The sequence below is a fragment of the Cibotium barometz genome, chromosome 50 (assembly GCF_041138505.1).
Source record: "Cibotium barometz isolate CiBa-2024 chromosome 50, ASM4113850v1, whole genome shotgun sequence".
Lineage (NCBI taxonomy): Eukaryota > Viridiplantae > Streptophyta > Polypodiopsida > Cyatheales > Cibotiaceae > Cibotium > Cibotium barometz.
The window spans coordinates 39,080,059-39,224,237 of record NC_141095.1 but is presented as its reverse complement, the minus strand read 5'-3'; the positions used below and the strand labels follow the sequence as shown (position 1 = coordinate 39,224,237).

General features: G+C 41.0%; 1 protein-coding gene across 6 annotated transcripts; it reads right to left on the bottom strand.

Annotated features, from left to right (window-relative positions):
- Positions 1-38,814: 38,814 nt before the first annotated feature.
- Positions 38,815-98,457, bottom strand: LOC147610103 (uncharacterized). 6 transcript variants are annotated; one of them, XM_086786952.1, is made up of 48 exons: positions 96,907-98,457; positions 96,635-96,740; positions 96,397-96,498; positions 96,209-96,304; positions 96,031-96,116; positions 95,375-95,495; positions 94,098-94,208; positions 86,218-86,280; positions 85,935-86,087; positions 85,566-85,780; positions 84,958-85,465; positions 84,698-84,784; positions 84,539-84,619; positions 84,334-84,411; positions 84,189-84,236; positions 83,992-84,069; positions 83,841-83,894; positions 83,636-83,695; positions 83,420-83,506; positions 72,119-72,210; positions 71,853-71,955; positions 71,659-71,723; positions 71,437-71,542; positions 71,107-71,253; positions 70,922-71,002; positions 46,401-46,475; positions 46,239-46,306; positions 46,000-46,102; positions 45,770-45,901; positions 45,568-45,672; positions 44,783-45,469; positions 43,980-44,554; positions 43,748-43,871; positions 43,590-43,646; positions 43,391-43,439; positions 43,251-43,311; positions 43,092-43,148; positions 42,887-42,976; positions 41,490-41,706; positions 41,264-41,389; positions 40,988-41,164; positions 40,769-40,864; positions 40,535-40,643; positions 40,256-40,428; positions 40,025-40,102; positions 39,751-39,861; positions 39,584-39,655; positions 38,815-39,486 (listed from the first exon to the last, which is right to left on the bottom strand). In XM_086786952.1, exons 1-48 carry the CDS (start codon positions 98,154-98,156, stop codon positions 39,214-39,216), a joined length of 7,593 nt encoding a protein of 2,530 aa, XP_086643078.1. In that variant the 5' UTR covers positions 98,157-98,457; the 3' UTR covers positions 38,815-39,213. The 6 variants fall into 6 exon arrangements, with proteins under 6 accessions (XP_086643078.1, XP_086643079.1, XP_086643081.1 ...); XM_086786953.1 differs by having other exon boundaries at positions 43,092-43,145; XM_086786955.1 differs by having other exon boundaries at positions 86,218-86,262; positions 96,907-98,456.
- Positions 98,458-144,179: the final 45,722 nt, after the last annotated feature.

The window sequence follows — 144,179 nt, the reverse complement described above, 5'->3', positions numbered from 1 at the left end:
ACTCTTGCATAAAGTTAACTCTCTCATTTATGCAGGGTTGCAACGTTGAATTCTACACAAAATCATACCCTCTTCTCAAGAGCAAAAAACATGGATTTCTCATATAATCAAGGATTCAATTATATACTTAAAATGATGATTGGCCACTCCATAAGCTCCCCTAGTTAGCTCAAGGGTGGTAGTCCATAATATCTATGTAACTTAACCTTAATCTTCATGCATCCTTTCATTTTCCATGTAACTCAACCTTAATCTTCATGCATCCTCTCATTTTCCATGTACCTCACTCATTTATGCAGGGTTAGAGATTTCTATTAGTCTCCATGCTTATCTCTTTATTTTATATTTACTTTACACTCCAAAAATTGACATTAGATTTTCATCCATTCAACCTTATTCCAATTGAAATATGCACTCTTCTCTATTAACAATTTTTGCTAAGGTTAATGCTCACATAATACGAAACCTAGGGAAGCCCAATAATCATGTGTATAGTTTGCAGATTCTTTGTTTTTTGCATTAGATGTTGATGCATTAGCTATAGCCATACCTAAGTCTTTCTTTTTCTCCTTCTCTAGCCACTTCTTGATTCTTTGTTTTCTACATTAGATGTTGATGCATCAGCTATAGCCATACCTAAGTCTTTCTTTTGCTCCTTCTCTAGCCACTTCTTGCACTCATTAATGTAGTGACTAAGTTTCTTGCAATAGTTGCATTTGCTATTTTTCTTTGGCTTGTCGCCTTCCTTATCTAGAGGTTTGTCCAATGACTTTGATTTCGGCTTATAACTACCCTAAGGAAGGGATCCACCTTTGCCTCTTTGTTGACTCGCAAACAAAGGCCTGATCTCTTGTATGCATGATAGATCTACTTTTCTGGATCGCTCTTCTTGCAAGAGCATAGAAACCAACTCCTCCAACTTCAAGGCATTTGGATTACCTTTCATTCATGAGTCTAATGGTAGAAGAAAAACTTTGATACTAGCAACATATTCAAGACAATAGGCACCAATAAATTGCAAGATATACTTCATCAACACTTGCCAATTTTCCCTTAAAATCATTGATTTTTATAAGGAAAATGTCCATGGAGTCTCCCTCATTCATAGGCTTTAACTCTAATTGCTTACATAGATAAGCAACACATGTTTCATTATATACCTGGTAAAATGATGCAAGTGCATCCCAAACATGTTTAGTACTTCTACATGAACAAATGTGAGAAATGATACTCCTCTTGATTGATAAAGCAAGCAACGCATGTGCCTGCACATCTCTTCCATCCCACTTTCTTTGTTCCTACGTAGGATGTATGCTATCATGTGGTAACATATACCATGTGAAATTGCATCCATGTTTGCAGATGTGCCTTTTGCATTATGTTCATCAAAGGAAACCATGATGTTTCTTATAGTACTAACCACAACATTCCATAGCCCTTTGCCTACCAATACATGCCGCATCATATAGGACCATAATGGGTAGTGGTCCCATCAAGCTTATCCTGACCGGATAACACTCGAAATACATCATTGTCTAATATTTTTGATAATATCCAAGCAAGTAATCATGCAACTTGCAAGTGCCAAGTGATCCTTTGATGCAACCAAGGTGACTTCTAATAATAAGGCCACTGACAAAGGAGACCTACAAGGTGTATGAAAGAAATGTAGAGTAAAGTGAGTAGAAATTTTACTTGTAAGATGTAGAGATTAATGTTGCTAAAGTGTAGCTCGTAGAGAAGATCCGATGTCATGAGTGCCTGCTGATAATGCTTTCATGTGTCTCTGCACACCCGTTTGTAGTAGATCTGATAATACTACTCCAACATCTGATGAAGAACAGTGTAAATCTGGTCCTCGAAGATGTCTAAAAAAACTGAAAACCACGTGTACTATCCCCAAAACATGCCTAGAACAAAAATCTAACTACAAAACTTCAGTACAAAGTACTCCACAGTTCACAATACTCTTTCTTCTAGTGAATGTGTGCATGATGAGTATAACCCAAGATGGGTGTATACTTATCATAATGATAACTATAACCCAAGATGATATAGATAGATAATGAATGTGTGCATGATAAGTATACCCCAAGATAGGTGTATACTAGCACACTGAGGAAAAAACCTCCTAAAGAGGGAAAAAGTATCCCGGTTGGTCCTAGTGTATTCATACACATCGCTACAACATATAGTTACATGTTTCTCATAAGGAGGCACAATCACATGTGTAACAACTCCTCATATCTAGTGAAAGGATTTGGTAAGGTTATTCTCACTATACTACAAATGGTGGGACAGTCACTCTCTCAAAAGTATTGTTTGTTCCATACATTTAAAAGAACTTGTTGTTACTAGTTGCTCTGCCATTGTTAGGGCATGCCTAGTGGTCATATTTCTTGATGATAGGTGTATATTGTTAAAATCCATGGTACCTTTACTAATGCAAGTAGATTAAGCCAATCACATACTAATGATAAATGATTACACTAAGCTAACGTGGATGGTGTCTAACTACACCCATGATGATGTGTGTGTACAATAGACTCAAATAAATTAGGTTCCAAGATAGATTAGCTTGGACTCATAGAGTGGCTTGAGATGTGTGCAAGTTCTTATTATTCCATTGCTTGAAAATGACCCCTTTTATATGGGTAGAGTATATCTTTTCTTGTTCCATGCATGTGGGATAATCTAGTTTTGCCATATGGCTCTATGCTCACCTACTCACTCCCTACCTCTACATGTGCTCTATGGCACCAAACTTCTTAACACCCCCCCTTAGTGCCATATCTTTGGGCTACTCAAGATGGTCAGATGTGAGTTACAACAAACATTACCCTTTCAGGTGGTTAGGTAGATACACACAACAAACAAGATGAAATAATAAGATGGGTGTCTACTCATTTGGTGATCCCTCTTTTACAACAACAGATGGCTAGGATAGTGGTGTTGTTTGCCTCCTTTCTCTTTAGAAGATCTGATCACTAGGGATCTCTTTGTACTTGGTGGTCAAAGAAGTCTCCATAAAGTTGCCTTCACTTTTCTTCAATCTGCAATCTTCTTCTTTGTGCCTAAACTTGTTGCAATGATTACACTTTGGCTTGTCTTTGAACCTGCATTCATTTTGAAAGTGCGCTTTCTTGCCCTTAATTGTGACACTTCACATTGCTTTTGCTGAGAACAATGCATGCTCAACATTGCTGGATTGCTTCCTTTTAATTATCTCTCCTTCTCCAAAAGGGAGGAGAAACATCCATCAAATGTTGGCTCTAGTAGATTCTTTAATGTTGTGACAAGTGCATTATATTCCTTTGGCATTCTTTTTAAGATTATTGCAACTACATCTTTATATCCAATCTTAGCATCTATGCCATCTAACTGGGTTATGATGCATTTCATTTTACTGAAAAACTAAGCCAAAGACTCATTGAAGTTCATTTGTAGACCATAGAGTTTAATCTTTAAGTGAATTTCCTAGTTCTTTGCCTTAGCTCCAAACACGAGACTCAATGTATCCCATGCATCCTTTGCGTGTTCCTTAGAATCAATGTGAATGTGATGAATAAGACTAGGGCCTAAATGTAAGCCAATAAGTGACAATGATTGCTCATCTTTTTCAACCCACCCTACACTTCGTTCATCTGGCACATTTTCCTTAATGATTTTCCACAATTTCTTATGCATTAGAAGGTACTTCATTTGTGTAGCCCAGGTGTGAAACCCTTCCCCATTGAACTTCTCTACATGTGAAGTGATGCTTGTTGATGTTGCCATTATAATGAGAAGGTCTTACCAAAGAGATGATGTTGCCATAATGAGAACATCTTACCAAAGATCTTATGATGCTTCAGTTAGTAGTGTCTATTCTTGTATAACTTGGCAGATGTGGGTGCTTTAAACAAGATAAAATGCAAGTAGTGTGTGTGCTTCCAATTTTTAAATTTTGCTTTTAGAGCTTCTTTTAGAATTAGTGCTTCTGATGTGTAAACACACTAAATGCAACCCGAATTGCTCAATTGTATCCCCAATTGCTCCCGATTTCTACTAATTACATGTTATCTTAATTAGTCTTAATCATAATGATTAATATCAACTAATTTTACAAGATTAAATTGAACATGAGAGAGACCAAATTGATGGGGCTCTCATGGGGATTTTTTCATGGGCTTGTTTACCTTAAAGTGTAGAAGAGGCCTATGTAGAAAAAATCAGCTCAAAGCTCTAAAAAACAAGCTCATTTCCCTAAACTCGACCCCACTAGTTTTCTTGCTGCTTTGGTCAATTTTGTGAGTTAAATGGCACAAGATTTTAATTAAGCACTCCTCTGATAATTGCTAACAAGATCCTAAAGGGGCTTTCCCTAATTCGAAGCATACACAATGAATGATGCAAAAGGACAGTCAGCACTATTTCACAAAAATCTAGTTGCTAGCGGCACGATGAAACGGCTCAATTCCTTTGAGCAAAGTAGAATAAGGAAGCCCCTAAAGTGGATTGGGAAATGGTGAAAAGAATAATGAGTAATCACCTCTCCAAATTCTAGCCACAAGAGGTGAGAAGGGGATAAGGTAGGATTAGTGAAACTAATGGGATATTAGTGCTAATAGAAGTAGAGATTAATGTAATGGAGGATTAGAGAAACTCATGGGGTGAGGGGAAGATCTGATACCATGTTGAAATCCATGGTACCTTCACTAATGTAAGTCGATTAAGCTAATCACATATGCTAATGATGAATGATTACACTAAGTTAAGGTGGATGGTGTCTAATTACACCCATGATGATGTGTGTGTGCAATAGACTCAAATCAATTAGATTCCAAGATAGATTAGCTTGGACTCATAGAGAGACTTGAGATGTGTGTAAGTACTTGTTCTTCCATTTCTTGAAAATGATCCCTTTTATATAGGTAGAGTACATCTTTGCTTGTTCCATGCATGTGGGATAATACAGTTTTGCCATATGGCTCTATGCTCACATACTCACTCCCTACCTCTACATGTTTTCTAATGGCACCACACTTCTCAATATATACATAGTTCATGATCGGAGTGATGGAGACATCATAGAGATTGGCACATACACATGCTATGAGTGGCATGGAGCTATGGCATGTCTACCTTAGAACTTAAATTTTGGTAGTTTATTGCACCTTAAAATACAAAAGATGGTGTCAAAGTTACCAAAACTTGAGGCCCCTATCAAACAAGTATGTGAGGGTCAAGATGCAATAGGCATCATTCTCAAAAGATGGATTGATAGGGCTATCCAAAAACCATATCTTTTATGCATAATGATGTATGTGTTCCTATGAGGACACCAATGAGGATGCTAACGATCAAGGGATATCTCTACTTTATGACTTTTATGGATGACTACTCTAGGCACACCTAGGTGTATCCATTAAAGCTAAAAATATTTTACATGTTCTAGGCACTTTGTTTCTATGGCTAAAAATGTGTATGCATGTAAAGTTAGTGTTAAGAATCATGGGTATCTAGAGCATGCAATAGCGGAAGCAATGAAAATAAGAGGAGAGCAAGTATGAATGAATGAACAAGCATAAACGACTTACTCAATCATCATGAAGATATCATAGCTTGAGAGAGAACACAAGATGTATAGAAAGCTTCTTGTATTATTTTCTATTTCACCCACTGGCTTACCCTTCTCCTTCATGTGTTACTTGTCTTATTACAAAAAGTAGGGTCTCTTGCCCTTTATATAGGTTGGGCTAACCCTAGATCCCTTTTCCACCCACACGCCCACTTTATTTGAGTGTGTTCATGGGTATCTAGAGCATGCATGATAGAGAAACAATGGAAATAAGAGGAGAGCAAGTATGAATGAATGAACAAGCGTAAACAACTTACTAAATCATTCAAGAAGATAGCATAGCTTGAGAGAGAATACAAGATGTATAGAAAGCTTCTTGTATTACTTTCTATTTCAATCACTCCAAAGTTGGGTCACCCTTCTCCTTCATGTGTTACTTGTCTTGTTACAAAAAGTAGGGTCTCCTTCCCTTTATATGGCTTTACCAAGGGCTAGGGTTGAGCTAACCCTAGATCCCTTTTCCACCCACATGCCCACTTTATTTGAGTGTGTTCACACCTCCAATACCTCTTATACTTATCGATATCCTTGTAAATCATATATTTCAAACCCCTCCCCTCTCAATGCCACCATGGGACAAGGTGAGCATTGGACATACAAGTTCAAAAAAGACTAAAGCTCTTGTTAACGAGCAAAGACAATGATAAACAACAGATTTCGACATAATTTCTAAAAGGTATTTTTAGGTTTTTCAATTATATATCATTCTTGGGGGTTGAGGTATGCCCCCAGCTTCTCTATTACTTGTCAATAGTGATCTATTTGATAGATCTATTAGTTAAAGTTTAATTAAGATAGAAACAATATCATGAATTATTGAAAAGAAAAGAATATTTATTTTTTATTTTTATGGATATGTTTGTTGGTTTCATTGCTAATCTGTAGGTACATCTTCGTCCCTACTTTGCTAACTCCACTCTAGGCTTGCATAGTCGTAGGCGGAGGCAACAGCAAGCCCGGGAGTCATCCCAGGGTAATCCCCTCATATGCCATTGGGAATTGGATTTCCACCCCGCGGACAGTGGACATGTGATTATGATGTTGCCTAGTTTTGCGGGCTCAGGCTAGTGCAGTGAATTAGCCCACCTCATGAGTAGACATCCCCTTTGAGAAGCGGTAGTGTTTGGTATAAGCGGCAAGACCTAAGGGGGTGATAGGCCGGCTTGGCCCTCGCTGACTGGTCGACAATGAGGGAGTATAGTCCATGAGGTATACCCAGTTGGTTTAGGCTCGAAGACCAAATTCTAGATCATCGGTGGGTTGGTATTGGTTTGGATATGTCTATGGGCATGGATATGGAAGCCTAGATTTGACTATTGACCCGATTTCAGGGTCTCTTTTGTGAACATTTTGCTGTAAGAACTGTTTGATGTAAATATTGTTCTCAAAGGCTTTTTTAAGGAACATTATGGAGCATCTTTAATTAAAAAACATGTTTCATAGTGTGGTAGGATCTAATTAGATAACAAAAATGATTGGGTGCATGGGTGGATGGATGCCCCGATGGCACCATCCTATGGATGGGTGGACCCGATGAGTCGAGTAACTTTCCAACATAATTATTATTTACGATCTATAATAGAATATTCCCGAACAAGTTCCGTTTCAGGAAAATGAGCTAGTGGTTGTGCCTCATAAGAAAATATGAAAAAGGCTTTGGTTTCCATGAACCAAGTGCAGACTTGTTCCATCCCCTTGATCACGCCGTTTGATAAGAGGAATAGATTTTTATTAGAATAATTATGTTTCCCTTGAGATAGAGTTAGGCCCCTCCGTTTGCTCGTATCCTCGTATTTCTAAGAGATTGAGGTGTCGTCAATCATCGAAGACAATGGGGACTTAGTTACCTATCAAAAGGATCCCCTTGACCCAGCTAGGGTGGGGACCTTACAATTGGTATCGGTGCCGATATTAGTTCCTAGGATTTGTTATTCAAAGGTAACTATCAAGTGATTGTTTATCATATGAGAACAACTCAATCGTCTCTACTGGCCATAGAAGTGGCTTGAATATCCTCACATGTTGAGACAATTATCCTTTGTATCTTTGGGGTACACAATTTGGGGTACACACACAAGATATTTGTACAATAAATTTGAGAAATAAGATTGGGGAGGAAACCTTTTGAGGAAAAACATAGGGTGATCTAATTAAGAAATCAGTGTGACTGAATGACTAGGATAGACCGAAACTTTGCTTAGAGAAATTTTTAGGATATATCTCATTATTTTGTATATTGTAAATTATTTAGATTATAACTCCATTAAGGAGAGACCTGTGTAAGGTACCAACACATGTTTGAATAATTAACGTGCGAATGTCATCCACTGGATGCTTTACACTAGGACAATCGTCCGGGATCCTGACCCCATCTCGAACGAATGTGGATCTAGATCTGGATGTGTAATTCCCGAAAAAATGAAGCTCTCAGATGTATTAATCCTGAGTGACTTCAAATGTGGTGCTATAATAAGTATTTGATAGTTTTAAACTTTTCATGGATGATAGTTTTATGGTAGATGGTAAGGGAAGATTATATTTTGAATTGTTTTCTTGATGACACTGTCTTTTTTGAAGTTGTATGATTTTTTTAAATCTTTATTATCCACGCCGACAAGAATAGGAGGATCAAAGTTCTAAGAAGGTTGTTTCTTGAAAGGAAGGTGGCTCAATGACCAAAAAATTAAAATTGGCAAGGCAAAAATAGGGGTCATCATAGCCTTTGTCTCCCTTAAGCCCAGCTTTTTAAGCTCTAATCCCTTAAAATTAGGAATCCTTAGGAGGCTCTTTTTGGGTCCAAAAAATTCCTAATGATGTGGACATGCCTAGTGATGTGATGAGAATGAGTTTTTGAATGGAAAGAGAGATATAGTTTTTTCTTGTGTGAGAAGGAGTTACATTTGATGCCTAGGATGACAAACTTGGACATGGATTCAAAGAAATACACAAGGGTGGATGTAGGAGACAACATTTGAATGGAAAGAGAGATATAGTTTTTTCTTGTGTGAGAAGGAGTTACATTTGATGCCTAGGATGACAAACTTGGACATGGATTCAAAGAAATACACAAGGGTGGATGTAGGAGACAACATATTTTCTTCAATAGTTGTGGCATGGCTTATTTTAGATATTTTATGCTTTGGGTTGAAAACCTATTTTATTTTTCTAGGAGTTGTGATGATGTAGGCGAGACAATTTAGCAAACTTTTTGATCCTGGAGTTATAGTAGAGATAGGTGGTGCTATTAGTGTGAGTTAGATGCTTTGGTTTGTGCTTTGTCCTTATGATTGAGGATGATTTGGTGGATATCTATAGATCCTCTTATCTTACTATTTTGGCATGTGTTGGAGTTTGGGCTTTGACCCATGTGGTGCAAGTTGTCTTCAATTGACTATACTTTGGCCATTTGATCTAGGAAGACTTTCAGTTGAGAGGTGGATATCAAATTTTTTAACCTTTGATCTAGGAGGGACATTGATGTTATTTGCTTATTCGTTCATTGTGGCAACTACTAGATGGCATGAGGCCTTTGTGATTAGCATAAGGCATGACTGCCTCAAAGTACTTTGAGGGGGATGGCTGATCTGATCTGATGCAAATTTTTTTTCCATTTGAATTTGCCTCCTCATGGTCCCACACCTCCTCTTAAAATAAGTCCACATGCTTGTTTTGTGGATTCCAATGAGCCCTACGTATGGAAGGTAGGGATATAAAGATTTTTGACCACTCTTCCACCACATTCCTGTCCTAGTAGTCAAGCAGATATCTAATGCCTTTTTTGTTAAGAATATTTACCACAATTGTATCCAGTAAAGCTAGAGGGGGATTAAAGACATCATGGAATTGTCTGCTACCCTTCCACCACCATCCCAAGCCATGAAGCCCAAGTTATCCTTCTAGCAATTGCATAGAAGTTTGCAAAAAAAAAAGATTTTGGACCACTCTTGGAGCAAGAGAGAGAGGGAAGAAGATGGCCCTTGCGGAATCTCTATAACAGAGTATTACTCTTCCTATAATATATGAGGTTAGATTTTATGGAGGAGTCGATTTAAATGAATAGACTTATCAATGATGGAGAGTGTCTAGCAGTTAACCATGTTAAGTGTTGCCATTTCAGCCATCTGCTCGTCCGATTTGGGGTTTTCCTCTTGTCTGAGTTTCACATATGGAGGAAACAGTGTACTTATGGGCTTCCCCCTCTCCATATTGAAATGCTCAAGTACCTTGCCAATGTACTCCTTCTGAGACAGATAAAGAACTATCTTGCTTCTGTCCCGCACAATCCTCATGCCAAGAATATGACTTGCATCTCCCAAATCCTCATGCCAAGAATATGACTTGCATCTCCCAAATCCTTCATGTGTCGAAGGTCTCATGCAGCCTTTTCTTCAACATATCCACATCCAAGGTAGACTTCCCAGTAATAAGCATATCATCCACATAAAGAATCAAGATCAGAAGACTCCCATCTGCTGATGCCTTCTTTGTGTAGAGGCAATGATTTGTTTCACTCTGTGTATACCCTTGAGATCGCATAAATGCATCAAACTTACGATACCACTCTTGTGGAGCCTGCTTCAGTCCATAAAGACTCTTCTGAAGCTTACATACCATATCCGTTCCTTGCCCTGCACAACAAACCCCTCTGGTTGTTGCACATAGATGTCCTCATGCAGATCCCCATGCAGAAAAGTTATCTTGACATCCTTCTGGACAAGCTCCATGTCCTCTTTGGCAACCAATCCAAGCACTGTACGAAGAGTAGTCATTTTCACTACTGGTGAAAAGATCTCCTCAAAATTAATCCCCTTCTCCTGCTTGAAACCCTTGTTTACCAGTCTCGCCTTATACTTAGGCAATGCATCTGTTGGAGACATCTTTAGCTTATACACCCACTTGCATGGTAATGCATGCTTGCCTTTGGGCAACGAAACCAACTCCCAAGTTGCATTTTTCATCAAAGAATCCATCTCTGACTCCATAGCCTTCTCCCACTTCTGCCGGTCATCTCTAGACATAGAATCCTCATAACACGAAGGCTCACCACAATCTGTCAACATGAAATAATCAAGAGACGGTGTATACCTCTGAGGAGGGTGTGAGACTCTCATAGAACGTACCTAAGCATTCTACTGTCCCAACTGTCTATCCTGCTGTCCCAACTGTCTATCCTGCTGAATGTGAGGCTGCACACCTTGCTGTGACTGGTCCACCTCAACATTTCTTGGATGTCCTAGCCCTGCATCATGTGGGACAGGTCGTGCATGCAGCCCATATGGTGGCCGTCCATCCTCTTGAAACACCACCCTGCATACCTCAACGGTCTTCACGGGCTGCTTATGCATCTTCTCTTCATTAAAGATCACATCTTAAAGATCGCATCATGGCTATGTACTACATTCCTGGCCTCTGGATCCCACAAGCGGTATCCCATCTCTCCTGAGTCTCCATACCCAAGAAAAATGCACTTCCGTGACTTAGGATCAAGCTTGCTCCTTTTGTCCTTAGAAATGTGCACGTAGGCCTCACAACCAACACACGTAGATGCTCATAAGAGGGTGGCTTTCTTGACCACGCCTCTTTAGGGACCTTTCCTTCCAATGCCTTACTAGGCGATCTATTGATCAAATGAACCGCTGTCTTGATAGCTTCAGCCCAAAAGCCATGTGAAAGACCTACATTAGATAGCATGCTCCGACTCCTTTCTTGTATGGTCCTATTCATCTTCTCTGCCACCCCATTCTGAGATGGGTTCTCTGGAGTAGTCAACTCCCTCTTGATACCCCACGTTTCACAAAACTGCTAAAAGACATGAGAAGTGTACTCCCCACCATTATCAGTACGCAAGCATTTAAGCTTCTTACCCGACTGATTTTCAGCATCTGCCAAGAACTTTTGAAATGCATCAAAGGCATCATCCTTTTTCCGAATAGGAGAAACCCATACTTTGTGCGTAGCATCATCAATGAAGGTGACAAAATACGATGCTCCTGAACAACATGGTAGCCATAGGTCCGCACACATCAATGTGAACCAACTCCAATGGTTCAGTCCTCTTCTTACCAAGAGACTTCTTATGTGACGACCTAGTCTACTTGCCATACATGCAATTCTCACACATAGTAAAGTCTGAAAACTTAAAGACGGGAACATACTTCAAACCAGAGAGAATTTTCATTCCTGTGACACTCATGTGTCCTAACCGTTGATGCCACAATGAAACAGACGGCTGCTTGGTTGTGGGAAGTCTACCTTGGATGTGGATGTGTTGAAGAAAAGGCTGCATGAGACCTTCAACATGAAGGATTTGGGAGATGCAAGTCATATTCTTGGCATGAGGATTGTGCGGGACAGAAGCAAGAAAGTTCTTTATCTATCTCAGAAGGAGTACATTGGCAAGGTACTTGAGCGTTTCAATATGGAGAGGGGGAAGCCCATAAGTACATCATTGCCTCCATATGTGAAACTGAGCCAAGAGGACAGCCCCAAGTCAGACAAGCAGAGGGCTGAAATGGCAAAGATACCTTATGCATATGCGGTCGGTAGTTTGATGTATGCTATGGTAGCTACACGTCCAGACATTGCTTTTATAATGGGAGTGGTTAGCACGTATATTGTAAGATCCCTGCCCCCACCACGCAACGAATTTAGGGGTGCTAGCAGTGGAAGTAGCACTTCTTGCACGGGGTAGGGTCCCACACTCGGGGCCTCACCCACCACGGATATCCGGACAAGAGACTAATCCATCAGTTCTTCCAAAACCGAGAACCCGGAAAAACTTCCCTTGCTCGGAAAGCACGGGCGATTCCTCCAGGATAACTTTTCTCTAATGTAGTCAAAAGTCTTAACTAACTGAACTGATCTGACCGAACCCGTAGTATCAAAGTCAGATCAAGGAAAAGATTGCACTTGGATCATAGAGACCAACGCTTTTTTCCTCATTGAGAGGCACAGCCATTGAACAATTTTTATCCGGGATTTACTTCATCTATCATACCATAACAGAATTGAGTCTCATTTTAGGGATCCATCAGTCCAGCCTAACCCCATCCAGTCCCATGGGTTAGCCAACCGCCCCACCAATCTCACTGTTGTGATGGGATCCAATTAGGAATTTGGTTAGGTTTTGTCCTGGGTACTAGGGTAAAGAGTTCCCAGGCTCCCTAGCCGGATATTCATGCAAACTTAAACTAGTCACACCACCCAATATGAAATTGCCTTTTTCATAGAATCAGCTATCTTTAAAAATAATCATTTAATGAAACCATGGTGTCACTGATCATAATCCTCAAAATCTCTGGTTAAATCCTTATTTCCAAAATCATTCCTTCATCGGTGTACCTATTCCTTCATCGGTGTACCTATGGCATCATTGGGAACCAGAACGCTCACCACTTATCCACTCAGGGGCCTTTTCGATAGTTCCTAGCTCATAGTAACCGATAATGTATTCACATATCAAAATGGAATCTCCGTTGAAGATCAGCAAGATCAACCAACAGATCCATATAAAAGAGCCATGGACTCATCCGTTGAGGACCAGCAAGGTCAATCAACCAGATCTATGCCCAAATTCAGAAAATAACTCTTACTCCTTATTCAATATCTTCCCCGACGTATTTGTGGGTATCTTCGGCGACCCAGAGCCCGAGCACCGTATGGTCAGCACCCTCTAGCATCCTTCGCAGGTCACTTAGCGCTTCACTCATAGGCCGCTTCCTTGGTCCCTCATCCACCGTACTGGAAGCTCACCATTTAAATCGTCACTCAAGACCTCAGCCGACGACCTTGCTATGTAAGACGTCCTCCGTTGACTCTCCGTCAGCTATTGCAACTTTATCAGCTAGGTCTCCACGACCTCATTCACAAGAAGGTCAAAATGCTTCCCCAGTATTCTTGACATGAAATAGTCATTTAAAAACAGGTCATAAGTACAATTTCTATAGCGAACTCTCGTCTTTCCACATTAATCAACGTTACTTAATCCACATTCATTTCATATAAATTCCCATTCTCATCCTATCACATCATTTTTCATCTCATCACTTCCTTCCTCAAATATCCTCATCAAATCTCATCGACTCGCATTTACCCATATCCTCATCAAATCTCATCCACTCGCATTTACCCATATCCACATCTCATCACATCACATTCATTCAAATCTCATCCACTCGCATTTACCCATATCCACATCTCATGACATCACATTCATTCAAATCTCATTTACCCATATCCACATCTCATGACATCACATTCATTCAAATCTCATCCACTCGCATTTACCCATATCCACATCTCATGACATCACATTCATTCAAATCTCATCCACTCGCATTTACCCATATCCACATCTCATCACATCACATTCATTCAAATCTCATCCACTCGCATTTACCCATATCCACATCTCATCACATCACATTCATTCACATCACATCTCATCCATTCAGACCACATCACATCTCATCACATCACATTCATTCACATCTCATCCATTCAGACCACATCACATTCACTCACATCACATCTCATTCAGACCACATCACATTCACTCACATCACATCTCATTCAGACCACATCACATTCATTCACAACACATCTCATTCAGACCACCACATCACATTCATTCACATCTATCTCGATTCACATCCTGACTCACATGCCATCACCACATCACATTCATTCACATCTATCTCGATTCACATCCTGACTCACATGCCATCCATTCATTCACATCCCTTATCATTCATTCACATCCCAATTCACAGGCTATCACATTCATTCACATCCCTTATCATTCATATCTATCCAATTTACATCACATCTCATCGCCTCTATTCTCGTTCATATTCATCACATTCACATCCACATATATTCTTCCATATACATCCACATCCATACTTATCACATACACATCTACATCTATCCTTTCACCTACATCTACATCCATCCTTTCACATACATACATCCACATCCATTCTTTCACATACATCCACTTCCATTCTTCACATACATCCACATCCATCCTTTCACATACATCCACATCCATCCCATATCATTTATTTACATCCTGATTCACATGACATCTCATCACTTCTATTCACATCACATCTATCCATCCATTCATTCACATTTATCTGATTCACATCACATCTATCCATCCATTCATTCTTTTATAAAAATCAACTTCAGAGTGGGAATAACACTTTTATAAAAATCCTTTTATACTTCTATTTATGCATAAATTCAATTTTAAGGAAAATAACACTTTCGAAACAAAAATAATTTCTTTATGCATCTTTCTATGCATAAAATAAAATTTAATGAGAATAACTCTTTTGAAATAAAAATAAATTCCTTTATGCATCTTTCTATGCATAAAATCAAAATTAATGAGAATAACTCTTTTGAAATAAAAATAAATTTCTTTATGCATCTTTCTATACATAAAATCGAAATATATGAGAATAACTCTTTTGAAATAAAAATAAATTCCTTTATGCATCTTTCTATGTATAAAATCAACATTAAATGAAAACAACACTTTTATAATAAAAAGAATTTTCAATATGCATCTTTCTATGCATAGAATGAAAATAACACTTTTAGAATACACAAACGGAGGGGATTACTCTTTTTGAATAACATAAAGATAAAACTTATTTTCACTAAATTTAAGAAAATTTTGCCATAACCTCCTTTGTATAGCTGGCCATTTTTCAATTTTTACACTCTAAATCTACTTAGAATTTACCCCAAGATGAATTTAGCACTCTAATTTAATCAATTTCTATTTTTTAAAGAGAAAACAATACGAAAAGTTTAACTCTATTTATTTGATTACACATCTTGGATAAAGAAGGGCTGAATTCAATGAAGAGAAGGGGGAAGCCTTTCCATCAAGGCATAACATCCAATTTCAATTTAAAAGAAGCAAGAAATCATAAAACCATAGAATAGAATTAGAAAAAAGTAAAATTTCTAACTTACATGGAGTTTTATGAGCTATCCTTTGGCTTGAGGGATTGAGGGTTCTACTCTTGCTTGGATCAACAGTGGCCACCAATTCTTTGTAGAGGAAATAGTCAAAAACAAGTGAATTATCAATGAATTCAACGTTTTTGGCTCTGGGGAGGAGTAGAGTAACAGTGCATAAAACACTATTAACCTTTACAAAGGGGGAGTAGGAAAAAGTGAGCCTCTAACCAAGCAAACTGTTTCTATAATTTTCCAGATCAGTTTGGTCACTTTTTGACCATTTTTAGGTCAGTTTAGCTTACTTTTTGGTTCTAGTTGAAATAGGAGAGAGGAGAGATGAAAATATCTCATTATTTGTGAGTTTAAAACTCATCCATTTTTAGGTCAGTTTAGCTTACTTTTTGGTTCTAGTTGAAATAGGAGAGAGGAGAGATGAAAATATCTCATTATTTGTGAGTTTAAAACTCATCCACACATGTGAAATAGGCGCCTCTTTCATGAGGGGAATTCCCCACACTAAGGTGTCAAAAATGCATCATTTTCTCTAAATATCTCTTCTTTTTTAACTAATAACCTTGTCCTTAGTCAACTCTTCATCTTATGTGAGTATTTACTCATTTCTGGGAGATTTTGCTTTTATTCTTCAATTTATCTCCTCCCTACATTTTGATTAATCTTATTGGTCCATGTTTTCAGAAAATCTGGATCCTCAGGCTAAGGTCCTTTTTTACCTATTGTTCCATCCAAAGATATCTAGAAACTAAATTATCTCTCTCTAGAATATTTTCTCTCTCTAGGCTAAAACAGATAGAAACAAGATCTGTTATTATTCTGAAAAGGGAATTGATTATACTGGTGGAGAAACTAGACATCTTGAGGGGCTGGGGGAGGAATCTTACATATATGGCAAACCCTGGCAAGAAGCATTGGGAGGCAGTGAAGAGTATCTTGAGATACTTGAATGGTATAAGGGATATGTGCGTTTTCAGACGATGACGAGAAGCCATCACAACAGCTATAAATGTAAACCAAGAAGCAATCAAATGATGCCAGCTACACCAACAAGAAAATCCACAATGCCAACCACAATAGCCAGTCAATGGCAATCCAAAAAAGTCACTGAGCACTGTCAATACATCCCAACACAACTGCTCAATGTGTCCCAAAAGCATGTAATGGCATCCAATAGCTCATAAAAGCATCCAATGGCACCCGACAATGAGAGCTCCTACTCCTGGTGAGATCAGTGCCTGGCCTATTGTCGCCTAGGGAGCCTACCAGATACCCTCAAGCCAATCAAGAACTGGGCCTATCTATTGTCCGTCATGGACTAGATGCAATAGAAAATGTCCAACAGGACTGAAACTGCAAGAATCTGTTCAGCAATCTCACTGCTCCATTGCACCCGATCCAAGATGCATAGTGCTCAAGCACATAAATTCGCAAAATGGCAATAATGGAATCCCGCAAAATGTCATAAAGAACTCCTCAAATTTGCAAATACAACTGCTGCAAACTGACTTACAGCATATCAATGGCATCCACTCTAGTATCCAAATGCATCAATGAGCCACTCCGAATGCTCACTAGCTCTCCAAGAGTGTGAACAAGAGCTTATCTTCCAAGAACTGCCCAAACAAGAAATATAAGAACACCAAGAATGGCAATGCTTCCAAACCAGGTCTCCTCTGTACTTGCACAAAAATTGTTGCTTGTTGATTTGGACCTAAAGATAAGCTTGAGAGAGGCCCTGGGAAGTTGTTGAAGTGAGCAATGGGCTGAAAGAAAATGGCAGTAAGCAAAAAAAAACGTCCTAGGAATATCCAACAATGGCGCCCAAGTCTGTAGCACAATTTCTCTCTCACGACTCAAAAATGCCACAATGTGGGCTCCAAGAATGCAATGACAAGATTTATTTTTGCTCCCCAATGCTTCCTTTACCTCCCTTTGAGCTCCTTGAAGAAGGTATGAAGTGGACAACTCTATGCAGAGAACTCTTCTTCTCTCTTCTTCCACTCCCAAACAAGCTATGCTTCCTGTTTAGGCTCTCTTCCTTGTGGGATAAAGATCTGTTCACCCGCTATGCAAGCTCCTCTTGCCTCAAGCTTTCTCCTCACTCTCTGATGATGGTGGATACTCCTCCTCTGTGGGGCGGCAATGGCAGCTCACCTATTGCTCTGAGAATGTCCCGAACGCCTCAAGCAATGCCTGGATCCGAAGTTCTTCTCAAGCACTCACCCCACAGGCTCGGGCCGTGGGGCTCTGATACCAGTTGATGGCACAGAGGATGCATGAGCTAGAGCGAGAGAGCGAACGCACGATGTTTTGTGGGTGCTTCATACACCCTTATTTTCTTTATCCTCTATTATATAAATGAATGGTACAATGTGTGCATATACATGGGGTGCCCGCCCGGCCATTGGCCATTGGCCTTTACCCCATTACACACTTGTTACATTTTCGCTTTGATGGATCTTTCTTGAAGCATTGAGCTTCAACATGCCCCTTCTTCTTGTCAAAATTACATTTCAAGTTAGATTTGGACATACCATGTTTCATCACAAAGGCTTGAGTTTTTTATATAGATGTAGATCCATCCTTTGCTTTGACCCTTATATCTTCTTCAAGAAGTGCTGCACAAACAATACCTTCAAATGTTGGATCTAGAAGGTGCTTCAATGTGGTCACAAGGCTATTGAATGATGGAGGCATGCTCTTCAAGAGCACGACAATAGCATCATCGTCTTCAACTTTGGCATCAATGTTTGCAAGTTGTCCCATGATGCTATTCATCTCGCTGACAAAGTCTCCAAAAGAGCCACCCTCCTACATCTCAAGACCAAAAAACTTCACCTTAAGTGCAATCTTTGAGTGCTTTGCCTTGGCTCCATAAAGCTTCTCAAGCTCATCCCAAGCCTATTTTGCTGATTTCATACCTACCAAGATGAATGAGTTTTTTATGAATATGAAGGGCAATAATAGTATGAGCCCTCTTATCATCTTCTACCACCTCTAGATCTTCAAGGTCCACCTTCTTCGTGTTGTTTACCAAAGGCCATAAATCTGTAAGCATTAGCATATATCTTACTTGAACTTGCCAAGTATGGAAACCCTCGCTATTAAACTTCTCAATCGAGGTTACCGTCTCCTTCATCATGATTGATAGGGGTAGAAGAGGTCTTACCACTTGCAATAAAAAAGGGCACTGTCTAACTCCATTTACAGGGCAAAATTTAATTCAAGGTTGACGAGTGATGAACAAAAGCACCTCTTGATTTTTGATGAACAAGAGCCCTCTTGAATCTTTTGGCTTTGTAAGCCTTGGGGAAAAAAAGGGTTGAAAACCTTAGTAGAGAAAAAGGTTTCCTTTGAAAAGTTAAAGAACTAAAAAAAAAAGGGTTTTAAAAACTTGGATAAAGACAAAAGGTATTTTTTAAAAATTTAGAAAAAAAACCTTAGAACTAACGTCAGAAAGAAACGCCACCACTTCGTGGCTATTCTCCTCGACGATTTGCAGGAGCCAACTTATTTCTTGTTACAACGTTACATAAGCAATAAAGAAGCGGCTATGCTTACTGTGCACAGGACAGCAAGACGGCAGGCACAGGAGAGGTGTCCCATCGACGGCAACAGCGTTGCAGTGAGACGGACGGACGGCGGTCGCGGCTGCTCTAGCAAATGTTTTTTTCCTCCTTCCTCTTCTACTTCTTCTTGCCGACGATGAGGATCGTCTTCTTCTTCTTTTTCCAAACCAAGAGCTTGTTGGTGCTTTTGATGAAGCTTTTGAAACTTGCTTTCTCCTCCACTCCTCCTTGAATCTCCTCTCCTTCTTCTACCATAGCCTTCTTGCTTGGTAATGGCTTATGAGCATGAGAGAGAGAGAGAGAGAGAGAGAGAGAAGAGGATCTTAACCTTAGCAAGGCTCTGATACCATGTTAAGAATCATGGGTATTTAGAGCATGCAACAAAGCAAGCAATGGAAATAAGAGGAAAGCAAGTATAAATGAATGAACAAGCATAAACAACTTACTGAATCATCATGAAGACACCATGGCTTTAGAGAGAACACAAGATGTATAAAAAGCTTCTTGTATTACTTTCTATTTTATCCACTCCAAAGTTTTCTTACCTTCTCCTTCATGTGTTGCTTGTCTTGTTACAAAAAGTAAGGTCTCGTGCCCTTTATATAAGCATTACCAAGGGCTAAGCTTGGGCTAACCCTAGATCCCTTTTCCACCCACATGCCCACTTTATTTGAGTGTGTTCACACCTCCATTACCTCTTTCTCTCATCGTTAACCTTATACATCATATATTTCAACAGTTAGCACCCTTCGTACACAGATCCCACGACGCGGGGAGGGGGGGAGGGACTATATGTCAAAGGACTTTCATTCACATATGGTTGAAAGAGGTATAAAAATCAATACACGGTGCCTAAGACACCTCATCAAAATGCTGTGGTTGAGAGGCAGAATAGATTTCTTGTGTGGAGATGGCATGTTGCATGGTTAAAGGCCAAGGTTTACCTCGTGCTTTTTTTATTGGAGGCAGTTATGTGTGTTAACAGATGGCCCACCAAAGCCTTATAGATAGTAACCCCTTATGAAGCTTAGAATGGTAGCTCATTTATGTGTTTTTTGGTTATCTTGATTATAGCTCAAAAAATCACCTCGGATTACAACCCACAGATTAGCCTATTGATGAGGTAATTATGGATGATGCAATGGTAGCTATACAAGCATCCATCAAGAGTACGCGAAAATGACTTGTGCATATATTGCAGGATAGCAAATTAGCTACTCTTGTGCCTACTAGTAGGACACATGTAGGTTCTCACCATACATCTTATTCTTTTTTCGACCATGCTTTCATTTCTAGTATATATAAGATGAAGAGGAACGTGTTTCCTTTTAAAGAAGCATTAGAAATTGATCATTGGATACAAGCCCTGTAGGATGAGTATGACTCAATCCTCAAAAATGACAATTGGTATTTGGTAAATTTGCTTATGGCAAAAAGGCCACTAGTACAAAGTGGGCTTATAAGCTTAAGGGTAAAGCTCATGGTAGGAAAGCAAGGCTTATTTGCAAAGGTTTATGCTTATGAAAAAGACATAGATTATGATGAGATCTTTGCTCCCACATCTCATATGACTATTATCAAGTGTATTACTATAACATTGGTAATACATCAAGAATAGAATGTATATCAATTCGATCTCAAGACTACCTTCTAAAATGGTGATTTGTATGAGAAGGTTTATGTATCTCAAGCTTGTGGTTTGTGTAAAGGGGACATGAGTCTAAAGTATGTAAGTTAAGATGGTGATTTGCATGAGAAGGTTTATGTATCTCAAGGTCATGGTTTGTGCAAAGGGGACAGAAGTCTAAAGTATATAAGTTAAGAAAAGCTTTATATGGCCTTAAACATGCTCCTAGAGCATGGTATGAGAAGATAAATACATACTTGGATTTTGTAATAGTCCAATTGAGAGTACCCACGCCTATTGTAAATAGAAGATACTCTCAATAAAAATCTTCCCTTTTGTAAATAGGAGAAGATTTTTTATTAGTTTTTGCAATAGTCTAATTGAGAGTACCCCTATGTAAAGAGGAGTAAATATTATTTATTAGTCACACTGTTTTATACGTTGATGACATGTTTCTCACAAGCCCTAATGAGGAGAAGATTTCAGCCTTCAAGATTGAATTACATGTGCCATATAAGATGACAGATCTGGGCTCATTACATTATTATTTGGGTATATATTTCATGCAGCGATGATGATGGTATTATGATGTTAGCAGCTAACAAATTCCATACATAGAGTCCTTACACATTCAAAGTTTGTAGGCATGGTACTACACTAGTTAGAGACAAGTGCTAGGCTCAGTTTCCAAGATGAAAGTGAACCATTTTTACATCACTTTATTAGTAGGCTATTGGGTGCCTCATTTATCTATTCAATACTATGCCAAAACATTCAGTTTTGGGACTCCTAGTTGAGTAGGTTCATACAGAGTCTCGAAAGTAAGCATTGGCAGGCTGACTATTCCAATACTTACATGACACTCATGGCTATTTTATCCAAATGGAGGTGATATTCAGTTGCATGCTTTCAATTATTCCAATTGGACTAGATGTTATGACATGTGGGTGTCCACTAGTGACTTTTTCTCTCACCTTGGTGATTAATGTATATCATGGCTTTTGCTTCCACCTTAGTGATTAATATATCCACTAGTGGCATTGGCTTTCACCTTAGTGATTAATGTATATCATAGCTCAACAAGCACTAGCCTACAATAGCCACTTCAAGCTGTAAAGCTGAGTAAAAGGTAGCTTTCATAGCGATTGTGGAGTGTGTATGGCTCAAACACCTTTTAGCATATCTTGGTGTTGGAACAAGAGTCCTCCACCTCCATTTTTATTGATAGCCAGAGTGTATTGGTGGCCATTTTGAGGAGCCCACTGTTTCATACTCGCACAAAGCACATTGAGGTACATTTTCATTATATCAAGGAGAGGCTCATTGTTTGCAAGAGAGATTAGCTAAGCTTATATCTCTACACACAACAATATGCACATATGTTCTAAGGCTCTCTCACGAGAGAAGTTTGTAAAGTTTTGGGCTTATTTGCCATTTGGGGATTAATTAGCTATATGATCCTTGTACATGTTTTCATCATCACTATAGGAAAATTTTGTAGCTATTTATATACTAGTGATGTATGTACATATGCTAATAATGGGGCTGCGCCACTTTTTCCTCTTTAGGAGATTTTTTCTCCCTAAGCACGCATGTGTACGCTCATATAAGTAAGTGTGTAAGTGACCTTATCATGTCACTCCACTTGTACTTCACTCAATTTCATCAATCTGCTTTGAATGTTGTGCTTCCCTCTATCTCAGCTTGCTTGTTACATCTATGTGTGCTTTTTGAATTATTGAAGTTCTCCCATACTTTTCATTCCTCTCTATTTGAAAATGTATATCTAACATATGTGTGTTGTTCTAATGTCAAATTATAAGAGGTTAAAATGTCATACACAAGTTGCTAGCTCACATTCTTCATGCTACCCCAGCCACTCACAATCTCCAGCCTAGAGGTCGTGAGTTCAAACCCAAACATAGTATATTATAAGAAGCTTGCAATAGAGTCGTGCTTACGTTTTCATATGTTGCTTTTAGTCTCGTTATACATCTTCGAATTTTTGTGCTTAAATGTCCAGCCAAGCAACACATCAAGTTCTCATTAAAAATGGCATCTCTTCCTTGGCCACAAAAACATGTTTAAGGAGAATAGGATGTATTATAGAATAAAGTATTCCCTCTCTAAATTCTTCATGGATATCTTTTTTTTAAAACAATCCTATATATTTCATGATTTTCAAAGGTTAAACATGCATTACATATTATGAAAATGTGAACTTTCAAAGAATCCTCCTATTATGATATTATGCTAAGATGAGCAATGATTAAAAGGTTAAGCATACATTATGTATTATGCAAATGTGAACTTCCAAAGAATCCTCCTATTTTCATATTATGCTAAGATGAGGAATGAACAAAATTAGAATCAAAGGTTCACACTGAGAGCATCTTTTTGTTATATAACATCCTATCAAAATCTAGCAACTCTCACAACGGTATTAAAAATTTGAAAGAAGCATAGCTAGACTGAGAGCATCTTTTTCTTATATAACACCCTACCAAAATCTAGTAGCTCACAAGGGTATAGATAGGAGTGTTAGAGAGTTAAGGGTTGGTTCTTTTTTGACTGGCTTTAGCTGCCCATACTGCTCTTTAAGATAATAAATCTTCCAAATGTGCTTCATATATAAAAAGAAAATAACACTCCTTATTTTAGGATGGGAGACCAGAAACACACTTTAAAAATTACTCAAACGTGTTGTATGGCAAAAAGGTTGTCTTAACTAGCAACATCACTATTATCTCAATTGGAACAAAGGGAGCACAGTTACTTAAAAGGGCATTTTTTGATGTAGAATTGTTCGGGCCACCCATCAAGATTCATGTACCACTCTAGATCCATTCATATATCAAATGATCTTTTACATAAACAATACAATGGCATTGCTATATGACTATAATTTTAATAGTTGAGAGGGGGGGTATGTTCCTTGGTGAGAATAGAGCCCATAGGCGATATCTTACTTATGGTTGTCACCTCTAGTGTGAAGTGTGGGGGGGTAGACTTTTGAGAAACAAAACCCTAAAAATAGAGTGTCAAGTGGCTACACTTACCAATGGTGGCATGAGAAAGGCTTGGTGTTGAGAAGCATCTCTTAAGGTGACTAGCATTGCCTTTAAAAAAATGACCACTTTGGGTACTTTTACTACCTACTACTAGAAATATAAAAAAAAGAGCCTAAGATTTTTCATTGTCCTTGGATTCATTTATTATATATTTATTTATAAAAGGGACATTTTTGGGAGCCAAAATGGGGGACGTTAAGGAGCACAGTGCATTGGTGTCTATAGTTGCAACATTTGGTACCTTTTATTCGTCGTTTAACACCAGGAAGTAGGAACCACCATAAATTGTTCTTTGAACACGAATCTTGTTGCCATATATATATAGGCAGTGATGTGTGTGAACACACTTAGGACCGCCAAGGCACTTTTTTCCTCTTTAGGAGGTTTTTTTCCCCGGCTTATATATACGCCCATCCTTCTAGGGCTAACTTATCTTTTGTACATTGACACAATCTAATACACTTTGTGTTGTGTGCATTCTTGCTTCTTCTTCTCCAAGCTTTGTGTGCTTTCCTGCAACCCTGATTCCAACAATTGGTATCAGAGCAGGCATCGGCTTCCAGGGTACACCGCCAGCACCCTCCGACTCATGTTCTCCGATTGAGGTGAGCTTTCACGAGCGCTTCCAGGTCCCTATACTCTGCAAATATGCCCGTAGGGCTTTGCGTTCTCAGAAATCGCATCTGAGGTCGTTTCGAGCTCCGTTCTTGCATTTCAAGTTCTGCACAGGTGTCATTTTCTGCAGAAATTTCGACAGTGCAGTTTTTTGCAAAACAGACATACGTACTCTATTGTGGACCGTGCTACATAGCACGAGTTGTTTTCTGTTCAGTGTTTGCTTCATTACAGGTAGCTTTTGCATCAGTTTCAGTCAGTGGCCATGGTTGATAACAGCAATGATGTATTTCACATGTTATCTGCTGATGACAAATTGGATGGAGACAGCAACTACCCACTTTGGGCATACATGATGCAGCATGTTTTGGTTGCAAAAGGAGTGTGGAACATTGTGCAGGGTATAGATGTACGTCCAGGTTCTGTGGATGTAGGATCTGTTGAGGATGTTGCAGGTTCTAGCAGCTCTACTGTTGCTGCTGTTTTACCCACTGCTGAACAAGCTCGTTGGGATGGTAAAGATGCGCAGGCTCATGCCTTGATTGCACTTTCTGTCAAACATAACATCACCCCATATATTCGTTCAGCTAAAACAGCAAAACAGGCTTGGGATATTCTAGCTGGTTTGTATGCAGGTCGTAACGAGGTAAAAATCGCTTACCTGCGTAAAGAGCTAGAATTGAAGATTATGCAAGAAGATGATGACATGAATGTTTTTCTTGCTGAGATTAAAGATCTCAAAGAACAGTTGATTTTTGGAGGTGAGATTATTCCTTGTCATTCTCTTGTGCAGACTGTTCTTGATGCTTTACCTGAGACATATCAGACTTTTGCTTCCACGTGGAGACTTCTTAATGAGCACAGACTTGATGCTGTCAAGTATGATACTTTAGTCAATAAGCTCTTGCAAGAAGCGTAGTCCAGGCAAAACAGGGCCAAGCAGCGTGCAGTTGATCAAGCATTTATTGCTGCCCAGTAGCAGAGAAGAAGTGGTAAGGCAGCCCCTTCCACTGTTTCTTCTCCTATTAGTAGGTCTGCAACTTCTTGTCCTTTCACAGGTAGCAACAATAAGTTGAGAAGGCTCTTGATAAAGGCAAGAAAAAGACCAGGTGCAACTATTGTAAGGCAAATGATCATGTCATTAAGAATTGCCCTAAGCTAAAGACTAAAGAGGCAAAGAAGAAAGAGTCAAATGCAGTCACAATAGCGGCGGATGCTTCTACAAATGCAGATTCTCCAAATGTTGTGCAGGATACAGAATGGGCGTTTAGCGTGTATTGCCAGTATGACCCATCTGTACATGATGCATGTTTGGCAGTTTCTGTTGACTCTAATGTATGGTATTTTGACAGTGGTGCTACAAAGCACATTACCTCGCATCGTGATATGTTCACTTGTCTTGACGCTGTCTCTAATGGGAATATTGTCACATGTGCCAATAATGCTTCTTACCCAGTGATGAAGGGCGTTGGTAAAATTATGCTTACTGCTGCAAATGGCAACGCTTTCACACTTTCAGATGCTTTGTATGTGCCAGGGATAAAGAAGAATCTATTGTCTGTCTCTGCGCTTGCTAGACTTGGATTTGTAGTCAAATTTGTGGATGACAGATGTACTGTTCATGATTTGACTTCTAGTGATACGATTATTGCATCTGGCACCTTGTTTCGTGGGCTGTATAGGCTCAATTCTTATGACAAGTGTGTGGAAGATTCAGCAAATGCAGTTTCTGATGAAAAGGCAGTTTCAGATGCAAAACTATGGCATGCTCGTTTTGGTCATCTGAACTTTGCTAGTTTGCTGCGTTTGCAGAAATTTGATATGGTTGCTTCATTGCCCCCTCTTGAGGCACCATTGAAACATGTTTGTGAAGGCTGTATTTTGGGCAAAATGTACATTCTGCGTTTCCAAAGGATGGTTCTATGCGGGCCACTCGCAAATTGTAACTTGTATATAGTGATGTATGTGGGCCTATGCAAACTCTGTCATTTGGTAAACACTTGTACTTCGTGACTTTCATTGATGATTACTCGAGGCATGCATGGGTATATCCACTGAAGACATGCATGGGTATATCCACTGAAGGCATGCATGGGTATATCCACTGAAGGCAAAGTCCGAAGTGTTTTTGTGCTTCAAACAGTTTTTTCTTATGGTTGAAAATGTATCCAATTGTACTGTGGGCACCCTCCGTTGTTCTGATCGAGGGGGGGAGTACTTGTCTAAAGAGTTTGATGCATTTCTGTCTAGTCGGGTCGTGGGATAAAACACCAATGTACAATGCCGTATACCCCTCAGCAAAATGGTGTTGCTGAGAGGAAAAACATGTCACTTATGGAGATGGCACGATGTATGGTCAAGAGCCAAGCTTTGCCACATGCGTTTTGGCTTGAGACTGTCATGTGTGCTGCGTATGTACTCAACAGGTGTCCCACTAAGGCCTTGCAGTCTATTACTCCATACGAAGCTTGGCATGGCAGGAAGCCTTCTATTGGTCACTTGCGTGTCTTTGGTTGCTTGGCCTATGCTTTACTGCCTGTGCAACAACGCAGAAAATTGGATGATAAGGCTGTCAAATGCATTTTTGTTGGTTACAGTGCTGAGAGCAAGGGTTACAGATTGTATCATCCACAGTCAAAGCGTATCTTGATTAGTCAAGATGTTGTTTTTGTGGAAGATGCTGTGCAGCCTTTGTTATCATGTACCAAAGAGACAGGTGTGAGCTCACGGGATGTATTTGATACATTGTTGCCTCTATTTACAGGTGGGAATTCAAATGTAAATCCTAATGAGGCAAATATTCAGCCTATGCAGATTTCAAACGACATCATAGATCAGTCTATTTCTGATGCAGATTTACAGGATATAATTTATGAGGATAGGGCTGAAAATGAACATGCTAGAGGTATGCCTAAATGGCTGGTACATAGTAAAATTGATGCACCTATGTCTAGTCGTACTCGTTCAAGTTTTCAGCATGCCTCTTATGCATCAGATTGTTATGCTTTGGCTGTGTCTAGTATGTGTGAAGAGGAAGAACCTCTTTCATTTGATGAGGCACAAAAATCAGAAAATTGGTTGGCTGCAATGCAAAGTGAATATGATGCTATAATGAAGAATGGTACATGGTCTTTGTGTGATTTGCCTATTGGTAAAAAGGCCATTGGATGTAAGTGGGTTTTTAAGTTGAAACAAAAGCCAGATGGCAGTGTCGATCGCTATAAGGCTAGACTTGTTGCAAAGGGTTATGCTCAAGAAAAGGGCATTGATTTTGATGAGACCTTTGCTCCCACTTGTCGTATGACTACCATTCGTAGCATTTGTGCATTGGCAGCTCATAATGGTTGGAATGTACATCAGCTGGACATAAAGACTGCGTTCTTGAATGGAGATTTGCATGAGGAGGTGTATGTATCGCAGCCTCGTGGTTTTGTTCAAAGAGGGCAGGAAAACAAAGTGTGCAGGCTGAAAAAGGCTTTATATGGTTTAAAGCAAGCTCCACGAGCTTGGTATGAAAAGATACATGCATATTTGACTGCACATGGGTTTCAGAATAGTCCAACAGAAAGCACTTTGTATGTTAAACGTGTGGATGGTGTACATCTAATCATTGCTCTCTATGTCGATGACATGCTGCTCACAGGACCAAATGAGAGTCATATTGCTGATTTTAAGGCTGATTTGAATGCCTCTTTTGAGATGTCAGATTTGGAGCATTTGCATCATTATTTGGGGATACAATTTAAGCAGTGTGATGGAGGTATTGCTTTGTGTCAGACAAAGTATATTGAAACATTGTTGCGAAGATTTGGCCTTGAAGACTGCAAGCCTATTGCTACTCCAATGGAGACAAGTTTGAAGTTGAGTCTTCATGATGCTGGAGATCACTTTGATGTCACACTCTATCAAACAGCTGTTGGTTGCCTCATTTATGTATGCATTACGAGGCCAGACATTCAGTTTGCAGTCTCATAGGTGAGCAGGTTTATGCATAGCCCCCAGGGTCTCAGCATTGGAAGGCAGTTAAACGCATCTTTCGCTACTTAAGTGGCACCATACATCTTGGGTTGTTTTATCCCAAGGGGGGATCGTTGCCGCCAGATTTACATGCTTTTTCGGACTCAGATTGGGCTGGTTGCTATGACACAAGAGTGTCCACAAGTGGTTTTTGTTTCATGCTCGGTAGCTTATGCATATCTTGGTTGAGCAAGAAGCAACCTACTGTGGCCACTTCTAGTTGTGAAGCTGAGTACAGGGCAGCTTTCACAGCTACGGTTGAGTGTGTGTGGCTCAGACGGCTTATGGCTGACTTGGGTGTTGGACAGGAGTCTGCCACCTCTATCTTCACTGACAGTCAGAGCGCATTGGCAGTTGCGAGAAACCCAGTTTTTCATGCTCGCACAAAGCACATTGAGGTGCATTATCACTATGTCAGGGAGAGACTCTCAGCAGGAGAGATCAGCTTCGCCTATGTGCCAACACAGGACAACCTCGCCGATCTTTTCACAAAGGCGCTTCCTCGTGAGAAGTTCGAAGCTTTCCGCAAAGCTTTGGGCTTGCTCCCCTTTGTGGACTGATCTACTTCGGGCATGGCACTCCCCTATACATGAGTGCCAGCTCTCGTTCACACCATCACTCTCCCAGGGGGGATTTGTTGCCATATATATATATGCAGTGATGTGTGTGAACACACTTAGGACCGCCGGGGCACTTTTTCCCTCTTTAGGAGGTTTTTTCCCCCGGCTTGTATATACGCCCATCCTTCTAGGGCTAACTTATCTTTTGTACATTGACACAATCTAATACACTTTGTGTTGTGTGCATTCTTGCTTCTTCTTCTCCAAGCTTTGTGTGCTTTCCTGCAACCCTAATTCCAACAAATCTTACATTCCATGTACAAGTTTTTTCTTCGTATTCCCATCTTACTTACCTAAACTTTGAAGATTTATTCCAACAATGTTTGAAGCGTCACACACAATACAGGGGGTGTCCCAATGGCAACACCTTGTCTATTTCTCCAAAAGGGGAAATTCTCTTAGATTTGAGAGCTTTTTAATTCTTGCTAAACAAAACATTGCTAGGTTGATTGGAAAAGTATCTAGCATATAAAGCCAAAAATTTGAATACAAAATTATGTAATGTCTTTATTTTCTATAATTTAGTAATCAAATACATGTCTTCAAAGTTAAGTGAAGTCTTCAGAAGTCCCCCAACAAGCTTCTTAGAGCTTGCAACCACGCAGTACCTCCAATGGTAAGATGAGGATGAGTGTTATCCCAAAGATCGTGGGTTCAATCCCCTGAAGATGTCCATTGGATAAGTCTTCATTTGAAACCAATGATGCATTAATAAAATTATGGATTTATAGAGGAGGCTCTACACCCATGCTAAAGGAGGAACCACTGGGATCCCAAGATAAAGAGAGTCAAGAGAAGATCTTTTGCATCTCCATGAATATGACCGAAGTCATAGACCTAAATGAAGAAGACTTGGAAGTTAGGCCAACTAGATTTTGGCTAGGAATGACCAATGAGAACGAAATGGGAAAGAAACTAGCCTTGGTTGATACCAAAGCTAGGCTCTACATCTATGCTAAAGGAGGAACCACAGGGGTCCCAAGCCAAAGAGATTCGAGAGAAGCTCCTTTGCATCTCCATGATAATGGCCTAAGCTGTAGACCTAAACAAAGAAGACTCAGAAGTTAGGCTAGCTAGATTTTGGCTAGGGATGACCACTAAGAGAAAAATAAGAAACAAACTAGCCTTGGTTGATACCAAAGCTAGCCGTAATCTTATTCCTCATGAAACTTGGTGTTCTTTGGGTCATCCATCTGCCAACACAAACAAAGGCATATATTACAATAGTTGATTCAAACAATGTTGCATGCCTCGGAGTTTTCACTAAGTTGTTTCACATTGGGAATAATCGCTTGGAAGGGAAGAATTATGTGATGCCCATAGGTACCAAGCAAAAAAAAGGTCCTCCTTAGATATGAGGAGGGATGGGACATAACCATTGTCAAATCACTTGGGACACATGAATTGTGATGCTTCACCTTATGATTGTCCTCACGACATAGGAAAAACCCAAGCCCATGGACTCCCAAAAGAGGTATAACATCTTTGGCCTTACCTTCAAAAACCCTCCCTAGCATTAGAAACGATTGGCTTTGCCTCAAGAAGGCGCAGGTAAGTAACCTTAACTCGTAAAAACACCTCTCCAAGGACAAGGGGCAGCTTCATCATCAACTAACCCCCTTGAACAACAAACCTTGTCAAAAACTAACTCTACTAACACCTTTATAGCTAACTCTACTAACCCATTAGACAAAGATTGACAATAGCTATAACTGTCTCGCTAGACCAGGAACCTCCAAGCTTATCATCAAAGAATGTTAGAAGTGGTGGTGGGTACCTAAGTACATACTTCAAGCACAAGGATACCCACTAGGGTACGCTCCAGGTGTCCAAAAAATGAGTCCTCGCCCTAAAATAACAATACCCAACCAAGTAACTGCATTCTAGAATCATTACATCATTTTCTTATTCTTTTAACATTTTCATTTTGGTTTACAGTTTGTTTTTCCTTGGACTTACATGCGACTCAGTAATAAGGACCTCATGGGCCTCTCCTCCACCCCTCATGCCTCATTCCTAGACTTACAAGTGATTCCCGACCCTCATGCCTCATTCTTGGACTTACAGAGCACTTCATTAGGCCTCTCCTCTAGCCCTCATGCCTCATTCTTAGACTTACAGGAAACTCAATAGGGACCTTGTTGGGCCTCTAATCCGGCCCTCATGCCTCCTTATTTTTAATGTTTTTATTCATACAATATTTCAAGGCAACGTAGAACAATTGATGTATTTGCAATTGGCAAATTACTCGCCATCTATGTTCATTAGGTCATCCACCCCGAGTTTCCCCCGGAGGTGAAGGATACATTCCATGTACTCCATGCAGTAGGCATAGATGAGTTGGATCATCAAATCCAACTTGTCGTATGCCATATGTGTGCTTTTTTTAAATGTGCTCTTGAAGTCCTTTAGACTTATAATTTCTTTCTTAACTTTATTATGTGATTTAGATTTATGCAAGGCATGTAAGATTCCCTTAAACTCATTCTCCAATGATAGTGCACAATACCACTTCCCATGATCCCTTACATTGCAGTGCTTACACAAATAGAATTGATAACTTTTATTGTGGTTATCCTTACATTACAATATGACTTTTTGTGACCCCTTACATTATAGTGCTTAGACAAATAGAATTGACAATTTTTAGTATGGTTATCCTTGTCATGACACAACTCACACTTTCTCCCCATTTTTAGTGTTTGATTTGATCAAAGCCCTCGCAACAACTAGTGCACCACACCAGCGCGCAAGACCAAGTGTGCTCCCAACAAGTAGAGCTTGGTGCACTACCAAAGTTCTTGCCATTCACACACAAGGCTGCTTGATCTTAAATTTTAGGATTTTCCACAAAATTTTCCTTGGGCAAAAACTTCTTCTATATGCAAATCCCTCTTGGACACTTAATTGAGGATGTTACTGTTAAAATTACAGCAATGTGATGAGCTATGGTGGATCAAATGCTAGAATCAACATCATTAACAAGAGATTAGATGATAATTAAGATGTGATAAGCAATTAATTGATAGCTTAATGTAGGCATGGATAATCAAAAACCAGCAAATTCTCATTAGGCCAATGCCTCAATTTATAGGAATTACATCCAAGCATCCAATCCCACTGATTTTTCCTTGATTCACTCCACCACTTTTGCTTGATTCTCTCCACCTCTCCCAGAATATCTCCACACCTCCTAAATCTCCTCATGCTACCCTTTATTCTCTCCCAATAGATGCTTCTCACCTTTTCTTCTCACAGGTTCTCTCACACTTATAGATTCTCTTTTACAGCCTCTTGCCAAGGGCTTGTTCTCGCACACCCTATTCACTTGTATATTTCAACAGTTACTCCCCCCCGATAAACTCATAAGGATAGAGTTTAAAAACTACTTTTAATTTTTGGAGCACCCGGATAAGTGGCTGTTGTTAAGAGTTTGAAAACTCTTTTTCGGCTTTCAGATTGCCCAAACAAGCTGCCTTCAAAGTTGAAACATGCTCCACATTCAACAGCTCTACGGGCATTCCCATTTTGGTAACTGCCCAATAGTGTGAACATTTTTTGTAAGCGTGGTTGCCCCTATGGAAATGCACCATTAGACCCTAGTTGAGGCTTTGCCTGGTGATAATGTGGGCTTCACTATCAAGAACGTTGCATTAAAGGATCTTAAGCGTGGCTTTGTTGCCTCTGACTCCAAGAATGACCCCGCCAGGAAGGATGCCAACTTCACCTCCCAGGTTATCATCATGAACCATCCCGGCCAAATCCGAAACTATTATGGCCCTATCCTCAATTGCCACACCTCCCACATTGCCGTTAAATTTGCTGAGATCCTTACCAAGATCAATAGGCTCTCTAGTAAAAAGGAGCTCGAGAAAGAGCCCAAGTTTTTGAAGAACATAGATGTTGCCTTTGTCAAGATGATTCTTGCATAGCCCATGACCCACAATGCCAACGGGGCCCCCTTGGTTTTTCCTCACTGGGAGACAAGGAAAGCACAATGATGGAGGTAATTATTTATCCCGCCAATCGATGAAGTGGAAGGGCAACAATGTGCCAAATGGGCGTTTCAAGAGAAAAGATATAAATTATGGATAATATATAATCAAGAAAATCAAGAAAGAATCATGCATGCTACTAATCTCTCTTTCGGTAAGAAATACTTAAGGATTAGGCATTTGGCTTCTAATCAAGAGCTTGTGGGCAAGGAGAAGATCGAAGCTTCTCATCTTGTCGTGATAGTCAAAGTGTTAGCATAGCCTTGCTAACATCGGGAAAAACACATGCTCCTAAACGCATAGCCATGGAGTACACATGTACACATAAGCATGGAGTAAGAGACATGGATCAAGAAAAAGATAAAGAGACACAAGAAAAACATCATAGTGTATTCCATTGTCATCTCCAATTTGCATACAGGAGGGGATTTATGTAGCCATCCAACCATGTGACTCTTGGGATACTCATGTGACTATCGAGCTCCCATAACCTCCACAAGATCCTAACTCCCCACTAGCCCTCTTGTAACACACTTCTTGATATGACATCTTTTAATGACCAAATCCCACAACTCATTAGCCTAAGATAATGCTATTAATGTTAGGGGTTGTTCACACCTAAGCTAATGCCAAAATGCTAGGGGGTGTTCACACCAATCAACAATCCCCTTGACAATAAACCAACCTTTTCCAGATGTACAAAACCAAGTCTACCTTTATGAACTATCTTTACAAATAAACCTTGCAACAACCAATGCTCCTTTCGGAAGCCTTGCCTATTCAAACACCCTTAGGAAAATCCTTAAGGCACAAGTATTATGCAAAGTCTTTATAATCCCGTTTCATGCATAATAATACATGTTCTAAATGGGTCAAGCTCTTCAAGCCCCTAATACTTCGGATGGAACACAATGAATGCCTCTCAAGCCAAGAACCTTGAAGGCTCACATATTTAACATCTAGAAAGAGACAACCCTCAAGAATGTACTTGCCACTACAATGAGTGCTTAACATGCAAGCACTCATCACCTTCAACATCATGTTTGACTTGGCCTTATGAATTTTCTTCAAGTATTTCCATTGAGAGCCACACAATTTTTGGAGGAGTCATGCAACTTTCTAAGCTACTTCTCCAACCACTCTATATTGCATCTCGCCAATTATGAGAATCAAATCTAAATTAGGGACGGAGAGTATATTAACCACATTTGGTTAACATTAATTCCAATGTGTGGTAGCCACTTTTATACCACCATTTGTCCATGCCATATGCTTGATGATAATTAATTATGGGATCTAGCTAAGCCTATGACATGTGTATTGCCTGTTAATATATATATAGCCAAGGTATAAGCTTAACTAGCTTTTGGGTCCCCAAACATACCCTAGGCAGTCACGCACCTATTAATATGATGATACCATGTATAAGAAAATATATAAATAGCTTAGATATAAGTTTAACTAGCTTTTGAGCCTCGGGGCAGTTCGGCACTTGTAAATATGAGGCCATATATATAGCATTTTCAATACTAAGAAAAGAGATAACCCCATTAATCACAATTGAGTCTTGGGCTTTGTAGCTCTTGCTCGTGTTTGATAGCTTGCATGTATGCTTCCTTCTTTGTTGTGCATGCTTGTGGATTGTTGATTGTTTGCTTAATGTTTTGATTGTGCATGTGTTTCCCCCTTTTCTCTCATTAGCTAGATCTCTCTTTCCCACATCTTGCAAGCATCGTAGGCATTGATCTAAAGGTGAGATCTTCCATAGCTCCATTCCACATTGCTCATTGAGGAATGGCATTCTTGAGACCATGTATATAAAAAAAACATATCTTAGATATAAGTTTAACTAACTTCTGGGCCTCGGGGCAATCGGGCACTTGTAAACATGAGGCCATATATATAAGACATTCTCAATAATGAGAAAAGAGATAACCCCATTAATCACAATTGGGTTTTGTAGCTCTTGCTCTTGTGTTTGAGAGCTTAGATATAAGCTTAACTAGCTTTTGATTCTCGGGGCAGTCGGGCACTTGTAAATATAAGGCCATATATATGACATTTTCAATAATGAGAATAGATATAACTCCATCAATTAATCACAATTGAGTCTAAGGTTTCATAGTCTTGCTCTTGTGTTTGATAGCTTGCATGTATGCTTCCTTCTTTCTTGTGCATACTTGTGGATTGTTAATTGATTGCTTGATGTTTTGATTGTGCATGTGTTTTCTCCTCTTTTCTCTCATTAACTAGATCTCTCTTTCCCACATCTTGCAAGCATCATATAGGCATTGATCTAGAGGTGAGATCTTCCATAGCTCCATCCCCCATTGCTCTCATTAAGGCATGACATCCTTGGAGTGACACCAAGACCAAGTTTAAAGCCCCTAGCAGCTCCACATACATTAAGGCATTTCATGAAAGGTGTGACATCAACACCAAGTCTAGCAAGTTTAAAGCCCCTGGTGGCTCCACACCCATTGAGGCATGGCATCTTTGGAGTGATACCAACAACAAGGGTGGCAAGTTTGAAACTCTACCGGCTCCACACCCATTGAGGCATGGCATCCTTGGAGTGACACCAAGGGTGGCCGTTTGAAGCCTTTAGTGGCTCCACATCGAAGTGTTGGCTCATTAGCTGGCTAAAAGTGCATTCATGTATACCAACCCTTGCATTTTTCACTTCATTTCTTCGTGCAAGGCACTAGGTTGCTCCTAAATGATGACCAAGAAGTGAGGCACAGACTCTTCCTCGTGCAAGGCACTAGGTTGTTCCCTAAATGGTGGAGACGTGCACATACGACACACAAGGTGGATCATTACTTATCTCACTACACCCACCTTAGGGTGCAAGTGATGTTGCCCACGTGCATTAGCACTCACAACCTCACTCTTAATACCATAGTAGCACCTTCTGCAACACAATCATCAAGATCTCACTCTAGAAGAGATTCAAATTCCCACCCTTCATTCTAAAGCCCAATCTTTAGCAATCGAATCCCTATCTATTAGTCCATCCCCTCATCAACTCAATCATCAATGTAACCATGTTTCACTGTACCATTTAGGAAAATTCAAACCAAGGTTGTTGATTGTTCCAAGAAGAGCCTCCCTTAGGAGCCTTACTCATTGCATGACACTTGCAAAAACTAAACCACTTTCTGAAGTTTATTAGCTGTTGGTGCAAGAAGTTTGTGAACTTCTAGAAGAGTTGTGTGCTGATACGGTTGTATTTCTTTTGTTGATTACAGGTTTTTGACTTCTTGAAGTTCTCCCATATTTTTCCTTTCTCAAGTGAATTTCCAAAGAATAGGTTGTCTGAGTATGCTTGCATGAACGAAATTGCTAAAACAAGCCGTTTGTGAAAATCGACCTCCGATCCTCCAACTTTCTTCTCCGGAGCATCTGAAACTTGATGCAAAACATCAACTTTTCCACACAAGTCAATGCTTTGCATCAAAGTTGATACAAAACATCAACTCCTATTGCTATATTAATGCTCAGATGAGCAATGGTCAAAAGCAGATTCAAAGGTTCACACTACGCTTCTTTTTGCCTGATATTGCCCTATCAAAATTTAGGAGCTTGCAAGGGCATAGCTAGACTAAAGATGATTGCGTCTGGATCTAGAGAGACTCTAACATGAGGGTTAGGTCCTTTTTTCATTGCCCTTTTAGGCAATAAATCTTTCAAAATGTGCTTCATATAACAAGAAAATAATGCTCCTTATTTTAGGTAGGGAGACCCCAACAACACAATTTCAAAATGGGCCAAACATATTTAGTAGATACGTATGCCAAAAAGGTTGTTGTAACTAGCAACATCACTATTATCTCAATTGAAACGAAGCATTTCCTTAAAAGTAACTTTCGCTAAAGAATTGCTCAGGCCCATCGTCAAGATTCATGTACCACTCTAAGGATCTGCTCGAGCCGAATGAGAAGAAATTTTCATGTTCAATGCTTATGGGGGAGTAAGAGGTCCATCCCAATAACAAAGAAACCTAGCCTCAATGATCTTGTTTCGAGATCGAAATTAGCAAAGGGTATGGGACAATCATTATGGAGAACCTACTTGGCCCAATGACCTTTCGTACATATCTGCTGGGGTGATCTTAGGAACCATTGCATGTAATATAGGTTTGGCATTTCCAGAACCATCAATGATTGGTGAGCCAATAAATCCTTTTGCAACTCCTTTGGAAATATTACCTGAGTGGAACTTCTTTCTTGTATTCCAACAATCCCCAATAAATTATTAGGTGTCCTTTCCACGGCGTCAATACCCGCAGATTCGTTGGAAATGTCAACAAATTTCAGAATCAATTCCAACATCCAGTAGCTACAACAGTTTTTGCAATTGGTACCACAGTCACAATTGGGATAGGCATCGAAGCAACTTTACCCATTGATGGATGTTTCACTCAAGGACTATTTTAAAATCAATTTGATTGTTTTTGTGTAAACTAGAAACACACATGCTTACGCTAGGGAGTAATTGTTACGATACAATATCTCCCTAGACTTGTTTATGTTTGGATCAAAAATTCCAAATTCTTTTAGATAATATGCTAATTTCCCAATTTTTTTTAAAATTAAATTCCTCTTTTTTGTTTCTACCACAAATATTGATTACCTAGTCACTTCCATTTTCTCGATATTATTGAGAAAAAAAATGCAGCACACAAGAGATCGATGGACTTTTAAATAAGATGATTCTTAATCTATTGCTTACTTACTTTATAATCCACATGGATTGTTACTGCGATGAAACATTCCCATAAAGTCTCAAAACCTGATCTATATATTTTTTTCCAGAACTTTTTATTTTTAGTATATCCTCTCGGCTATAAATAAGTAAATCAGTGATTGTGTATCTCGGCCAGTTTGAGACAAAAGCGCTGGCATTTCACATATCAACTGATCTTTTGACAAACTTTACAATGTCATTAATATATGACTCATAGTCACCACCTGGCGTGCTGGTGTGCTTGTGAATAAACCCTCCTATAAGGGGGGTAAACTTTTGAGATACAAAATAGGGTGTCGGGTGACTACACTTACCAGCGGTGGCATGAGCAAGGCACAACTACACCTACAACATTTGGTACCTTATTTCGCAAACAAGGCACACTTCATTAAATGCCGGAAGTGCTCACTAAACGCCAGGCACCAACTGCCCTCTTAACTCGTTCTTTGAAATAGAATATGACACGAGACTTGCATTCCCTGCTGTACAAGGTGTTCTTTGCATTCCCATCTTGGGCTAGGAGATATTAGTTGTTACACTATTTGGTGCTGTGCACACCCGGAGCTGTTCAAAGCCTCTGAAACACATGAACACTGAACGTTGCCCCTATACACATTTACTGGTACTGAGCGCAGCCATAAACACTGTTACAGAACGCCAGCAGCACCACAAGTTGAAACAGCTGAAGGGTAGTTCTCAAGAGCCTCCAAAGTGGCTCATGGTCACAAATAGGGCTCCCCAAAGTGATCCGACAACTCATATACAATGTTCAAAGCCCCACATACAATACTGGGGCGTCCCAACAACACAGTTCGTTTTTCCAAAAGAGGCATTTCTCCTAGATTTGAGAGCTTTTCCATTCCTGCTAAACAAAACATTGCTAGGCAGATTGGAGAAGCGTCCAGCATATAAAGCCTGAAATTTGAATACAGAGATTGTATAATATCTTTATTTTCTGTAATTTAGTAACTAAATACATGTCTTCAGATTTAAGTGAAGTCCCCCACCAAACCTTCTTAACATAGGGGATCACATCTCTTGAGCTTTAGCCCATACATCAATGCCGGGAATTCTGTACGGCCTCTCTTTCCTCTTCTATACAAGAGAGCGCCTCTATACAGCCTTGAGATTCAAAGCTCCTATATGTATATTACATATTGGCAGTGTTGCTATTACTGATCAATGCAAGGTTGTGACAACCACTCATTTCCAAAAAAAAGAGAAACAGAACACACCACTTGCCCTATCATGGTGTGAAAAAATAGCCATGATTCACTCAAGCAGCAGACACGCATTCTGTCTGTGATTAGAGAGATGAATACGAAATAGAACAATTAAGATCCAAAAAGGTTCCGGGCATTGATGAGTGTCCACTCTGCAGAGCTGGTTCTTTGAAGATGCCCATTGGACAAGTCTTCATTAGAAACAGACGATGTATTCATAGAATTAGGGCCTCCTCCATATGACTGAAGCTCTTCTTGCAGCCAATCTACTACACGCTTCCAATCCGCCCTCCTTCCAAGCAAATGCAACTTGGTGGGTGGGCATGCATTTACCAATTTCACCACGAATTTGAGCAACAGATAGCGTTTTTGGGTATTCATGACCTGCATCGATGCAAATGACACGCACCAAAAAAAAAAAGATTCAAGAAAATAAAATTAGAAGAATTCAACTTCAAAAAAGAAAGGGGGATCAACTTACCCTGGTCACAATGAGCGTCATAACGCCTGCCCGAGAATTCTCGTGTCCAAGAAGCAAAATTTCCTGCCTCAGCTGCAATATGCGTATTTAAGAGTTATGTTTGCAACCCACACAACATGACAAAAATGATAGATCTAAAAGACAAAGCAAAATAATAATTTTTTTACCTTTTGTAAAGAATCCTCTAAAAGAACTATACGCAGCATCAACGCCAACAAGGGCTTAACCTCATTATTTACAGCCCTATGAAGGGCCTCCAGCAGATCCTGAAGTACCCACTGCAGTTGAAAATTACCTAGTAACATGTCAGAACTTGCAAGCATTTAAGACTTACCATTTCTAATTTTGCACAACGAGTGGCTACTTTGCTTGGTTTACATGCATAATAAGGTGATGATGCACAGTATGAAACTATACCACGTGCGTACATAATCAACTCACCATTGTAAATGATTCATTCTTCCAACAACAAAACTCCAGTAGCTTTACAACTTCTTCATGCTCAGGGCAAGTTTCTATCTGGAGAAACAAAACAACTCGTGGTAAGTTTCCAGAAAATTTGTTTGCCTAACTTACAGCCATTGCCTAGCTTCCTAAAGAATTTCTGAAACTGCTCCTGCAGTAAAGAACATAAAAGACTTAGATAAGTTGTTCCAGGTGCAAAATCCCTACCAACACGGAAATGTACACATGCTGTTTGAAAACAGCATCCATGGCTTCTTTTGGGAGTGGGAACAATGGGGATGGAAATTGAAGGGGGTTCAGGGTAGAAGAAGCCGGTTTAGCAGTATCTACATTTTCTTCACCCTCAGAGGACATATTCCCTGAGTCAGCTTCAGCTATATCTGCAATATCATGTCAACAACGAGGCCAGATGTCATTGAAACCAGTGCCAAGCTGAAGCCATGCTGCAGAACCAGTGTGACCAAAAACAGTGCTTGTGTTACGTACTCTGAAGCTGAGAAGTGTCACAGCTTCGCAGCAAGAGGGAAACTAAAGAGTGGAGGCAGGCAAAATCAAGCTTCGCCATTTGGAAATTGACTTTGGTGGCAAAATTCATCTGCAAAGGCACCGTTAGTATGAAAAAGTGTAGCTGTTCTCTACATAGCCTGCCTACAGCTCAAAAACGTGAAGGATCTAGAATATCAGTAAGCCCAAGCATACAACCGTGTCAGTTGTCCTTACAGTGGTGGTCACCAGGTGGCTAAGAACAGACTTTTGCAGCAAGTGAAAACGCTGAGAAGCTCCAATGTTTGCATACTCCAAAATCACCTGAAAGTACTGTTTTAGGAGGCCATATTAGCATAAGAAACATAGATGGTTGTAATATGTTACCAAAACTAGCTATTCCCACTGCTGATATATTCAGACTCTACTTAATGAGTTGCCAGGGCTGGTACCTACCTGATGACATGAATACTTTGGTAGTGTTGGATCCCTAAGAAGTGACAAAAGGGCATCAACCAATGCATCAATTTGGAGAGCATCTGCCGAGCGCCCGTTTTCATCAATATACAATGAATTCCCACGCAAAAAGCACACCGCACAGCGCAGTGCTTGCACCAGCATGGAAGCAAAGACCTGCAAGGCAAGCAAGCCTCTCACACATCCTTCCTAAAACTGACATCATATAAATATAGCGTGTCAATTCTTTTACACACAAAAAAACAGCTAACCAACCTGTTGGATTTCCTCAACGGGGCATTTGATGAGATAATCCTGTATCCAGTGATGCTGTTCCACCAGAGCTTGTATGAAGCTTCGACAGGCAAGCATGTTCTTCTCAAACAGCTTACATACCAAAGACTGTAAGAGACAAAAGTGCATCACCTTCTCTTGCCAATAACGAGAGTATTAAATTACAGTCCAATCTTACATAGCATATACACAGCCACATAAATGGTACCTTCCAAAGTGAGAGATCCTCACGGAGGCTCAGATGCGTTCGCAGATAAACTCTCAGCAAAAACTCAGTTGAAAGCGTTATCATGATCTTTGCAAACTCATCTGCTACTGCATCTGTTGTTTCTACATCAGCGTTTCCAAGATCACAGGCACTTTGAATTCCTTCCAAATGGTGATCACCTCCAGCTGATACACTTCTTCGATAATTCCGAGAAGCGCTGACAACAAAATGCACAAGCCACAAAACATAAACCGTAAGGAGATTAAGGAAACTATAAGAAATCAAAAAGTACATTGAGCATGAGTAGTACAAAAACTCATAATATAGAATCAACCTGACCACTAATCAGACATAGATAAATATCATCACCCCAGGGCCTTAAACATGTTGGATCTGAAGCAGAAATGTTTTTACTGTTTTAAGGCCATGACCTAAAACATTTTGAGCCCCAAACACACAGTTAAGGGTCCGAGTACGTGTGAATCATCCCACACGTGTTTGTTTTGGGCTTCTGTAAATTTATCAAATAGGGCTCACAAATGGCCAGCACTCTGTTAAACCCTTCCCACATGTTTCCCAAGCAGTCATGACATGTGTATCCTTGTCTGAGGATTATGTATGTGACAAGTAATAGTCAACTATCACAAACAAGAAACACTGTTAGGGTGACAACTTTACTGAAGAATATAAATGAATAGAATGGCCAATTGGGCTACTTGGAAAGCATGTATCGCAATTGTATAGGAATGGATGTTACTGCCAAAAAAATTTATTTCATGTTTAAAACACATGATTATTTAAATCACTTGCTCGGGAATTCCCTTGAGATGGCATGCTTTTGCCAATAGAGGGAGACCTTGCAAGAACAATGAGCATCCCACAACCAATTCCGTTAAGATGGAGACCTTGCAAGAATAATCTCTAAAAAGTAATGAAGCATACCTTCCACCACCAAACTCCTTCACAATTATGATTTTCACGTCAAAAAATAGCATTGATCAATGAGGTAGTATTTTAGTTGGATTCTCTCTAGTTGGTATGTCTGCCTTCTCAGGGAGACATTGTGAGAACAATGAGTATCTCACAACCGCCTCCACAAATTTCTAGGGTGACTTTTCAGTAAGGTGGGTTTTTATCTATACACTTACTCTCTTTCTTCCACGAGGTAGTTAAGTTTTAGAATAGTTAACACTCGTGATGTCAATGCCTTACTTCTTAACAAGAAGATAGCAAGCACATCCAAAACTTGAGATCCTCTAAATAGAACCATTAAGGAAACTTGGGCACCTTGTATAACACACATCCACATTCAGTGCTTTGATTCTATGTACAGGCATGATAAACCAAAAAGGAAAAATACTACTTGTACATGTATATCACAAAAAAAACTCCCTTACCTATCATCTATCAAGTCATAATTTACTTCGACCAGCCTGAACAGGAATCTAAAGTAATCTTTATCCATGAGATGGTTCTCGTGTATGAATCTGCAGGGACCAGAAATTGCATACTTTAGCACAAGTAACAATTCTTATCAATTTATGGTCCAGCATGCCATAAAATTTGTTTTATCATCATCAAACACACATTGGCAACACCAACCTCAAGTTCTCTTGCCACACACTTCGATGTACTGAAGCAGGCATTTGAATGTTTCTGCTGCAGAAATAACAAAACCTTGGATTGAGTAGAAGTACAGGAACTGCTTTAAAAAATGGACAATCCAAAACGACAACTAAGTAACAATTCATCTCAACATACAGGCTTGGCAAGCGTTCAGACAGAGATATTTCCTTCATTGGCTCGTCTCCATCCTCATCTTCTGCAATGTTGACAAAAACAACATAAGACAAACATTTGCTCTGCAGTTGTAAGACTCATCAAAGACCCTGACAACTTACCTTTGGTAAGAGACATTGCTGTTTGAGCCGGAGAGCATGCTGAGGGTGCCTGAAAGAAACAGGTACAATAACGGAATCAACATAAAAGACTGCCAGCAGTATACATCAACCCCCCACCCCAACGCACGCACACATGCACACACCCACCACAATGTACAGATGCCTTTCTCATGAATTGCATTACTCCGGTAGATAATACCTCAGATTGCAACCTCTCATACAGTAGCATGTAAGCACTATTTGGCCTGTCAAACTCCTACAGCCAAAAAATATATACTTGAATTTTAAGAAGCCAAATTTCTGATTACATGACAAGAAACTTTCAAAAAGAATCACTCTTACTGCATGACCATCCACCTGAGGAGCCGTGGTTTTCAAGAAGTTGTCATACACATCTACCGTATATTTTCCACCAAAACAATCTTTCTCCAAATCATTAACATCATAACGTTCCACATTCTTGTCATCAAAAGCAATCCATCTGGTAAGAAGAATCAAAAGTCTGTAAGCCAGGTAATTGGGCTGTTTAAGCTCACTTACATCTTTAAGAGATAATGAATGCAAATCATACACTTTAGTTTGTACGCACCCGCCAGTTTGACCATGCCCGCAGTTCAGAGGATGATCTCCAGGGCGCTGCTTTATGTATGAGTAGTAGTGTCCAGCAAAAGCAGTTCCAGAATGTACAACAACACCCACTAGGTCATAATGATAATATGGGTCAGGCTTCAAGAAATCAGACGCGTTTTCTGGCTTGCTACCTGTATCTGAGGAATTATTATTGAGGCCTTTAGGGCTGGGAACTGAATGATTTTGAGTTTCCCGTAATGCCAAACCTTCAACTGTGTATGGCTTCATGTCTATGTGAGTTGGGAATTCAAATCTATCTTTCAGTTTAAGCCTTTGCATGGTTTCATAATCAAAGTCAAACCTTTTCAGGTGAATGACAAGTGTGTGAGGCAATGATTTTACACACACTCGTTTCAATGCATCTACTTTAAGGTCACATTCATCGCAGTAGTAAGCATTGTCACCCTCTAGGAGGTCACCTCGCACAAATGCCTCCAAAGACTCTATCAAGTCCTTTTTGTTCTTTACATCAACACTAATGGCAGCAAAGGGCTCCTCTCTCTCGCTCCTATGTGGACAGCCACGACAAATCACCTGCACACACACATATTCAAAGCCTTAATGAATACCTGCTGCCCTATATCCACTAACCCAAACATTAACCTAACTTAGCTTATCCAACGCATAGAACAATATTATCTCTACCAACCTAATTGACACCCAACCTAGACCTAGAATCTAACCTTGCATCTAACCCAATCAGCAAACACTGCAATAACCCCTAAATCTAAAATGATCTAACCTTAGGCCTACAATACTTACCTGCTGTGCAAATACTCCTCCAAATATTCTTGTTAGAGTGGTCTCTTGATGTGTAGCCTTCAGAGTCTCATCAATTGCATCATATAACCGATTGAAAAACTCAAATGCATCTTGATGTTCTCGAAGGTTGATAGGCATCCCATCATAATCTCGATATGCACACCAAAATCCCTGGGGAGTGTAATGGTCAAGGCTACTTCTGAGAAGAGCACCAAACATAGCTTGCAGTTGAAAGAAAACGGACCCTGCCTTCTCTACATCATCACATTCTGTACAAGCCAGCACACTTCTGCGAACTTCAGGTTGCATGAACAGCTGCTGAAATACAGAATTCATATAGCATGTGGCACCTGCATTTTTCAAGCCCACATAACCACCTACAGCCTTTCGCCCATATGAAGGCAAGTGTTCCCAGTCCAGAACCCGCTCTGATAGATGTATCTTCAAAATCAAATCAACAATCTCTTCAAAACTCTCCTTGCAATGAGTAGCAAGGCAAAGTAAGAGATTAAATGCCTTTTCCCGGCTCCCCCGAGTACTACATTTGGCCTGCAATAAGCCATCCTCCTCAGGGGTGACTTCAAACACACCAAACTGAATTTCGTGCACTTGACCTTTGCTAGAGTTCATCGTATCTTCCTCATGCAGTAAGATAGCAGAGTCAGGGAAGAGGAAGTGCTTGATAAGCTGCCATCAATCAACCCACAGCATAGTAAGGGGAGAGATCAAACCAGACCATCAGTTAATAAAACCAAATTTAAAAACTTAAGAACAGTAAGACACACCAGCTGGACTAGGCCTCGCCCTTGTTGGCTTCTACTGGCACCGATGATGCGATTATCCAGTACCTCCACAAGTAATCTTATTAAGTGCAAGTGACCTTCTAAAAGCTACACAAGAACAAGGCACACACATAAATGACAACTCCCCAGACAACATGGATGCAAAACATCACACAAAACGCATTGAATTCTAAATGAAAGCTACCCTATCATCGTCATCAACAGCAGTAGGAGCTGACTTCAGCCACTGTAACTCATCCTCCAGCTGTTGCTCTGCCACTTCATGCTCCTCTGCACCTTCTAAGGTACAAAATAGATGTCCAAGAAGCTCCCAAAACTGTAACAAAAAAAAGCTGCTTAATGATGTTGGCCTTAACGGAGTGTCCATTTGATTTCAGTCTTCAAAAGCCTCTCAGTGAAGAGTTTTGTGCATACATGTAGGCAACGTTTGGGATGCTGACTGGCCTCAGTTTTAGCACCTAATAAAGCTGCTAAAATTTGTCTATGGGCGATACGTTCATGTCCATTTCGAACCGCACTGTCAAGAAGACGGACTGGATAAGAACATAGTTCGTTATGTTCACTATCGGTAGGTAAAAGTACACTTCAAGGATGTGAAAGACATGCTGAACTACTTCTGGAATATATAAACATTAATGCATGATTATGCACACCACAACTTCATGAAGTTGACTGCAGCACGGTATCGGACAGTTTTATCAGGTGAATGTAGAATTATGGCCTGTTTGCAAGCACAAGTTAATGCATCAGTCCCTTTCAAAGAGGGTAACTTGAAGAAAAGTAAAATCTGTTAGCTATAGTCAACATTCTTATACCACAATAAAGTTTTCAGTGTCCGCAGATGTGAAAAAGGATCTCCATAAGTACTTCTGCTTCAACAGGCACAGCATCTGCATCCGTTACACAGAAATTAAGTTTAAGCTGGTCAGAAGCAGTCACCCAATAAATGCACTGCGATGACATAAATTACGAAAATCTAATTCAACAAAATGTGCAAAGAAATTCAAAAAAAACCCCCAAAAAAATTGCTCGATTTGGTCAGAGGTCATGTAAAGAGTAAAAAACATGAACAATTATTAAGCCAAAAAAAAAACTGTCTTTTTTGTCACCCAAGCCATTTTTTTAACGACAATTGGAAACCATGCCCAAAGGACTAAATGATGAACCCCTTCATATGCCCATATAATCAATGTCTGACTGAAACATGGTAAGAGGAGGTCTCCTGCCTTTGTCTCACATGGTAGTTCCTACATGGTGCCTACATGTTGTAATGAGAGTGCCATGTGGCCTGCTTCTCCGGCTAGCCAAGTTGCCAAATCTCTTGTGAAGAAGCGCATGCAACTTGCCTCAAATCTATGATAGGTTGGGCATTGTAGTGAGGCATCTAGTTTTATCTTAAAGAGCACTGTTTCTAAGACAGCTATATTTCCCTCCCCATGTTAATCGGAAGCACATGTGATGTGCAACTCTGACCTGTCCCATAGATACCCTTACAGCTTGTGACATGCATTCAGCATCTCACCAAACCCACAATGAACAATGGATCTCGATATAAACCAATGCCGGATGGGAACATGCATGAATGCATCCATGTCCTCTAAACATACAACTGCCATATATCATCCATGATTACTCTGTTTATGTTACAAGCACCGGAAATCATGAAATCCATGGCAGCAAAGGACGACACATCACCACTTATCATATTAAGTGTGAACCCTCGTCCATACAAGTGAGGTTCTAGTGACGGTTGCTGTAAAGATCTAGGCTAACAGACCTTGTGATTAAGCAAAAACATAAGGAAACACGCATAGACTCTGGCATCTAGCTCACCTCCCAACCACAATGAAAAAGGCCTTCATAAGGGTTGTGGCACGAGTACTTAGCTTATCTTCAAGAAAACAACAAATTCATGCGTAAAACCATGGTCACCATGAAACTCGTTTCGGTGGCTTTGAAACTCGTTTCACATTTCGGTGTTGAAACGTTTCATGTGACATTGAAACCATATCGTTTCATGTGGGGAAAAAGGTTGTGATTTTGTGTGCTTTTTATCTTTTATAATTCTTTCTCTTTCCTTCTTTCATCCTATTTGTTCTTTCTCTTCTTTTTTGTATGTCTTCTTTGTTTTCTGATAATAAGTAAGCTAAAATCATCTTATAACTATTGGCTAGTACCTTCACATTTTATGTATATGATCGTTTCGGTCCAACGTTTCATTGTCCACCTACTTGGTGTTGAAACGTTTTGTTCCAAAATAAATTGTTTCAACATCGTTTCGTTTCAGTAGTGAAACATTTCGCAGTGACCTTGCGAAAAACCTTGAGAAAATTTGGAAATTAACAAAAGAGAGAGTAGAGAGAGAAGACACCACACCGGGGGTCGAAAAAGCCTTGGCCATATTAAATAAAACCACAAGTTCTTAGAGCTAGAGAGTTCTCGTCTTTTTACATGTCTCAACAATGACAAAATATTTGAATTTAAAGTTCTTGTCCAAAAGCACTTCAAAAAAGCGCTTTAAAACTCACTTATAGTCCAAAAAGCATCTTTTTAATAATAAAAGCTGCTCTTTTTAGTTTTTTTTTAAACTTTTTACCTTTTGCTTTCCAAAAGCTAGTCACAGCATTCCAACCTTGTACGGTAACCTTGCATTGCTATCCTGCCACGTGTCAGTTCCATGTCACCATCGCCACATCATCAACGTCACTTTTTTTCAAAAAGTTTTTTTTAAGCGGTGCGGTTTTGCCTATCAACAACCTATATTTAGATGCTTTGGTGACATCCACCCAACTTATTAAACAGTTGTCCTCAACTGTTAGGTCTTGCTTTTCTCTTTTTTCTTCTTGAGACATGGTTCCATGTTTCATTTTCAGATTTTGCATACTCCAGGCAAGAAGAATTTGGTAGCGGATGCCTTGTCGCGTAAGGCTCAAGTGCATGCAGTGACTACCACCTATCATCAAGACTTGTCAAGGATGCAAGATATGTACTCTTTGGACATAGATTTTCAACTTATTTGAGCTGATTTGAATGGTAGTACTGCTATCCCATCTTATTCAATAAAAGATGGTTTTCTAATGATGCAAAACCGCATTTGTGTGGTCCAAGAGTTGCGCCAAAAGGTTATGAAAGAGTGTCATGCTCCTCGGTATGCAGGTCATTGTGCATTCTGGCTACTGCACAGGCTTTGGAACGATATTTCTTTTGTCCAGCTTTACGTAGGGATATTGAAACTTATGTTTAACGTGTCTGGTGTGTCAGAAAGTCAAATTTGACAGGCACTAGACCCCTGGTTTGCTTCAATCTTTACCCATTCCACAAGAACCATGGGAAAGCATTGCCATGGATTTCATTATAGTTTGCTGAAATCTGTACATGGTAATGATGCTACATGGACTATTATTAATCGCTTTAGCAAACATGCACATTTTATTCCTGTGAGGAAAACAATCAAGCTAGAGCACATCGCAAAGTTGCTCTTGGCTCAGATGGCATGCCCAAATCTATTGTGGGAGATAGAGATCCTCGGACCACTAGTTTATTTTGGCGGGCACTGTTTGATAACATGGACACAAAACTGATTTTTTCATCAACTTATCATCCTCAAACGGATGGTCAGAGTGAAATCATAAGTTCAGCCGTACTTGATTTCCTCAAGTGTTATGTATTTGAGCACAAAACAGATTGGGAAAAATACTTGCCCTTAGTTGAGTTTGCATACAATAATATTGTGCATTCTTCAACAAACAAGGCTCCGTTTGAGATAGTTTATAGCAAGGTGGTGCTACCACATATCTTATAAACAAAAGATGAAATCTTTGCAACAGATGAGTATGTCTGAGATTTGGATATTGCGTTTGCAGAGGTTCAGATAGCCATAGAAAGATCTCAAGCTAAGCATAAAAAGACAGCTAACAAGCACAAGCGAAAGGTTATTTTCACAGAAGGTGATTGGGTGTTTCTTAAGTTCGAGAAAGTACGTCTTCGAAAACGGCCAAGTAAAGAAGGCCGGTATCGTAAGCTTTCGAAGAAGTATCATGGGCCATTCCAGATCTTACAATAGATAAATGAAGTGGCTTATAGATTGGTATTGCCCCGATCACTGGAAAATACATAATACATTTCATGTCAGCTTACTTAGGCCTTATATACAACCACCTCCTATGGAACAAGTTTTGGAAGATCCACCAGAGGTGGATGAGCTTCAGGAGGTATTGCAACCCGAGAAGATGGTTTTTCATAAGGAGTGTAAGCACACTAGAGGCAAGCTAGTACGCAGGTATCTTGTGAAATCTAAAAACTCTTCGGCTATCGATGGACAATGATTATTCGAAAGATTATTCGAAACTTCTGACGGCCTATCTGGAAGCTTTTCAGTTGCGGTCATTTACATATCAATCGGAGGGAATGTCACAAAATTCCTGATTGCTTCTGTTTTCTACTATTCATGTGTGGCATATGGAGCTTGACATGACATACATGTATGGCTTGTGGAGCCTAACATGGTGTGTTTGTATGGCATATGGAGCCTGACATGATAGTACATGTATGGCTCATGGAACCTAACATGACAATACATGTGTGGCTCATGGATACTGACATGATGTGATTTCTCGCGACTAGCAATCCTTGTGATTATCTGTATTTATGTTTTGGAAAGATTCCGGAAGGATCATGAATCCCCGAACACTTTACTTGATACGATTGAGCATATGGGTGTTTTTTCCAGTCTAGCTGCACTCGTGTGTGTATGACTTTGATTTTATATTTGGATGAATTGTCTTATTTGCCTGGACAATGCCTGAGATTACTACCTCTGTTGTCCATGGGGCCCGGAATGCCTAGGCACCCTCTCGGCGTGTGTGTGCACACCTGTTTGGGACTGACAGGTGGTCCTACATGTGTTTTACAGGTAAGTGTCCCTGAAAACTCAATTTACAGCTTTATGATTTCATATACTAATATTTATTGATGCAAGTTCACATTCACTTGTAAGTAACCAGACAAATTTATAAGTTATTCACACTGGGCAGGACTATTTTAATACACGTGGCAACCAAAGCCGGGCACCAAACATATTATGGGCTAAAGGCTTGTTCTTGGACCTAAAAACCACACGCTTGAGTTATTATTGGAGGACAAGCTCTATTACTAGAGGAAACTCGAGTTTGGGCTGATGTGCATGCGTTCCTAGTGCATGGAGGGCTGGCTGACCTGATCTGGAGCTACCTACCGCTAACCATCGCACCGGATGTCAACCAAGTGGAAGAAGGGTGTTGGTCGATTACTCTGAAGGCTTTTCTAGTACTGGGCGGCTGCTAACAGCCCTTGAAAAGCTGATGGTTGACTCATCTTTGGACACCAGAAAGCTGGTTGACTTGTGTGAAGACCTCCCTCTGCTGGCCGGTGGCCTTCTAGCATGTAAACCTCTACTGGTCAACTTTTTCCTAAGGCTTTCTGAGAGCTGGTCGACTGCTGAAACAGCCCCTCAAAGCTGGTCGGTTTGCTCTGTGGGCTTGACAGGTGGAAGATGGAGTTACACGGCTATCCTGGGCTGATGTGGGAATGTTGTGGATTGTCCACGGTTGTCCTACATGTGCTCTAAGCTGGGAAAGCTCTCTTGTTCTATGAACAAACACCAAATTCAACATATGTTTTGCTTTTGTTTTCATCGTGTACGGGAAGAATCAAGTGCTGGCCAATGGAGAATCCTTGGGCACTCGCAAGGTTGTATCTGCAGCAGACTCTTTTTTGGTAATCTAACCATGAGGAGGGGGGAGGGGGAGGGGGAGGGGGGGTGTTTCAACCCATCTTTTGGCCCCTAGTGTGGTATACTGTGCAGAGTTGTCTACTTCTCTCTTTTCTCACATGTTCATGTGTTTGTTCAATTTTCATGATTGATAAGATTTCTGTGTTACAGATGCCTTTCCGTTACAGCAACTCTCCTAGAATAACATCCGTGAAGCAATCCTTGTATCCCTCTAAAACTGAAGTCTCTCCCTCTCAAAAGAGTTCAAATCTTTCACTAAGTCTTCACTCTTATCCTTTACAAAGATCATATACGCGAAGATGGAAGACTCTACGGCTTTGGAAATAGATACATGGGATACAATGGGGATGGTATCTCCCTTCTTCTTTGCTACAATAGTGATATCCTTATTCTTATGCTTAAGATAAATAGTCCTCTTGGGAATCTGGATAATAGCACTCTTCCTATGGAACCATGGCATCCCCAAGATGACATCCGAGTGCTTCAAAGGTGATATAGAAATCTTCGTAGTCCACATAAAACTGGACATGAGTCCTCACCTCAACTTACCCAATGATGGGCGTTACTGCCACTGCATCACCACGAAACACTTGTTCCGCACGCAAGGCCGGTCCTATCTCCGTGTGTTTGATACCCAACTTTTCCACAATATATGTGGCTCCCATGTCAAACAACACTAGAGCATTCTTGTTCCGTACTTTGTCCCAATAGAGGCATAACTCTCTAGCCTCGGGTTCTAAAGTGTTTTCCAATACATCGGATGTAACTCACGGTGTCCAAGGGACTAAGGACCTTTGACACACTTGTTGATACCATCAATGCATATTAAAACATTTAAACATGGCCACAACCTTAGCACATACGCCACCTAATCCACAAAACTATAAAAGAGAGATGTAATTTATTACCCAAAGAGAATAATATCATGTACAAGCGTCGAGGGCCTTACTCTCCCCATGGGCGATGCTAGATTACCCATATACAAATGTCATAACACAGCCCAGCACGAGGCAACCATCTTCATGCAATAGATCTGGTTCAGCCAGTACAGCTCTCCATTCAGCCGGTACAGCAATAAACAGGTCTGGTACAAGTACAATGGCTGGTACAGCAGTTACAAGGGCTGGTGCAACTGGTACAAGGGCTGGTGCAACTGGTTTAGTGGCTGGAACAGCAGGTATAGTGGCTAGTACAAGTACAGTGGCTGGAACAGCAGGTACAGTGGCTGGTACAACAGGTATAGCCCTCGAATGTAGTCATGCAAACAGGCCCAATACTTTCTTAATTTAGACTTCTCAAACATCTCTTTAAAAGGAGTAATCTTGAGATATGCATCCAAAATTTCTTGTTGTAGTGATTAACTGTCACTTGTTTCCATCCGTAATCTTTCCCATGCAAGGTGCACATCATCTTCAAACTTCTTAGGTAAAAATTGAACATAAAACTACTTCTTGAAGTCTTTCCATTTCTTGGGAGATGTTCCCTCAAACATGAGTGCACCCTACCATGCATTGGCTGTCTCAGCAAGATGTAAACTAGCCATACGAATCTTGGATGTCTCTAAATAGTTTTCGAAACCGAAAGCAATATCAAATTGGCGGATAAAAGTAAGGGCTTTGTTTGTGTAACCATAAGCTCCATCATATGGTGTAAACCGCACCATCCTTCCTCCTCCTTTGAACTCCTTAGCTTTGCGCTTACCTTTCTTCCCTTTATTTCCATGCCGTGGAGAGGGTGACCTAGAAGGAAAAGAAGATGAGGAAGATGAAACGCTTGATGAAGAAGCTAGGTGCCTGGACCTTTTCCAACCATGTCAACTTTTCCCACAATGAGAGTGGGATAATTTGGAATATATATACACCTAGATAAATCCAAGAATATGCCGGAGTTCACCTTATAAGAAAGTGCAATTTATAACCTCATGGTGGTCATCCACAAGACACTAAACCATCAACTCCATCATGCATGGTATGGACTAGATACTACGACATCCCCACTAACGTCATCAATGCCCAATAGTGAGTGTAGAACTTGGTATCAATATATGCTACCACCATAATGATTTGGAATGGCAAATTACTCGATCCTAGTCGGCCTTATGTTCTTGAAACTGATGCCAGTGACTATGCCATCGGGCCTGCTTTATTTCAAGATGCTAGACCTGTTCCTTTTGAAAGTGAAAAGCCACACGATACTCAATCTCGTTGGCCAACCCTTGAGAAGCAGCTTTATGCTGTGATTCATGCTCTCAAGGTTTGGAGACATTATTTATTTGTCTCCAAGTTTGTAGTATTGACTGATCATCAGTCAATCAAGTATGTGTGTGATGCGGATGATTTGAGAGGAAGGAAAGCTCGATAGGCTGAGTTAATGCAAGATTTTGATTTTGAGATTCGTTATCGGAAAGGGTCCATGAATAGTGTTGCAGATGCGCTTAGTCAAATTAGAGAGGTGAATACTTTGTCGTTCACCGAGATTTCTACTGACTTATTTCAGTCATTGAGAGGGCTTTGCAGGAGTGATAGTTATTTTGGTCCATTTTGGCAGAAGATCCAGGACAGGACGGGAGCTCATTGATTGACCAAGACTCAATGACTAAGCAGCCTACCATTCACGCTGCAGGAGGCCAGGGGATGATTCGGAATGGTTTACTATTCCGTAATGAGAAAATTTATGTACCACAAATCCCAGACATTAGGTGCAAGATTCTAAAGAAGTGTCACGACGCCCCTTCTGCTGGACATCCTGGGATACACAGGACGCTATCATTAGTGAAACACACTTTTTATTGGCCAAAGATGAAAGGGTATGTAGAAGATTATGTTCTCAAGTGTCAAGTTTGTCAAGCAAATAAAGCTGAACGCTTTAGACAGGTTGGGTTGTTGCATCCTTTGCAAATCCCATGTAATAAATGGGAAAGTATTTCCATGGATTTTATTACTCGATTGCCAAGAACACATCAAGGCCACGATTCAATTTTGGTTGTGGTAGATCGCTTGACAAAAATGGCTAGATCTTTACCGACACGGAAGACTATTGCAGCTACGCAATTAGCAAGGCAGTTTATCAAGCAATTGTTTAGACTGTACGGGTTACCGCAAGACATAGTCAGTGATAGGGACTCTAAGTTTACAAGTGATTTTTGGAAACTTGTTTTTGAGAAGTTGGAAACAACTTTAAATTTGAGTTCCTCAGATCATCCTCAATCAGATCCAGACTGAGAGAGTGAATCAGATTTTGGAGGATATGCTTCGAGCATATGTATCCAAAAGACAAAGTTCATGGGAGGATTATCTTCCTATGTTAGAATTTGCATAAAACAGTACTAAGCATACGAGTACAGGTTTTAGTCCTTTCATACTTATGTATGATTTTCAACCTCAATCACCTGTTACAGTGGGATTCTCACGACTTCAGCATGATGCAGCACGTAATTTTTTGCAAGATATGCAAGAAATGTTACAAGTTGCGAAGGAATCTATTAGAGGTGCTCAAGACCGAGACAGATTTTATTCTAACAGACATCATTCACCCAGAGAGTACTCTGAAGGAACGATGGTATATTTTTGAGTTCCGAAAGATTCCGAGACTTTACGGACAGGTCGATCACCGAAATTATCTCCTAGATACTGTGGACGATTTCGTATTACACGACGGATTAGTTCAGTAGCATATAAATTGGATTTGCCTTCTCATGTGAAAGTTCATCCTGTATTTCATGTCAGTAGACTTAAGGAAGTACTGGGTGGAACACACCAGTTAGTTACTCCTCAAGAAATCATAGATGTCGAGGACATGACATTTGTTCCACACGAACCTGAAAAGATTCTTGGATTTCATGAAAGAAGATTACGTAATACGCTTATCACGGAATACAAGATCAAGTGGAAGGATCGTGTTGAGGAGGACGCTACATGGGAGACATTGACTAATGGGCGGACACCCAAGTATGGATGCCCGATGACCGGCCAAGAGTCTATAAAAGGGTGGTTGAGGTTAGTCATTAGTCATATAGAGTCTCGCATGATTTGTGAGAGCTCTATGGTCTGGAGCTTGGATCTAGTACAGACGTGCACCTGCTTTACGCAACCGAGGCCAGCAGCAGTCTCGAGGCCCGCGAGGATAGCTTCGTGGCGGTATAGGACGTCGAGAGGTAGAGATTGGTCGGTACATCGACCTAGTTAGCTCAGCTCATGGCTCGGTGGGGACAGCCAAGTCTGTGGGCTTGCCCACGACTGTCATGGTTGGGTGGTGAGTCAGGCCCGCACCTCCTTCTTGTTTGTTTGTTTGTTTGCAGGTTTTGAGTCTCGTACCAGAAACATTCTACGAGGAGATCTATGGGATTTTGACAGTTTGGTTTGTTTGCAGGTTTGAGTCTTGTACCAGGAGCGTTCCACGAGGTGATCCTATGAGGATTTGACAGTGGTATCAGAGCAAGCCTCGTGAACGAGCAAGTCGGTAGGTAGAGAAGATGAGGTCGAAGAAAAGGTATGAGTTCAAGAAGCTTGCTGTTTTTTTCTGTGCATACTGCTATTTTTGCAGATTCTGTATGTTGCTTTTTCATCGTAGGAGCCCGTGATGATGGAGGTTTTGGTCTTGTTAAGGATTGGTTTGTGTAACTTGGTTGAACACAATGCTAATCAATACACTTAAATACATTAAGATTTGAAAGACACTTGCTCAAATACAAGAAGTAAATTGCTGAATTGACAAGAGACACACAATGAGCCGAAACGGCCGACCCCTCCCTTGAGTAAATTGTATTACTATTGGAGAAATTCAATACATAGCTTCACGGGCATCCATTGCAAAATCCTCCATGCCAATGCATATGAAATTCAGCATTTAGAAAACAATGGTATGTCGATGTAGATCACCAAGGAGCTGCTTTGATGCCCGGCCCGACTTCAGTGCCCATATTCTCTACCATTGGCTCTATGTTCTACCAAGCAAGGTAGCAACATCTTCAAGAGCACACAGGACAAGAGAAATACTACACAGGGCGGCTAAACAAGGAGTCCTGCCCTTCTACTGAGTAAGTAATGACAACACATTGTCCAATTAGCTTACCAGTCTTCATAGAAGTTGTTGCAAGCGGAAGCCTTCGCGTTGGAAGCTTTAGAAGTGTTGATATCTTCAATTTGCCGCAATCCTTCGCGACAAAAGTCTTCAAGAGGATGAAGGGAACCCTGGGAAAGCTTCCCCTATGGTTCAACTTGAGAAAGGAAGGCTGAAATTAGGGTTTTCAGCAAAAAGACCAGAAATTACAGCAAAAATGAGAGCTGTTTTGCTGAATTTCAGTCATTGGGAGTGAGTAGGAGAGTGATTAGCACTTGGAAACACTCTTGGAAGCTTGGAAAACACCATAGCAAGTTGGGTATGGCTATGGAGAGCTTGGAAATGGAGAGAAATGGTGGAAAAACAGAGTTTTCAGCCTCCAAAAATCCTCATGAAGAGAAAACACGAATTTCTCTTAATAAGTATGTGAATTGGAGTCCACTCAGGTGAGGAGACATGGGGAGATGCCCATTTATGAGTAAAAAGGGAGGATCAGGTCCTGGACATTGAGTCTTGCCCGCTCGGGACTTCAGTGAGTGTGAACTTGGAAGCGGTCATAATTTATAAGTGACTTTTGGGCGTCCAAACTTTAATGAAGTGGGAACGCACTCACTTATAAATATTGGCCAAGTCCTAAGGGCTATTTGAGCCTAGTTTGGGTAATACTTACCACCTGTTCACATGCCACACAACCATGTCAGCAGACAGTTTCACACGCACGGTTCACGGGCGGGCGTCCCCTAGCCCGGAACTACACATAGGTCATGCAGGCATGAAAACAGCATGCAATTTCATTTGCAGGCAAGTACATAAAGATACTATGCAATGCAGCATTGGCATGAGCAATTTCCGTTCATGAAACCATATAAGACCAGGCATTTCCAGGCAAGTATATGCGATACCAGACCCAGTGGAAAGCCAATCCTCGAGGCGTTTTCGGGCATTGGAAAAAGTCTTGGGTGAAAAGCAAAAAGGGATCCTATTGGTAAAGGATTCGACAAGTTGTACTTTGTACTCTTATTTGATCAAGTAAAGAAATACCGCAAGGGGCGCCACTGCGTTTTGGGACCAATCGGTGTCCTTGTACTATTTGCAGGAGCACTCTAGCTCCCCTGTTTGTTTTCCTTTTCCAAGTTCCCATGGGTGATGAAGTGTTTTGTGTGCGAGTGTTTGTTCCACCGCCTGTCAAATTTCTGAAGGCCGGTTTCATTATCCATACACCTGGAGAGAAGAATGTGGTTGCAGATGCTCTATCTAGGAGACCACAAGTATATTCAGTGACCATTGCCTATCATAGAGTTGGATTCCATGAGAGATCACTATGTGCATGATGAGGACTAGAGAAAAAAGAAAAAGCCAGTCGGCTGGATGCGAGAGAGAGAGAGAGAGAGAGAGAGAGAGAGAGAGAGAGAGAGAAGTAGCGCTTGTATGGTTATTGCGCAGCTCTATGTGTGAAGAATCTCATCACACGTAGCTACACGCAGTTTGTGGGTATCGGTACGCAAGCAAGCCGGCTCTTTTCGCACAGTCAAGTGGAGCGCAGGCCGATTAGATACGCAGGCAACACAGCCGGTCATCTGTACGCTCAGGCAGGCCAGGTACGTGTGCAAGCGCAGGCAAGCGCTGGTACGCAGGCGGCAACTTCAATCACACCTTCGCAGTCGGACCCGTACACAGGCTGGTCGCAGGTGGTGCTGGCAAGCAAGCGCAAGGTGGCATGAAGGTGCTACAAAAAAACGCAAAAGCAGGTTGCCAGGTGGAGGTATTTTTAGCTTTTGTTTTTTTTTTAAATCCACCACGCTGCTTTCGGCGTTTCAATCTGCACCAAAGGTAACCCACACTTTGGTAAAAAGGGTTTTAAAAAAATCCACATATTACTTTATAAGTGTTTTTTTAAGATATATATATATATATATATATATATAAGAGAGAGAGAGAGAGAGAGAGAGAGAGAGAGAGAGAGAGGGGGAAAAAAAAACACAAAAGCAAAAGCTACAGTTAGCTTTTGGGGAAGCCTAAAAATTCCCCTTAAGCGGGCTTCCTGCCACACATCTCTCAAGTTTTGAAGTTCTCAAGCTCTCAAGCTCTCGAGTTCTCTAGCACTCTCCTTGTGCAAGATAAATACTTTTTCTCTCACCTTGTCCTCTTCAAGATGTCGACCCAAGAATCTGAGTTGAAGCTCCTTATCGAACGTAATGACCTGCCGGCTACTGAAGACACCGATGCCGATCTTTTCGACGATTATGAGTCAAAATCAGATTTCCAAGAATTTGAAGTTGCTCTCGAAGCTTCTTCCTCCGAATGTCAAGCACAAATCGCCGCGCAGATACAGGCTTTGAGAACTCCATCTCTTTGTTGACCACTATCCTATCTACTCTTTCGGGTATGGATACCTTGGCATCTGCTTTGGGCCCCAATATTACTCCGGAACAGTTCAGGGGCGAGCAAAAGCAGCGTACCAAGGAGATAGTGGACACTTGGCTACATAAGTGGCAAGTCCATTTTCAGTTCCATCCATATGACGATGGGAAAAAGATACAATTAGCAGCAGGTTTCCTCTCAGGCAAAGCTTTGCTTTGGTGGAAGGAACTCAACCCTAAACCAACGACTTGGGCATAGTTCGAAGACGTCTTCAAGAAAGAATTCCTCAAGAAAGAGGATGACTATGATGTTGTTGCCCGGTTTGCTACATTGACCATGACCTCGCAGAACCTCACTTATGAGGTCTATCTCTAGAAATTTAGAAACTTGCAGATGAAAGCTACGAAGATGGATCCCGCAACTCTTTCGGGGTTCTTCATAGCAGCCGATTTACCCGACTCACACCGTTTACAGATTAAAAACACAAATGCAAAACTTTGAACGAAGCCATTCATTCCGCTCGTATCTATGATGATACATTGGTCTCTTCCAAGTCTAAACCCATTACCGAGCAAGGGAACAAGCACAAAAGGAAGTTCTCCGCACCAATGGCTAGCACGACTGAAGGAAAGTCTTCGGACCAACCTTCGAAGAATTCAACTTCGACACCAACGAAGAAGAAACGTCTCGTTAAGACTTTGAAGCTCAAGAAGGAGAGACGTTGCTTCATCTACGAAGAAAAAGGACACATGCGTAACGAGTGCCCGAAGCAAAAGGGTGCAAAGACCAACGCATTGTTTTGCCCATGCATTGCCAAGAGAATTACCTCTTGAGAGGCCCGAGGATCATCACATAGATCTTGTGCCAGGTAGTTCCCCACCTAACAAACCCGCATACCATGGGTGTGCCGCACAACAAGAGGAAATCATGAAACAAGTTAATAAGCTTTTCGAGAAGGATTTGGTTCAACCAAGCTCCTCACCTTTTTGCTCTCCCGTGCTTCTTGTGCAAAAGAAAGATAGCTCATGCTGTATGTGCGTGGATAACCAAGCTCTAAACAAGCTCGCTATCAAGAATCGGTTCCCAATTTCGCGCATAGATGATATCTTGGATAAACTTGATGGTTCGGCTTGTTTTAGCCATATTGATTTGAAGAGTAGTTATCACCAAATTTGAGTGGTACCCCAGGATGTCCATAAGACCACATTTAAGATAGCTTTTGAATTGTATGAGTTTTCGGTGATGCCTTTTGGCCTTACCAATGCCCCAGCAACATTTAACCGTATGATGAACACGATATTTTGAGCTAATCGTAAATTCACAGGCGTATTCTTTGATGACATCTTGGTTTTCTCCAAGAATGAGCAGGAGCATAGGATTCACTTGGCCACAGTATTTGAGGAGTTGCGAAAGCATAAACTCTTCATAAATGCCAAGAAAAGTGAGTTCTCTCTCTCAGAAATACACTATTTGGGACACATTGTATCCAAAGAGGGTGTGAGAATGGATCCTACTAAGGTTGAAACCATTCGGAATTGGCCAAAGTTACATACTATGCATGAGGTCCGTAGCTTTCTTGGATCATGCTCATATTACAAAAGGTTCATAAGGCATTTTGCCAAGATTGTCTCGCCATTACATGAGCTTACAAAGAAGAAAGCCACTTCCAAATGGACCCAAGATGAACAGGATGCCTTTAAACAATGATGCTATCAAATGTGGGCCTATATTGATCATTCCGGACTTGCAAAAGCCATTCACGGTGGAATGTGATGCTTGTGGGAATTGCATAGGGGGTGTGTCCTAAATCAATAGAGTCGTGGAGTGGCCATGAAAGTCGTAGATTGCATGATGCAAAGACCCATATGGACATTTATGAAAAAAAACTCTTGGCTGTAATACATGCCACGAAAATATGGAAGCATTATCTTCTTGGGGCTGAATTTATAGTCGAAACCGATCACCAAAGTTTGAGGTATTTTTTATCTCAATCAAAGCTCTTGGAGAAGCAAATGAGAATGGGAAATTTCCTTTCTATGTACTATTTTCAGATTGTACATACTTCGGGAAAGAAGAATGTAGTGTCAGATGCCTCATCCAGGAGGCCATATGTGGCTGCCATTTCAGTGGCCTCACATGGAGATTTGACTGCCATGCGTGATTTATACCATTTGGATGTTGATTTTTCACATATTTGGGGTGATTTGATGGCTGGTCACACACATGCCGGTTATGTGATCAAAGAGGGTTATCTCATGAAGGATGACTGCTTATGTGTGGTGAAGGATATGCATCCAAAGGTTATGGAGGAATGTCATGCTCCTACGACATGTATGATAGAGAGAGATTTCTTTTGGCCAAGCATATGTACGCACATATATTACTTGCCAGAAGGTGAAATTCGAAAAGCTTCCAGGTTTGCTTCGACCTTTACCTATTCCCTCACAGCCATGGGAAAGTATTACCATGGACTTCAATATGGACTTGCCTAGATCCCCGCATGGAGCAAGCAAGCAAGCTCACTTCTTGCCAGTCAAGAAAACCATTAAAGCCGATCATATGGTGAAGCTTTTCCTTGCTCAGATATTTAAGCACCATGGTATGCCAAAATCCATCGTTGGGGATAGAGATCTCAGGACTACGAGCCTCTTTTGCAGGGCTCTATTGGACAACATGGGCACTAAGCTTGAGTTCTCAACCGCCTATCACCCGCAAACAGATGGTCAGAGTGAGGCTACAAATTCTGTTGTGTTGGATTTGTTAAAGTGTTATGTGGCAGATCAAAAGAATGCATGGAAGAAGTACCTTCCACTTGTAGAATAACACGGTGCATGCCTCCATGGGAAAAGCCCCATTTGAGATTATTTATGCCAGAGTGATCTTGCCACTCATCTTTCATACAAAGGATGAGATTTTTGCAATCGATCAGTATGTGCGTGATTTGGATGTTGCCTTTACTCAAGTGCGGACAACCATTGCACGGTCTCAAGACAAGCATAAGAGGGCTGCCAACAAGCATAGAAGGAACATGCAAGTCACAGAAGGTGATTGGGTATTGCTGAAATTTAAGAAAGCTAGGCTTCGTAAGAGGCCAGGACAAGAGGGTTCATACCCTAAGCTTGCTACTCGGTATTATGGACCCTTCAAGGTGATTGAGAAGATCAATGAAGTGGCTTACCGGCTTGCTTTACCCAGTCATTGGAAGATTCACAATGCCTTTCACATGAGTCTTTTACGGAAGTATGTGGGGCGAGATCCTGACGAGCCTATCACAGAAGATCCACCAGAGGTTGATGAGCTTGAGGAGATCCTCTAGCCAGAGTAAATTGTATTTCACAAGGAGAGAAGACTGATTACCCGCAACTCCTGCAGACGTATCTTAAGGCTTTTCAGTTGAGGTCAACTGTTTAGAAGCCGAGGGGATGTCACCATTTGGTCACCCATTTGGTCCATCTCCATTTCTGGTGCCACGTCTATGGGACTATCACTCCATAGAGCGGCCATATTTGTGGCATGTTCACATGAGGCTAGGCCAGTCTCCAATGTAGCTACGAAACACGTTTCAGACCATTTGAAACGGACTGAAACGTTTCAGAAACATTTCATTTAGTGAAACGCGTTTTTTTATCTATCCAACATGTTTTCCAAAAAAAAGTCTTATCACATATTTGCCCGACGCCGACTTTACGTTTGTTTCACTGTACTTTCAAAGCCGCACACGTTTCGAGTGATTCTATGACGTGTCACCTTTCTCGACTCTCGTTGCCGCCGTCGCCTGTGTATGGTTCGCCGACTGAAGACTGTTGTCCAGGACTCCACAAGACTGTTGGGCGAGTCCGACTGTTGTGACTTGTCCACCGTGTTGTTCACGATTGCTGGTCGACAACTGTTGTGACCTGTTCATTCATAGCCGACTACTATGGAGCTTGTGACCAACTATTGTGACATGTTCACCTTCACGATTACTGGCCGACTGCTGTGACCTGTCCACCACCCACCTTCACGAGTCACGACTGTTGTCCAGACTCCAAGCCTGCTCCCAGGTCTCAAGAGTCAAGGTAGGCCTAGGTGTTTTATGTTTCTATACTATTAACTATACAGGCTTCTCTAGCTTGCTGCCTAACCTATATCAGGCTTTTTTTCCCACAACTAAAATGGGGATTTTATCCCATAACCTATGCAAGCAACAGGTTATAGGGTACTTCTCTTGCAACTTTGCAAGATGCCTCACACACAAGATCCCTTGTGGAGAAATGTCACATGGGAGAGCAAGTATGTAGGCTCAAGCTCAAGAAAATGGAGGTGTAATTTTTGTGCAGACGTGCATCCTGGCAGCATTACACAATTGAAGGCACACTTCACACATACAAAGGGCCATGGGGTGGGACCTTGTAAGGCCGTACCAAGGCACATTTATGAAAGTCTTAAGGCTTGAAAGGCTAAGGAACTAGGTCTTCCTGTTGAGGAGATCATGGATCCTGAGCTTTTAAGAGAGCCTGCCATGACTGGAAGGGCAAGATTCTACAATAGGTAACATGCAAAGTCAGCATCATGGGACTTTTGCTGTTGGGGGTAGGTCTAGCTCACAACCTCGAGCAAACAGGACAACTTTACCTTTGTTGAAGAAAGGGCATGTGAAGGCAAGGTTTGAAAAGGCTGCCATGAAGGAGACAACAAGGGAGATAACCAAACTTTTTGTGCAGTGTGCATTGTCCTTCAATATTTTGCGAATTCCTCGATGGAGGACTACATTTAGAGCAATCTCACGCATAGGTTGTGAGTGGGATGGTCCCTCATATGAGGCTTTGTGTACTACAAAGCTTCGGAGAGAAAAGCTAGCAGTTGAGACAGAGATGGAGCCTCTTAAGGCTACTTGGGTAAAGTATCGGTGTACTTTGATGTGTGATGGCTGGTCTGATGTGAAGAAGAGGAGTGTTTATAACATTCTGGTCTCCTCATGCAAAGACACTATGTTTATTCGTGCCATTGATGCCTCTGTGGCGAGGACAGTGGTGACGGGGGAGTTCATCTTCAGACATATACGCCAAGCTATACAGGGGATTGGCCCAGACAACATTGTGCAGGTGATAACAGACAATGGGTCGAATTGTGTTTTCATGGGAAGAATGCTTGAAGAAGAGTTCCCTAAAATTGTATGGACACCTTGTGCTGCACATAGCCTTGATTTGATGATTGAAGATGTGGGAAAGCTAGATTGGGTGATAAACATTTTTTCTGTAGCCTCTAGTATGGTGAACTTTGTCACCAAGAGACTGAAAGTGCTGAGCATGTATAGAGCCAATTCTGAACTTGAGCTCTTGAAACCATCCAAAACCCGCTTTGCCTACATATTCATTGTGGTGGAGAGGTTCATGGGGGTGCGCAATGGCCTAATGCGCACAGTGGTATGTCGTGAGTGGGCACAAAGATGCACCAAAGCCAGTTTCATTTGCTCGTATGGTCATGAGGGAGACTTGGTGGAATGATGCGCAGACACTCATAGTGAGTGTCCTTCGACTCACAGACATGGAGGGGAGTACCATTGAGCTCCTCTATGAGTTCATGGATAAGATTGGAGAAGCCCTCGATGCTTGTACATTATTGTCTCATGAGAGGTATAACTCTTATTCTCTCTCTTGAAGTTAAATAGATCATAGAACTTAGAAGATTGAAGTATATGCTCATTGCTTACTTTTTGTTTTTCCACTTGCAACTTTGAACTCATATGTAGAGTTCAAGATATGAGAGAGATATGGTGTGCTGAAACGGAACCTGCATACTCTCTCTCTTTCCCCCGGCGTATTGAAGCACTCGGCAACTCTCTCTTTCTCTCTCTCTCTCTCTCCTCTGCAGACTTAAACAAGGCTTCGTTGTTTCCTCCCCTCTCCGAACTGATACAACAGTACAAGCCTTATACGCTACTGCATGTACCTACCCCATATAAGTTTGAACCTGTTCTACGCAGCTGTACCAGCCTTGTACATTCCGTACATGACCCCAAACAGCTTGTATCTGATCTATACCAACTTGTAGGCTGTACCGTACAACTCCACGTGGAATGGCACTCGACTCATACAAGCAACACCAGATTTTTCTGCTCTTGTTTAGCAAGATTTTGTGCAAATCAAATCTATCTAGTTTGTTTTGCAGAATTTCTATTGCAAATGTTTCTTCTCTCTCTTTCTTTTGGGATTCTGTGAGATCCTATTTCCCTTGGCTTGCCTTGACCGTGCTCTCTCAAGTTTTGAGAGCCAGTGAAGGTCAATGGGCTCGGGAATTTGAGAGTAAAGCTTTCATTGGAAGTACCAGGTTTTCCTCCCTCCACGATGAATCACCCTGCCATGTGTTAGTACAAGCATGCCTTTTGGCCCCGGAAGACTAATGTAGTGCGGGCGCTTAGCCCAATGAAGGTGTGGCCAGGTGGAATCACCCTGCAATGTGTTAGTACATGCGTGCTTGTCGATGCACGGTCCCGGAAGACCAGTGTAGTGCGGGCGCTTAGCCCAGTGAAGGCAGGAGACTGCCTGTGACACAGTCTTCATCAACAAATCGTTCTTCACTGACAACATTTATGGTATTTGATCCATTTGTATTCACTCCATGAATGGAGGAATCAAGCTCATAAGCCCATGAAACATGTAATCATCAAATACTCCAAGGAAAACAATTTGTATTGAGGGGGGGGGGGGTCGGCCCTTCCCAGCCCCAGTGGTGGTGCCAAGTTGTGCAATGTCATTTTTCAAATTTGTGGATGGTATTTTGTTCATTATTTATCAAGGTTAAGTGATCTAAGTTTGTGCATTTGTTTTTTTTCCCGATTGTGGTCGGTCTCTAGTGAGGAGCGGTTGCATTAGCCTTGGGATGTGGATGATTGCAACTTAACCCCTTGTAGCCCTACAGCAATGGGTGTCTTCAGCTTATAACCATACATCAGCATAAATGGACTAAAACCTACTTAATATTGTTATAACCAAACTCAATTTGTTGAAGATACCTTTCCCACTCTTGAGACATGCATCCTCAACATCCTCCATGGTTTGGTTCGTCCTCTCTGTCTGACCATCCAACTCAAAATGGCACAGCTTCAACTAGTCTCATGATGGGAGAAGTATGGGATCATCAGCCCTCACTTGGTGAGTACAACCCTAAGAGACACTACTGATGTTTCAACTTACAAGTTATAACATGTACATAATACATTGATCAATGATGATTATACTACAAAGTTTCTCTCTTTTAATGGCAAAAACGCCTCGCCATTCGAGTCCTCATAGGATTGCAATTTAGGTCCTTGTGAGAGGAACAGCACATGGGTCCTCTGCCATACAAAGAAAAGGAACGGAGCGGTTGGTGTATTGCCATTGCAATCTCCGCCGAATTGAGCAGTCGAGCAATCCGATAGAGCCTTGCCAGGTCAATGTCGACAAAATCGACATTGAGAAGATAAAAGATGTCCCAGAGATTCCTCACGAGGAGCGCAACATATATGCCATGTTGTATAAGGAGTTGATGGCACCTACTCATGCCACACGAGCATCAACACTAACATTATCAGGAGGTGCTAGTACCAGTGCAGTAGCTGAGAGACGAGTGCGGTAGCTGAGGCTCTCTTCTGAGAGTGGCACTGAGTCAACCAAGGAGGCTGCTGATGGACATCGAGGATGTAGAGGATTGAGTGCCCAGACTCCAGATTGAGGACTCTATTGCATCTATCAGCATGCTTTACTCTGTGTATTTCAGACTTCAATTTTCTTTTTTTGTATCAGCTCAGGATTCAGACTTTTTGTGATCACTTTGAGTGCTCAGTGGACATGTCACTCTTGCCTGCAAGCTGCTAGCCTACTTTATATATTATTTCTCGACTTTTAAGCAGTTGCCATTATTGATAATGGAATCCGGATCTTGATTCTTGACGTTACAATTTATTTATGCCAATTGGTCCATTGGGTGACCATTGTAACCGAGTCACCCAGATTCTTTAGTTTTAACTTGTAAACATGTTTTAATATGTAAATGATGCATGTTTAATATTGTTTTACAAAGAAGGCAACATATTTTTTACATATTATAAACTTGTATATAAATTTTGGAGCCTGTACCAACCCCTTTGTATGAAACGTTTTTGAAACGTCTGGGATTTGAAAGAAACGTTTCTGAAACGCGTTTTATGAAACGCATGGCAACTATTGTTAGGGTTAGCCTTCCTATAGTCATTTTCTTGTTTTCAAATCGAGGTATTGCTGTTCACAGCCATACATAGAAAAAGCATGCACTAGAGTCCCAAAAAGCATAAACTCCCACACACAACCAAAGCACATAGGATTCAGCTTTCTGCAGAACTCGCCAGCCCTTTGTATTACGTAACAAATTAGTTCAAAAGCCTCCTGTGGATGAAAACGACCAAGACCCAAGGTGTTACCATCAAACACACACATACCAAGACTGTCAGAGAACAAACACACACACGAGATAAAAAGCTCTTGCTTTTTCCATAGATATGCAATGATTTCAAGAACCATTTTGCGTCTTCTTTGTTCACACCTCACTCTACTCCATCTTCCACACTAAGTGTCCCATACCACCTGACCTTGGAAGACAAAAAGCAGCCCACAAATTCAAACCCAAAAGATCCACGCGTTGGATTTTCTCCTCACCTTTCAGAGTGTTCCCACTTAATTCCAAAAGGTCTAGCTCTGATAGCGATGTAAAACCCCCAAGCTAACAAACCATAAAGAAAAAACGCATAGACTATGGCGTCTAGCTCACCGCCCAACCACAGAGCCGTTCAAACTCACCCCTGAGGACAAGGGTATAGTAGCATGGTTGTTTCCAGTCCTCGTACAGGGGGTTCCAATCCGTACGGTGACAGACCAAAACGGACCAATGCGAATTTTATTTTTTTTATGATTTTTTTTTTATGATCATTTATGTCGTTGGGCATTCTAACTTTCTACTTCTAGCTTCTAGACTTACCTCTATAATGTTTTCTCGCTAGGATTGTTCTTCGGGTGCATGTGAGAGGAATTGGAGTGCCTACTCACTCATACACATGAAGATACATAATAGGCTTAGCACCACACAGTTAGAGTGGCTTGTGTTTTGCCGCGCTGACTTGTGCATGGTGCAATCATTGCACACCATGACTATGGCCAAAAGAGTCGGCCCCTACCTAGCCTTGCCTCTTAGTTTTTAAAGTTTAAACTTCAAAGTTTTCGTCTTAATTCTTGAATTTACAATGCATTATGCAGGTAAATGTAGATGAGCTCAAGTTGGCAGGGACACTCTTCGGAGTGTGTGCATTGAGAGCGAAACTCGGAAGAGCAGCACATACATGCAAACCTTTATAAAGAGCAAGAGGAGATTGATCTACGGGTCACTCGTACTCGAGCCGGTCATAGCCATTCAGGTACAGAGAGAGGCGGAGTAGTAGCAGCCAAGTGAGGGTGCCCCATTCAACATGGCTCGAGTCACCCGGTGCAGACTTACGTTCAACGAGATTCCAATAGCTCATTAGCTATTGCTGCAGTCAAGGACACTCCTCTTGCCCACTCCACTCATGCTCATGAGGAGAGACCCCCCCAGTTTGATGATGATGGCCACATCCTTAATGAAGGCGATTTTGGTGACCGCTCTGATGATGGTGGCAACATCCTTAATGAAGGCAATTTTGATGCAGACAACTCCTCTCATGGTGATGATGATCCTAGAAATAGCGAGAGTGATGAGTCCCATAGCTCTCTAGATGACCCCTTCACTTCCTAGTGCTTGTAGCCGTAGGCCTGCCATCCCCCCAAATAATCTTGTACTTTGAACTTTCTATTACCTAAAATCGTGAGTCGTGCCTTCTTTTGAGGCTTATGCTCTTTGAAATTTATGTTGTTGACATCTTTGTCTCAACTCCTAAATTTTAAAAGTATGAAATATTTATTTTTTCATGTGATTTTTTGTTAACATACCTAACGTACCTGAAAAATCCGAGTCGTACCTTACAACTATGTTGGCATCCCATACCAACAATACACACCCATCGGATGGAAGCACGGAGTACTCTCAAGGCCTGGACTCCAAGTCTGAGGAGCTCTCCCTCAAACTGACTCATAAAGTCACTTATATAGTCCTCCTATAAACTAGGAGGCGAATATAGCACACATCTCATAAAGCTACTAACCCCAACTTAAAACACCTAACCCCCAGGGTATGGTTAACCTACCTTGAAGGTCTTAACCCTGATAGCCTTGGTACGTAACAGCTGTTATGCCTAGAGACTCAAGGATGTGTAGCACGGGGCGCAAAAGGACACACACGATGAGTATTGTGTGGCTGATCACGTTCACATTGCATGCCCTGAGGTAAGTGTAAAGTATATCTGTGCCATGCTAGGGTTTCTTGCTTTTTGAGAGACCTCCATCTCATGTTAGAGGGCTGAGCTAGTAGGGTTTTCTGCCTTGGAAGGGAGCCCTTGCAGTTTACCTCTATTTGACCAAGAAGATATTTTGTTGTCCTCGACCCTGGAGAGGTATGGAAGACCGAACAAGAGGCCTTCCATCATGTGACTCATGCGTACCAACAGTCCTCTACTCTTAACAAGCCTAGTTGCATACAGGTCGGAGCCAACCATGGAGATCTTTGTATACCTTCTCAAACAACCTGAGACAGCAAGCCCGGTAGTCATCCTGTGAAGCTCCACTCCAACAATGTAAAATCAACTACCCAAAACGGCTCCCGCAAGCCTCACCGATGAGTCAAGGCTCAAGATTACAATTGCAGTATATGTATAGACAATAGGAGGGCAGGTCGACTAGGCAAGAAGAGCACCCAAGCAGCCATGAACTAGCTATACAGCTCCCGGGCAGCTTTCATACAGATCGGCAGCAGTGCACAGACTCCTGCTGCTCAGTGCAGAGACTCCAAGCAGCAGCAGGAGATCTATACAGTAGGGTGAAAGCCTGCTCCTGCTCATGGTAGCCCACATCATCTCAACCTCTACCTCTAGCTGGCTCAACCATCTAATTGCTCTCTTGTGTGGTACAGTGCCAAGGCTTAACAGAAACAAAAATGGAACCTACTTGGCTGCCTCATAAATCGGTCTGAGTAAGACATATGTACTTTTGGGTAGAAGGATCTCTCCTGGAACCAGCGTGACCCATCCCTTTAATATCCCCACAATCATTGAGGTAAACCTCACCCTGCAGCCCCAAACAAATTAACTATCACATGGCCAACCAGAAAACCATGGCATTCTTGTAAATTCATTCAATAACCTGATTTGTAAATAAGTATGATTATGTTCTCCCGCCCCTGTTTGGGACACCTCCGCAAACCTAGGCATTGAAGATCTTTGCATATATAGGTCACAAGTTTTTCGGCCAGGAGTTTTTTTTAAAAAAGGAGGATTGCAGCCCCGGTGGTCCTTGATTTGCCTTAGAAAAGCCTTGTTAATCACCTTTGTAGTGAAGGTTGTGCAATGTGGAAAAAGTTATTTTAAGAACTTCATCAGTGTAGGCTCAAGAAACAAATCCAGAATTCTGTTGTATTACAACTGTTTCTTTTCTACGGGGGAGGAGTGCATGTGTGTGGGGGGTGTCCAAGGCTCTGAGATTGAATGCCACATGGGAATGATGAGGACCCAAAAAATTTGTGGAAGATATTAAAAACAATTCTCTATGGACTCACCATGAAAAGGTCAATTCCCCATCATTTCCAGCACATCATTCGTTGAATTTTAATTGTTTCTCAAGGGACTAGGATCTTATAACCAAAGAACTTTAACACACTGCTTATACAAGGAACCCTATGGAAAAAATTATGTATCTTACTATCTGCAGATATCCATTCTGTAGCCTATGCAGACAAGGATACATGTGTTTCCAATTTTAATGGCTAGATCACGAGAATAAACTAGGTCCTCAACTGGTAGCATGTAAACCCTTTTTGCACCTATATGACCGAGATGAGTAATGCACACAGGGAAACCTCACATGTTCTCCCTGATGCCATGTGGGCCTTACCAAGATGGCATATAACTGAGGGTTAACGCCTACAGGAAAACATCACATGCTACACCTGATGCAGTGTGGGCCTCCAAGTTTGAGTTAGACTAAAACAAAGAAAAGTAAAATTAAATACTCTTGAAACTGCACAACTCACCATGAAATCCAGTGCTTCAAAACACAAATATTGATCTTCTGGATCCAATCCAGATTCATCGTCATCAGGAAAAGATCGTTTCTGCATTCAGACACAACTTGAATGAGAAAAGAAAAAGGAAAGAAATCGGTCGAGAAAACCAAAAGACCTGCTTTGCTAACTGTGCAAAACTGAGATATACTTGCCTTTGCAGATCTCCCACCAGGCTTTCTCAGGACGGAAGTCACCGGAGATGAGTTTCCCATTGCTGATAGCTGTCCAACAGCAGCAGCCCATGTGATCCGCCGCAGGGCAGCAATAACTGATGCCATATCAACAAGATCCAACTCCTCCTGCATTATTGGGAAACCCACTCCTTGTTACTTTCAGTACAAAGCATATTCACTACAGTTTAATCTATAAACCTCCAAATGGGAGCGAACCAGACTCTGAAGTGGGCTCACATTAAATGTGACCCAAAAAGAATCTCAGTTCAACCTCTATGTTCCAATTACAGAACCATTTGCACCACAAACCTTTATCCCATGTCGTTCCCCCAATTTCTTGCTAACTTGCATAGAAATATCTGTGTCTTCAGAAACTATATATGCATCCTCTTTAGCTTCTGTGCTCCCATCTTTTCTGCAGCCATAAGTATAAGATAACTATAAATACAAAATAATTGCAATGCATGTGTACGAAAAGATCTGCTTTATGAGCATATTACGATTGAACCTGCATTTTGGAGTCCATAATACCTTACAGCACATGTAACTTCACTAACAGCCACACCCGCATCCTCATGAACCATTTTCTCTGAGAGCTGGATTCAACAAAGTAAAAGAACTTGCTTGAAAATACAATAGTACTCGTGAGAAATGAAAGATGTGACGTGTTCAGAATAGCTTCATGCAAAATAGAGACACCGTGTCACGAAGGCATGACAACTCACCAAAAATTTGAGAAGCCGTAGGCTGCTAGCATAACAACCACGCCGAGTTTGATTATCAACACCTTCAGGTAGGGCCCCAGGCTCAAGAACTGCCAGCAAATGCCTATTGAAAAAATTACATTAAGACCTGCTAGAAGGTTAACCTGGTATACAGAAGCGTTATCCACACAACCCCCCCCCCCCCCCCCCCCCCCGCGGGGCTGCCCCCAAAAAAAGTTTTAGTTTTTCTATGATAAGTGCAGGAGAAAATGCTGCAGAAAACTTACTGAACACCACCCATCTGAAGGAAAGATTTCTGAAACTTCAATGTTTGAGAGTCACTGAGCCGATTTACTGGCATAACCAATCCATCAAGAACCTATGACAGGCCCAACGTTTGCTATCAGCAACAGTTAAATGACTCGCAGTAAGACCAGAGAAAATAACCCTTTTCAAAACAAGGTCATATATTAAATAGCTCCAACCATCACAACAGATAAAGCAGGAACTAACAAGTCAAAGTTGAAGTTACAAGGAGGCATCTGTGCATTCTCCACATCCATTCAAATAAAGCAGGATGTTGGAATAACCGGAGTCTTAGTAGTGTGAAAGGGTTATAACACACTAGGTGTGAACCACCTCTTAGTAAGGGTCAAAAGATAAGGCTTTGGTGCCTATAAAAGCATTGTACATGGTGGGAGTATTATCTAATACAATCATTCTTGTTTGGTCCAACTCTCTCCTTCGTGTGTTCTCTCTCTCTCTCTCTCTCTCTCTCTCTCTCTCTCTCTCTCTCATACGCCCACCCTACAATGGACACACATCTGTCATCTGGGGTGCAATGTACGATTGGGCAAGATCTGTACCTCATCCCATCAGTTGAGAGGAGACAGCCAGATATGGGCAAGGGGCAGCAACACCAGAGGACAAGATATGCCACCTGTCATACAGAGGCTGAGACAAAGGCCCACTATATATGCCGATGTCTGGTATAGAGGTTTCACTGCCTCTTCCGAGATGGATTTGGACCACTTTCCAAGATCATGGATTTCTTAGACCAAAGATGCATGGAGCTCTTCCTTTTGAAGCTCCACAAACACAGAGAGTCCTTATAGCAGCACCCGCCCGAGAACCAGCACAGAGAGCTCTCACTGACTTCTTCCAAACTAGAGCTCCAAGGGCAGATCCACCCACTACACTCCACCTCCGGGTTGATGCATGGGCCCGGCCTAGAGGAGTGACACTAGACAGAACCATCTAGCTATACAGAGCCCGACGCCCCCGACGCCGAGGCCCTGCCCACGCTCACGTCCCCACGGGAGGATCAGAGCCATCTTTTCCCACCACCACAAGACTCTCTCCCGCCCGCTTAGCTCTACTACATTGAGTACCATGATGCAGCGCCCTATGCGGGATATTTTAGGGTGATGTGAGAGCTTGACGCTCCTTGTATTGGGATCAGCTTTGACATTTCAGCTCTTGTTCCTTTCTTTTATTTTTAGCACCCATGAAAATGTATTCTATGGACATGATGTAATCTTTTGGTCTCATAGGTCATTTTGACCTTTTGTAGACATTAATATAACTTTCTTTATTTCTTTCTCTCCATGGCCTCAGCTTCCATCTCTTTCCACTTCTCTTCCACTTCCTACCGGGCACCATGTTTTTCTACATGGTATCAGAGCCCCCGTAGCTGCCACATGCATTTCTCTTTCTCTGTGTGTTAAATTCTGTTTTCTAATGTGTTCACGGCTCGGCCATATCCTCCAGCGCCTGCCGCCCCTAAAAGCCAGCCACTCCTCTACTCAGCCATAACCTCCAGCAGCCGCCTTTGCGTTGAACTCTGACGTTTAGCACGCTTCTCACCTAAGCTATCACCATGTTATCAACTGCAGCATGATGCACATCAACACATCATCTTCAATCTACCGCCACCTTGTATTCACTTTCAACCTTGCATTATTTTTAAGACATATGACCACCAGAAGCACATTGATTTTCTGGAAAAAAAAAGCCACATCAGCAGCAACATAGCAGCACTATTTGCTACCCGTGCACATCTGACCACATCAAGAAAAGAGATCTTCACACATATGGTAATCTTTTTCTCTACTTGTTCACTCCAATACTCATCATATTTCAGGTTTTCTAGATTGTTATCTACATCAGATCAAGAGTACCGATCCTTGGGGCTTTTCTGCAAAGAGGGCAAAATCATCAATCTAAAGCATATGCAGTCCCAAAAGTTTGAAGTTTTCTCAAGCATAAGCCTCCAGCATCAAGATGAAGCCTCTGCTTCAACGAAAATCCAGGGATTTCTCTCTTTTGCTTCAGACTAGTGCCATTGCAGGTCCTTTGCCCTGGCCCCTAAGCCTAAAATGACAGCCCAAGCTTCCATTGCGTGGAAACGACGCCGCAAAAGGATATTCACGGGCATTGGGGAGGGGGGGGTCTTACTCGTCTTCTAGATGTCATCTATGTATGAGTCAAGGGTTGAGTCCCCCAAAATTTGAGTATTTTGGATGTTTTTTGGAGTTGTTGTAATGCCTTGATGCTATAAAAGGAAAAGATGTACTCTTATCTCAATTAGGAGTCGAGGGGGTTAACTAAGCAATAACTAAGCTTCAGTCATAAGCTAATTGAGGGAATAGCTTAGCTAGTATGCCTCTCTGCACTAATGTAATGGAGTTGAAGGTTGCTTCCTTCTTTTGCATTCGGGTCTCGCCACCTTTTGTGTGAAGCCCCGCGGATAATGGGGTTGATCTCTTACCAAGAGAGACCCAAGAATGGGGGGTCTATGTTAGCACATTCATCCCCAGTTTCTGCCCATGTTTGGTGTCCTTTTTGGTCCCTTTTTCATGGCCCTTGATTGTGGGCTGGCCACCCCTTTTTTGTATATAATTCTGGGATTTTTCCCAGCTTGGATGTATTTTCCCAGTCGGACAGCTATATCATGTCCAGTCGGCCAGTATTGGCATGTCCAGTCGGCCAGCCCTTCTTACCTATAAATAGGTGGGCTGGCCTCTTACTTTTCCATCTTGCCTAGTCTTTCTTTTGCTCCCTCACTTATGAGACTCTTTCTGTCTCTTGCTTGGGACTGTATCACTTCAGTATATTCAGCATAGTTGCTCCATATCTCTCTCTCTTGCACTCTCTACTCAGCACACTCTAGTGCTTATTTGCTTCCGCTCTCTGCACTCTTTCATGGTATCATCGCTCCCGGTTCAGCGATTCCCTCTGCTGCCCCAGATTCAGCCCTATCTACAGCCCCTTCACCTCTACGTTTTTCTCAGATTTGCAGCCCTCTGGATGCTGCATTTTCTGAACAGCTGCTGCTGATTGCTTTCCCTTCACTTTGGCTTCATCGCTTACAGCCTGAAGGTAATTTTTCATCAGCATTTTCTTCTACTTGGAGTTTGGAACTAGGCGGCCTGTTTTTTTCAGGACAGCAGCCCCTCTTTGGCTGTGTTTTCCTCTCCAGTGGACATTCCTTTTTGCAGAGGGGGTATTGTGGTGGTTCGGGCTTTGGTGGCAACCTTGGTACCTATGGTGGACACTCCTTTCGAGATTGTGCATATTTCTGAGATTGAGCCCAAGCTTTTGTGATGGCTGCCCCGACCACACTTCATATGTTCTCTGAGTCTGCAAAGTTGGATGGTTCCCACTATACCTTGTGGAAGGTGAAGGTGAAATCAGCCTTGCATGGCGTGGATCTCTGGGATTGGCTTGTTACACCTACCAATGCCACCCCTCCCACCCTTGCTTCTGATGGTGTGACTCAGGCACAGATTGATATTTGGCAAGCGAATGATCGTCGTGTTTTCTCCTTTCTGATGGGTCGGATTTTGGCGTTGGAAAAGCAACTTATGAACTTATCAGTTTCTGCCTTTCCATCTTTATCTGCTTTCATCTCGAAGATGAAAGATCTCCGGGACGAGCTTGTTGTTTGTGGCAAGGATATCTCTACAGAGGATATGGCTATTCGGCTTCTCTCCAAGCTTCCAAAGAGGTTTGATGCTTATTTTCGGTCTCTTGTTTCTTCTCCTCGTCCTGTTCCAGTTACTTGGGAGAAAGTTCTCCCCTCCATTATGTAGATTGAGTCTCGCTTTGAGGAGTGGATTGGCACCTCTGGTGGTTCTGATGGAGCTTTGGCTACGCGAGATAAAGGAAAGAATCAACAGAAGAAAGGGAAAGGGGGTTCTGACAAGAACGATAAGGATAAAGACAAAAGCAAATCTTCTAAAAACAAGGACATTGAGTGTCATTATTGTGGCAAGAAGGGTCATAAATTGCCCCAATCTCACATGAAGAAGCGGGATGAAGAAGCAAAGAACTCTTCCTCTATAGCTGTGTCTCAGACCAAGAAGGATGACGGTATTCTTCTATTAGCAGGTACTCGTCATATACTTGCTCTTGTGACTTCTCAGTCGCGGTCGTGGATTGTGGATAGCGGTGCTATTGCTCACACGACACCCCATCGAGATTGGTTCGAGGACTTCACTGCCAGGTCAGGCGAGATCACTTTGGGTGATTCTTCTAGAGGGTCCTCTTGCTGGTCGTACTCGTAGGGAGACACGGACCAATGAGCATGCACACATCATGGATTTGAATCTGGTTATGGCAGCCAGTTTACAAGATGATGATGAGCCTGATTCATTTGTGGATGCACGAGATAATGTGCATTGGAACAAAGCCATGCAGGATGAGCTTGATTCTATTAAAAGGAATCAAACATGGGATTTGGTTGATCTGCCCAAAGGCAAGAAAGCAATTGGTACTAAATCGGTCTATAAGTTGAAAAGACATGGAGATGGATCCATTGACAGATACAAAGCCCGTCTAGTTGCAAAGGGCTATGCACAGAAGAAGGGCATTGATTATGAGGAGACATTTGCTCCTACATCCAGTATGTCGACACTTAGGTGTGTCATTGCATTGGCTGCACACCGTGGTTGGGATGTTCATCAGTTGGACATAAAGACTGCATTCCTACATGGGGACCTCGAGGAGGAAGTTTATGTATTTCAGCCCATGGGTTTTGCAGAACATGGTCATGAGGGGAAAGTATGCAGGCTGAAAAAGGCCTTGTATGGTTTGAAACAAGCTCCACGAGCTTGGTATGCAACCTACTCACTCAGGGATTTGTGAATAGTCCATCAGAAGCCACTCTGTATGTAAAGAAAGAAGAGACAGATCTGCTGGTCATCAATCTTTATGTGGATGATCTCTTGCTCATGGGATCAAATGATGACAAAATTGCAGCTTTTAAAGAGATACTGCAACAGACATTTGACATGTCTGACTTGGGGCTTGTACACTACTATTTGGGCATACAATTTGTGCAGGACAACAGAGGCATTGGGTTGTTGCAATCACGGTATGTTGCTAAACTTCTGGAGAAGTTTAAATTTCAGGATTGCAAGCCTATTAGTACTCCTATGGAGCCTGGGATGAAACTGTCACTACAAGATGACAGTATTTCCTTTGATGCCACTACATATGCTCAGGCTGTTGGGTGCCTTATATACTTGTGTAATACAAGGCTAGATATTCAGTATGCAGTCTCTCAGTTGAGCAGATTCATGCGCAGCCCGCGGTTGTCACATTGGCAAGCTGTGAAGCGTGTATTCCGTTATTTGCAGGGTACCTTGTCTCTTGGATTGCTTTATCATGAGGGGGGTGACATGCAGTTATACGCTTACAGTGATTCAGATTGGGCTGGTGATTTTGATACCAGACATTCCACTAGTGGAAATTGTTTCTTTCTTGGCTCTTCATGCATTTCTTGGCTAAGCAAGAAACTGACCACAGTGGCCACTTCGTCTTGTGAGGCAGAGTACAGAGCAGCCTACACTACTACTGTTGAGTGTGTTTGGCTGCGTCGTCTCATGACTGATATGGATATTTCAGTGGAGGAGCCTACACCTATCTATACTGATAGTCAGAGTGCCATTGCTGTGGCCAAGAATCCTGTGTTTCATGCTCGCACGAAACACATTGAGATTCACTATCATTTTGTTCGGGAGAGACTCCAGGCAGGAGATATCAGTCTGATCTACTGTCCTACAGATCAGAATGTGGCAGACATCTTCACCAAGGCATTACCAAATCCGAAATTCGAAGCATTCCGCAGTGCCTTGAATTTGTTTCCTTTTGGTGGATGATGTGTAGTGATCACATATCACTCCAAGGGGATTTGTTGGGTTTTATGCTGTGTATGCACCCAGAGGAGTGCTAGTGATCATCAGTAGATTACCGGGGCACTTTTTACTTCAGTTAGTGGAGGTTTTTTCCCCCAGTTTAGCTTAATTTCACTTATATTCAGTTTATAGGTGTTTTGGTCCACCCGGCACATTTTATGACTGGACATGTGAACACATCTCTTTAGGTCACTGTTATGTGGCTATTGTACTTCACATTTGTTGATTAGCTGAATACAGTGAAGTCGTGTTCTCTCTCTGTTGCTCTCCACGCCTGTTTGCAGCTTCTCCAAACCCTAACCCTAACACTCCTGTGGCCTTCAAGACCCAAGGATGAGGCTTTTCAACACTTTTATGATTGGAGAGTTGAGGTGGAAAAAGAGACCGATTCCTCAGTCAAGGCTCTCAAGACCGACAGAGGAGGTGAGTTTACATCCCAGGAGTTTCAGCAATATTACACAACCCATGGCATTCGGAGACAGCTTACTACAGCATATACTCCATCATAAAATGGAGTTGCAAACAGGAAGAATAGGACCATTATGGAGATGGCCCGTACTATGCTTGAGCGTTCTTCATTACCTCGACGTTTTTGGGCTGAGGCGGCGTCTACTGCTGTCTACATTCAGAACATGTCTCTTACGGCTGCTCTTCCAGATAAAACTCCATATGAGGCTTTCCATGGTGAGAAGCCCTCTGTTGTTCATTTTTGGATATTTGGTTGTTCGACGTATGTTCATGTGCCAAAGGAGCATCACTCCAAGTTAGACTCGAAGTCTCAGCGCATGACTTTTCTCGGATACAGCACTGTGTCCAAGGCATATCGTCTTTATGATCCTCAAGCCGACAAAGTTGTTGTGAGCCGTGATGTGGTGTTCGACAAGACTCCTACATCTTCAGCGGGGAGTGGTGAGCTTCTTCTCCCTCCGCCTCCCTCTGCTTCTGTTACACCTCCACTTGCGGATTTTCAGTCAGATGATGATAACTCTGCTCCTCCTCCAGTGAGTTCGAGCAGATCTGTGCATGGATGGTACTATCAAACAGTTCGTGATTCTGGGTTACGTGAGCTTCCTTCTGCTCCTCCGCCTGGTTCTCTCAAGCGATCTTCCAGAGTTTCAGGGAAACAAATTCATGAGGGCTACATGTTTGTTAACTATGCTCTTATGTCCTCTATCATTCATGGTCCTTCTGATCCCACTTCTGAGGACGAGGCTCTTTCACATGAGCCTTGGCATCGTGCTATGCAGGCAGAGCTGGATGCTATTGAACAGAATGACACTTGGATTTTGGTGCCTAGGCCACTGCAGCGTAAGGTGATTGGTATGCGATGGATCTTCAAATCGAAGTTCCGAGCTGATGGTAGATTAGGCAAGCACAAGGCGAGGGTGGTCGCCAAGGGTTATGCTCGGCACCTTGGAGTCGACTTCGATGAGACCTTCGCTCCAACGGCCCGGATGACTACCATTCGCACAGTTCTTGCTCTTGCAGAACATCATAGATGGCCCGTATTCCAGATGGACGTCAAGTTGACTTTCCTGAATAGAGAGCTTAGACAGGAGGTTTATGTTGATTAGCCGCCAGGATTTGTTGTTCCAAGCAAACAGGATCAGGTGTACCGGCTGAAGAAAGCTTTATATGGTCTAAAGCAAGCTCCACAGGCTTGGTACCAATGGATTGATGAGTTCTTTCAGAAGCTCGGCCTGTGCTGTTCTCATGCAGATTCGAACCTTTATATCCTTCTTGAGAGGGGGTTGATTGTTATCATTGTGGTCTATGTTGATGACCTCATCATTACAGGTTCTTATTCTGTGAGGATCCGTTCATTCATGGACGCTTTGGAGACAAAGTTTGAGATGACGGATCTTGGCCTTCTGCATTATTTTCTTGGCTTTGAGATTTGGCAGACCCCGAAGGGCCTTTTCTTCTCTCAACAGAAGTACACAAGGGAGATTCTTAACTGATTTCAGATAACTAGATGCAAACCAGTATCTTCTCCTATGGATACTAGTGAGAAGCTTTCTCTTCTTGATGCTTCTCCAGGGATTGATCACGGACAGTATCGAGTTCTCGTCGGCTGTTTGGTTTGGTTGACCTACTCCCGATTGGACGTGTGTTTCGCAGTCAGTTTATTGAGTTCTTTCTCATCCAAACCCCGTCAGCAGTATTGGCGGTGTGCTCTCAGAGTTCTTCGGTACTTGCGTAGCACTCTGGACTTTGGTATCTTCTATGGCCAAGGATGCACTCTTCTTGGATGATCTGATTCAGATTGGGCTGGAGATCCAGATACTCGGTGTTCGACCACTGGTTGTGTTTTCTCACTTGGGTCTGGAGCCATTTCATGGAGCAGCCTACTGTGGCGCTTTCCTCGACAGAGGCAGAGTATCGTGCGGTTTGTTATGCTGCATGTGAGGCGATTTGGTTGCGGAGATTATTGGAGGAGCTTGGCTATCCTCCTACCGGATCTACTCTTCTTTGGTGTGACAATCAGAGTTGCATCACCATCGCCAAGAACCCTGTGTTTCATGCTGCGCCAAGAACCCTGTGTTTCATGCTTGTACGAAACACATTGAGATACAGTATCACGATTCACTATGTTCGTGAACGGGTTCTTGTTGGAGATTTGCGTTTGGAGTATATCCTTAAGCGGAGAATGCTGCAGATTTGTTCACCAACCGGTTTCTTAGGCTCCCTTGGCTCCTCATCTTCAACTTCTCGGAGTATGTTCAGCATCTGGTGCCGAGAGGGAGTGTTAGCACATTCATCTCTAGTTTCCGCCCATGTTTGGTGTCCTTTTTGGTTCCTTTTTCATGGCCCCTGACTGTGGGCTGGCCACCCCTTTTTTATATATTTTTTTGAGATTTTTCCCAGCTTGGATGTATTTTCCCAATCGGCTAGCTATATCATGTCCAGTCGACCAGTATTAGCATGTCCAGTCGGCCAGCCCTTCTTACATATACATAAGTGGGCTGGCCTCTCACTTTTCCATCTTGCCTAGTCTTTCTTTTGCTCCCTCACTCATGAGACTCTTTCTGTCTCTTGCTTGGGACTGTATCACTTGAGTATATTCAACATCGTTGCTCCATATCTCTCTCTCTCTTGCACTGTCTACTCAGCACACTCTAGTGCTTATCTGCTTCCGCTCTATGCACTCTTTCAGTCTAGACAATGCTCAAAAGGGAGGAAGCAGTCCATTGAAGGCCATGCATGTCAAACCAGCTAATAATCTATAAGTACCATGACTTGTTATGGCCTCCTATACAAGCTGTCCAAAAACTCGAATGCCATCCTCAAAAAGCAATCATTGTCCACTATGTACGGACGGAAAATGTAGGTGATCGTGTGGAAGAGGGCATCTTGCTCGAGCTCTGACCTCTGTAGACACATGAACGCGTTCTTGAGAGAGCTTAGGACCCAACAACCACCCCACCCCGCCCCCTCCCTCATCAGCACACCACCATCACTTCTTTCGAACCCAAGAGGAGGACACCCACACAATCGATCTCGTGGACCCACCTCGCCCGAGAGGAGTTGCCTCGGACCATGCATGCACATTCCAGTGTTCCCAGCGCCCACGGTTCCCGCAATGACAGCCATGATCCACTCATCAGCTCCAAATCCAGGACATGCTCCACCACCATCAAGCTACCTTTCCACGTGACGTAGCTGAGGGAGACCTCTTGGCCACACTCACTAGCCCCATGCTTTGATATATTGGAGAGTGGTATACTACCATCTATTGGGGGCTGATGCTCCTCTCGTGTTTCATCCATGATGAGATTTCCATGGACATTTTTGTATCACTCCAGTCACATAGTTTTGATTTGTTCTCTTATATTTTATATTCCATGATGAGATATGCCATGGACATTATTGTACTTTGGTCTCATAGGCCCATTGGGTCTTCTCAATAGAGGCTCTCTCTCTCTCTCTCTCTCTCTCTCTCTCTCTCTCTCTCTCAGGCCCTTGGGGTCTTCCATAGACGTTAATATAATATACTATATAACTATCAACTCCATTATGCATAGTATGGACTAGATAGTACGACATCCCGATTCCCCACTAACGTCATAAGTGCCCAATAGTGGGTGTAGAACTCTGTATCAAGATATGCTCTCACACACGCACTCCACACACACACACACATAAGAGCATATATTAAGACAAAGGCCTTCGTACGGAGTTTCTCCCAAACCTTCGGAGATGCAAGGCAGACTCAGCCATAAGGAAGCCTAGCACTAAGGGAAGTAGCAAATAGAAAGAATCAGTACAGCAAAAACAAAGAATTAGCACTAAGGGAATTAGCAAATAGAAGGGGAGTTAATATAACTCTCTCTCTCTCTCTCTCTCTCTCTCTCTCTCTCTCAGATTATTATCGTCTTGGGGGAGGGCATGAGCACAATGATGATACAATGTGTGAGTACTCTAGTGAGAGATGCATATAAGGTGCCTAGAACCTAAACAAGCATAATGAAAATGAAACTTAAGAGGTATACCGTGAAAACACCTACAGACAATAAGGGCATGGTATTTAAGCCTGATAGGGTTGCAGAGCTGTCTCAAGACCTTGTCTGGTGACAAACATGAGGGAGATCCAAGCTTACGGATTGCTAAAAGATTGAAAGTAGCCCCTCGTCCATGAGGACAAGTGTATGTGTGGTTGTCGCATAGCATGGAGGGTGATCTGCTGCCTAGCTTTGGGTCTTTTCTGCATGTTGTCTTCTGAGGGCGTCTAGTAGCAGCTTTGCGTGTGAATCTTAGGATGGAAACTCCGTATGGTCATATCCTATCCTAGCTCACATTTTTAATAGGGCCCTTTATGAAGGGTTTACCTCATCCTAGACTACTCACGATATCATCCCCGTTCATAAAGCGGTAGACCCCTTGTACCTTAAAAACTATTGAACCATCAAGATTGGCCATACATTAGCCAAGATTTAGGAGCAGTCTTGGAGGCCCAGATTAGTGCATGAGTAGAGGGACAAATGAGCTTGAGGAAGTGATCTCTATAGAACTGCATCTTCGGGGGAAGATCCGAAGGTGTGATCCATGTGCAGTGGGTGTAGAGGCTGAGAAGATCTAACCGGATAACCCAGTCGGTGTCCTCATGAGAGAGTTGGAGAAAAGGGGGGTCCAAACTGTACTGAAGGGGTGGGAGGCGGTCCATGTGGAGCCCATACCCTGAAAACCAAGTGGAAACTCGGGCATACCAGATTCAAGTCCCGTTCCCTGCACTTCAGTGCCATCATATGAATCATGTGTGGTCCACTGGAACTGGAATACTTCTTCCAATGATAAGGGAGGAACACGCATGAAATGTGGTGCTCCTTCAAATGAAACTGCTTCAACTTGATATAGATAATCCATGTTGCATAAAGCAGAGAAGCCAACCTGTAACGTGTACAAAAGCCGCGACCGTGCTCCAAAATGTGAAACAAGGAGCAGCTGCCCCTCCTCGCCATCCTTTTTACAAAGATTCTGACCAAAACATCAAAGACAAAATCACCAAAACCAGGGTAAGGATCAACACTGTTAATTTTCATGGCACCTAGACTCCAACTGCAAGACAAGGGCACATCAGTCACCACCAGCCTTACTAGAACTTACTTGAAAATCTGCCAAAATAACTGGATGGGTTGGAAGCAAGGCAAGCAAGCTGTTTGCACCCTGACAAGTAGAAAAAAAACATGCATAAATCCACTCATGTAGAAAGCATAGAAGTATTTTCAATTCCTTTTAATAGCTCCCTCTGCATTCAAATGGGTAACTTCATAAATGAGGTTGAAAATTTTCCAAGGCTGAAACTACCCACCTCCCGTACATTGTTGTCACTTGCATTGGCCAGCCTAAATAGTGTGTCGTAGAACTGAAGAGACAAACAGAAAAGAGTAATGAAAAGAATCTTTATAATGTTGGAATGCTCAAGCATCCCACAATTCGAGCACATGGAATCTCAAGCATACCTTAATGTTCTTGGATATCAATATTCCCGGCAGATGCTGCTCATCTGTTGGTTTGCCGATTCGCTCAACTATATTTACCTGAACAAACAGTAGCTGGCAGCTTAAGCACTGCACTCTTGATGAAAACAGCATATAAGTTGTTCTTAAGAAAATTGCCTCTGTAAACTGCATTTGATGATGACACCCTGAGTACTTACAGAGGCAGAGATCGTTTGCCCACCAATCAAGCCACATTGCCAAAGAACCTGTAGCATAACAGAGGTCTTGAGCATGCAGTATCCCATACAGCACGGGAACTTGAACTAGCATTGAGATTTGCACATGAATAGCACAGAATCCTACTTGTGAGTCTTGAACAAGTTCTCGATTCAGATAGGTTAACCTAACTCGTGAAACAGGATGATCAAGCAGCTTTGCTACCTGTAATTGAGAGAAAAAAACCTAAAAGCTGACAGGGCAAACAACATAGGAGTTTGGAAACCTAACAGCAGCTCTAACAGTTAAAAAAACAAACAGAGGTTTAGCACCATGGTTAAAGTCACTCCACCTTTGCACGAAGTGAAGATAGATATTCATTTGTATGAACTGTCACGTCAAATCGAGTTGCTTGCTTATTAGCTGTACTAACCTGAAAAGCACCAAATATCACTTGATTACTATCACACACAGTCAGTCGATTTGTGTATTTAGATAAACTGCCCCATACCCCTAATATAAAAGGCCTTCCTTGGAAAGATGCAGTGTGAGGAGGAATCAAGCGTGGACATCTTCCTTCACATTTGACAATAAAAATCTGCAACACAGAATTGAAAACAAAGCTTAACAAGGAAGGTAGACCCTTCCAAGATCTTATATAGCCAAAAGATTTCAGAACTTATTTTTAATCATGGATGCAGCATCGTGATGGCATCTAGACCCCTACATGAGGCAAGCATATGTTCCTTCCATACAGGACTCATATTCTACCTTCAGAATTCTGAGGCAACGCTCAACCTGATGAGCTTCTCCCACAGACCAGGAAGTAGCATCAGTATCGAGAAACTGGCATTCATATATGTTTGTCCCTTCACTGGATTTAGAAACAACGGAATCTTTCTCTTCCATCTTCTCTATGCCTTCACTGATCCCTTCACCCATGCTGCAGCTGGCTATGCTACTGCTTTCTGAGGCCTCACTCGATTTCGCTCCTCCAACATCAAGAGCTTTCATCAGGAACTCCATGCACTTGTCGATAAATCTTTGTCGTATTCCAACAAGATCTTCTTGGAGAGTATCGCATAGAGAAGTATGGATTTCTCTTAGAAAGTTGATACTTTGGTCAATGATAAGTTCCTGTGGTGAGCACAGAGCTATCTGCCAAAGGTATGGCAAGCCAACAAGGTCCAAATCATGTGTGACACGAACATCCTCCGTTTGAGTAGCCTTGAGCTTCTCCTTGTTCTGGTTCACCCACAAGAACAACCTTAAAAAACACCTGAAAATTCAATCAAATAACCATCAAAGTTACAGATACATTTTCAAAGCTTTGAACACATCAAATACTATTTCAGACACTCAAAGCATGCATGAATTACCTCCAGGCTGACTCAGACAAAGATGAAGGATCAAGGCTAGTTATCTTCTTTGTGAGAATGTTTGTTTGTGCATCTAAAGTCAGAAGAGTCCACTTGCCAAGTGCTTCACAAAACCAACCGAAGCCACTCTCTTTGTCTACTCCACATGCAGGAGCCTCAATCATGCAGTTCCATAGCCTCTCAGTTGTGTCATATGAGAGGCTCACACCACTGGACTGCCATATCCTCACAATTCAAGACTATGTAAGAACATTCAGAAAACACAAATCCATACAGCACCAATAGCAAAGCACAGTTTAAAAACAAAATTCAAATTGCTGGCTTTGCTTGAGACAACCAAAAGCAAAAAGGCTTATCAATTTTTCTTACCTGCAATGCAAAAAGCAGGAAATCAAGCCTTTCCTTGACTTGCTCATCGTGCGAGTAGTAGGGGCATACAGTCTCATGAGATTTGACTTCAGATCCATTCCCAGTAAAACACGAGCGAGCTCTAGTCATGTACTTTTCAAGGCTGCTAACAACCTACGCATCACATTATTGACCTTAGCAAGTCTACCGAATAGAATGCAAGCTCCACCAAGAGCTACATAGTGAAATCAGAATTCTCTCCAAAAATATCAGTAACAAGGCCAATAAGTCAAGCAGTACTGACCATATTTAATAAATCGTGATCCTTTATTAGCTGTTGCAGACGCATCTGCCGAGAAATTTCATCCTATAAAGTTATCAAATCATCAAAAAAAATCCACACCCCTAACAGCTACCCATAAAAAATTGCTTAGTAGGAGCAAAACATCAGCACAAATAACTGGAACCAGACAGATAAATAAAAATCTCAAAACCAAAGTGATTGATTACATGTATCGCAGTTTAAAAGTGTTAGCAGTCATCTCCTGTCTATACACTATGTCAGGGCCTCTGTTGTGGGTGTGCCCACCCAGTTTTGGAGTCCCCATTTTTTCCTCACTTCCATGTATTTTTCCCATTTCTTTCTGGGTGTGGGAGGGCTGTCGGCTACCTCCATTTGCTGGCCGACTGATGGTCTCTGACCCGACTTGATGTTCTGCCCTGGCCAACTGCCCATTTGCTGGCCGACACATGGTATTAGAGCCCCAGGTGGCTTGAAGCTTGGAGACAGTGGGACATTGAGGGTTTGCTGATTTAGGTGCTGAGATTGGAGACTGTTTTGGGCTGTACGGGACTTCCAGGCACATGACTCCTTGCCATGACTTCTTTCAAGATCTGAAACGGCAGTCACGTCGCATTTTCATTGGTGACAATTCCACCATGCCGATACACAGTGAGGGCCGGATGGAGATCATTCCCGATGGCAGAGGGCACTTAGTTTTCATCTGTTGTCAGTGCATGAGGTGTGCAAGACTGGCTTCCGGGTGGAGTTTGAGGAGTATTATGTTGCTCTACAGGACCGCGAGACTGGCCAGGTTGTTTGGGAATACGGAGTGGAGAATGGTATATACAAACTCTCCGCACTCTCCTCTTTGACAAGTTCTCAGATTGGTGATTTGTGGCACTTTCGGTTTGGCCACTTGAATGTGGATGCGCTGCGGCGAGCTTTCCAGGACCAGATGGTGGTTGGCTTGCCAGATGTTGGCAGCAGGCAAGGACGCTGTAGTTCTTGCATTCGTGGTAAGCAACACAAGGAATCTTTTCCAAAGCAGGCTTCCAAGCGGGCTTCGAAACCCTTGGAGTTGGTACACACTAACTTGTGTGGACCTATGCAGACTACATCCTTGGGAGGTTCTTTGTACTTTATGCTGCTTATTGATGATTGTTCCAGATTCACATGGGTTTATTTCCTTTCACAGAAGGACCAAGCTTTTGCTCGGTTCAAGGAGTGGCATGTGATGGTGGAGAAAAAGTCTAGCTTGCAGGTGAAGACTCTTCGGGCAGACAAAGGAGGAGAATTTTCTTCCAATGCTTTCGTGAGATTGTGTGTGGAACATGGCATCAAGCGGGAGCTGGCCAATACAGGTTCGCCGTCAAAGAATGGAGTAGTTGAACGTAAGAACAGGACTGTGGTGGAGATGGCGAGAACGATGCTCGAGCATCGTGATCTTCCTCGTCCGCTTTGGAAAGAGGCTGTGGTAGGGATGTGGTCTTTGATGAGCATGTTCCGGTTTCCACTGTTGATGAGCCGCCACTTCTTGGAGACCCAGAAGATTCTAATGATGATTCCCAGTCGATCGTTCTAGCTGGACAGCCGCAGTCAGTTGAGGAGGTTAAGCCCACAACGGGAGATGAGTCCCCGCAACAACAGGAGGCTCTCCACCTTCTATTCGAGTACCCAGGTGGTTGGTGGAAACCCTTCGGGAGTCAGGTGTCACGGAGCTTCCCTCCAAATGGACCATAGAGGACGGACCTCGAAGATCGCAAAGAGTTCATGATAAAAGTCATTCAGCGGAGCTTTTACAGGTAAACTATGCTTTGATGTCTCGTATCATGCGGAACAAAGAGCCCACTTCCGTCAAGGAAGCCCTTGCACAGGATACTTGGAAGAAAGCCATGCAGGTGGAACTGGATGCCATTGAGAAGAATAACACTTGGGAGTTGGTACCGAGGCTATCGAAACGGTCTGTCATTGGTGTCAAGTGGGTCTTTAAGACCAAGTATACATCAGATGGGTCAATGGACAAACACAAAGCCAGACTTGTGGCTAAGGGTTATGCTCAGCAGCCTGGCATCGACTATGAGGATACCTTTGCACCGACAGCGATGATGACCACGATTCGGACCGTTCTTGCCCTTGCTTCTTCTCAAGGGTGGCCCGTATATCACATGGATGTTAAATCTACGTTCCTTAATGGTGACCTGCAGGAGGAGGTGTATGTTGAGCAGCCTCCAGGCTTTGAGGTTCCAGGATCAAAGAGGATGGTTTACAGGTTGCGGAAGGCCTTGTAAGGTCTTAAGCAAGCTCCCAGGGCTTGGAGTCAGAAGATTGATTCCTTCTTTCTACCGATTGGATTTCAGCGATCGGTTTGCAGATCCCAACGTATCTCTCTTTCGGAAACGCGGCATGGTCACATTGATCATCCTTTATGTGGATGACCTCATTCTCATCGGCGGTCATATGGAGCACATTGCAGTGATGAAGGCTGCTTTGTCAAAGGAGATTGAGATGACCGATTTAGGCTTACTCCACTTCTTCTTGGGATTGGAGATCTGGCAAACCCAGAGGGGGTTCTTTGTCTCTCAGCAGCGGTATGTTCATGAGTTGCTTGAGGCCTTTGGGATGGAGAACTGCAAGCCTATCACGTCACCGATGGACCCGAACACGAAGCTTACAGTGAATGATCCTTGTGAGCCAGTTGATGCCGGTTCATTGATCTGGCTACTGAACACCAGATTGGACTTGAGCTTTCCTGTAAGGCAGTTGAGCTCATTCATGCAGACGCCGTTGAAGTCTCATTGGGACACACGATTGCGGATCTTGCGGTACCTGCAGGGGGTACAAAGGATCTTGGACTCTTCTACACCGCTGGAGGTGACTTGAAGGAACGAGTACGACTCCAAGGATGGAGTGACTCAAATTGGGGAGGAGATCCAAACACGAGGCGATTCACATCAGGATACAGTTTTTCCCTCAGCTCCAGAGCGGTTTCATGGAGCAACAGAGGCAACCGACTATTGCCTTGTCATCAACAAAGGCAGAGTACAGGGCTGCTTGTGGGACTGCTTGCGAGGTTGTGTGCCTAAGGAGATTGCTTGTTGGCGACTGTCACGACCCTGTGCTTTTCTCTGGACAAGATGCAAGTGTGCATGGGGACATGGTGGACAGTGTGAATGGCATCAGTTTGGAGTTGAAAATGAAACCCATGTGTGGACAACCCCAAGTGTGAAGGGGACAGAGATTTAAAATTTAAAAAGGTTTTATAACCTTTGGTGGCCAAAAATTAAAGTTAAAAAGGTTTTAAAACCTTGGGAGGCCCCTAGGTAATTTATAGAGGCTACTCTACTTTTGGGGGGGGGGGGGGGCACGCCTCTTTCTCTCTCATGCTTTTTGGGAGAAAACAAGGCTGGCGGGCTGTGCTTCAGGGCTGCGCTTCAGGCCTACTGTGGCTGATTGGAAGGACTGCAGGTGGGCAGCGCTACTCTTGCTTTTTGGAAGGAGTTACTGGCGGGCTGCTCTGAATCATGGAGAGGCGCAGCTGAATATCATTCAACGCCTGCTTTTTGGGAAGAGTTCACGGGCTGGCTGCTGCGCTACAGAGAGCAGTATGCCAGGCACTTGTTAAATCTCTCTCTTTGGCTTTTAGAGGGCTGGTTGGCTGCTGCGCTGCAGTGTATACAGGCGCCTATTGAATCTCCTTCTTCTGTGCTTTTGGCAAGACACCGGCAGGCTGGAATGCAAGCGCACAGGGCTGAAACACGTGCTCTTTTGCACAGAGTCAGGCTGCAGCTTACAGGCTGGTTTCTCTGGACACACAGGCGGCCAGTTGTGTGCTTTTTGGAGGGCGGCATGTTTTTGCAGAAGGGAGGGGCTGGTTTCCTTGGACTCTCAGGCGGCCAGGACTGCAGAGGTACACGCAGCTTCTTGAAGGCAAACTTGGGCTGTCAGTGCAGCGCAGCGCACAAGGTCTTGTGCAAGTGCTTACAGCTGCTGGCGAGTTGAACTGCTTGCGCAGATGGTCATAGGGCTGGTCCGCAGGGGGATAACACTGCAGAAGACCATGCAGGCCTTTGGCAGTGCATAGGAGACTCCAGTTGGACTGTAGTAGTGTACAGCTCCTTTCACTCATAGGTGGCTGCTAGACAGAGGTGCACAAGTGTGCTGATCCTCCTTGCAACAGGGATGTTTTGAGACTGTTTATGGGTTGTTTTGCTTGGCTGCAAGTACACTCTGTACATGGATTATTGGCTGCAAGTATAAGGTCACCTGGTAGTGTTTCTTGGCATGGGAGTGATGCAAGCTCGCAGGGCTGCGTGCTCATGGAGCAGATTGTTTTCGTCCTGCTAGAAAGGAACAGAGGGACCTACAGTTATGGGCAACTCTATGTTTCTAGATGTTTCATGAGGGAACAGGTAACTAGATGTATGCCGTTGTTGGCACTGTTGTTGAATGGTGCCATGAATGGTTCTGTATGGAAACAGGACAGAAGTTTCAAAGGGAAACAGGCCTAAGGGTTTCATGTGGAAACAGGTTCTCGAGGAAACGTGTTTTTGGGTTTCTCCAGGAGATAGGTCACATGCAGGCAGAAGGTACAGAAATGGACACATGTTTGGTACAGCCTTGCTACTGATTGGGCAGGGGACAGGGAATCCATGACCGAGATGGATAGTACCCTTGGAAGGTAGAGAGGGTTGGTACAGGTGTGTCGACTGTATGGTATGTTGTGCTGTGATACGAGTTCTCTTTTGAGAGACAGTTTGGGAGTCTTATGTTGTGATGCAGAAGCATTGGATGTGTCAGGGTGTGATGCTGTTCATAGGGTGCGAGGCTATGGATGGTTGTGGCAGTCCTGATCATGGGAGAAGACTTCTGTATGCAGGACTCAATGTGAGTCTTTTGAGGTGAACAATGGCTGGACTTGTTTGTGGATGCCGAGTGGATATGAAGCCATGATGCAGGGTATTTGCAGGCTTCACGAGTTCTACTGTGATGGCTGAGTTCCCAGCCTTATTGTAATCAAAGCTCTTATAATCAATTAAAGAAATACCGCAAGGGGCGCCACTGCGTTTTGGGGCCAATCGCTGTCCGTGTACTGTTTGCAGAAGCACTCTAGCTCCCCCTGTTTGTTTTCCTTTTCTAGGTCCTCAATGGCGTTGAAGTGTTTTATGTGCGAGTGTTTGTTTCACCGCCCGTCAAATTTCTGAAGGCCGGTTCCAGCGAGATTGGGTTTCCACAAAAGGAGCCCACGATCATCCAGTGCGATAACCAGAGCTGTATCGCTATTGCTCGGAACCCGATATTCCATGCCCGGACCAAGCACATAGAGATACAATATCACTTTGTTCGTGAGAAGATCTTGGGTGGTGACATCTTGCTTCTTTATTGTTCGACAGAGGACAATGCAGCGGACCTCTTCACAAAGTCTCTACCTCTCAGGCTATGCTCTAGCGGCACTCCAGCTCACTGGGGTTGGTTCCACATCCGGGGACTGAGTCTGTACACTATGTCAGGCCTCTGTTAAAAGTGTTAGCAGTTTAAAAGTGTTAGCAGTCATCTCCTGTCTATACACTATGTCAGGGCCTCAATTGTGGGTGTCCCACCCAGTTTTGGAGTCCCCATTTTTTCCTCACTTCCATGTATTTTTCCCATTTCTTTCTGGGTGTGGGAGGGCTGTCGGCTACCTCCATTTGCTGGCCGACTAATGGTCTCTGACCCGACTTGATGTTCTGCCCTGGCCGACTGCCCATTTGCTGGCCGACTTGGCTGGAATAGGTCATGGGCTACTGTCAGCTGTGTTAGTGCTGGCCGACCATCAGCCTGGGGCCATATAAAATCCCCTTGCCCCCCCACACTATTAATTGTACATTCCGGGATTTTATTGGTGTATATAGCAGAGTTACACTAGCTTCTCTCTCTCTTGCATCTGTGTATTGCTCTCTACAACAATTGTCTTCATTTCCGTTGTGCATTCTGACAAAAAGCACACAGCTAATGACAGTAAGCAAAGCATCTTCATTCCAAGTACTAAAAAAGGATTGCATATCAACCAGATGCTGCATCCACCAATCTCGAAGAGCAAGTTGTATGGTTCATAAACATGAGAAAGATAAGATTTAAAAAATTATGTACAAAGGTCAATTTATACTACCAAACCATGAAGCTACTAGTTATCATATGCCTAGATGAATCCAAGAAAATACCCAAATTCAACTTATAAGAAAGTGCAATTTATAACCTCATGGCAGTCATCCACAAGACAATAAACCATCAACTCTATCATGCCCAGTATGGACTAGGCACTACGACATCCCTATTAACATCATCAATGCCCAATAGGGAGTGTAGAACTTGGTACCAATATATGCTCCCACAAAAACCCCCCACGCACACATAAGAGCATACATTCATACAAAGGTCTGTGTGCCGAGTTTCTATCAGAGCTGCGGAGATGCAAGACAGACTCAACTATAATGAAGCCTGGCAGTAAGGATCATAACAAATAGAAAGAATTATTACAACAAAAAGGCAGTTGATCGGGATATGCACCACTAAAGATAGAAAGAATTAGCACAATATCAACTGGCTGAAACTTGGACAAAAACTTCACAAAGTGAAATTTGCATGTCCACTAATACAGCACAGCACAAACATATACCTAGATGAATCCAGGAACATGCCCAAACTCACCTTATGAGAAAGTGCAGTCATCCACAAGACAATGAACCATCAACTCCATCATGCATAGTATGGACTAAATACTATGACATCCCCACTAATGTCATCAGTGCCCAATAGTGGGTGTAGAACTTGGTATCAATATATGCTCCTACACACACACATAAGAGCATACATTCATACAAAGGTATGTGTACTAAATATCTGTCAGAGCTCCGGAGATGCAAGGCAAACTCAGCCATAATGAAGCCCAGCACTAAGGATCATAACAAATAGAAAGAATTATTACAACAAAAGGGTAGTTGATAGGGTATATGAACCACTAAAGATAGAAAGAATTAACACAATATCAATTGGTTGCAACTTGGACGAAAACTTCACAATGTGAAATTTGCATGTCCGCTAATATGGCATAAAGATATACCAAGATGAATCCAGGAACATGAAGCTACTAGTTATCATCTCAAAATTGCATCTGCAACCCATACCACACTGCACCTCCCCACGTTGAAGGCTTTCTTAAAAAAAGGGTTAAAAAGTTAACATTTTTGAAATATCTTCTTCATGTCATGGACACTTGCCTTAGCATGTTTGCCTTCCTGTTGTGTTCCCATGCCTTGCCTAAACCTGCACTTGCCTTCAATGTGTTGCATTTTTTGATGTATTTCTTGTTCCTCCTTTATTTTTGTGTGGTCTTCCTTGTAAAAGACAGGTCTTTACACTGTTTTTGGCATGTTTCACCAGCAGCAATTTTCAAACTGATCTATTCCACCGTTTCAGATACAAGTCAAGAACACATGCATTTGGTAAACTCTGCTTTGAATAGAAGATGGAAGCTGATGCAAACATCAGCAAGTCCTAGGAGCCTAAGAAAGACCTTGGGTCTGGCCAGAGATCTAAAATGGTATAAGCAGTAAAATGCTACCCTAAGCACCCTTAGATATCCCAATTCAACTACAGCACACCACACCCTGCCTTGGTTGTTACATCATTCATATTGGATCAGAGGGTATAGGTTATAATCAAGGGTCAATATGGATTAGACAGCTATTAGGGAGTTCATTTAAAATCCCATATAAGTGGGTTTATTAGCAGATTGATTCTAGGGTGAGTGCACATAACTCACGAAATCCACCTTCACAAGGGTAGTTGTTTCCATGCATCACTAAGATCTTCAAAGGACTCCAGCAATGCAACTTAGAACAAATATCTGCAACAACTATACTTGCCTGGTAGAACGGCTTTTCATTGTCGAGCCAAATAAAGTCACGAAGCAGTCTCAGGGATGGAATCACAACTTTTCCCTCCTTAATGTTTGCTAGACACCGAGATATGTACAACTGCATCCAAAAAGGTAAGATAGCAAACCACAGTATCAGCAACCCCCTACCAAAAATTTATGTTGAGAAACTAAGAAATAAAGTTGCTATATTACAGGCATAAATTCCATCTTATTCTTCACTTGCACCTGAAAATCATTTAAACTTGATAGCTAGATCCATTCAAAAGATAACAATTCCTATGCAGCATCTCTTTATGATCCAAAGACATTGAAGAGCATGACCAGCCTCATATAGCCTCAGGTAGCATCTGCTGGAATAACTACCGAAAACCACAAAAAAAAAAGCAGGAAAGAAGGCTTCTTGCATCCACCTCTTAACAGTTCATAGCCCTTCAAGGGCAAAGAAAAGGCCAAACAGAAGGCATCTATTTGAAGCATGTCCTTAACATAAAAAGCAAATAGAACAAGTGAGACAAAAACTCCAGAAGATGCACAAGCTACATGCAGACATACAAATTGTTACCACCTTGGCATGGACAGCCTAACGGATATTACTCTCAAGTCATGCAAGTTGTATCGAGGGTTGGCACTTGGCTATCCAAATAAACCAGGTTATTGATACAGCCTGAGACCTATATAAGTGTGTGGGTGTACACATAACTGATCATTGAAATCTGTGTGGGTCTCGATCTAGTATGGCCCATGCAACAGCCATAGGATTGCCAAACCCTCTAGTGGTTGCCACCCATAGTATGGGACAACCGCAGGCAAGCTGATCTATGAACTGGAGAACCCACAATGATGTGTATTCACCCATATCCTTCTTCCTACGGGTGGTCTCCTACGCTTCAAGGTGATCCGGAGAAGTTGAATCTGGTTGAGTTGGTGGAATGGGTTGAATTGGTGAGGCTATCAACAGCTTTCCTTATGTTCTCTATGCATGTGTTAAGCTCTAGATGCAGGTTGGTCCTAGATGGTTACACGAGGGTGTTAAACAAACATGTATTCATCAAAAATGTAAAATTTCAATGGGAATTCAGTCACCAAAAGATGATATACACTGAGTAGTGTAAGAAGATAAATGTGAATCAAGAAAACGAGTTTCAGCTGTGAGTACAGCATGCTGCTGCAAGTATGGCGATTGGAAGGCATCAGGGTCCCACAAACACACACTATTCCAGTACAAAACATCTTACAGCTATTGCAAAAGCTTCTCTGACCCACATCTTTTCGTGCACAATTTATTGAATCATAATGACCCAGAATCTCTGTGAAGGCTCCAGACTCCATGATCTCTCCCGGTGCCTCATCTGACAGCATCATCTTCCACAAAAGCTCCAGCAATCTACAAAATACATTCTCTAGTTACACAATGGCAATACAGAACAAAACCTTTGAGTATCAAAGTAACCAAGCCCCACATAACAGTCACCAAATTCTCATTGATCAACATGCATAGGTGCCTTCCAACCAAAAACTGAACTTCTAACATCATTGATCAGCATGCATAGGTGTTTTCCAACCAAAAAAAAACGAAAACCTATACTAAGCCTTGCATCTCAATAGCTGCAGCTAGAACTTTAGTTAGATTAGGTCCAAAACTCTCCACGAGATCAGACCCACAAACCAAATACATAATAAAGGTTTATGAGTCGCAGGCAGCAAGGACACTACATTGCATGCCCGGTAAACACTAGTCCACAATTTAAAACCAGTAACCTTCATATGCTATACCAAGGGCAACAATGAACCACCTTGCATCTGATTTCAAGCTTACATTTCACACAGGTACACCTGGCATTACATTGCCATATAATTAAATCTTCTGGCCATATAAAGATGTAATATTGATTCCAAGAATCCTGTACTTTGTTGAATACCTTGAGGCCATAACTCCCTTGTTATCACTTCGCGCCAGCTTCTTCACCAATGTAAGTATTTTAACAATATCCAATGCAGACTGGCCCTGCCACAGGAAAAACATAAAAAACTGCGTAATCTTAAAGGCTACGCAGAAGATAAAATGTCCCAACCCAGAACAACGACAATTTCAGAAACCTGGCTCCGTTCAAACCGTCCAAACAGACTGTCCAGCTGCTCAGGAGAAAAGGACCAAGCTAAGTCTGCAATAAGGTCAAAAATGTTGGCTTTCACCTGTGTAAACAACAAAGTACACAATAAAGACCTCAAAGAGGCACAAGAAACGAGTAAATTTCATTAAGGTGTTCAAATGGTAGCCAATATACCGCCTCAAATTGATCAGGTTTCTCTGTAGCTGCCCAAATTGCATCCAAATGGTCCTCAGAAAGTCGCTTCTCTTGAAGAAGAAACCGCATTATCTTTTGAACCTGCTTGCAAAAACAAACCATGTGGAACATAAAGCTAGGAAAAATATGCATGAAAAACCATGTGCTAACTGAAAAGAAAAATCATTTGCAAATCAACAAGACTCGTACATGAGAAGGGGAGGGGGAAAATACTTGCCTGATCAACATACTGTTTATGGTGAAGGTGAGATCGAAGAACCTTCCTCAAAATGTCATTTTTCTCCAGCCATTGAATGGTGGTACATACAGCAAGAGAACCGTCCCTACATGATATCAAACAGCTATAACTGAATCAATGTAATCTCAGGCAATTAACTAGTTGTGCTCACAGAGAATGGTCATAGCTGTAACCAGAACTACACTTACACTGCCACCTAAAACACCCGCATTGCAAAGTTAGGCTCCCCACCGGGACCCCTTGACACTTACCTTGATGCAATGGCTCGAGCATTCTCCAAGAGCTTATTGATCTCTCTTACTGCACTCAGTTGCTTATTGAAAGAGTGGAAACCCAGCATTCTTTCAACCAATCTTCTTTGCACGATACTCACTGCATTCTCTGCCTGCTCTAGCGAAGAGTTGCGGGCAATGATGACCTGCAGGTGCTTGAGGATGGAGGAAAGGGTAGTAAAAGACCCATCTTTGGTCTTGTCACTCAGAGCATCCACATCTGTCTCTAATCTGTCCGCAACATACTTAAGAACATTATTGCAAGGCTCTGCAAAAGCCTCTGCAACGTCATCAGTGAGAAACTCTATGGCTTTGGATATGGGAAGAAGCACTGCCTCCAGCAGTGCAGGGACGAGCTTCTGTGGTAGGGAGAGGACTCTGAGTAGTTGCTGATACCCATTGCCATAAGCTGTCTGTCCAAAGTAATTGAGGAGGTAAGAAAGCCAACAGTAGACATCTGGGGGCCTGCATCGACTGCATTCACAACCTTCGGCCTCCTTCACTGACGCTTTTTTGTTGGAGCAATACCAGTCTCCACTCTTCTTCGTGGTGGGGGAGCCAGGGAGGGGTCGGGCAAATTTTGACGGGGAACCTAACCCTAACCCTAAAACTGAACCTGGGACTGTACCTGTGGCTGGACCTGATGGCCTGTTTTGCTCTTTGTGCTTGATGTGGTACTGGCTCTGCTTGTCAAACCCTAACGAAAGGAGCCTTAACAAAGGTAACAAATCCTCCATGGTTGAGGCATCCTCCTGCTGCACCTGGGGCAGCTTGACCACTACCAAATCCATCAAACGGCATAGAGCATCGAATATGTTGTTGTGTATTTCATCGTTCCATTTCCATATGGCCTTGTCATCGAGGCACTTCTCGAAGGCGCTAGGGACGGCCTCTCTGTACAAGGTTTGCAATCTTCTGTACTCTGAGCTCGCCTGTTCCATACCCACGCTTGCGATTTTGCCCGCAGAGATGAGACAGTTTGTGAGCTGGATGGGGTACACGGTCCATGGCCATTTATTGAGGCCATCAAGCAGCACTGCGAGGTCGTCACGGGGAAACTCGTAGGCGAGCTCGTCGTCGATGTCTACTTCAGGCTGCTGCATCATCATCATGTCTGCACCGTCATAATCTCCCACAGAAGAATCGTCGCTGGAGTTGCTCTCCCAAGCTTCTTTCTCTTCCTGGTGCTGCTGTTGCTGTTGTTCAAGCCTGTCCCAGCGCCGATCCATGGACTAGCCAAAGGCCGAAACTCCTCATTCAGGCTGATCGCCTCGAGAAACCATGGAAGAAAAAATGCGGACCTCGCAGAAACCCTAATAAATTCCCCTTACCTGCAGAGCCTAAAAACGCAATACCGATGGAGAAGAATTCTAAAAGAACCGATTGAGAAGACGATATCAATGGCTATGGCGATGATAAAACAAATAAGACAGAGAGATATCCAAGAAAACGGAGCAAATTAGGGTCTCTCTTCTCTCCACAGAAAACTCTTGCTGCTTTCAGGCGCAGAAGCTGCGGAGAAGTGAAGCCGATGAAGAAATAAAAAATGACCTTTCCCTAAAACTACATTAACATTCGCTTAATTTGGCTCTTAACCCTGATTACTGGTTCAGCCGGTCGCCGACCGACAGACGTCTTGCCCGCAACAGGAAAAGTATCGCCAGCGCTTGGGAGTTAAAGCGTTTTGTATTATATACATACTATTAAGCCCTTCACTAGCAAGCCATTTTATTTTTATGCTAGAATTAATATATGTGATGCCATTTTTATGACTGGTGGTACGATGAATTTAATAGTTGTTTAATCTATGAATATGGGGTTAATATTCTTGGGTAGAGTAAATGCTGAAAATAAGGTGCTAGTCGTCTCTCTCTCTCTCTCCATAGTAGAAGTTCTGAGCACATCTAACTACCTTTCAAAACCCTTGACTAAAAGCTTGATTCCCATAACCATGTCTATTGGAGGAAATCGTAAGGAACTTGGAGGGGAATCGAAGACGTGTTCCTTATACACCTAGGGCGGATCAACGCACGGCCCCTTGAAATCTTTTGTGCCTTGAAAAAGCACCATGAGTCAAATGCTGACACATTTAAGAGAACATTAAGATCCCTACTTGCAAGTGTTTGTTATGGTTGAGTGTTTTAGATTCTTTACATAGTAGGTCACCAACAATTGCAAATAGATAACCTGAGCTTGCTTATACAACCTCTAGCCCACTAGCAATTTCCTCTTTGGCAAATGTCACGTGTTTTGCAAAATTCTCATGCATCTCTAAATACAATGGGCCACCATGGGTATGCTTACATCATCCTCCTTATTGTCACATCAGCTACATCCTTATGGCATGCCCTCATGACTTGCCATGCTCTTTATCATGTTCCTTGTACCATCCTTGTGATACTTATACAACTGCTAGACCTAAAGAATAATGTATGTTCAAGAATCACTTAGTAGGAAAAGGCACATACTGTGTTGAAAACCTTCAAGGCTGGGGTGAATCACACATTGGCAAATGACAAATCAAATGAAAATCACATCGATAGTGCTCATTGAAAGAATTTCTAACCCTCCCTGCTCATGCAATGCCTACTCCCACCACCCCCCCAGCAATTCCGCATAAGGATCTTGGATACCAAGCGAGGTATATCGATGGAAAAGAGCACCTATATGAGAGTTGTAATAGTGGGCTCTCTAGAACATCGCACAAAGGGTTCTTTAAATGAGACGCACCATAAATGAGAACGACTCTCTCTCTCTCTCTCTCTCTCTCTCTCTCTCTCTCTCTCTCTCTCTCTCTCTCTCTCTCTCTCTCTCTCTCTCTCTCTCTCTCTCTCTCTCTCTCTCTCATGCCAGATATTCCCCTATAGCTCCACCTCAAGTGCACCCTACATCTACACAGCATCAACACTCTAATCGTCAACTTGGTTTGCCGCATCATGCTAGTGGATGGACTAGCTTTGTTGTTTACCTCTACCTATCACATCTATATCACCTAGCACACACATGCCCCCCAAATACATATATGTATGTATGTATGCATGCATGTGTGCATGAGAGAGAAAGAAAGAGAGTTATGCTCTTTGGGTGGGTAGAAACGCCACACGTAAGAAGTCCATCTCCAAGTGGTTCAAGAGAAATAATGACCTCCTAATGTTATCAATCTACTCCCTATGGCCTTATTACAAGTTTAATAGCATTCTACTCTCTCTGAACCCTTCCAAATTAGCTTCAATACATCAAACATGCAAATTTTGATTGCCAAAAACCACCCATCTCTCAACACTTCATACACCAAGATCAATGGAAAGGAAATGTTGGCATGCCACACATATCAATTGGCATATCTCCAATTCCTTAACACGAGTATAAATCTAAATAGATGTATGAAAGTTGTGCCATATGCCATTGCTAGTGTGGAAACAAAATGCATGTGTGTAAACAAGCAATAACATTATGTGAAATCCATTAAATTTGAATAGAAAGGCCTTACCTCTGCAAATACAATTTCGTAACACAAGTATAAATATAAATAGATATACAAAAGTTATGCTGTATGCCATTGCTAATATTTCATTATGTGAAATCCATTAATTTGAATAGAAAGGCCTTACATACAAATAGTTATCTATCAAGCATTTGCCCTGAGACTTCCCTTACATGTGCATGTAGTAGTGATAATTCATTTACATGCTTCACCTATGTTACATGATAATCCCTTGGAACAATTGGAAAGTGTGGTAACTCATAGATGCTATAAACAAATAGATTTTCAAATACTTTCATGATTTAAAAAATATATATTTTTAGGAGGGAAATGGATAAATCAAAGAGAAAAATGTGTGTCTTTCTCTATCTCTTAGTCTTCTCAAGTGAAAAATCGAATATTACAAATAATTACAGTACATAGAGTGTGTGGAGATTTAAAGCTAATAGTTATTAATCCATGGCAGGTGCTTGTTCTTACCATTTAGCATTCATTATGACAACACCACTATTCTAATATTTATTAATCCACGTCAAGTGCTTGAATACTACGTTTATAGCTTAAATAGAAAAGTATATAACTCAAAGCATGGTAAAGGTTGAGCAATTGAATAGCCTTGTTTTAGGCCTCTTTGATTTTATATATCTATTTTACTTATGAGGAAATGGACATGTGGTGATGTATGACATCCTAGTTACTTCCATGTAGTAGCATGTTAAACTGGAGATGTGTGGTGGGATTTTTATATTAAGTAGCAAAAAATGGTTGCACATTTCATGCTTGAATGCAGTTTGGGAGGTAAAAGGCTAAGATATGTAGAAATTGAATGTTTAGTAAGGGTTTAAGAGGTTGTGATTCACATTTCCATAAATTTTTTGCATTTGTGTGTAACAATGTTTGTATATATAAAAGTGAATCTTTAAAGGTAAGAATGAAGGGTAGGATACATTAGTATGCATTGTTAGTAGGGTATAAAGGCTTTATTAATTAGTAAAATATTACCTATCGTTAATCCTTAATGGCTAACCCACAATTGATTCACCCAAACCTAACACTCCCCACCCTTAAACCATTGCCAGCATCCTTGGCCAACTGTCACTCCTTTCCATTTCACTCAATTTCCTTTTGCTCCTTTCCCTCTCATCAATTGTTCTACAATCTATGGCCCTCGGCTTCATCTTTCTCCCTTTGAGTAGCAATATATGCTCTCTCTCTCTCTCTCTCTCTCTCTCTCTCTCTCTCTCTCTCTCTCTCTCTCTCTCTCTCTCTCTAGAGAGAGTAGCTCTCTTTCTCCAGAGAATAGAGAGAGAGAGAGAGAGAGTTTTATTTATATACATATACATACATACATGTATGTATGTGTGTGTGTATATGTATGTATGTATGTATGTATGTATATGTATGTGTCTATGTATGTATGTGTGTGTGTATAATCTTCTTACAAACCTAAAAATTTGTTCCTTTGCTCTCAAACAAATGAGTTTTGCCACAATCCTCTCTCTCTCTCTCTCTCTCTCTCTCTCTCTCTCTCTCTCTCTCTCTCTCTCTCTCATAATAGAAGATATATTACCAAAATTACTTTAAAATTGGCCACCAAGTGATGTACTAGCTTTCCCTCACTAGTTACTTCGAACCACAGGTGTAGCTCGGAGTACCCTCATCCAATATATAGCCGTGTCATTCTCCACCAAATGAGCTGACCACAAGGAAGAGACTTGCCACAATAGTAGCCCTTTTATACAACCTATGTGAGCTGTAATACCAACTTTTGCATCAAATATGAAGGCATTCCTAGTTAACCAGATATGCCAGAAACATGTCCACCTAAAAAAATGAAAGAAAACTGAATGTTATGGGTTATCTGGCCCATTCAGAATCTTGTCAAAAATCCAATCTTTAACCTTTCCAGGCCTATCTGGAGAAGAGAGAGAGAGAGAGAGAGAGAGAGAGAGAGAGAGAGAGAGAGAGAATATATATACACATATACATATATATATATATATATATATATATATATATATATATATATAGAGAGAGAGAGAGAGAGAGAGAGAGAGATTTATTTATATACATATACATACATGTATGTATGTGTGTATATATATGTATGTATCTATGTATGTATGTGTGTGTGTGTGTGTGTGTGCATATGTATATATACACACATATATATACAGACGTACATATATATGTATATATACATACATACATATGTGTGTGTGTGTGTGTAACCTTCTTACAAACCTAAAAATTTGTTCCTTTGCTCTCAAACAAATGAGTCTTGCCACAACTCTCTCTCTCTCTCTCTCTCTCTCTCTCTCTCTCTCTCTCTCTCTCTCTCTCTCTCTCTCTCTCTCTCTCTCTCTCTCTCTCTTAATAGAATATATATTACCAAATTACTTTACAAATGGCCACATGGCCGCCAGGTGATGTACTAGCTTTTCCTCACTAATTACTTCGAACCAGAGGTGTAGCTCGGAGTACCCTCATCCAATATATAGCTATGTCATTCTCCACCAGATGAGCTGACTGCAAGGAAGAGACTTGCCACAACAGTAGCCCTTTTATACGACCTATGTGAGCTGTAATACCAACTTTTGTATCAAATATGAAGGCATTCTTAGTTAACCAAATACGCCACAAACCTGTCCCCCTTAAAAAATGAAAGAAAACTGAATGTTCTGGGTTATCCGGCCCATTCGGAATCTTGTAAAAAAATCCAGTCTTTAACCTTTTCGGGCCTATTTGTCAACAGAATCTATACGTGAGAAAGGAAATCCCACATCTTCTTTGCCATCGAGCATGAAATGAAAAGATGTGGGCATGTTTCCAACCATGTAGTACAAAACACACAATTACCAGAAGCAATCCGTTGCTTTCACAACTGGTCTCCCAATGGTAGGCCTCCAACTAGCATCCGTCATACGAACACCTTCCCTTGATGTGGAATCTTAGACCACTAGCCCTATAAGATTCCTTCCTTCCACCAGGCCCTACTTTTCCTGATGTTCCATACCCTATTAGCCTTCTCAGTGATCCAGCGCTTATCTTCCACCATCATATGGTACACTTGATTTGTTGTACATTGAAAAATGTCATGAGGCTTTCGAAATGCCCAATCTAACCAAGGTTGTTGATCCTCCAACTAAGGAATATCACCAAACAATGTAAGTCATGCCCTCACCTTCTCCCATAACTGTACATATTCACATGGAATCTGAAAATATTGACAGATTTTCTGTGAAAAAGACATCAAGCGACCTCTACGTGGCAACACAACATCCATAATCCTCACTAGTCCCAATTGAGCCATTTTATTGAATTTTGGCCGCTCAACAAGTTTGTCAGGCCAGTCCAGAAGTCGTGAAATAGCCAACACCACCTGCCATAGAATTCAACTGAAACCACTAATCTGAAGGCTTCCATTTAGTGTGTGCCAACACCTCCTTCCATGAGATCATCAAATGAGAAAGGAGAGGTGAAGCCACCACTCGAACCTGTTGGGAATCATTCACTACATGTACCATTAATTCTAGTATTCCCATGCACAAGTGTGACCTCCTCTATGAGGGCCTTAGCCATTCCCACCAATGGCTCTTGAGATACACACATATCTTGCAATAAAGGTCATCTCCTATGGACCATATGCAATCTAACATCTAATAGGGCTGCCCCTCCACTACTCTTCGGAGTAGTAACATATTCCCAAGAAATCCACGTCTGCCCTGGCTTATTTCGTACTCTTTTCCATAGCATAAGTGTTGTATCTGATGCAAAGCTTTGCCCGTCCATGGCAATAAAGGCAAGAAAAAAGATATCATGCTAATCATAATGGATTGTGCCACTTTGAGCCGAACATGCATAGGCCAACCCTGAGATTTCCAATATATAAACTTATCATTTATCCTTGCAGAAATCCATGCCAACAAAGCTTGTGAATCAACATTAACTCCAATTGGATAACCTAAGTGGCATGTGATACATCCCCTTTATATGACCTATCCATTCCATCCCAAACCAAGAAAATCGCTCTCAGCTTATCAAAGCAGATTTTTGCATATTTATGTATAACCCTGAAGCAAGACCAAAAGTATCCCAAACAACCATAGCCTTTTGAACATTATCTTTTTGAGCCTTAAGGAACATGAAAGAATCATCTGTCAATACATGATTGACCATCTGCTCTTTGCTTAGAAGTGTAAGTCACCCTACAACTTCACCGTCCTCCACTAGCTTATCTAGTCGAGATAAGATTGGATGTGCAATTGCAAACAAGAGAGGGCTAAGTGGGCATTATGCCTGACCGATCTCGTCAAATGAATGGGCTCAGACACCCCACCATTAATCATAAGCCTAGCCACTGCATGTTGGCTAATAGTATAAATCAAAGAAGACATTCCCATAGCTTACATAAGCTGTGAAGGAAAAGACCAACTAATATGATCATAAGCCTTTTCAATATCCAGTTGAATTATAACCACCTCGAAGCCCTTGCATAATCAATTCCAATTTGTACATTCAGTATATTATGCAAAATATTTCGACCTTTAATAAATCCATATTGTCTTGGATGAATCAAAGTAGGAAGAAATCGTTGCAACCTGTTCGCCAAGACCTTTGCAAATATCTTATACATGGCTCCCATCAATGTGATTGGTCTCCATTGACGTAGATTAACTGGGGATGGAACTTTAGGCAATAAACATATAAGCCCAATCTTTCAACTTGCAGGCATTATACCTGTATTCCATACCTCCTGAAAAATAGAAGCGAGGGACCTTCAACTCATCAACATACTTCATGAAAAAATCATTGGGGAGCCCATCCCATCTTGGACTTTTTCCTTTAGGAAAATGCTTCAACACATCTTCCACCTCATCCGCAAAAATATCTCTTTCCAATTCATTTACAGAAACATCTTATACTTGGTGGTAACGAACCAAGTGAAACAAAGACTCTCTAGCTGCAATGACATTAGGAGATATGACCTCTTGCGAACCCAACAAATGGTGATAAAAGTCCATACACACATTTAAAACATAAGTAGGATTACTAATCAATACTTCTTGCCTATCTTGCATCCTAACAATATTCTCACGTGCATGCTTTTGCTGCAAACGAGCAAAGAACATACATGACTGACAATTAGAATCCATTAGGGCATCCATTCAAGCCATAAGCTTATATCTCACATATTGATTCTTGTACAATGTTGCAACCTGACGGGACAACCAATCAATAGTTATCTCAATGTCAGGGCAAAAACCGTCCTCTTGAACCACCTGGTTCAAATCAACCAACAACGATTCTAGGTTCCACACCTTCTCCCTAAAATATGATACATTATGAATCCCATACTAGCAAGCAAGCTTTTTAATATTGAACATACAACACTCCCAAGCTAACACCCCAACAGAGATTACATGGCCTTGAAAGTTTTGTAACACCTGCAACATAAACTCATGGAAAACAGTATGCTCCAAGAAAGTCTGGTTAACCTTAACAGGAGCCTTTCCCAATAATGGCCTATAAGCATCCACAGAATGCCTATGCATCTCCAATACCAAAGGAAAATGATCTGACAAAATATGATTATATTCCACTTGCATGGACAATATCTCTGGCAAGAAAAAAATCATGCTGGCAAATATACATTTGGTCTAGGAGAGCTCTTGTACCCACGTTGTCGTGCCATGGCACGCCTAAGGTGTGAAACCATGCATATGAGACCATTAAATGCAAATCCAGATGCACGGGGTTAAGTGCCATGACGAGTCATTATATGATGCCTGAGTACATATGTTCATATTGTAAATGAGGTTCAATAAGACGAGCTGAGACTGAGCCAGGTCTCGAAGCCTCTGTACATGAGTGTGGTGTGAATTATGGAGTTTTATGCATATGGTGGACCTTGTAGTAGGGAACACGCTTCTTAACATGTATGGAAATGCAAAGGTATGTAAGATGTGAGGTTTGGTTTTGAAAGAATGCCCTTTTGAGATATCGTGTCTTGGAATGCCATGATTTCTGTGCTTGCTCAGAATCGATATAATCGGAATACTTTGGATTTTTTTTCAACTGATGATGCTGGAAGGTTTGATGCCAGAAGACTTTAAGCTTGGAGAAAGTGAAAATGTTTTCCATCTCTTTGACAAAATGATAGGAGAAGGTATAAAGCCAAATTTGGTCACCTTCATTAGTGTGCTTAATGCATGCAATCACACAGGTTTAGTGGATAAGGGCCAGGCATACTTTGAGTCCATGAGCGAAGATTATGGCATTACCCCAACTCTTGAGCACCACGCTTGCATTATTGATCTCCTTGGCCGTGCTGGCCAACTAGAGAAAGCGGTATTGATGATAAAGAAGATGTGGGTCCATCCTGATCTTGTGGTGTGGCTCACTGTGTTGAGTGCCTGTCGAAAGTGGGGAAATGTAGAGCTGGGTAGACAGGCATTTGAACATGCAGTGCGATTGGATGAAAAGGATCCTACATCTTAAATCTGTGTGTCTAACACTATGTAGATGCTACTATGCAGGAGGATGCGAAAAAGGTTGAGGTAATGAGAATGGAAGACAAGCAAGCGCCAGCTGGAAATGTTTATGCAAGGTGGCGGGTGGCAGCTTGCGTGGTATTAAAAAAAGAATATATTTTTTTGGAAATTTCCGGATATTATGCAGAATATAAGCAAGCGCAGTCTTTTAAATTGGAAAATCGCGAATTTTGGGCTATAAAAGGTGGTGGGGCGCCGCTTTACTTGCGGGAAAATGAGGAAAAACCAGAGATGTGAAGGGAGGGGCATATCGGAGTTCACTATCTGCAGAAAAGAGGAGAACCAGTGCGCTATCTACCAGAGAATTTCAAATCAAAGCTATATCTACTGTTCATAGCTTGTAGGTGCTAGAATTGAAGAGGGATTTGAGTACTACATTAAGAGATGCTTTCAGTTTTTCCACGTTTTGTTCATCGCGCAATCTGCAACAACGAAGCGATTTTTAGATTAGCAAAAATAAAATCAAAGAAAAAATTCACTTGAATACCTTCAGATAAGTGGGTTTTTTTTATTATTTTGTTACTACTTCTTGCGATTTAGAAAAAGCGTATAACTCATATATCCTTAAAGGCTTTGGAGAATGAGTTAAAGGTTTTGGAACTTGGAGATTTGTGGAATAAAGGTATCAAAAATACATTTAAGCCCTGGGAAGTTGGTTTTACTTTCTACTCGATCGAATTTTGGAATTCATGAGCATGTTATAGTTATGCCGTATGCCATCTCTTGCTTGTGAGATGTTAGAATTTAAAAGCAGGTTTTCAGGTGATAAAGAACATCTTGAAATGATGGAATTGATGACACTGGATGTATGGAATGTAAGTGGTCACATGTATGTTGGAAATATTTGAAGGTTATGTTATGCCTACATGTGATTGGTTTGAGGGATTTGGAAAGAGGAGCCAGGGAATCTATGCTTGGAAAGGAACAAGCACTTGGTACACAATTTTTGTGTAATCATCAAGCTGAATTCAAGGATGTATTGAGGTGAATTGACACATGTATATGTCATAAAAAATGGATATGTCCTATGCTCCTTGGAGAATTTTGTGTGTGAGTTTCCTTGCGGAGTTTGGTACCTACTCTCACAGCTAGAAGTCTCGTACTTTCGTAGCGACACCGTCCACGTCACGACAGCTCTTTGGTGAACCCGACGTGAAACTGCTGGGGTGAGAGTGTGGTGAAATATACAGGGAAGCTATGGCTGAGAATTCTGAGGGTCAGGGGGTTCATTTTGACCCCGGAGTTATGCAGATGTTTCAGATGTTTACTATGTACATGCAACAGCAGCAAGCTGCTGAGAGGGGACAAATTTCCACGACCAAAGCACTACAATCAATTGTGAAAAAGGTGGATCAATTTGATGGAAAGGATATCACAAAGTACCTGCGCAATTACATAAAGGAAATGGAGCTAAACAGGGTGACTGAGGAGGATATGGTTCGAAGTTTTGAGCTGGTATGTGTTCCTGAAATAAGAGAGCACATAAGAGGATTGCAGACAGCACATGGTGGCAGAAATTGGGAGGAGTTCAAGCTTGCTTTAAAGGACGAATATTTCATGGAGGATTCTGAGCGAGTGACCAAACGAACTTTCTTGGAATGGGTCACAAAACCTAAAATGGGAATTTCTGCCACCCACAGAGCTGCTAAGAGAGTTTGAGAAGCGCTATGCCCAGCTGTCAAGGATAGAGCGTACAACTTTGGACAGAGAAAAAACAGAGCTCTTCTTACAAGCAGCTGGGAAAGATCTCCAAGAAAAACTGGAAATTCTCCTCGAGGATAAGGATACAGAGCAGGGACTAAAGAGTGATTGGAATGATGTTGAGGATGCGGTCACTATGCTAGCAAAGCGGCAACGAAGGAGGGATAAAATGGTGATGAGCTCGGGAACTCCTATAACTGCTGTTACCTCTGAGAATCTATCAAAACCAGCTGCTACCGTCCCAAAGGTAGAAGGGCCGATGGATGAGCTTATTAAGGGCATGCGGGACTTAAAATTGAAGATGTCCAGGATTGAAGAAAAGGGGCTACCATTAGGGCAGGCTTCTATGCAAAGGCCTCAAAGTAAAGAAGGGTTTACATACAGATGCATATGGTGTGATGACCCAGAACATGCAAAGAAAGATTGTGCTAGCTATAAAGAAGCCCTTAAAAATCAACTTGTGTTTTTCAAAGATGGGAAAATCCACCTTACAGAGACTGGACTTCCATTGAGTACAAACTTTGGGAAAGGAGGGATGAAAAAGCTGGTTGAGGATATGGCTGCTAGTCATGCCATCTCAATGGTTGAGGCAGCAACCTATGGATTAAAGGCTGGTCAATCAAAGCAGGGATCTGAGAATGATGAAGATTATGAGAATGAAGATTTTTGGCCATCAACAATGGAATTAATTGCGTCAAAGAAGGTGTCTAAGCAAGCTTTGCATGAGGCAGGTGATTGTATACGTCTTGAGACTGGCTGGGAGGAGCCTGTGGATTCTTTATCTGTTCATGCCTACATTGCTAAATGCCAAAATAATGAGGCACAGGTAGAGGAGAAGCGTAAAAGGGAAAATGAGGAAGGAGGGCCATCAAAAAGAGTTACACGTGGCCAGCAAAAATGAAGCATGAGAAGGAGAAGGGTAAAGGGAAAAGTCCACTCTACAAGCTTCAATCTGATATTGAAGCTGCCAACAGATCTCAAAAAGGTGCTTGAAGAGAGGATTCTAAACAGCAGGGTGGAATTTACACTAGGGGAAGTCTTGGGGATTGCAAAGAAAGAATTTCATGATGAGATAATTGATATTATACGAAGAAAAAGGCAGTCCATAATTGAATCTATTCCATCACAAGGGGAGGCAAGCACTTCCAAGACTCATGGAGTACAGGTACAACAAAAGGAAGAGAGAGAAAATGTGGTGGAATGTAATAACTCTGCTGATGGAGCACGACAAGTGCGCTTTGTGGAAGAGGATGATGAAAAAGAAGTTCTTACAAAGAGTCATTACTCCAGGAGCCATTGGGCAAGAGCAACTACTGAAACCCTTGTCAAGATAGGTGATTTGGAAGAGCCATATGTCGCTCTAATAGATCATGGGTCTGAAATAAATCTTATGGCTAAAAATCTCTACAACAAATGTAAGTGGCCAATGGATGTAGATCATGGGTGGATGATTAAAGCAGCTAATAACTCATCTGGAGAGCTTTATGCAGCATGTCCAAATGTAAGGGTAACTATAGGGGATGTGAAAGATGATCAGAACTTTTTTGTTCAGGAGATGTCATCGTATCCCCTCATCCTTGGGCAACCCTACATTACAGCTGTAAGGATGGAAACAAAGGTTTTGGATGATGGCTCGGCATATGCAAGAATAAGGAGTAAAGATGGCAAAAAAGCTGTTCAGTTTTTAACAGTTTGCATTAACCATGAAAGGAATCGTGAGTCTCTTCGAGCACAGTCACTCCCAAAGATAAACAGAGAATTCATGAATTACAGGGAGATGAGGGATTTTGGCCAGGTGCCATTGTAAAGCGGGATTCCAATGGTACGAGGGAAAATGAGTTCTCGCAGGACTCAATCAATGTAAATAACTTTTCAGCAAATTTTCAAGGATTCTCTAGCTATGGGTCACTGGTCTTTGTAAAAAGCAAGGATTTGAAGCATGGCATGCGTAGACATGTACAAAATGAACAAAAAAGTCTTGAGCAGTGTGGTTTTTTGGAGAAGAATGAGTTTATTTCAGGGGTGCTTGATGAGGTGTCATTTGTAAATACTATGGATGTGCTTTTTGATATGGGAAGAGCATGCTTACAGGGTGGAAATGAGATGATAGAGGTGTCATCTGTGGAGATGTATGATATAATCCGGGAATTTGAGGGGGTGGAATGTAAAAACATGAATTGCGAGATGGATGCTCATGTTGATACAAAGTACAAAACAGTTGCAAAGAAGGTAAGACCAGTTGCCTTGCCTTTGCCACCAGGAAGCAAGGAGAAAATAGATGAAGCTTCTATGCAACCAAATCTTAGAGATCCGAAGAAAATTGGGCATAAGTTTACACAGGAAACTCTAAAAGAGCTGAAGATTGGTGAGAAGGATTTTCTTTTGCCAGTTGAAAAGAAATGCTTTGAGGAAATGCTTGTGAGACATGGGAAAGCCTTTGCTTTTCAACCGCATGAGATAGGCTGTGTTGATCCAAGTGTAACAGCACCAATGGTGATCTTTACTGTTCCACATGTGCCCTGGAACCTGCGGCCAATTCCAGTGCCAAAGGCTCTCTTGCCAAAGTTGATGGAATTACTAAAAGAAAAGATCAGGATGGGAATTTTGGAGCCATCATGTGCTCCATATTCCAACAGATGGTTTACTGTGCCAAAGAAAAATGGGACATTGCGCTTTATTCAAGACATGCAACCTGTAAACAAAGTCACAATCAGGAATGTGGGAGCAGGTCCGATTGTGGATGAGTTTGCAGAAGCATTTGCAGGGAAAGCTATATACTCTATGGGTGATCTGTATTCGGGATATGATCAGTTCCAGCTGGATATACAAAGCAGGGACTTGACCACAATGAGAACTCCTTTGGGATTAGTAAGGATGTGTACCTTACCACAGGGAGCCACCAACTCAGTGGCACATATGATGAATGGAATGAATAAAGTCTTGCGAGACTTCATGCCACAAATAACTATGCCATTTCTGGATGATGTGCCAATAAAAGGCTGTGATGAGAAAGACAAAGATGGGGATTTGGATTCAAAAGGGTGCCGCAAGTTTGTGGCAAATCATATAAAGGATTGTGATATGATTCTATCCAGGCTTGAAGAAGTGAATCTTACTTTGTCTGGACTGAAATCAGTGTTTGGAGTTGGTGAAGTGCTAATAATGGGACATCTTTGTAGCTCTAATGGACGCCGACCTTGTCCAGCCAAGATAGATGCAATACAAAGAATGAAAGAGATATGCATTAATGTTACAGAGCTGAGGAGATTTCTTGGCGCATGTGTCTTTTATGTTATTTGGATCCCACATTATGCGCATGTAGCAGATCCTCTTTATCAACTCTTGAGGAAAAATCAAAAATTTTTGTGGAATGCAGCACATACTAAAGCTATGCGGAAGCTGAAATGTTTGCTCCAATCATCACCTACTCTGAGGAAGGCAGATTATGAGTGTGGCAGGCCTGTGATTGTTACAGTTGATACTAGTCCTACTGGGATAGGATGGGCAGTAGGGCAAGATGCAAGAGAGAGTTATGGGGAATAGTCACTGCTCTAAAATGTGAAAAAGAATATCTTATTGGGGCATCTGTACTTGTGGAAACTGATTGCTTGCCACTTCTTGGGATGATAGCAAGTTGTACCACTCCAGATATTGCTATGCTTAGGTGGATTGCCTATATCAAGTCACTAAATCCTGAGTTTGAGCATATTGCGGGAAAAGATAATTCAGTTGCAGATATGCTATCAAGAGCCAGGTATGAAGATGAAAAAGAGATGATTAGTGACATTGATGATGTGGGTACAAAGTTCTACACTACTGCATATGCAAAGGGGGACCACATTTGCCTATCAAATGCATTGAGTCTTTTACTGAGAAAATGTATGAAGGAGATTGGTTGCATATTGGTCAATACTTGAGTACTCTGACAAGACAGGAAAATTGGTCTGACTCAGAATTTAAGAGGATCCGCAGAAAAGCATATGGTTATTTTCTAAAGGATGGGTACCTCTCTGGAAGCATTCTAAGCAGAGGAATGCTATGCCACAGAGAGTCATATGTGATAAAGAGACTCAAGGGAAGCTTGTGAAAGAATTCCATGAGAGTCTCTGGGCTGGACATCGAAGTGTGTGGGCCACCTTTACCAAAATAAAGGAAAAATATTGGTGGAAAGGAATGTACAAGGATATTTCCCAATATGTGGAAACATGCATGGTATGTCAAATGTACTCAAATGTGTGACATCGTGATGGATTGCAACCAACCTACCCACCTGCCATGCACTACAAATGGGTAGTGGATCTAGTTATAATGCCTTTGGGAATTTGGCAGATGCAGTACATAGCACTTGCAAGAGAAGATTTGACAAATCAGGTAGAGGGGCGTGCTCTTAGAACAAAGAGTACGGAAACAGTATGCAAATTTCTCTTGGAAGATGTGATTTGTCGATATGGTTGTGTTGGGAAAATAACAGCTGATAGGGGTGAGCTAGACGTTGAAGAAGCAAAGGATTTCTTCTCTAGAATTGGCATTAAACTGTCCCTAACATGTGCTTACAATCCTGAGGGCAATGGTAAAAGTGAGCGAGGACATCCTCCAATCATTAAAGCTTTGGCTAAGGCATGCAGAGAAAGAATGCGAGAGTGGCCAAGGCTGCTACCATATGCCTTGTGGGCTGACCGTACAACTCATAGTTCAGTGATGACAGGATACATGCTTGCAGAATTAATGTATGGTCAGAAGCCAGTAATGCCAGTTGAAGAAGTAGTTCCAACTTGGAATGTATTGCCCTGGGTGGAAGGATTGAGCAGAGAAGACCTCCTTGCATTACGAATAAGACAGTTGGAGAGGAGGCCTGAAGATGTAGAGCTTGCTAAAGCTCGCTTGAAAGATGCAAGGTTGAAAAATAAAGAAAGATTTGATAGAAGACACAGACTCTGGCCAAAACCTATTGAAGAAGGTGATTGGGTTCTAATGTATGATAGTAGCCTTGACAACCAATTCACTGTTCAAAGAAAATTTGCAAAAAGATGGTTTGGCCCTTACATTGTCAAGCATGTGCATGGAAATGCCACGTATACTCTGTGTGAGCTTGATGGAACAGAGATAAAGAATCTTGTGGGGCAGGCAAAAGAATCAAGATGTTTAAAAGAAGGCATGATAGTGATCCTTTTGATTCACAGGAGACTCAGGATGAGAGGCTTGACAGTGGTAGTATAGATATGGTTGAAGAGGAAGAGGATGATCTTCCTGGTAATGTAGAAGATGAAGACGACATCCAGTTATATGTGGATCTTGATGATGATTTGGCACATACCAGAGGATGTGCAGGTTTAGAGGGGGTGGATGTCGTGCCATGGCACGCCTAAGGTGTGAAACCATGCATATGAGACCATTAAATGCAAATCCAGATGCACGGGGTTAAGTGCCATGATGAGTCATTATATGATGCCTGAGTACATATGTTCATATTGTAAATGAGGTTCAATAAGATGAGCTGAGGCTGAGCCAGGTCTCGAAGCCTCTGTACATGAGTGTGGTGTGAATTATGGAGTTTTATGCATATGGTGGACCTTGTAGTAGGGAACACCCTTCTTAACATGTATGGAAATGCAAAGGTATGTAAGATGTGAGGTTTGGTTTTGAAAGAATGCCCTTTTGAGATATCGTGTCTTGGAATGCCATGATTTCTATGCTTGCTCAGAATCGATATAATCGGAATACTTTGGATTTTTTTTCAACTGATGATGCTGGAAGGTTTGATGGCAGAAGACTTTAAGCTTGGAGAAAGTGAAAATGTTTTCCATCTCTTTGACAAAATGATAGGAGAAGGTATAAAGCCAAATTTGGTCACCTTCATTAGTGTGCTTAATGCATGCAATCACACAGGTTTAGTGGATAAGGGCCAGGCATACTTTGAGTCCATGAGCGAAGATTATGGCATTACCCCAACTCTTGAGCACCACGCTTGCATTATTGATCTCCTTGGCCGTGCTGGCCAACTAGAGAAAGCGGTATTGATGATAAAGAAGATGTGGGTCCATCCTGATCTTGTGGTGTGGCTCACTGTGTTGAGTGCCTGTCGAAAGTGGGGAAATGTAGAGCTGGGTAGACAGGCATTTGAACATGCAGTGCGATTGGATGAAAAGGATCCTGCATCTTAAATCTGTGTGTCTAACATCTATGTAGATGCTACTATGCAGGAGGATGCGAAAAAGGTTGAGGTAATGAGAATGGAAGACAAGCAAGCGCCAGCTGGAAATGTTTATGCAAGGTGGCGGGTGGCAGCTTGCGTGGTATTTAAAAAAAAGAATATTTTTTTTTGGAAATTTCCGGATATTATGCAGAATATAAGCAAGCGCAGTCTTTTAAATTGGAAAATCGCGAATTCTGGGCTGCAAAAGGTGGTGGGGCGCCGCTTTCCTTGCGGGAAAATGAGGAAAAACCAGAGATGTGAAGGGAGGGTCATATCGAAGTTCACTATCTGCAGAAAAGAGGAGAACCAGTGCGCTATCTACCAGAGAATTTCAAATCAAAGCTATATCTACTGTTCATAGCTTGTAGGTGCTAGAATTGAAGAGGGATTTGAGTACTACATTAAGAGATGCTTTCAGTTTTTCCACGTTTTCTTCATCGCGCAGTCTGCAGCGAAGCGACTTTTGAGATTAGCAAAAATAAAATCAAAGAAAAAATTCACTTGAATACCTTCAGATAAGTGGGTTTTTTATTATTATTTTGTTACTACTTCTTGCGATTTAGAAAAAGCGTATAACTCATATATCCTTAAAGGCTTTGGAGAATGAGTTAAAGGTTTTGGAACTTGGAGATTTGTGGAATAAAGGTATCAAAAATACATTTAAGCCCTGGGAAGTTGGTTTTACTTTCTACTCGATCGAATTTTGGAATTCATGAGCATGTTATAGTTATGCCGTATGCCATCTCTTGCTTGTGAGATGTTAGAATTTAAAAGCAGGTTTTCAGGTGATAAAGAACATCTTGAAATGATGGAATTGATGACACTGGATGTATGGAATGTAAGTGGTCACATGTATGTTGGAAATATTTGAAGGTTATGTTATGCCTACATGTGATTGGTTCGAGGGATTTGGAAAGAGGAGCCAGGGAATCTATGCTTGGAAAGGAACAAGCACTTGGTACACAATTTTTGTGCAATCATCAGGCTGAATTCAAGGATGTATTGAGGTGAATTGACACATGTATATGTCATTAAAAATGGATATGTCCTATGCTCCTTGGAGAATTTTGTGTGTGAGTTTCCTTGTGGAGTTTGGTACCTACTCTCACAGCTAGAAGTCTCGTACTTTCCCAGCGACACCGTCCACGTCATGACATGATGACATTTAACAAATACACATTCATTCACTACTTCCTTCAATTGATCTTGGTGGTAATTCCCTCCTTGCACCAAATTCTAGTTTCTTATTTTGTTAACTTACCTTGGCTAAATATGGGTGTGGCAATTCTTTCACCCAATGCTAGTTTTCTTACTTTGTTAAGTTGCCTTGGTTAGGAGTTTGAGTATAGCACCCTAGGTGAGTATTCTTCCGCAATTCTTCCAATTGATCTTGGCTAACTAGTTTGTTTGAAGTGCTAAATATCTTGTCTAAAGCACCAAACACTTACCTTAGCTATGATTTTAGCCTTAAACACTTTCACTTGATGCATAGAACTTGCATCATGAAGCTCCTATAATAGAACACATTTTTATGTTCAATTTGATTCATAATCTTATAGCCTCTTCCAATCTCTATCTTGTTTCACGTTTTAGAAGGCATGTTTTATTACCATGATAGCCCGCATATTTCACAAATAGGTGAGGTTGCAGTAGTGATAAAGCATCCATCCCTTCTCATACTCATTGTTGAGGGGGCCTTCTAGTAGCAATGTTAGCCCTTACCTCCATGTGCTCTTCTTTGGCCCTCCCAAGACCATACCCTTGAACTCCTCTTGAGCTCCTCTCGTGATGGCTCAATCTTGTGGATCTCCATCACCACACTTCTTTAGAGTGTCTTATTGTGCCATCAAAGGAATTTAGGGGTGTCTTTTTGTGCTAACACCTACATCAAATGAATTTAGTAATATCCATAAACTCATGGCCAATCAATAAGCTACTTGGTTTTGATCTACACTTATTCATGTTGTAATTGGTAATGATGAATTCACCTCATGCGAGACTCTTTCCTTTCTTCTTCTTCTTTTTTTTTTGTAGAAATTATGTATTATAACCATACATTCTAAGTCTACTTATTATATTTCACTTGGTTATGGAGGTGCGTTAGTTGACAAAATCACCATAAATGTTAACAAAATAATGCATTAATTTATATTGATCTAGTCAAGTCCTATACAAGTGGCTCTTTGAGTTTAAATATAACATCCATGTGCAAAAGGTTGATACACAAAGCTATTAAACATCTATGTGTAAAGGGCTGAGAGACAAAGCATATATCAAACATGTAATTTTTCTCCATGATGGTAACCATAGTACGTTTGTCTTCCTAAAACATATACTAAAATGTGGCAACCATGCTCATATGCATTGGCTTAGGCTCCTTTTTTTAAAAATGATATAAAGAATACATTACTAAGTGATTGCAAATTATACATAAAAAAGATAAAGAGTAGTATATGTGAGAGAGACAAAGGTGCTCTTTTAAAGATCAAGTGCATTCAATTGATCTTTCAATGTAATGTGCCCACTAGAACACTGTGTATTTTTCTATAATATTTCCACAATATTTAAGTATTCCCACTATAGCAATGTGTATCTGTCCACATTTAAAAAGTAGAAAAGATGCACATAAATCAAATCAAAATCCAATGTAGTTTAACTATTGAATCATAGGCAAAAAGCATTAATTAGATATAAAGGTAGATTTATAAATCAAGTAAATATTCACATTTTTAAACTATTTTGTTATATTTATAAACCTTTTATTGTTTCATTGAGCTAAGGGAATAGTTGCTTTAGTCTCAACTCTTGGCTCATAAAAACTCTTAATAGTGCACAATTGTTGATCATGTCTCCTCCTTTGGTAGGATCCATATATGCAACTCATGAGTGCTTGATGGTCTCCTTCCTTATTAATACCTTGATAATCATCTCAATTTAACAACTTGTTGTAAGTAAAGGTGGTTCATAAATTTGTGACATGTCCAAAAAAATTCTCAATAGAAGGATCTTTAAATGCCATGCATATACAAATAGATAGACATGTTGTACATTTTCAAATGGCATGCACTTGAATAGACATAGTGTACATTTTCTTTAAGAGCCTAAACTATGTATTAATAGCAAATTTTAATAAATCTTATGATGAAACAAATAAAATAAAATAAATGAAACATGGACATTATATTTACTTAGTGTAAAAATTGCATGTTACAACAAAATTTCCATTGATGAGACTCTTAATAGTAAGGGTTACTTGTAGAAGTTTGTTTATAAGTGTTTTTATTACTTTAATGATCACAGTCTCTTATTAAAAAATATGTCAATCTTTTGAGCTAAAAAATCAAAACAAGGGTCCCAAATGTGTTTTGGTGCATGTAAGTCCAAAGCATATATGAAAATGCTTTTGTGGGCCAATATTTCTCATATGCATTTGTGATTCTCACAATGTAGTAAAAATACCTTTTTTAGTAAACTAATGAGATACTTATATTATTTTAGATGAATACACAAAACTACAAACAATGTTCAACTTTAAAGAAAACATATATTCTTTCAATCTCCATGAGTGTTATCATGTAAAGAAAATTTGTGATTGTTTGAGGGGTATTCTTGAATGTTAATCGCAAGAGATTATTATTGAGCATAAAATTTTCTTAATCACTAGCTTTGGAGTGCACATAAAATGAATAAATTATAAATAATTAAATCAACCTTGTACATACAATCTAGTGTTTTTCTTAATAAAGGTTTCCTTATGGGTCATTTGAGTCTTTATTTAATGAGAGGTTTTCCTCGTTTACAATTGAATTTTCAATATATGGATAGAATTTTGTAACTTTTCTTTACAAATGCATTTAAAAGCTAGAAATTAGGTAACCTATCATTTAACTTGTTTTATTATATGAAAAAAACATCAAATGTTTTCTAGATGTAGCAAAATATGGGTTACTTGATTGTATATATTTGAAAGGGATGAAATTTTTACCAGCTTTTAGAGGCTTTCTCTTGTAAACCACAATACCTTTATCACTCTTCCTCCAAAGGTTGTTGAATTCTTTTATTTATAAGAAGATTTAATTGCATAGTTTGAGGGGTGTTTACCACACGATTATAGAAAGGTGGAATGATAAAAATCAAAATCACAAATTTAATATGAAAGAATTAATTATATTTTTAACTCAAGACCATCCCCTACTTTTTCCTGTTTTATAGGCAAGCATACTAGATTTTGTGTATATGAAAGGAGATTCTACGTGCTTCATATGAAAGTAATAAAAAAGGAAAACCTTGTTCACCTTTTATGTGTGAAGTGTTGAAAAATAAAAAAGAGAACCATAATATGTGCCTCTAGCTAAAGGAGGAATGTGTAAAAAGTGTAAAGAGAAGCATAATATGCCTTTTTAGCTAAAGGAGGTTGTGAATGTGTAAAAAGTCTCATACGTTTATGATCCAATTTTAGAAGGATCTACATGTAAGCTTCTTACAAACATTGAGCTCTTCAAGTCCAAAAATTTAAATGTTGAAGTAAGGAACAAAAAAGCTAATGAACTTTTCTACAATGTGAACAAATCATATATCATGCACATTAAAGTCACAAAAAAAGCTAATTAACTTCTTTGCAACATGATCAAAGCACATATCATGCATATTAAAGTTGAAAAAAAGCTAATGAACTTGTTTACAACACAATTAGAGCACATATCATGCACATTGAAGTTCATTTTTAGCTAAGAAGCGTAGCCGAATAGAAGGAGACATTCACAAATTGGCATTGGCGTGAGGAGGAAGAGAGAGAAAAATTCAGTCCTTCTGCTGCCTGGGAGATGGTGGAGGGAGATAATAATTAAAATATAAAATAAAGTAACGTATGTATATTATATAAGTTTTAAGCTTGTTCACAAGTTTTAGTGCTCAGTGCATAACTGAGGGAGAAAAAGAAGAAATATTAAATTGGGGGAAAAATAAATAAATCAAGGGAGCCCCTCATCCGTCCATGATGGATTTCATGTAGTTGCAACAGTTTAACAATCTGGCTATGGCTCTACATGCTCCTTTCCTTTGCTGATTCAATCCGTACAGATAGATTATGAAGAGGATTAGTGTTGAGGAAGGTGATTTTGTGGTTTTGGGAAACCCAGTAATGGTTTTTCACCTAGTTTTACCCTTTGGGCAATAGATTGATGGAGATTGGTTATCCAATGGTTAAAAACAAGCCTTCTTTCAACCATACATAAACATAAATCCATAAACGTGTTCTTATTCAATTTAAATTCAAAAAATTTACTAAAATCACCTCTGTCTTTGTCTCTTTCACCTCTTTGTCCACAAGTCTTTGACCGCCTTCAACAAGATTAAATTAAACCAAACCTTTGATACCACTGTCACGGGACCCCTTTTTACTTCTTAAAACTCATAAAATATATCAAAATTTAAAATAAAGACTTGAATTAAATTAAAAATCAAATAACAAATCATAACACAGAGCAAAATAATTAGGACAACATCACCATCAAAATCAAAGGATAGAGAATACCACACAGTAAATGAGATTGGGTGCAATCTTCCCCCCTCCCCAGTGTATAGCTCCACTTCCACGACTTGAGTATTTTAAGAATTTTATTCATAAAAATAGCCCAAGGAGCTAAGAATAGATGAGCGTACAAATTGGGCTTGTTTTTCCTACTTTTGGGGCATTGCTTTACATATTTTTAATCATATCAAAATCCCTAAGGTTTGTACATATAAAAACTTTTGCCCAAATATAATTGCCCAAATATAATTGCTAGTTGGCCTTGTTACATAGAATAACTTTGTGAAAATTTTCATATATAATAATCTTGTGCACATTTGCACATTCCATTAAGCTGATTCTTGCACACATTAAATCAAGCATATTTTTCTTCGATTATTAATTCATAAAAAATATGATAAAATATATACCCTGTAACCATTTTTAGTGACTTTTTTTGGCCTAAAATCGAATATGATGTAGCTAGATTTGTTTCTGAATGTGATGTTTGTCCAAAAGTAAAAAGTTACAAGGGTAAGAAACTTGGTTTGCTTATGCCTCTTCCAATTCCTAATGCTTCTTGGGAACAGATTTCTATGGATTTTATCACTGGATTTTCCATAATTGCAAGCCATAATGATATGATTTGGACCATTGTTGATACATTTAGCAAACATGCATATTTTCTTCCTTGTAAAAAGACTCTTACTGCACATCAACCTGCTGCACACTTGTTTGTTAAATAGATTTTCACACATCATGGTTTACCACAAGTGATTATTTCGGATAGAGATTCTAAGTTTTGCAGTGATTTTTGGACTACATTATTTGATAATCTAGGCACTAAATTAGAATTTTCCATTGCATTTCATCCTGAATCTAATGGTCAAAATGAAGTGACAAATAACACAATATTGGATTTACTTCGTGCATATGTTTCAGCACAACCTAAACAATGGGATGAGTATATCCATATTTTGCAATTTGCATACAACAACACACCACATTCATCCACCATTGGAAAAGCAACTCTTACAATTGTGTATGGCAAAGTGTTACCTACTCCTATCACTCATTTGTCACACATTTGTCATACACTATTGAAGCTATAGATCAATTCACCATTGATTTTACTTCCATTCATGATCATGTTCATAATGCTATTCCTAAAGCACAAGAACAATACACTAAATAGGCTAATAAGAAAAGAAAGCATATGGTTTTTTAATTAGGTCAATATATTTTTCTTTGTATTGAAAAGAGACGTCTTAAAAGTGTTGAGAGTAACCATGTTGTTAAGTTAGCTCCTTGTTTTTATGGTCCTTTTTTTAAATTACTCATAAGATTAATGACCTAGCATATAGGCTTTCACTTCCCTCTCATTAGAGAATTCATAATTCTTTCCATATCAGTCTTTTGAGACCTTATAGGGGACCACTCTCACATCCTATATATGAGGAAGCACCTAGTATTGTTGACCAAGGAGAAGAACTTCAACTTGAGGCTATTATTGATCATGAGACCACTACTACTCGCACAAGTACTATGTATAATAGATATCTTTTAACCTTTAAAAATCATCCTTGCAAAAATGCTAAATGGATGCCTGAGCAGTTTTTTTGTGCCTATCTCCAAACCTCGCCCAATCTTACTTTCAAGCACAGGTCAGTTGATATGATGCAACTGAGGACAATTGCTATCCCAGGTAGGAGGGATGTTACTATTTATCTGTCTGTCCTTTTGTGGTTAATTGGGGACGCCTAATTACCACTATATTCGTAGCATGCCACTTGTGTGATTTCGAATATTACATGTGTAGGACATATGAAATTAGGGATGGTTGGAACTAAGTGTTAGATTTAATACTTATGTGCTATTGTGTACTTTTAGCATGTGTTGCTAATTTGTAATGTGTTTGAATGGATAACCTATGTAGGTTGGTGAGATTAACGGGCTTTGTGCTCATAAACTGGAATGGCTGGAATGTGATGGCGGTGATATGGTATGAGCTATTATCGGGATGGTTCTCACTTTGGTATTTTGGCTGTAGTATCTACTACTATGAGATTTTGTATCGTTATTGGCCACCCACTTTTGTTACGCGATTTTGTATCGTTATTGGCCGCCCACCTTTGTTATACTTGGGGCGTGGACTTATTGATTTTTGTTGCACATGAATTATCCCTTGGGGTTCTTTATGTAATTCTCCTTTAGTGGTTTAGATAGGAATACTTTATTTAAGCTTGTGTTAAAAGCAACCCCCATTTTTGTAAAGGACAAGCTCATGCATAAGCGTGCATTTATTTTTGGCTTATGGGCTATTTTTATTAATACAACATAAATACTTAAGAAGTGGGAGGATGTCAACACTTCTTCAGGGGGGATAGATTGCACCCAATACTCTCTTATATGTGTTTATTTTATTTATGGTTTTATGCTATCTTGCTCATGGGTAATAATTGAAGTTTATATTAACGCAAGTAGGGGAGAATATGGGTTAGGTTGATCGATATTGTGGTATATCAGATGTGGAGATACGGTGGTAGATTGTTGTCATGCATCACTCCCCATATGGTCACCATGAGAGTGGTAGATTCCGGACAGAGGTACTCTTGCAAGTTTCGCTTCTTATAACTTTGTGTGTAATGCACAATGAGGCATTTTCTTTTGTTTGAACATTTGGCTTTATTGATTTGTAGTATGCTTTGTCTATGCTCTTTGTGGTTTGTAGATGAGGGATGGTGCCTCCTTTGTTTTGCTTGGAGAGTTCGCCATCTTTGAGGCTCTACATATGCGTCCTTTGGATTCAATGGCTTACCACCATTTGCCTGAGGTTTCACACGCAGTAGAGATCCTGCCAGGGAGGATATTCTTGAAGCCTTAGAGAGGAGTGTCACATTTATGGCTTGCTTTCTTGAGTTATTATAAAGTCATGGTGGTATTTTCCTTAAGTTGGGATGTGGTACTGCCCCTATTCTCAAGGCATGTTTGAAGACAAGCCATGTGTGTGCCTCGATGGATAGTGATAATAGACTTATTGCATCATATGTGTTGCCCCTGCTACTTGCTAGGAAGTGGGAAGGCTTGCAGAGCTAGTAGTTCATAGGCTATTGATGATGAGATTGACACATGTGCGGGAGATAATGCGTAAACGACTAGTGACATCTGCACCTTTTTCTTAGTTTTCATGGTGTGACTTTTTGTTTGGAATTTCCACCTTCTTCTTAGTTTTTGGTTGTAGATTTCACATCAGGTTTGCATTGTGGTTCTAATGACTATGGATGTTACGATTTTGGTTGTAGATTCCAATGATTGTTGTCTCACTTAATGATCAGCATAGTTGCATTGTTATAGCCTTATCAATGATGCCAGGATGCTAGTCAAATATGTGTATGTAGGGATAATGAATTGGCCATACCTCTATTAAGGTGTGGGATTGGAATGTTCTAACTTGTTTGTGATGCCTGAACCTATTTTTGTTTTGATTTTGATGTAAAGTTAACTTTCCCAATATGTAGAGGTGATGGCAGCAAGGACAATGGTTGGAGACCCAAGATTTGAGATGGAACATAAGGAGCGATACCGTTTGTTTATTGATGATGAGAGTGTGAATCTATGTGATTACCTACCATTGAGTTTCTGGACATTACCATCCATAGTTATGCCGGCTACTTCAAAGGTTTCATGTGATTGTTTTTGTTCATGAGTGGCCATTTTTAAAGCTACTCAAGTTTATGGCAAATTCACTTACAATTGTACGTGTTTATTCATGATCTCTTCATGTAGTATGTGTCCATTAATTTTCGAGGTCACAAATTGATTTTGGATTTCATGAATTGATTTCGGATGAAAGAAATTAAATGAAATAGTAAGGAACCATTTCTCAATTCCCCCTTCTTTTTGGAGTCTCTTCGCCATGCTTTACTCAATTTTTTTGTTCACTCGAAAGGACTCACTCAGAGGACAGTAGAACTCATTGGTGGGCATTGTTACAGGAGCAGCCCTCACAATCAACTGTAATTGAGAAGTGTGGTTACCTCACTTGATGTGGCCACTTGTGACATGCCCACTTCCTGCAATACTGCAATGAAGCCCTTCAGATGCAATTGCATCCGAGGAGGCATTTTGTAAAAACAATCATCGCATTGAAACCCTTTTCAGATCAAACAACTCAAACGAAGTAGAAAGGTAGAATGTTCATGGAATACATCCCATGGATGCCATAATCAGCAACCACCCTAAATCGCACATGGTCCTCTATGATAGTGTCCCAAGGAGGCCTAGACATGGCACCAAGTAGAACACCTTCAAAGGGGAGGTCCAGAAACACAAAATCTGTTGCCTAAGACATGGCCCTCCTTTCCTAGCAAACTCTCGACCCTACACGATAGACACCTCTGCATATGCTCATGAATACTCGTGTATGTTGGATTTTTCATTCTTTGCTGAAAAATCCCTGCAAATAGCAATGTAGTCACCAACCAGAGCCAAGAACTTGGGATCATCCCCCAAGAAATCCTCTCCTAGCATACAGTCTGACTGACATACGCAAGTGGTCGTTCGCTTTGAAATGACCCTATCTATATTAAGACCACTGGACTCTCTGACACCTAAACCCAAAAGAATTATTTTAATAAGTGATGACTACAAGAAAGAATAAACGTGAGCTGACAGGCCATAAATGACACTCACCATGTTCGGATGTATTTTCAGACTCCCCATCATTATCATCCTCATTGATTGTATCACCATGCTTTCGCATTCCCTTTCCACCCCACGACCTTTGGACAACTAAGTTAGAGGTATTTGTCAAGCAATACTCATAACGTATGCATAAAAGGCAAGAATGCTTTTCTTACCTCAATCCGTTGATTCATTTGCCTTCTCCACAATGACCCTGGGCTGCTCTTTCAAAACCTCTGCATGGAGCTACTTCTCCCTCTCCAACACATGACCTCTCTCTAGGTCTATCCACCATGGAAAATTTTTGATCTCCCACTTCAGGAGTCCATGCATGGGTGGAGGGTACATACTAGTGGCAGCATTTGTAATCACCAACCACTGCTTTGCTCTAACTAGCATAGTGTGCAAATGACCCTTATCTTTCAAGCAAACAAAATAGTTGCATGTATTTACATGCACACAAATCACGTTAGCTTTCTTCCACTTTGGCGATAAACTTAGAGCATTCACCAAAAAGATTATACACACACAAGATGTTACCTATAGACTAATCTCTGGGCCGCCATCTAGATCAAATCAAGCTTCTTCAGTGCAATCGCATCACCCTTTCTCTCCTTTGTCTCTCCACAAGTCTTTAAAGGAAATAAATGTTTCCTCTTCTCAATATTCACCTCTTCATAGTAGTTGCACAACAAACACCACAAGGAGCTTCCCAAAAATCTCTCAACAACTCTTCAGCTCTATGCAATATTTTCTCTAGAGTCACTTCTCTCCGAAGCCACTACACAACAAAAACAAATATGTACACAACCCACATCTCAAAATGAGAACTCGTGAAAAGAAAATGGATGAATCTAATACAATAGTGTGCCATGAGCCAAGCCAAAGTGCAAAATAAGGCTACAACTTACTGTCTGTATATGTGATCTCCTCGAGCAAGGTTAAACATAGTTTTAGTGGTCTTGTTTGCCTCCAGCAAAGACACCCAATAGATTTTAGACTCAATGGGAACATCACACAAGGTAAGCAGGTTTAACTTCTTCAATGTGGCATAGCTATTTGCTCCCCATTTCAGAAACCATACTTTGGAACACCAGTCATCACCATGCTTAAGGTCAATTATATTGAGAATCTAAAACAAACAAAAAACATGGCACATGCACACATGGAAAAAAGCACCTGCTCAAAAGTTGTCCTCTTACCCCATTAAAAAATGATGGCATCTTAGCAACCATGCACATTGTATACAAGCTTTCCAAGATATCTACGAGTAAGAGGGTACCATGGCTTTGCACCCTTAGTGTATTTCCTTCTAACCTATGCTATCAATCTCCTATCTTATTAGAGAGATCCTTTAAGTAGTCGTCGTAATTTGCAGCACAAATGTTTGCACAATTCACTATCTCATCTCGCAAGGTTGTCCCAACCAAATCACGTGTATTCAAACAAAAAATATCAAGAAATTTTTCTCATTGATGACCAAGACCCAAAAATATTTTTTTTGCAAAAGTTATCCCATCCATATGTTAGGAGACACAAGGACATGGCCCATACATATACTCAAAGACAGCCATTTTAGATCCATTGAGCAAACTTCTAAATATATGCATAGTTCACAAATAAATAGAGTCAAACATATACTCACTAGTTCATTCGTTGTTGCAAGCTTGTTGCAAGCTTGATAGAAGTGTAATCTCACTCACTCTAGTTAGATCTATGATGGTACACAAAACACGATGATGCTTTGCCCTTGTATTTGAAAATCTCTCTTTCATCACCGCCTTCCAAGCCACGGTATGGTGGTTCCTCTCCCAAACATAAAACATCCTCCTTGAAAGCATATGCAACTATGGAATTCTTTGAATATCCTCCTTAAACTCTTTGTTGATGTCTTGCCAAATAGGATCCCAGTGTGCCATTATCTCCTCACACTAATCATTGTGCTCTCTCTAGCACATGTCCACTTGGACACTATGAAGGCACCCTTTTCTAGCACATACCCCTCCTTACCAAAAGCTGCCTTCAAGCCCGACACATCATCTCTCAATCTCCTCACCTTTGCACATGGAATAAGCCTACATAGTGGAACCATTGGACATTGAAAACAACTCAAAAGCCTATTTTTTGCATTATATCTTCCCGCATATCCATATAAATTTTCTTCTCATCCTTGTCATCATCTGGATTAGGAACCTTAGATCTCATAACATAAGGAACAATTTGCATATTAGCCTCTTTTGGTGCTAGCTCATTGTCTATCTCATGACCGCTACTTGCAACAAAACCATCAATAGTATGATTGTCAACCTCTTCATCCATATCTTGTACTTCCTGGAAATCTATCTCAACCACTATACTAATCTCCTCTAAACTCTCTGAGGGTAGATGATCATGGTCTATGTTCCTTGCTCCTCTTCCTTTTTTCCTATGCTTGCCTCCACCTTCCCTTGATGATAGACATAATTCAAATATAAAAAACTTGTTGAATTCAAAATTGGAATATAACAAGGGATAGATATCAAGTAAATATACATAAAAGCATTTCAATTTTATTGTATGAAACACAAACATCGGAGCATCAACACTTGTATTTGATACCAAACACACCTCATGTAATTTTCAAAAGAGCTCATGCTTTTCAATATAGCAAGCATAAAAAATTTCAAAAGGGAGACAACTTTTGCTCACCGCCGTAAATTGCCATCAAAATACATAACATTAAATAAAAAACATAAGAAATAGATTTGGTAGAATAGGCAATTACCCTTTCTCTTGTTCATTGTAGAATAGCTTTAAGCTTGTTTTAGTTGTGTATAGAACTAGGAATTAAAAGCAATGGTTGTCAAGCTATTAAAGCTTTAATAGCTTTTAAAGCTTAAATAGCTATTAAAGCTTAAAAGCTTAAGTAGCTATTTAAGCTGTGCAATAGCTTGAATAGTTATTTAAGCTTTAAAAGCTTTAACAGCTTGGTTTGCCTGAGAGGATCGAAGTAGTATACTGAGCTTGCCTTCTCTACTATATCTTACAGGGCTAATCTCGGCCTCCATGTGTCGCCTTTTTTTCCTTGCCTCCATGTCCATGTTGACACTGCATGCGCCGACTTTCTCTTGCATTGTTGGACCACTACACCTCCAATGTAGCGCCGCCCTTAATGTATGTGGGTGCAAGGCTCTGCTGGGCTACCTCTCTTGCAGGTTCATAGGTTGTAGAGGTTGCAGGTCCCACGTTTCAGGTCCCAAGTTGTAGGTCGCCGCCTTCGTTAATGCGAGAGGGAATTTGAATCCCATGCAGCAGCCATGTCTTTGTTTACATCTTGGTCCTTCGAGTGGGCTCTCCTCCTATCCACACAAGCATCCAGCCTTCGTTGCATGTAAGCTCTCCTCTGCTCCCTGGTGGTGAGCATCTCTCTCTCTCTCTCTCTCTCTCTCTCTCTCTCTCTCTCTCTCTCTCTCTCTCTCTCTCTCTCTCTCTATGTTTCTAAGTCCTTTGTTGGTGGTCCACGCTCTCGATTTCTCCAGTTGACGTGCACAAATCCTCTGTTGGTTGTGTCGCGGACGTGCTCTTGAGTCTCCAATCATCCTTTTTTTGTTGACTATGCAGGCTATTGGAAGCATGGATGTGCTCTCCACTCAATGTGCACAAGCTCCCCTCCTATTCGCACGTAATTTGGAATAAGCAATGTGAGTTGATGTAGAAGAATGTGGAATAACGAGAAATGATGTGGAACAATGTGGAAAGATGAGAGTTCCTTAGAAACTGTACCATGTTTTATGTCAAGAATGCTGGGGAAGCATTTTGACCATCTTGTGAATGAGATCGTGGTGGAGACCTAAGTGATAAAGTTGCAACAGTTGACGGAGAGTCAACGGAGGACGTCTCGCGTGGCACGGTCGGCCAAGGTCTTGACCAGCCTCGATTCGATTTAAATGGTGAGCTTCCAGTACGATGGATGAGGGACCAAGGAAGCGGCCTATGAGTAAAGTGCTAGGTGACCTGTTTGCGAAGGAGCCTAGAGGGTGCTGACCATACGGTGCTCGGGCTTTGGGTCTCCGGAATTTTTAAATTTTAAATCTTTTTTTATTAAAAGTTTATGAATAGTGTGTGTATGTAGTATTTTAAAAATTTTAAAAGCTTGTGAACCTTAAAATTTTAAACCTATTTAAGCTTAAATAACTATTAAAGATTTTAAAGCTTAAATAACTATTTAAGCTATTTTATCTTAAAAATCTTTAATAGCTATTAAAACTTAAAAGCTTAAATAGATTTTAAAGCTAAAAATAGCTATTTAAGCTTTGAGCTTTAAGGTTTAATAGCTTTTTAAGTTTTAAGCTTAAATAGTTATATTAGCTTTTAAGATTAAATAGCTATTTAAGTTTTAAGGTTACATAGGTATTATGATATACTTAAACCTTCTTTGATTTACTTTTAAGCTTTCAAGCTTTTATGATGTACTTGTATAGCTTGTTAAAAGCTTTTTTTGGTTGAAGAGTTTTTTAAAGTTTTATTTAAAGCTCAAATATTTATATATTTTTGATTGCTTTACACACTCACACACACACATATATGTATTTGTACATTCACACAAAGAACCCTTACTACATACATTTATTTTCAAACATATGAACATAAATTCATATGTATATATATATATATATTAGTGATCGTATATATTAAAATTTAACACAATATAATATTTGCTACTCATTATTTGGTCGCTCAAGAATGATTTTTTGGAGCTCGTTCCTTGGTATTAACTTTCCTTATTTAGTGAATATCTTCCCCCTTGTTTTTTGTGATGATCTAAATGTAATCACGTTGTCGTGCCATGGCACGTCTATGATGTGAAACCGTGCATGTGAGGCCATCAAATACACATCCAGATGCATGAGGTTATGTGCCATGACGAGTCATTATATGATGCCATGTACATATGTTCATATTGTAAATGAGGTTCAATAAGACAAGCTGAGGCTGAGCCAGATCTAGGAGTTTCTGTATATGAGTGTGGAGGGTGATGGTTTTGCTGTTACTCAGAGCCCATGGGTAAGTTAGAAACATCCAGTTATATATGATGGTATGAGTGGCACGCCAAAGGGATAAGATAATGATGTTAATGGCTTCCCATGTGCATAATGTGTGGTAGCTTTTAAATGGTTTCGATTGGGTCAAATCAGTGAATACCTCTTATGGAATGCAAACATGAGGGCATCTCAATGCACAAAGGAATGTATTTATGAAGATATGGGAAAATACTTGAATGAACAATTGGGGAGTCTATAAATCACATGGCCAATATGATGATTTATATACTACGGAGGCATCAAGAGTAATAGAGATTCAATGGACATTACAGTGCCGAAGAATTTGTTGAATGCCGGGGAATAAAAATAAATGAAATGCCTTGCATTGAGAACTTTAACCTTAATGCTAAGGTTATGCCTTGCATTGAGAACTTTAACCTTAATGCTAAGGTTATGCCTTGCATTGAGAATTTTAACCTTAATGCTAAGGTTAGAAGCAATACACTAAGGGTGGCAGTGTACGTGGAAAAGAAATATATTTCTTTTATTTGGAATTTTCTAGATAGTATGGAAGAGAAATGCGAGCGCAGCTTTTGGAAATGGAAAATTCCGGATGAATAGTTGCAAAAGGTGGATGGCGCCAACTTCCTCGCGGGAATGAAGAGAAAAAACCAGAGAATTGGGGGGCGGTGCTTATCAGAAGGAGTCTGCAGAAAAAAACCAGGTGACAGAAGCGTTGACGACCAGGCAATTTCATTTGAAGGCTACATCTTCTGTGTATAGCTTTTAGGTGTTAGAAATGAAGGGAAAATCAAATACTACAGGATGATATGCTTTTTGAAAAATCGAAGTTCACAGTCAGCGCAAAAGCGACTGTTGCATCACGTTTTTCTCCATCGCGTTATCAGCGCAGAGGCGACTGTACATGATGTCCTGGATCTCAAACTAAAGAGGAATTGAAAAGTGATAAGGAAATATGATTCTCAGAAAACCTTTCATGCTTCATGTTACATTGTCTTCACGCCTACAGCGAGGTGGCGAATAAAGAAAAAGAAGCGAAATCTGAAATTCGCTTCTTTTCTTTAAAAGAGATAAGCGAATGTTTTTTTTAAATGGTTTCCCTCCAAAAAGCTTTGGAATGAGGTCTTGTATAAGTTTTTTTTTAATTACTTTGGAGAACCTTAAAGCTTGGATTTCAAATTCTATTTAGCCGGGCTTTAGAATGCAAGATAGGGAACTTTCAAAAATTACAAGATTATGTGGTTCAAATGCTATGCTATTTTGTTTGCGAGATGTTAGAATATTAAGGCAGGTTTTCAGGTGATAAAGAGCATCTCGAAATAATGGTTTTGATGGCACTGGATGTAAAGGATGTAACTGGTCACATGTATATTGGGAAAATTGGAAGGCCTTGTTATGCCTACATGTGAATGGTTCAAAGGATTTCGAGAGAGAAGTCAATGAGTAAAGGAACAAACACTTGGCATGCAATATTGTGCAATCATCAAGATGAATTCAAGGATGTATTGAGGTGAATCGACACATGTATTTGTCATTGGAAATAGCGATGTTCAATACTCCTTGGGAAATTTTGTGTGTGAGTTTCCTTGTAAGATTTGACATTCACTCTCACAGCTAGAAGTCTCGTACTTTCCTAGCTGTACCGCGCACTTCACGACAACGTGTGGAGGAGGTGCCTCTAAAAAATTATAGCCAATAATGACAACCATTTGTTTGCACACATGAACATCCACTCCCTCACACAAACCTAGCCATATGCATAGATTCATACAAACTAAAAACAAAAAATCAATAATATTGCGATATAAACTTTTGGGGCGTGAGTGCACAGAGCATTGTACTGACTGGTCCAATGAACTATGTCCCAAAACGGGTTGGAAAACTAACTTTAGGTGTGATTTGGTATATATGTGTCACTTGAAAAATATATTTCATAATCAATTGCATTGAATACAGGCGTTTATATTAAAATATATTTCATAATCAATTGCATTGAATACATGCGTTTATATTAAAATATGGTTCATTATTTAACATCATTGTGTATTATGTTTTTTTTTGGCACTGTATCTTTGAATATTATTTTTGGCATTTTATTGTGTTTGTTTTGACCAATTATAAATTTATTTTTTAATTTTTGAATAAGTGTTTTAACAACTAGCATAAGGAAACAATTTGATGGATTTTGTTCTAGATATGTGTTTTCGTGTTTTGTCTTCATTACCCCCCCCTAGTCTGAGTGACTTATTCTATGTTTTCCTTCTATTCTTGTGACGTGTCCTTACAGTTTCCACTTAGTACAATGAGCATACACATCAATGTTTATGGGCCTTTGCCTATAGAAAATTTCACTGGTTTTTGAAGGTAGATGGAAGGAGCTCAAGCTTAACCTTTTGAAGGAATATTTTGATTTGTAGGGAAAAGCAATGGCATTCAAACCGCTCTCTCAGAGTCATGAGCTTATAAAGCTGGAACCAATTATCCTTTTTGATGGAGAAGAAGGTTTCATCTTCAATGTAGAACTTCACCAGTTCTACAAGGTTTTTATTGACAGTGCTGTGAATGTAACACCAATTACTATGGAGAATGATAATGAAGCTATTGGGAGCAAGATTAAAAGTGTCTTGAGCATGATTGAACTTGTACCCTTGAATAACAGTTTGCACTTTGCCTTGCACAGTGTAAAAAATATTGAGAGGGTTGTGGAGCTTCCAAAATTGTATAATGGTTACATTGCTTATGAGCTACCTCCTTGTGATATGAAGTCTGCAATGTCTGGTATGGAACAAAACAATGATAGTTACTCTTGGGTGGAGTATGTCACATGCAGTAGTGATTGTTTTGATGGTGCCATTCGTTTGAGTAGATGCTCTGGCCATTTATGTTGCACGAATATTGATTGTTCTTACTACTTTAGGTTGCATAATTAGAATGAAACATGACTAAAATGAAGTTTTCCTATGGGGTTGATTGGTCTAGAGTTTGGAAACATTTCATGTAAGCATTGTGTACACACACTAGAGTGCGTCTCTATATGTCCTTCTGTAATTTATTATTGTCTCCCACGACTATACTACATGATGTGCTGTACACCTTGGTGAACATAATCATCCTTATAAGGTGGGTCTTCGCAGGAGTGTCAAACAAGAGATTGAGGAGAAGGTGTTGTCTCATGCTACAATGAATTCCTTTACAACAACAAAACAATTAGAGATAACTGTGGCTCAAGATGTCATTTTAGACATGCTGATGGGGGGATATGAAACCTAGCAGCTCTTCAGAGATTGGTGAAGATGAGTTTGCAGAGCTGCTTGAGTATGTCACTCCATTACAAAAAAAAGGAGGATAGAAAGATGCTTGGAGTATGCCAAAAGAACCAAAAGCATTACATCAAAGGGTCTTGAGACAGTTTTGGATTTTAAAAACAGATGCATATATCCATTTATCCATAGTGTGCTTTTCTAGGGACAATTGAGTGAGCAGCATCAGCCACATGTATTTAAAATGTCAATTAAAGGGCTTGGAAGTGGCCTTGACTTGGGATAAGGGGGAAATCTGTAGGATATGTGGGTGCATTTTGACCACGTCCATAGAGTCTCGGGTTGGCCAACTATGTCTGTCCATGTGTATGACCCTTATGTCTGTGAGCTTTTGACAATAGCTACATGTGAGTTTAAAGTAAAGGGGACAAGTATGCACAAATAGAGTTTTGGAAGATGCTGAATTAAGTGGTGCAAGATAATGGCTATGAGAAATTAGAATTTCGAGGATTCATGGTGGCAGACCGAGGAGGCCAATGCAAACTGGGTCGCAGTGCGTGCTGTTTACTTTAGAGGGTCAATTAATAGGGTGCCAGAGAAGGAAAGAACTTGCATTTTTCATTGGAAGTAGAGCATGGTGCATCATACACACAAATGTATATGGCCCCCTTTTCATGAGGATTATAAGTCTTTATGTAGGAAATGGAGGAATTCGCCGTCTCTGAGGTAGGGTTGAGAATTGCAAAAATGAAATAAGTCAATATTAGGTAATTTGGGAAAAATCTCATATTTTGGGAATCAATTACTCCTTATAGTTTTGGACATATCTTAAACATACCAACTCCAAATTTTTCGGAGGTCATAGATTTAGATTCTACTCTTCAATATCTTTCCAATGATATGTCACATGAGGGGGCTTTGACAAACTTTTGGACAAGTTCACCATGATCCCATTTTGCAAATGGGAATGGGATTTTTCCCAAATTATCTAATATGGTGTTAAATCAAGAAATGTTGGCGTCAAGGCAAGCAATACTAGGAGAGATTCCAACATTGGAAACATAGAGAGAGGGAGATGTACAAGATCTATTCAAATAAGGGTGGTGGGTCAAATGTGGACGTGCATGGTGGATTGATTTTGGTGGGGGGCATGTGCTTGAGAGGGAGATGTACAAGATCCATTCAAATAAGGGTGGTGGGTCAAATGTGGATTTGCACGGTGGTCGTTTTCCACTAAATCTTCATAGGCCCAAAAAGGTAAGTGCCACAACGTCATTGGATTAAACACTAATTCTAGTTACGTTATTTGGCATGTTTTCAAACAAGAATTTGTGTTGTAGTTCAAGAGGTTGTGGATGAAAGCTTGCTCCATAATAATGAGGATAATGGCTGTGTGGATGTGAGCCATGACATTGAAGGTGACCAACATCATCCCATCACTCTCTTGTTTATGTTGATAGGGTTTTATTCAATCTAATATTCATGTTTGGCACCACATGCAAAGGACAAAGTTGATGCAAAAGAGATGGTGACATTCGTTTTTGTTCCACCATCCCCTCTTAATTTGTTGCATCTCTTTGGCCAAGCAGTGCCCTATGGATGCATGGTAGGTGATTATGTGTCCATGGGGCTTAATTTTGTGGCTGGCAAGAAGAATTCCTCGTACAAAAGAGATGGTGACATTCGAAGTGTACACCACATATGTCTACCTCTAGTTCTAATAGACTTTGGTCTATCTCTGATTCCCCATCTGTCTCAAATGAACCTGTAGAATAGTCTTCATAACTTCCATCAGAAGTTGAATCAGCTTCCCTCTCTGTTTCCAGCTTCTCTCCAATCTCCAATATTTTACCTGTCATTAGATCATACCTTATTCTTTTCCCCATGGGTCTGTCAACAAACAGGTCAATGCACCCTCTATATACCAGTCTTGTTTGGACCTCATAGAGCAATGAGCCAGGGCATACCTAATATGATTGGGTATGCCCCAACCCCAGTTGGCATTATATGCATGTCAATCACAACCCTCTATCCTAATACATTCATTTCCATGGCCTCAATTACACCTAGGCATTTGACTTTAGAGCTGTTGCCATTTTAACACTAAATATGAACTTCCCTGTTACTTTCAAGCCTAAGTCATGAACTGCTTCTTTTATCATAACATAGACTTGGGCTCCACCATCAATATACACTTTACTTACCTTTTTGCCCTGTATCCAGACATTTACTATTGGTAGAATGTCAAACACCTTGCTTAGCTACACTACGTGTCTTGAATTTGACTCTTCTGACACGGGCCAGCTTATGCCATTGTCTTCTTATATTTGAATTCAGCAAAGCAGATGGCCATAGGTAATGTCTACCTTCTTATTCTTGAAATTTGACAAGAGGTTATAAAGAGGTTCCCCTTCTCCGCTGAAAGTTATCTATCCCAATTTTCCTCCTCCTGGCTTTGACTCTCCCCTGCTTACAAGACTCAGGCTTCTCCATGGGTGCCTTCACTTTCTCTCTTTTCTTTTTTTCACTAGTCTCTCTACCAGCTCCCTCTAACTTAGATCTTTGCAACCTGGTTCTCTTGTTTGCTAACATGTATGCCTTATCTTCCTCCTCTTCTTCTTCAATGGTCTCCATCATATGTACATTTCCTAAAGGACTTTGTGGTGGTACTTGCCCTTGTGCTGGCCCTTAAATTCCATTGTTCACCTCCCTATTTCCAACTCCCCTATTCCCTTCAGGCCTTTGAATTATTGGGTATACACCCCCTGGCTCCCTCCTTGGCTAGGTACACTGTGGAGCAATCCCTTTCCCCCCCATAGTTAAAACAAAAAAATTCTCCATTCTATTTCTCAATGTTTTGTCAGCCTGTGTCATTCTAGCTTGATTCTAAATGCCCTGCACAACAAGGTTCAAGTTCCCAATTTGCTTTGTTAACCTTTGGATTTCCTGATGTAGTCCCTCCTGACTTCTGTCTCTGACCTTTGCTTCTGCCCTGGGAACTTCAGCACTGTGACCTCTCTCTACATGAACTTCAATCGACAATGGCTCAACTATAGACCCACAAGCACCATGTTCAAACCTGGTTGACAGAGCTGACTCTCTCTCTTTACGTGCTAGCTCCTACCTTCTCACTCTCTTCTTCCACTATTCTGTTGCCAGTCTGACTGCTTCAACATAAGAATTTGGGTCTTTGAGCTTCACTTTATTCTTTATAACTCCATGCAGCAAATCTATGAACGTATCTTTCTTTAGAAAATGGTACCTGATTTTCCCCCAACACTCTCACTATTCTCCTCCCCACCCCCTCAAATCTGTTAACAAAAGTAGTAATTTCCTCTTCCTCTCCTTGATGATATAGCCTATGTTGATCTCTTTCCATAGCTCCTCTAGACTCTTAGTCCTCCCATACTTCCTCCTCAGTGCATTCCTCAAATAATCCCAACTACCCCTTTGCTCCTCTGTCAGCACATCTTCATACCACTCCCTGGTTGCCCCTTCTAGAAGCAACCCCATCACCCTAGCCTTATATACATCATCATCCCTATTATTCTTCAAGGCTGTCAACTCAACCCTTCTTAAGAATAGAGAGACATCTTCACCTCTCTCACCTCTGAAGGCATCATATGTAGAATCAACCATTTGTCTTGAGTTAATCTACAAATCATCTCCAACTTGCAAATCAAAGCTTTAAACAAAAGCTTTCTGGTAATAGAGAGACATCTTCACCTCCTCACCTCTAAAGACATCATATGTAGGATCAACAATTTGTGCTGACTTGATCTATAAGTGATCTCCAACCTGCAAATCAAAGCTTTAAACAAGAGCTTTCTAGTCCTCAGTGGGGGCACTAAAGCATGTGTGGTGGCTGGGTGATGGCCTCTATAACACCACCAATAGACACACAAGAGGAAAATGTGTAAGGATCAGAACTTGGGGACTCTAGGATCCCAGCTCAAATGACAACAAACAGCTCAGGCTCTATCCCTTGACCTGTGGGGGGTTGACACAAATGGGAACCTCTACACCATTCTGTCCGACTTGACTACCTAACCTCCAAGACTTCAGATCTTTTACCTAAAATCCTTAGCTAACTTCAACTGATGAATAGCTAACCTAAATCTCTTCTAGTTGCCCCAGATAGATCAGATAATGACTCTTTCCCGAATCACACATCAATTGATAACCCCAAACCAAAAACTATCCACATCAACATTAGAACACCTCAAAGACTTTCTTCAGTACTCTATAGCACTCATTAGCATCCTTATACTGACCAAAATTCACTTCAATTGATGAAAAAATGACAAAAAACCGTCCCCAAAATCCTCCTTTATGTTTCCAATCCAAAATAAGTTCTTTTGGTTCCTCTGTGATCCTCACACTTCAGCAAACCCTATAACCACTATCCCAGAGCCTTACCCAACTCTTGGCCGACCCCCAAACTTCTTAAATCCTGTCGAATCCCTACTATTGTTGCCTTGTCAACCCTAGATGCCTGTAAACTAGTTTGGATGCTTGAAGCAAAATATAACCCCAATATTTTTCCTCTTGGATCTCTTATTGTCCTCCCTGATCAAGTAGCATCAATCTATCATCCCCAGAGCCACACTAAACATTCCCTATTGTTTTGTTTACTTCCAGCTTTTGATGTTGATCCAACTTGTCTTTATTGTTACCAATTCTGTTCTCGGAGGCAGAACTAACTGACTTAGAATAAATGTTTGGATCAGTAACTCTCTGCTTTATGTTTGCCGTATCCTTCTAGCCCTTAGGTTGCCCTAGTTTCATGAAGATATGGCTTCAAAGAAACTTTGTTGTCAACAGCTGACTATTATTGGTTGACTAATTTGACGTTTGATTTGTTGATTACTGACGGCTGACTCAACTAGAGCAGACTCTCTCATCTCTGAGTCCTCTAATAACTATAAACCCTCTAATCACTTAAACCAAACCAAAATATGACCCTCTAGACGTCTAGCTGATCACTATTAAGTCACTGCTACTCCAAAATGACCAGTTTTCCCATGACCCAATCTTTCTGTAAGACTATAAACTATCAGACTCGGATCAAAATATCTTCCCTTGTATCTAAAATGATCTAAATGAGCCTTTTCCTCAATTTGTTTAGCCCCTAGACACAGTTGCTTGTGGGGGGGCTGACATCCTTCTGACCCTTTTTGATGGCATTCTTTGTTCTGTGCACAAAACAAAGAGAGATTGCCTCAACATCCCTGAGACAATGGGCACAAACTTATCAACAAAACACATTGAAAAAACTTAGGGTTTTTATAAGTAAACTCTGGTAACTACCCTAACCATAGTGAATATACTGACACAGATAGCAGGCCTCTCCTAGTCAGCAGACTCAACTTAGCACACACAGCTGAGCTACTACAACAACAATTGAAAATGAATTGATCTAAACCACATCTCTAATAGAGTCGCCTTTCATAGATAACGAGGGACACATCTCTTGTTCGATTCTTTAGACCAAGTCACCTCCTCTTCTCTGATTTCCCCAATCCCTTCCTAACTACAACGCTTCAATTCTATGACCTTCGAGAATTGGAATCCCTCCCGTCTGCAGCAGTTTTTTCCACTGTAGATCCTTTTCGCTCTTTTTTACTCACACTTGCCTCTCTCTTGTCTCTCCTTTGCTTGACTCTGGCTCCCCTGTAAATCATCCCAAAAACCCCCTTTTACCCTTACTCGCCTCTGCCGCCTTCTTCTGGAACAAACACAGTGGCTCCCTCCATAGCCCATATGCTTTCTATTTTAGTTTTTTAGCATGTGCACCATGCTGTTTATTGCACCCTAGATCCTTTACACATCAACATTTATTTATTATATATTTTCATACACCTTATTTGTTTTGAGCATTGGCCACCTCTCACAACATGATGACCATGCTTTGTGTATGATCATGCACTAGGTGACACATTGAGTGGCTCCTCGTGGAAAGTTCATGAGAATGCATTGTATGATCCATTTTCAAGTTCAGCTTGGAAGACATATGATCGTCTCTTGTTTAACTATGAAGGCTTAGAGGATGTGGGTCATGATGCATACAAGGGATAATTGTCTCATGATGATGAGATTGTTTACACATGTGTTGGTAATCACACATATGTGGATAGTACACATGATGTTCATAGAAATGTTGACTTGATGAGATGTATCCTACTTTTGGTGAGTTTGGCTATTATGGGGATCTTGCACTTGCTATACATGCCATTGATGATGTATGCATTTGTGGTGAGCATATGAACTTTGAGAGTAATGCTTATGCTCATATGGAAGTTAGCTATAAGGGGTGTACCTTCGAGCTTTGTGGATGCCAAAGTGACTCTATGGTTTATGAGATTGGAGCATTCACTTTTGGATACATTACTTGTCATGTGAGAGCATTCACTTTTGGATACATTACTTGTCATGTGAGATGCATGGTGCAAGACTATGTGGCACGCCATGGTTCTGGTGTATTGCCCTTGGATGATGGAGGTATTCATGTACATGGCATATTGGATTTATGTTTTGGATTGATGGATATACCGGTATGCTTTCCTTTCGACCCCAGTATATATGGTAGCTAAATTGTATGGGTTGGAGATTATAGTAGCTATCTTTTTGATCCGGGTGGCTACTTGTGCTTGAGGAGGCTTGATCGTTGGTCTCTTGGTTTTCCTTTTGATCTGGGAGGTCAATTTTTTTGATAGATTTTTCTTTGGCTACCTTTGAGGAATCAATTGGTGCATAAAAACAGTCATTATGGGTTGTTGGAATTTCTGAAAATCACTGTTTGGACAGCCCTATTACTTCTGGTTTTAGATTCAAAATGCATGGAAGCTTGATGAAGTGCATATTCCATTATGGAGTACATGATATGGATTGATTTAAGGGCATTGATGGTAGTTTACAGCCAAACATATGTCTTCTTGGCTCTAGCATACATGGCTCATGCATGAGCATGCTACTTGACATGAGTCCTTGATGGTATACATGCAATTTTGTACATGTATACCTAAGGTTTCGAGGACGAAACCTCTTGGGTGGGGATGGTTTGTAACAAAGTAAAAAGGGACTCAAGTCAATTTGGGCCCAAGGCCAAGGGATGAAAGGGGCCAAGGGCTAGGACTAGGGTTGGTGGGCATGCCCATGGACACATTAATAAGTGTAGTGTGAAAGGGTGGCCAAGTATATAAGTGAATATGGGCCAAACTCATGAAAACCTTTGATATGAATCTTGATAATCACTTCCTTAATGGTAATCACCTTTCCTTTTCCCTAATCATAAGCTAATCTCTTTAATCTTTACTTAATCCATGTTTTCTAAGCTAATCAAGGCTAGCTACTTTCTTTCACATTTATTTATGATAGCATCATGCCCTCCAAGGGCATGATGCTTGTGTGTCCATGCCCTCCAAGGGCATGGACACACAAGCCATAGGGGCTCCTAATAAATAAGCTAGGTGGACGTAGAGGCTAGTAGACCTATTGATGAAGACGAGGTTCTTCTTCTTCACTGATGTCGGTGAAGGCATAAAGGGTACCAATTGTGCATTATGGATCCTAGTGCTCCATATGTAGAGCTCCTAGGGTCCATAGCTTCTTCATTTGTTATCTTTGTCTACACATTTAGTGCTTCCATTATTACATATTATAGGTTGCATGGGCATGCTACATCATCCTCATTACTACCCTCTTATACTTGTTTCATAACCTTATAGATCACATCACGAAGTGTATCCTTGAGAGACTGGGAGTTTCTATTATTGGATGAAGACATTTTAAAATGTGTATGAGAAGGGAGAGAGGATAGGTGGGATATGGTGAGAAAGCATATACAATCATAGAAAAGAGAGGCTATATTTAAAAAAGTAGAAGCTATCTATGATAAAAGTAGAAGCTATCTATAGAAAAGTAGAGGCTATATTTAAAAAAGTAGAAGCCATCCATACTTGGGCATCTATATCAAGCGTGTGGTAATCTTGGTTGGATGCCCATATAGCCAATGCCCATATCATAGAAACTACTTTGCATAAATATTACAAGAATCTAGCGTCGTCTCTAAGATATTAATAAAATAAAAGATCCACTATGAAAAAAATAAATAATTCAATACATTCCACACAGTGATAATAATACAATAAAGACCGCCTATGAAAAAAATAAAATAATTCAATACATTCCACACAGTGATGTCAAATTCACATATTGTACTACAACAAAGATGTCAACGTAATTTAATGTACTATTGTGGTGTATTGATATTTATATTTTAGGAATAATAATAATAATTTAATACATTCCACACAAGTGATGCCAAATTCACAATTCACAATTCACAATTTGTATTTCAACAAAGATGTCGATGTAATGTGCTATTGTAGTGTATTGATATTTTTATTTTAGAAAGCATTCATTCTTAATAAGAAAACATAAAACATGAATTTTTAAGTTATTTGAGCCTAATAATTATGAAAAAGAATTAGTTTAATTAAAAGGTTTATAATTTTAAAAAATAAACAAAAATGAAATTCTTATGTAAATTGTACAAAAAATATGCTATCGATAAGCTCCTAAAAAATGTTTTCTTAGAAGAATTCAATCCAAGCACTTAAAAAATTTAATTAGCCAAAAATGATGAAAATTAGATAATTTACACAAAAAAACATATTTTTAAATTGCTCAAAAAATTACATACTCACACAAGCATGAATTTTCTAGTTTCTATAGCCTAATAATTATTTAAAAAACATGTATTTTTATAGAAAACATTAATAACTTCAAAGAATAAGATAAAAATAAATTCTTATGTAAATTGTGCATAGAATGACATCAAGTTATGCTTCTTATATTTTGATAATAAATGTTTTTTGAAAGAGAAATCAACCCAAACAACAAAATAATAATCAAAGTTCAATTTAACTAGTCGAAAAATGATATCAAAATGTGTAGCTTATATTACGGCAAAGAATGTATAAAAAATAGATATAAAGATACAAATGTCGATAATATGCGCATGAAATTTGTAGTTATATCTTGAAATGGATGAAAAATGAGAGAGAGAGAGAGAGAGAGAGAGAGAGAGAGAGAGAGAGAGAGAGAGAGAGAGAGAGAGAGAGAGAGAGAGAGAGAGAGAGAAGCAAGAGTCTTGTAGGGGGTAGGGTGCGGTGGGGGGGTTTGGAAGGGTGCAAAGGGAAAGAGAGAGAGAGGGGGGGGACATGGGGGGAAAGAGAGAAGGGGGGGTTATAGTGGAGGTGGTGGAGGAGGAGGAGGAGGAGGAGGTGGAGGTGGTGGTGGTGGAGGAGGAGGAGGAGGAGGAGGAGGAGGTGGTGCTAATGGTGGGGAGGAGAAGGTGGTGGTTGTGGTGGAAGAGGAGGTGGTTATGGTTGTGGTGATGGTGATGATAATCGTTGTTACATGTAGTACCTCTATGATTGCATGGCTTTCCTCCAAGTATCTTGTGCAAGGGCTTCCTTGATGGAAGTGGGATCTTTGTCCCACATGGTACGAGACATCAAAGCATAGTTTACCTGTAAAAGCTCCGTTGAATGAATTTTGTCACAAACTCTATGCGATCTTCGAGGGCCGTCCTCTGTGGTCCACAAGCTCCGTAACACTTGACTCCTGAAGGGTGTCTACCAACCACCTGTGTACTCGAATAGAACACGAAGTCTCCTGCTACTGTGAGGGCTCATCTTCTCCAATGGGCTCAACCTCCTCAAGTGACTTAGACTGTCCAGCTGGAACAATTGACTGGGAATTATCATCAGAATCATTTGGGTCTCCATAAAGTGACGACTCATCAACAGTGGAAACTGGAACATGCTCATCAAAAACCACATCCCTGTTAATGACGACCTCATTCCTTTCTGGATCATACAACAACCTATATCCCTTGGAAAGAGAGTTATATCCCACAAAGACAAGCTTTTGAGACTTTGAGTCAAGCTTCCCCCTCTCCTTCTTTGGAATGTGAACATATGCATCACTCCCAAACACACGAAAATGGGAGCCATCTAGTTTCCTGCCAAAATATGCCTCAAAGGGAGTAATGTTTGGTATTGAAGTCATTGAAGAACGGATGAGGATATGGACAGCCGTCTCACCATAGCCTCTCCCCAAAGTGGACAAGGAAGATCACAATGCTCCAGCATTGTCCTCGCCACTCCACCACAATCCTGTTCTTACGCTCAACTACTCCATTCTTTGACGATGAACCTGCCAGTTCCCGCTTGATGCCATGTTCTGCATAAAACCACACGAATGCATTAGAAGAAAACTCTCCTCCTTTGTCAGCCCTAAGAGTCTTCACCTGACTACAAGCTAGACTCTTTCTCCACCATCACATGCCACTCCTTGAACCGAGCAAAAGCTTGGTCCTTCTGTGAAAGAAAATAAACCCAAGAGAATCTACTACAATCATCAACAAGCAGCATGAAGTACAAAGAACCTCCCAAGGATGGTGTCTACATAGGTCCACAAAAGTCAGTGTGTGTACCAACTCCAAAGGTTTCGAAGCCCGCCTGGAAGCCTGCTTCAAAAAAGATTCCATGTGCTTCTTACCATGAATGCAAGAACTACAGCGTCCTTGCTTGCTCCTACCAACATTTGGCAAGCCAACCACCATGTGGTCCCGGAAAGCTCACTCTGCTCTGCTGCCAACGCATCCACATTGAAGTGGCCAAAACCGAAAGTGCCACAAATCACCAATCTAAGAACCTGTCAAAGAGGAGAGTGTTGAGAGTTTGTATATACCATTCTCCACTCCACCTTCCCAAACAACCTAGCCAGTTTTACGGTCCTGTAGAGAAACAGAATGC

Coding starts and splice junctions, on each gene's coding strand:
- LOC147610103 (XM_086786952.1), bottom strand. CDS start 98,156: ATGGATCGGCGCTGGGACAGGCTTGAACAACAGCAACAGCAGCACCAG. Junction 86,088..86,217: donor ATCACGATTTATTAAATATG/GTCAGTACTGCT, acceptor TGTGATGCGTAG/GTTGTTAGCAGCCTTGAAAA. Junction 84,070..84,188: donor GGCAAACGATCTCTGCCTCT/GTAAGTACTCAG, acceptor CTGTTTGTTCAG/GTAAATATAGTTGAGCGAAT.